The 143,327-nt window shown below is 45.0% G+C and overlaps 6 protein-coding genes and 1 non-coding gene across 10 annotated transcripts in view; 4 read left to right on the top strand and 3 right to left on the bottom strand.

Annotated features, from left to right (window-relative positions):
• The window catches only part of LOC121531606 (calcium/calmodulin-dependent protein kinase type 1D), an 88,869-nt gene extending 74,329 nt beyond the window's left edge, over positions 1-14,540 (top strand). Inside the window, exons 3-11 of the mRNA XM_041836902.2 lie at positions 779-853; positions 3,161-3,299; positions 3,821-3,947; positions 6,898-6,973; positions 8,115-8,227; positions 9,870-9,948; positions 12,137-12,224; positions 12,418-12,571; positions 12,741-14,540. Of these exons, the coding sequence (XP_041692836.2) occupies positions 779-853; positions 3,161-3,299; positions 3,821-3,947; positions 6,898-6,973; positions 8,115-8,227; positions 9,870-9,948; positions 12,137-12,224; positions 12,418-12,571; positions 12,741-12,922 (1,033 nt within the window). The 3' untranslated portion in view covers positions 12,923-14,540. The remainder of the gene's footprint in view (positions 1-778; positions 854-3,160; positions 3,300-3,820; positions 3,948-6,897; positions 6,974-8,114; positions 8,228-9,869; positions 9,949-12,136; positions 12,225-12,417; positions 12,572-12,740) is intronic.
• A 14,291-nt stretch (positions 14,541-28,831) lies between these two features.
• On the top strand, positions 28,832-87,234 carry LOC121531605 (cyclin-dependent kinase 17). Its single transcript, XM_041836901.2, has 16 exons — positions 28,832-29,276; positions 60,753-60,901; positions 62,664-62,837; positions 63,201-63,334; positions 76,676-76,801; positions 77,676-77,732; positions 79,852-80,061; positions 81,021-81,083; positions 82,045-82,168; positions 82,452-82,572; positions 82,917-83,014; positions 83,324-83,429; positions 84,353-84,395; positions 84,823-84,913; positions 85,612-85,689; positions 85,938-87,234. Exons 2-16 carry the CDS (start codon positions 60,775-60,777, stop codon positions 85,973-85,975), a joined length of 1,590 nt encoding a protein of 529 aa, XP_041692835.1. The 5' UTR covers positions 28,832-29,276; positions 60,753-60,774; the 3' UTR covers positions 85,976-87,234.
• Positions 87,235-89,201: 1,967 nt separating this feature from the next.
• Positions 89,202-97,328, bottom strand: LOC121531604 (ETS domain-containing protein Elk-3-like). 2 transcript variants are annotated; one of them, XM_045227098.1, is made up of 5 exons: positions 97,115-97,328; positions 94,258-94,466; positions 92,660-93,550; positions 91,328-91,450; positions 89,202-89,731 (listed from the first exon to the last, which is right to left on the bottom strand). In XM_045227098.1, exons 2-5 carry the CDS (start codon positions 94,462-94,464, stop codon positions 89,639-89,641), a joined length of 1,314 nt encoding a protein of 437 aa, XP_045083033.1. In that variant the 5' UTR covers positions 94,465-94,466; positions 97,115-97,328; the 3' UTR covers positions 89,202-89,638. The 2 variants fall into 2 exon arrangements, with proteins under 2 accessions (XP_045083033.1, XP_045083034.1); XM_045227099.1 differs by lacking the exons at positions 94,258-94,466; positions 97,115-97,328 and adding an exon at positions 94,108-94,239.
• A 3,492-nt stretch (positions 97,329-100,820) lies between these two features.
• On the top strand, positions 100,821-116,396 carry hal (histidine ammonia-lyase). The gene is made up of 20 exons (XM_041836899.2): positions 100,821-101,118; positions 101,332-101,392; positions 101,676-101,703; positions 101,794-101,868; positions 102,184-102,256; positions 103,017-103,083; positions 103,175-103,212; positions 103,471-103,596; positions 106,248-106,387; positions 106,698-106,745; positions 107,069-107,216; positions 107,470-107,565; positions 107,749-107,807; positions 107,915-107,995; positions 108,089-108,154; positions 112,959-113,124; positions 113,385-113,519; positions 115,065-115,173; positions 115,809-115,878; positions 115,994-116,396. The coding sequence occupies exons 1-20, from the start codon at positions 100,872-100,874 to the stop codon at positions 116,123-116,125; spliced, it is 1,965 nt and encodes a 654-aa protein (XP_041692833.1). The 5' UTR covers positions 100,821-100,871; the 3' UTR covers positions 116,126-116,396.
• Positions 116,397-118,289: 1,893 nt separating this feature from the next.
• Positions 118,290-126,432, top strand: LOC121531600 (cilia- and flagella-associated protein 100). 3 transcript variants are annotated; one of them, XM_041836896.2, is made up of 17 exons: positions 118,290-118,378; positions 118,605-118,699; positions 118,786-118,854; positions 118,958-119,023; positions 119,425-119,516; positions 119,786-119,948; positions 121,818-121,885; positions 122,112-122,275; positions 122,499-122,579; positions 123,102-123,250; positions 123,402-123,480; positions 123,610-123,703; positions 124,026-124,177; positions 124,468-124,603; positions 124,913-125,115; positions 125,573-125,666; positions 125,947-126,432. In XM_041836896.2, exons 2-17 carry the CDS (start codon positions 118,645-118,647, stop codon positions 126,058-126,060), a joined length of 1,779 nt encoding a protein of 592 aa, XP_041692830.2. In that variant the 5' UTR covers positions 118,290-118,378; positions 118,605-118,644; the 3' UTR covers positions 126,061-126,432. The 3 variants fall into 3 exon arrangements, with proteins under 3 accessions (XP_041692830.2, XP_041692829.2, XP_041692831.2); XM_041836895.2 differs by having other exon boundaries at positions 123,399-123,480; XM_041836897.2 differs by lacking the exon at positions 118,786-118,854 and having other exon boundaries at positions 123,399-123,480.
• On the bottom strand, positions 122,664-122,753 carry trnay-gua. The gene is given in 2 exon segments: positions 122,664-122,699; positions 122,717-122,753. It is a non-coding gene; the product is annotated as a tRNA-Tyr (tRNA).
• Positions 126,433-126,597: 165 nt separating the features above from the next.
• Positions 126,598-131,415, bottom strand: LOC121531602 (small nuclear ribonucleoprotein F). The gene is made up of 4 exons (XM_041836898.1): positions 131,310-131,415; positions 128,931-129,056; positions 128,601-128,665; positions 126,598-126,863 (listed from the first exon to the last, which is right to left on the bottom strand). The coding sequence occupies exons 1-4, from the start codon at positions 131,310-131,312 to the stop codon at positions 126,794-126,796; spliced, it is 264 nt and encodes an 87-aa protein (XP_041692832.1). The 5' UTR covers positions 131,313-131,415; the 3' UTR covers positions 126,598-126,793.
• Positions 131,416-143,327: the final 11,912 nt, after the last annotated feature.

Raw genomic sequence — 143,327 nt, 5'->3', positions numbered from 1 at the left:
CTGTATGAGTCACTCACTGATGATTAGTATGAAGGCTGAGGGGGTTTCTTCGGCTGCCTATGGCCGTAGGGAATAGGGTGCCAACTAACAATGACTCATAATTCATTCCTTCTGGGAGTGCAATAAAGTCCAAAAGTTATGGTCATAGTTAGAAAGCTGGCTGTCAGAAGTTTTACAATGTAAGTTTACTTTTAATCCGTCTATCTGCATATTCCAAGACATGGCATATGAGGGTGCAGTGAGATATCCAATATTATTTTTGTCACTTATATTGAAGAAGCTGTTACTTAAATACTGGAAGTCAAATGATACTCCAACGTTAAGAGAATGGAAGAATCAAATGCTTTATTATTGAAATATTGAAAAAAGACAAACAGACAAGCAACATAACACAATCTGAAGTCATATGGGGCAGAGTCCTACAAGCATTAGAAACAACATTGGGTGTGGATACAGTGGGAACATGTGGGTCTGAGGGTTCAACAGGTTCAATGTCTGCCCTGTCTTCACACACATCTACTCACAATCACTTTGTAACACACACACACACACACACACACAATTAATGAACTCACACACAACCACACACTCACTCACTTTGTATCACACACACACACACAGACACACACACACACACACACACATACACTTAATTAATTAACACACACACATTGTAATGAACAAAGCCATTTTGTGAGGAAATTGTGCTTTGTTGTGCTGGGCATTAATAGTGGTTAATAGTGAGTGAATTGAATCCACTGTTTTCTTCTCTCTTCAGGATAAAACATGAGAACATTGTGGCTTTGGAGGACATCTATGAGAGCCCCAACCACCTATACCTCATCATGCAGTTGTGAGTAGTACCTTCACCTGTCTGTCTGTCTGTCTCTCTCTCTTTCTGTCTGTCTGTCTGTCTGTCTGTCTGTCTGTCGCTCTCTCGCGCTGTCTGTCTGTCTGTCGCTCTCTCGCACTGTCTGTCTGTCTGTCTGTCGCTCTCTTGCGCTGTCTGTCTGTCTGTTGCTCTCTCGCGCTGTCTGTCTGTCTGTCTGTCGCTCTCTCGCGCTGTCTGTCTGTCGCGCTCTCTGTCTGTCTGTCTGTCTCACTCTGTCTGTCTGTCTGTCTGTCGCTCTCTCGCGCTGTCTGTCTGTCTGTCTGTCTGTCTCTCTCGCTCTCTCGCGCTCTCTGTCTGTCTGTCTGTCTGTCTGTCTCTCTCGCTCTCTCGCGCTCTCTGTCTGTCTGTGTGTGTGTGTTTGTCATATTTATTTAAGAGGTGCCAGGACTCAAGCAGTAGTAAATAAGAGTTGCCGGTACTCTGTATCAGTGTGTACACTGGAGCAATTCAGTCACTGTGATAATGTATCATGTTTTGTTGCTGTAAGAGTTCATACGACCATGAGGTCCATTTGACCTTGGCTATACGCAAGCAACCCGTATGGATGTAAGCATTTGCCAAGAATTGCTTCTATGCTTCCTTTATGTACCATTGTTGCTGTAACACTGCAGCAAACACAGCGAAAGACGAATTAAGAAGGACTCTAGGGCCGGTTTCTCAGACATAGATTTAGCCTAGTCCCTTGACTAAAAAGCATGCTCAATGGAGAATGTCAATTGAAATAGCCTATTAATCCAGGAACCAGACCTAAGTGAGGGTTAATTCAGTCCTCTCTCTCCTCAGAGTGAGCTGTCATACGCATCCAATAAATAGGTCTGCGCCGCACCACTCGTAGTGATTCAGGGCTCCATCCCAAATCTCCCCATTGCCCCCCAGCCAAATTAGACTACTCTTTATATTTACATTTTAGTCATTTAGCAGACGCTCTTATCCAGAGCGACTTACAGTTAGTGAATACATATATTTTTTTTATACTGGTCCCCCGTGGGAATCGAACCCACAACCCTGGCGTTGCAAACGCCATGCTCTATCAACTGAGCTACATCGCCGGCCATTCCCTCCCCTACCCTGGACAATGCTAGGCCAATTGTGCGCTGCCCATGAGTCTCCCGGTCGCGGCCGGCTGCGACAGAGCCTGGATTCGAACCAGGATCTCTAGTGGCACAGCTAGCACTGCAATGCAGTGCCTTAGACCACTGCGCCACTCAGGAGAGTATGTGTATATTCTTTATATGTGTATATTACACATGATGTTGAGGTAAAAATCGGAGAATAATGCTTGTATGGATGTCAACTCCAATACATGTTCATGTCATCATCACCAATCAACTGCATTACAATAAAAAAAAAAAAAACTTTGACTACCACCACCGATTTCTGTATGCTAGCTATGCTACCAGCTTACACAAACGGGAGTTAGCATTTTGCAGTCACTTTTTCTAAACCTGAAAAGGGACAACTTCAAAATGTTATGAGGTGAAAACAGCCAAATATATCCAAATCGGATTTTAGTAACCACATTGTGGGCCTGTTATAATACATAAATCATGACGGATTTGACAAATATCCACTTTGTTTGTTAGTTCAGATTTGTTGAATGTCTGCTAATCCAGCATCCCTCTGTCCCCCACGGTCTGCATTCCATTGACCTCTTTACTGCATCTATCCCCATTAGATCCCCGATCTCTTTCCAGGAGTTTTAGTGTCTTTGAAATCCCTACATGAGGTATCATAAATATTTTTTTATTTGTGAATTTGTTCTGATAGCCTCTCGTCTCAAGTTCTCCATGTTTGTTGTCAAGGAAGTTGTCAAGGAAGTGAGTTTGTGTTTATACAGGATGTATCGCCTCCACCTACCGTCAACCAATCATGTGAATGCGGAGCTATACAGAGCTATGCAGAGCCCTCCGCATTGTACACATTTTTGGGAGGCGCACATCATCGCCGTACAGAGCTTGTTTTGGTCTCTGCAATCCTCCTGAGGCTACGCAAGTCGTTCTCCCCTGGTTGGACTGCATCATAAAGAAAGGTTAGGGTTAGGGTTGAACCGGGATGTGGACATGAAGCTAGGGTTAGGGTTGAGGCTAGTCTAGGGTTAGGGTTTAGGGTTTTGTTTTAGGGTTAGAGTTGAAGTGGGATGTGGACATGAAGCTAGGGTTAGTGTTGTGGCTGAGGCTAGGGTTAGGGTCAGGGTTAGGGTTAGGGTTAGGGTTAGGGTTAGGGTTAGGGTTGGTTTAGGTTGATTCAGTTATTGTGTCTCTGTCTCAGGGTGTCTGGTGGTGAGTTGTTTGACCGCATCGTAGAGAAGGGCTTCTACACAGAGATGGACGCCAGCAGACTCATTAAACAGGTGCTGGATGCTGTCAACTACCTCCACGCCATGGGCATTGTACACAGAGACCTCAAGGTATGGACACGCACGCACGCACACACAATCTCTCACTCTCTCTCTCTCTCTCTCTCTGTCTCTCTCTCTCTCTCTCTGTCTCTCTCTCTCTCTCTCTGTCTCTCTGTCTCTCTCTCTATGTCTCTCTCTCTCTGTCTCTCTCTCTCGCTCTCTCTCTCTCTCTCTCTCTCTCTCTCTCTCTCTCTCTCTCTCTCTCTCTCTCTCTCTCTCTCTCTCTCTCTCTCTCTCTCTCTCTCTCTCTCTCTCTCTCTCTCTCTCTCTCTCTGTCTCTCTCTCTCTGTCTCTCTCTCTCTCTCTCTCTCTCTCTCTCTCTCTCTCTCTCTCTCTCTGTCTCTCTCTCTCTCTCTCTCTCTCTCTCTCTCTCTCTCTCTCTCTCTCTCTCTCTCTCTCTCTCTCTCTCTCTCTCTCTCTCTCTCTCTCTCTCTCTCTCTCTCTCTTTCACAAACAGGAATACTCATAAAGCGTTTAATGATATTTTTTCCCACTGTACATGTGTTGTTGATGTGTCCTTCCTCTGTCAGCCAGAGAACCTTCTCTACTACAACCCCCATGATGAGGCTAAGATCATGATCAGTGACTTTGGTCTGTCTAAGATGGAGGGGACAGGAGACGTGATGGCTACAGCCTGTGGGACACCAGGATATGTGGGTGAGGAGGCTCTCTCTGGGCTCTCTGGTTACAAGGGCGTAACTTTGTGTTGCATATTGTGGGGTCAGGGGTCAACGGGTTCTGGGGTCAACACTTTTCTAGGGGGGTCCGGGGGCATTAGCTAGATCAGTGCTTCCCAAAGGGGGCCATGACCTTTTCAGTCATGGCCCCCTTTCATCATGGGAGAACATCCTATGCCCCCCCCACGCCTTCCCCAATTGAAGAACTGCTACTATTGTTAAACAAAAATATGGTATAGGAATACATTTTACTCATCAAGAAGCAGTCCATACAAACACCAGCACCTGGATTTCCTTCCATATTGAAATCAAAATTAATAAATGAGAAATAAACCAGCTTACTGCTGTGCAATGGCACATGCATCTCAATCAATAAAGCAAATGTATTTTGTAGATTTTCTCAATTGAAATAAAATATAAAGGTGGTTCTGGAAGTATTCTTAGGGTGATTTATTAGGTTGCATAAACATGATGAGTGCTTTCCCCCCACAATTTTGGCCTTCAAATGTGTTTTCTAAACATACATAAGGAGGATAGGTTGCTGCTGCTAGCCAGGCAGGCTGCCTCTGACTGGGGAGAGAAACAGGCTTACTTGAGCCAGCTGCAGTTAGTTTCAGAATGGGAGGCAAGGAATAAGTTAGTCCTAAATATTTTAAAAACTAAAAGCATTTTATTTGGGACAAATCATTCACTAAACCCTAAACCTCAACTGAATCTTGTAATAAATAATGTGGAAATTTAGTAAGTTGAGGTGACTGAACTGCTTGGAGTAACCCTGGATTGTAAACTGTCATGGTCAAAACATATTGATACAACAGTAGCTAAGATGGGGAGAAGTATGTCCATAATAAAGCGCAGCTCTACCTTCTTAACAGCACTATCAACAAGGCAGGTCCTACAGGCTCTAGTTTTGTCGCACCTGGACTACTGTTCAGTCGTGTGGTCAGGTGCCACAAAGAGGGACTTAGGAAAATTACAATTGGCTCAGCACAGGGCAGCAAGGCTGGCTCTTGGATGTACACAGAGAGCTAACATTAATAATATGCATGTCAATCTCTCCTGGCTCAAAGTGGAGGAGAGATTGACTTCATCACTGCTTGTATTTGTGAGAGGTATTGACATGTTGAAAGCACCGAGCTGTCTGTTTAAATGACTAGCACACAGCTCAGACACCCATGCATACCCCACAAGACATGCCACCAGAGGTCTCTTCACAGTCCCCAAGTCCAGAACAGACAATGGGAGGCGCACAGTACTACATAGAGCCATGACTACATGGAACTCTATTCCACATCAGGTAACTGATGCAAGCAGTAGAATCAGATTTAAAAAACAGATAGAAATGCACCTTATGGAACATCGGGACTGTGAAGCAACACAAACATAGGCACAGACACATGCATACACACACATGATAACATACACACTATACACATACGTACACATGGATTTTGTGTTGTAGATATGTGGTAGTGGAGTAGGGGCCTGAGGGCACACACTTAGTGTGTTGTGAAATCTGTAATGAATGTATTGTAACGTTTTTACAATTGTATAACTGCCTTAATTTTGCCGGACCCCAGGAAGAGTAGCTGATGCCTTGGCAGGAACTAATGGGGATCCATAATAAACCCCAGGAAGAGTAGCTGCTGCCTTGGCAGGAACTAATGGGGATCCATAATAAATCCCAGGAAGAGTAGCTGCTGCCTTGGCAGGAGCTAATGGGGATCCATAATAAATCCCAGGAAGAGTAGCTGATGCCTTGGCAGGAGCTAATGGGGAGCCATAATAAATACAAATACTGACTGAGGTTCAGAGAAACAACCCTTCTCTAATTATGTAGCCTACTAGAAACTAGTTGTTTCAAAGTTTATAACCGTTATCAATTATCACTCGTTTTGAGAAATGGCGTTCACACGTGAGATGAACATCTCACTTCGCAATAAAAACTTTCTCCATTAGAAAAATATCATTTTCTATATAATTCTTATTTGTATTTTTGAATTGACCATGTTAAATGTGACTACTTCTTTATATGTTACAAGCACACAGGATGAAGGGTTTGTTAAGAAGAGAGAGGAGAGAGAGAGAGAGAGAGAGAGAGAGAGAGAGAGAGAGAGAGAGGAGAGAGAGGAGAGAGAGAGAGAGAGAGAGAGAGAGAGAGAGAGAGAGAGAGAGAGAGAGAGAGAGAGAGAGAGAGAGAGAGACAGAGAGACAGAGAGACAGAGAGACAGAGAGAGAGAGAGAGAGAAGCAATTGCTCCGTTCTCCTTACAAGCCTTGCACAACTTTTTTCCCTTCACAAACCATGACCGCTGAGGACTGGGCCAAACCAAAAGCATAATTGGCAGCGGGGGGGGGGGCCCAAACATAAAATAAGGAATTGGGTAGTACTGTGTAGTGTAAAGCCACAGAAAGCCAGTATCTATGGAGTGAAAATAATTTCAGATCCATCAAATTCATCATGGTATATTATTGGGGTGGTTATGACCCCCCTTATCCACCCCGCAAGTTACGTGCCTGTCTGCTTGCGTCCCAATTCCTCCCAGTGTACTCCTTTTGCACTCCTCCCCATGCATTTAGAAGCTCTGGATTGGTGTAAGACATGCAATGGGCTAGAGAGAGTTTCCACCATATTTCTTACAACTGTCCTTCCCTCTTAAATCCATGAAGGGAAGTGAACAAGTGCACCCTACTTAGAGCAGAAGGGTACAAAATGTGGACACGAAATCTGTTTCGTTAGACAGACAGGAAGACGAACAGCTATGACGTCAGGAGGTCTGCAGTGGTAGTAACCCAACATTGACCTCATCTAATCCTATCTCTTTACCTCTGGCTAACCTAAACTTATTTGACCTAATTTAACCTCAAGAAACATCACCCAAACAATGTTCTGTCTCAGCCTCACTCTCTACCTTATGATGTTCTCCACAGCCCCAGAGGTTCTGGCTCAGAAGCCCTACAGCAAAGCAGTGGACTGCTGGTCTATCGGAGTCATCGCTTACATTCTGTAAGTATCTTATGCTGTAATGTGTAGGGTGTCCAATAAAAAAACACATATTTTGATGGGTCAATGGGTCAAATAATATGTTAATTGTTGGTGATGTGGACACCAAGGAACTTGAAGCTCTCAACCTGTTCCACTACAGCCCTGTCGATGAGAATGGGGGCATGCTCAGTCCTCTTTTTTTTCCTGTAGTCCACAATCATCTCCTTTGTCTTGGTCACGTTGAGGGAGAGGTTGTTATCCTGGCACCACACGGCCAGGTCTCTGACCTCCTCCCTATAGGCTGTCTCATCGTTGTCGGTGATCAGGCCTACCACTGTTGTGTCGTCGGAAAACTTAATGATGGTGTTGGTATCGTGCCTGGCCATGCAGTCATGGGTGAACAGGGAGTACAGGAGGGGGCTGAGCACGCACCCCTGAGGAGCCCCCGTGTTGAGGATCAGTGTGGCAGATGTGTTGTTACCTACCCTTACCACCTGGGGGTGGCCCATCAGGAAGTCCAGGATCCAGTTGCAGAGGGAGGTGTTTAGTCACAGGATCCTTAGCTTAGTGATGAGCTTTGAGGGCACTATGGTGTTGAATGCTGAGCTGTAGTCAATGAATAGCATTCTCACGTAGGTGTTCCTCTTGTCCAGGTGGGAAAGGGCAGTGTGGAGTGCAATAGAGATTGCATCAACTGTGGATCTGTTGGGGCGGTATGCAAATTGGAGTGGGTCTAGGGTTTCTGGGATAATGGTGTTGATGTGAGCCATGACCAGCCTTTCAAAGCACTTCATGGCTACAGACGTCAGTGCTACGGGCCGGTAGTCATTTAGGCAGGTTATCTTAGTGTCCTTGGGCATGGGGACTATGGTGGTCTGCTTGAAACATGTTGGTATTACAGACTCAGTCAGGGACATGTTGAAAATGTCAGTGAAGACACTTGCCAGTTGAATCATCTCCATGTAACAAGTGTTGTGACCAGAAGATGTGCCAAAGACATAACAACCAGAGAATGAGATAAGGCAATTTAAAATAGATCAAGTTTTCTATCCAAATAAGGAATAATTTGGGACATTTAGGGTTTCGCATGGAATTCTACTTGAAGTGATGGCACTAACATAAAGCATCCATATGGTTGTGTAATTAATGATCTGTCCCCTAGGTTGTGTGGATACCCTCCGTTCTATGATGAAAATGACTCCAAGCTCTTTGAGCAGATACTCAAGGCCGACTATGAGTTTGATGCACCGTATTGGGATGATATATCTGATTCAGGTGAGCTGTGTGTGTGTGTGTGCGTGTGCGTATCTGTGTGTGTGTGTGTGTGTGTGTGTGTGTGTGTGTGTGTGTGTGTGTGTATGTCTGGGCGTGTATATGGGTCTTTATATAAACTAGGGAACCAGTGAGGGTATCCTACACAGGACAACTTGTCCTGTTATAGCTGCTGATAAGTCATTGGTAATAATCTGCAAATGTTTTTCATGTCATTACATTAAGATATAAGGGGGGTATCATAGCTATATTCAATACAATTCACGAGTTGATTTAAAACCTGTTTAACCTGGTTGGTTGGTGTCTTGAATGATTTGTCCAAAATCGTGTGACATAAAACATAACTTTTCTGTCCTTGTATTTATGGCTGTGTAAGTTATCGTTATATAATATATTAAACAATAATCAGTTAAATTAGAACTTGAATCCTGTAAGAATCCTGGATATAGCTGTCGGACAGTTTTTTGTATAGCACCCTGGACCCTCAGACGTAACACAGTAAACGTAAAGCTGTAACACTGTAATTAGTATGATATGTTACGTTTCGTATGGTATGTATTAATTTGTGGATGTCCATCATCCATTTCTTATGATATGTTATGAATTACAATTTGTATGATATGTTACGAATTTGCAAAACGTACAGTAGGATCGATATGTTACGAATTCTAGGTGGTTCTATCTAAGTGGTTAGGTGGCTAACGCTAATGTTAGCTAGGTGGCTAACATTAGCTAGGCTAGGGGTTAAGGTTAGGGTTAAGGTTAGGGTTATTAGTTGAGTTAAAGGATTAGGGGAAAGGTTAGTTAACATGCTAAGTAGTTGCAAAGTTGCTAATTAGCTAAAACGTTTTCATGGGCACATACAATAATTATGCATAATACTTGTTGATGCGCATTTGGTGTTGAGCTGTTTGATTACGTCATGATATGTTCATACATCATCTGATCCAGGAAGGAATTTTCTGAATGACAGTCAAGTGACTAACAACTGTTGTGATAGTGCATGTGAAGCTGTAAAACCAGATACTTTTAGACTTTTACTCAAGTAGTATTTTACTGGGTGACTTTCAATTTTACTTTTTTTTTTACTTTTTTTTACTTTTTACTTGAGTCAAGTATGACATTTTGAGTACTTTTTCCACCACTGGCTATTCATGTCTTTATTATGTGTACCTGTATTGGCCATATAAGCTACAGGGTTCGATATTAGGCCCTGTATGTACAATTAGATACATTATTTAATAAATGAACATTACAATTAAGTGCTTGAAAAAGTCCCTGAAAGTCCTTGAATTTGACTTGCCAATATCTGTATGAACCCTGCTTAAAGGATGTATAGTCCTAGACCTATGTTGTTGTATAGGTGGAGTTATGGCAGTTTGCATATATTCACTTTTATTCCTCTAAATACACGTTGAACTGCATAAAAAACATTTGTATTGTTGTTTCAAACCATTTTAAAATGTTGATCCCAGTGCCTCATTACTTATAGAAAGACCCAAATGTACAGTGTGTGTGTGTGTGTGTGTGTGTGTGTGTGTGTGTGTGTATCCAATTGTTTGTATGTATTGCTATCTTGAATGAATGGAACATGGTGTACAGGCCCATGAGTGAGATTTTGTGTCTTCCTCTGTTCCACATACAGCCAAAGAGTTCATCAGTTCTCTGATGGAGAAGGATCCAGAGAAGAGATTCAGCTGTGACCAGGCTCTAGCCCACCCCTGGTGAGTGTCTATCTACCACCATACCCCACCATACCATACCACACCATACCCCACCATACCATACCCCACCATACCATACCATACCATACCACACCATACCATACCCCACCATACCATACCCCACCATACCCCACCATACCATACCCCACCATACCATACCATACCATACCACACCATACCATACCCCACCATACCATACCCCACCATACCCCACCATACCATACCCCACCATACCCCACCATACCCCACCATACCATACCCCACCATACCATACCCCACCATACCCCACCATACCATACCCCACCATACCATACCATACCATACCACACCATACCATACCCCACCATACCATACCCCACCATACCCCACCATACCCCACCATACCATACCCCACCATACCCCACCATACCATACCCCACCATACCCCACCATACCATACCCCACCATACCCCACCATACCATACCACACCATACCCCACCATACCATACCCCACCATACCATACCACACCATACCACACCATACCATACCCCACCATACCCCACCATACCATACCCCACCATACCATACCATACCCCACCATACCATACCACACCATACCACACCATACCACACCATACCATACCATACCCCACCATACCATACCCCACCATACCATACCATACCACACCATACCATACCCCACCATACCATACCACACCATACCACACCATACCACACCATACCACACCATACAATACCACACCATACCATACCATACCATACCCCACCATACCATACCACACCATACCATACCACACCATACCCCACCATACCACACCATACCCCACCATACCATACCACACCATACCATACCCCGCCACACCACAACATACCCCACTACACCACACCATACCCCACCACACCATACCCCACCATAACACACCATACCATACCCCACCACACCATACCCCACCACACCATACCCCACCACGCCCCACCACACCATACCCCACCACACCATACCCCACCACGCCCCACCACACCATACCACACCACACCATACCCCGCCACACCACACCATACCCCACCCCACCACACCATACCCCACCACACCACACCCCATCATACAGGCTCTAGCCCACCCCTGGTGAGTGAATGCACCATCATACAGCTGCTGGTCCAAATTCACTCCATACCCGTTCCCCTCGACCCTAACTGTTTGCAGATTTGAAGAGTCTGGGTTGGTAGAGTCCTTTTAGTGATGAAGCCTCCACCATATCTCTTCCACCTTACAGATCTGCAAACATCAGAGGGTTAGGAACAATGGGAAGGGGTAGGGAGTGGATTGGGACCACACAATCAGAGAGAACCACGCACCGTGCTGAAAGCTGACATGAATATGTCTGGTGTTGTGGAGCGCGGTACACCATGACTTCCTCCCCGCCCGCCTCCTAAAATATCTGCTCCACTGGTCTGACAGGGGGAGAGAGAAAGACAGAGAGAGAGAGGGGAGATGGAGAAAGACTGTGAGAAGGAGAGAGACAGAGAAAGAGAGAAAAAGAGGGAGAGCGAGAGAGAGAGCAAGAGAGAGAGAGACACATTTGCAGAATAAATGGGTGCCAATTAGCAGGCTGCTTCCTGAAGGATGCTTGGAGAATGCCGAGGCAGTGGCTACATTTCAAATGGCACCCTATTCCCTGTAAAGGCCCTATGGGCCCTGGTCAAAGTATTGCACTATATAGGGAATAGGGTGCCATTTGGGACGCAGCCTAATGAACCATTAGCATGTCTCTCCCTGGCCAGACCTAATGCTACTGTCTGGGGTCTGGGAATCTATTCAATGGTCATCAAGTGGTGGGGCTGCCATTTAGCTGCACAACGAATCCCTGATTGTAGCTTTAATGACAGAGACAATATGTGTGTGGTTGGCGAATGGAGAATATGAATAGGACTGTTAGGCATCTAATCGTTGGCCTGTTGCGTCTTGGCCCTGTTATGTCTTGCTGTTACGTCTTGGGCAGGTGGTTTGATAGAGTTTAAATAGACTCACAATGGGTTGGTTGTAACAGGTGTGTATTATGGAATGTGAGTCATCCAGTAGCTCAGAGCTGGTGCTTGATAGATACCCAGGCCAGGAACTGACCACTAACTGTGTCAAAAGAAAACAATCATCTACTTGTTCTTTATCGTGTGTCTTTGTATCTCAGGATTGCTGGGGACACGGCTCTCTGCAAGAACATCCATGAATCAGTCAGTCGGCAGATGAGGAAAAACTTTGCCAAAAGCAAATGGAGGGTAGGTTCTCTCCATACAATGTTTTGTTTTTGTGTATGTTTACTGTATTTTTCAACCTTCTCTATTTGCATATGCCAACCCTCTCTCTTTCTCTCTCTCTCTCTCGCGCTCTCCCTTCCTCCTCTCCCTCCCTCCCTCCCTCCCTCCCTGCCTCCTCTCCCTCTCTCCTTCTCTCTCTCCGTCTCCTCCACAGCAAGCGTTTAACGCCACAGCAGTGATCCGTCATATGAGGCGTCTCCAGTTGGGCAGTAGTCTGGGAAGCAGTATGAGTATGGATCAACCGGGACATAAGTCTATGCCAGCCAAGAGCATGTCTGTAGACTGTGCCCCCCTCTCACACAAAGACGGTGAGTGAATGATGCCTTTACTTTATGATGTGGGGAGCAGGCCGTGTCAAGTTGGCTCTGTTGGGGTCTGTTAAAGGGATTTGTACCGTCATTGATAGGTTTCCCACTAATGCTTTAGTGATTGTGCTCTTCTAGTCATTGAGGTTATCGTCTCTCCTTCTCCCCTCAGGTCGTCCACAACCTCTGTCCACTCTGCCTCCTCTGCCCCCCTCCCCTGCAGCCTGCAGCGCCCCCATTAGCATCGGAGTGGAACCACAAGTAGAACCACAGGTGGTGGCCCCAGCGGCAGCGGTGGAGACGCCCCGGCCACGCCCCTCCACAGTCACCACCATCCACACGGGGACTAAATGACATCAGGTTCCACGGGAGGTCAGCTGGGAGACCACAGAGCTTTGAGTCGGGATTCCATGATTCCAATTCCGCCCCTCAGAATTCCACAATTCGTCTCTCCTAGTCTGCCCGTCCCGACCATTCCCAGCTGCTGGGATTGAGAACTTGAGGAGCTCTTCAAGGCTCCATTTACCATGGATCAGCACTGACTGCAGTCTCAGTGCAGCACTCTGATGTCCGTTCCCACCACAGGAGGTGTATTCAGTGATGTGAAGTAGAATGACGAGAGCTGACAGGATTTCCTATTCTATCTAACATATCTGTTCTACATCATACATTCCTATCTGAACATTCTGCCTGCTAACGGGCGCATTTGTTATTGTTTTTGTTTTGAGGAAATGAGCATCCGGCATCGTAGTAAAGAAAAAATCGTAGTACATACTCTGCTGTTCTATTGCACGCGCAATGATGTCAGAGGGCGAAAAAAAACTGTGTTGGTTGTTTGAAGTAACGTCTTTGTTGTTGTAATATCGCAGTTTCACAGCTATGGATTGCAGCTTTAAGATCCTATTCAATCTCTTTAAAATATGGTACTGTAAAATTAAAATGAACACTGGCACCTGAAATCTTTGTCATAGCACTTCAAGCACTGCCATGTTGTAAGACTGTCCACCGGATGACAAGAAGAAGACGTGTTTGTATGGTGGTGTTATGATGCCACACTATGGGAACTCACAATGTGTTTTATTATTATTCTCAGTGATTGAGACTGCTGTAACTCTGTGAGACTGTGAGTGTCGGGCACAGAACCCCCTTTATGCCTTGTGTTTAACATCGCATATGGAAACCGTTGAGTGGAGTTAGCATTTCATGCAACTGAAACAGAGCATTCAAGGCTAAAATAGTAATTCCATATTATTCTCAATCATATTTCTAATTGTTTTAACAGCTTAACTTTTTTTTGCTGCAGTTGTTGTTGAGACAACTGACTAAATCAGTTTTGATATACTGTTGTGACAGTTATGACTTGATTGTACACTTTTCCTAATGGAAAGGTATGAATTATTTATTTTCTTATATTTAATGACATCTGTAAGAACATTACTTACAAATACGTGTGCTTGTGTTTCTAGACTTTTATGTTGAAATGGAAACAGATGTTATGTTGATAGATAAAGGTATAGTTATTACTTTGTCGTTAGTCTTTTATTTTGACGGATGTTTAGGAATTAACTGCGATGTAACTGCGGAGCCATCCTTAGCATAAGGATACAGTGTATGAACACAACTTTGTGACCAGTTCTCAGGGAAATTCTTAGAGGAAAATTTGAGGAAAATGAAACCCCAGTTATGGTGATGATGCTAATGTAGAAGTTTGATGATGATGAAGATGTTGATGATGATACATGTATTGACTAAAGCACATGTTCCGTGTTCGTACGTTGCCATCAGGACAGTTCGGCTCATAGCCTTGTGAGGACAGTTTGCTAGATCCCATAGTTGGGGGTTTGTTTTAGATTTGTATAATACAAGGCTAAAAATGAAAGAAGGCATATGATAACAATTACCACTGTACTATAGTTTCATTTAAACACTGAAAATGGCAAACTAAGAAATAAAGATTGAAGTAATTTGATGATCATTGCTCCGTTGCAGAATACTTTCTTAGAAAGCTTGTAGCATATAGTGTACTTTAGTTAGCCGTGCTCCCCCTCCTCAGGCGCTGGCTGTTCCCAGAACGGTGCTGCTCCCCCTCCTCAGGCGCTGGCTGTTCCCAGAACGGTGCTGCTGTGCTCCCCCTAATCAGGCGCTGGCTGTTCCCAGAACGGTGCTGCTCCCCCTCCTCAGGCGCTGGCTGTTCCCAGAACGGGGCTGCTCCCCCTCCTCAGGCGCTGGCTGTTCCCAGAACGGGGCTGCTCCCCCTCCTCAGGCGCTGGCTGTTCCCAGAACGGGGCTACTCCCCCTCCTCAGGCGCTGGCTGTTCCCAGAACGGGGCTGCTCCCCCTTCTCAGGCGCTGGCTGTTCCCAGAACGGTGCTGCTGTGCTCCCCCTCCTCAGGCGCTGGCTGTTCCCAGAAAGGTGCTGCTGTGCTCCCCCTAATCAGGCGCTAGCTTTTCCCAGAACGGTGCTGCTCCCCCTCCTCAGGCGCTGGCTGTTCCCAGAACGGGGCTGCTCCCCCTCCTCAGGCGCTGGTTGTTCCCAGAACGGGGCTGCTCCCCCTCCTCAGGCGCTGGCTGTTCCCAGAACGGTGCTGCTGTGCTCCCCCTCCTCAGGCGCTGGCTGTTCCCAGAACGGTGCTGCTGTGCTCCCCCTCCTCAGGCGCTGGCTGTTCCCAGAACGGTGCTGCTGTGCCCCCCCTAATCAGGCGCTGGCTGTTCCCAGAACTGTGCTGCTGTGCTCCCCTTCCTCAGGCGCTGGCTGTTCCCAGAACGGTGCTGCTTTGCTCCCCTTCTCAGGCGCTGGCCTTTCCCACAACTGTGCTGCTGTTCTCCCCCTCGTCAGGCACTCTGTTTGGTCACTGTGCTTTCATACCCGCCCTTTGAATTTAGCAGCCATTTGATGTCTCTCTCTCTTCTTCTCCTCCTCCTCTTTCTCTCTCTCTCTCTCTTTCTCTCTCTCTCTTCTATCTCGCTCTCGCCTTGCTACTCTCTCCCAAAGTTGATGGTTTTAAGTTTTCACACAATAGGGAGAAGCATATGAATATGTTGTGCAAGCATTTTAACTGTCACTAAAGAACTATGAGTATAGATATATGTTCGTGAAAAAGTAGGTCCTCTCCGTCCTGTGTAAATATAAATGTCATTAACTAGATTTGCTTGGATTGTAATGTTAATTATTGATTGTCTATGTTGTTTGTTTATTTATTTGGATCCCCATTATCTTATGCAGAAGCAGCAGCAACTCTTCCTGGGGTCCACAAAGAACACAGAACCTGACGAGTAACAAAACCCTGATACACTGATAGACAAGGACAGTCACACCTGTAAAATACAACCATATACAAACAATACAACTAAACAATGATGTGTGTGTCTGCGTGTGTTTGTGTGTGTCCTCACAGTCCCCGCCGTTCCATGAGATGTTGTTTAATCCATTTTTCAAAGGTAATTTTAGGGCCTTCCTCTGACACCGCCTGGTATAGAGGTCCTGGATGGCAGGAAGCTTGGCCCCAGTGATGTACTGGGCCGTACGCACTACCCTCTGTTGTGCCTTGCGGTCGGAGGCCGAGCAGTTGCCATACCAGGCAGTGATGCAACCAGTCAGAATGCTCTCGATGGTGCAGCTGTAGAACCTTTTGAGGATCTGAGGACCCATGCCAAATCTTTTCAGTCTCCTTAGGGGGAATAGGTTTTGTCATGCCCTCTTCATGACTGTCTCGGTGTGCTTGGACCATGTTAGTTTGTTGGTGATGTGGACACCAAGGAACTTGAAGCTCTCAACCTGCTCCACTACAGCCCAGTCGATGAGAATGGGGGCGTGCTCGGTCCTCTTTTTTTTCCTGTAGTCCACAATCATCTCCTTTGTCTTGATCACGTTGAGGGAGAGGTTGTTGTCCTGGCACCACACTGCCAGGTCTCTGACTCCTCCCTATAAGCTGTCTCATCGTTGTCGGTGATCAGGCCTAGCACTGTTGTGTCATCGGCAAACTTAATGATGGTGTTGGAGTTGTGCCTGGCCATGCAGTCATGAGTGAACAGGGAGTACAGGAGGGGACTGAGCACGCACCCCTGAGGATCAGCGTGGCGAATGTGTTGTTACCTACCCTTACCACCTGGGGGCGGCCCGTCAGGAAGTCCAGGATTCTGTTGCACAGGGAGGTGTTTAGTCCCAGGGTCCTTTGAGGGCACTATGGTGTTGAACGCTGAGCTGTAGTCAATGAATAGCATTCTCCCATAGGTGTTCCTTTAGTCCAGGTGTGAAAGGGCAGTGTGGAGCACAATAGAGATTGCATCATCTGTGGATCTGTTGGGGCGGTATGCAAATTGGAGTGGGTCTAGGGTTTCTTCATGGCTACAGATGTGAGTGCTACGGGCGGTAGTCATTTAGGCAGGTTACCTTCGTGTTCTTGGGCACAGGGACTATGGTGGTCTGCTTAAATCATGTTGGTGTTACAGACTCAGACAGGGAGAGGTTGAAAATGTCAGTGAAGACACTTGCCAGTTGGTCAGCGCATGCTCGGAGTACACGTCCTGGTAATCCGTCTGGCCCTGCGGCCTTGTGAATGTTAACCTGTTTAAAGGTCTTACTCACATCGGCTACGGCGAGCGTGATCACACAGTCGTCCAGAACAGCTAATGCTCTCATGCATGTTTCAGTGTTACTTGCCTCGAAGCGAGCATGGAAGTAATTTAGCTCATCTGGTAGGCTCGTGTCACTGGGCAGCTCGCGGCTGTGCTTCCCTTTGTAGTCTGTAATAGTTTGCAAGCCCTACCACATACGACGAGCGTCAGAGCCGGTGTAGTACGATTCGATCTTAGTCCTGTATTGACGCTTTGCCTGTTTGATGGTTCGTCGGAGGGCATAGCAGGTTTTTTATAAGCTTCCGGGTTAGAGTCCCGCTCCTTGAAAGTGTCAGCTCTACCCTTTAGCTCAGTGCGGCTGTTGTTTGTAATCCATGGCTTCTGGTTGGGATATGTACGTACGGTCACTGTGGGGACGACATCATCGATGCACTTATTGATGAAGCCAGTGACTGATGTGGTGTACTCCGCAATGCCATCGGAAGAATTCCGGAACATATTCCAGTCTGTGCTAGCAAAACAGTCCTGTAGCTTAGCATCTGCTTCATCTGACCACTTTTTTATTGACCGAGTCACTGGTGCTTCCTGCTTTAGTTTTTGCTTGTAAGCAGGAGTCAGGAGGATATAATTATGGTCAGATTTGCCAAATGGAGGGCGAGGGAGAGCTTTGTACGTGTCTCTGTGTGTGGAGTAAAGGTGTTCTAGAGTTTTTTTCCCCTCTGGTTGCACATGTGACATGCTGTTAGACGCCGCCTCTGGATGAGCGTTTTCCTGTTTGCTTATGGCCGTATACAGCTCATTGAGTGCGGTCTTAGTGCCAGCATCGGTTTGTGGTGGTAAATAGACAGCTACGAAGAATATTGATGAAAACTCTCTTTGTAGATAGTGTGGTCTACAGCTTACCATGAGATACTCTACCTCAGGCGAGCAAAACCTTGAGACTTCCTTAGATATCGTGCACCAGCTGTTGTTTACAAATATACATGGACTGCCACCCCTTGTCTTACCAGAGGCTGCTGTTCTATCCTTCCGATACAGTGTATAACCCGCCAGCTGTATGTTATTCATGTCGTCGTTCAGCCACGACTTGGTGAAACATAAGATATTACAGTTTTTAATGTCCCGTTGGTAGGATATACGTGCTTGTAGTTCGTCCACTTTATTATGAAGCGATTGTACGTTGGCCAATAGTACCGATGGCAAAGGCAGATTAGCCACTCGTCGCCGGCTCCTTATCAGGCACCCCAATCTCCTTCCGCGATATCTCCTTCTCTTTCTACTGCGAATGACGGGGATGAGGGCCCTGTCGGGTGTCTGGAGCAAATCCCTCTCATCCGACTCATTAAATCAATATTATTTGTCCAGTTCAAGGTGAGTAATCGCTGTTCTAATGTCCAGAAGCTCTTTTCGGTCATAAGAGACGGTAGCAGCAACATTATGTACAAAATAAGTTACAAACAATGCGAAAAAACTAACAAAATAGCACGGTTGGTTAAGAGCGCATAAAACGGCAGCCATCCCCTCCGGCGCCATTGTATCATCCGCAACTTTAACTTCCTCGTTTAGCTTCCTCAACTTGCTCAATGGTCACACCCTTTATACACAACTTTATATCCAACTTTATACACAACTCCAGTTGAGATTTAGGTCTTACATTTTTTTTAAAAACCAAATACAATGCTTTTATTTTTTATGTATTTAGACCAGTTTATTAAGAATGATCCATTCTGATACTGACGTAACTCCTTCCTTAGAATTTCAGTGAGCTCACTGGCTTTGGGTGCTGACATGTAGAGAGTGGAATCATCGTTACAAATATGTTCTATTCAATAACAGCATAATACAAAACATGATACAAAGCTTGACAAAGCAGGCATGAAAAGAACTTTTTTGAGATGTACTACTGTTTATAAGGTGTAGACTACAAAATGACTGCCTTGAAAAATACCTACAACTTCAGGAGACTTGCTGTGGAGTGCTATTGCAAAGGAGTGAATATAAAACAGAAATATTAGACCTGCATATATATTGTATATAAACAACACATCTTGTACTTTTAAGGGCCAGCCGTGCTGCCCTGTTCTGAGCCAATTGTAATTTTCCTAAATCCCTCTTTGTGGCACCTGACCACACTACTGAACAGTAGTCCAGGTGCGACAAAACTAGGGCCTGTAGGACCTGCCTTGTTGATACTGTTGTTAAGAAGGCAGAATAGCGCTTTATTATGGACACACTTCTCCCCATCTTAGCTACTGTTGTATCAATATGTTTTGACCATGACAGTTTACAATCCAGGGTTACTCCAAGCAGTTTAATCACCTCAACTTGCTAAATTTCCACATTATTCATTACAAGATTTAGTTGAGGTTTAGGGTTTTGTGAATGATTTGTCCCAAATACAATGCTTTTAGTTTTTGAAATATTTAGGACTGACTTATTCCTTGCCACACATTCTGAAACTAACTGCAGCTCTTTGTTAAGTGTTGCAGTCATTTCAGTCGCTGTAGTAGCTGACGTGTATAGTGTTGAGTCATCCGCATATATAGACACATTGGCTTTACCCAAAGCCAGTGGCATGTCGTTAGTAAAGATGGAAAAAGGAAAGGGGCCTAAACAGCTACCCTGGGGAATTCCTGATTCTACCTGGATTATGTTGGAGAGGCTTCCATTAAAGAACACCCTCTGTGTACTGTTAGACAGGTAACTCTTTATCCACAATATAGCAGGGGGTGTAGCCATAACACATACGTTTTTCCAGCAGCAGACTATGATCGATAATGTCAAAAGCCGCACTGAAGTCTAACAAAACAGGTAGGAATGGATCTCTGCAGAGTCCAGGCCGACTCTGGGTTAGGGCCATGCAATCCTCCCCTTGTCCTGACCTTTAACCTCTGACCTTCTCTTCGTTGTAGTTCCATGGGACAGATATTTGCCTGCATAACGAACGACTCCAACTCCCTCTGGAATTCACTTTTGGAATTCATGTCAGTCAGGTAGTTGTAAATAACAACTAAATGGAAAATGTATGAGATTTACAGTTACAATTGTGAATTCTGTGGTGTTCCTTTGCAGATCAGTGGTCAGGGAGCTGTGAATGCAGGCTATTAAAGTAATGACCCTGTGTGAATAAAATTCAAAAGGTGACCACCAACAACATCAACCAACGGTTATGTCAATAATCAGGATAATGCCCTGTATGTAAGTAACTTATTGTCACATCGAGAGTATAATGTGACACACAGACGAAGACATTCCTCTGTTTGTTTGCTCATTTTGTTTCTCAAAGCAGGAGACATGAGTGAAATTCTCCTTAATCCTATTTGACCCCATAGAAAGTAATTGTATTTACATGCTTGACCCACCCACTTCGGTCTGGCATAACCTTGACACCTAAAACCCCAAAGTCAAACAGGTTCATCCATTTGAATGCAGGTGATTCTCTACCGTCCAGAGGCCTAAACCTACCTGGCAACAGAGCCCAACCTCACTGTAACCACTGGCCATTCAGAAAAACACACACACACACAATGTTCTCCATGTCTCATATGAGTTACAGTGAGACTGTGGTTTAGTAATGTCAACATGTGGCTGCCAAAGCGGCTTTAAAAAAGGCGAACATCTATTTTTCTCTCTCTGTCCATCTATTTTATTTCTGACACCCTCCCCCCACTGTGTCTGAGTGTTGGCACATTCCTCACTCGCCTCCTCCTAACTGCTCTCTCTCTCCATATCCAGCCTGAATGCTGAATCACTCCCATCTCACTCTCCCTTTCGCCTTCTCTCTTTCTCTATTCTTCTTCTCCGTTTCTCGCCAACACCTCCATTTACATGTACTGTATCTGTGGTTTCGCGTAACTCACTTTCCAAGTCATTCAATTTCTCCAGCTAAACTCTCACCTGGCTGTCGACTGAGTAGTTAAATAGAACAATCAAACATCTCACTTATGGGGAATTTTCACAAGGTCTCCTCTTGTGTCCCGTATACATAATACATGTACTTTACACAGAAGTGAAACACAAGTTGCGAAAAAAAAAACTCTAGAGTTTTAGCTTGCTGAGTAGGGCTATGAGGAAGAAAATGGGTAGAGTAAAGATGGATGCTCCATGCTACCCTGTGGTTCCTGCAACAGCCTCCAATAGTCTACAGTAGGTGGAACTCTGTTCAGCCGGTGTGGGGTGGTCTGGCAGTCTAGAACACCTGAGTTGCCAGAAGGCCTTCCCACAGTCAAAACAGTATGCTCCGTCCAGCCATAACAGCATTCAGTCTGTATTCACTCAGTGTCATAACATTACCTATTTAGCTGAATCATTACAAATATAGATACAACATTGGGATGTCAGCCAGAGCAGCAATATAAACTCTGGCACGATGCAAGAGTACCTCTGCATTGCATTCAGCTGACTTTAAAAGCATTGATCGAACTCTTGTGGACGAAACCACCTATTTACACATCTAGAAGCCCATCTAGAAGCACACACACGCATTGATTCATCCAGGCATCACCACAGACCCACATCACACCATCCAGGTTCACCACTGACCATCTGTCAACTACAACCACAAAAACACCCAAACAACAAGAGATCCTAAAAGAGATTAAAACAAACAAAGAAACAAACATAGAAAGCTTCACTCACCGTCGATCTCGTCCTGAGACTTTGTAGCTTTTCTGCTGTGGTGTCTGAAGGAGTTTGCAGCATTGTCTTCTGGCATGAAGAGCCTCCTGAGAAGAGAAGACCTGAGCAGAGAAGATTACTTTAAGTTGTGTTGAGGTGGTGTGCTGCAGAAGGCTGTGAGTTGTGTTGAGGTGAGAGAGAGAGAGAGAGAGAGAGAGAGAGAGAGAGAGAGAGAGAGAGAGAGAGAGAGAGAGAGAGAGAGAGAGAGAGAGAGAGAGAGAGAGAGAGAGAGAGAGAGAGAGAGAGAGAGAGAGAGAGAGAGAGAGAGAGAGAGAGAGAAAAAACGTGCATGAGAGTGCGCCCCAGAGGGGTGGTGGCTGGGGGAGATCAGCTGGAATTTAGGAGACTTTGACCATTGGTCAGCGGAGGAAAGGAAAGGCCATTAGAGAGGATTTGAGAAACGTCTATGTGGGTACCATAGAAACAGTAATAAACTAAGCAGATGACCCCTGACCCTTGGACTGACACCATATATGGTAATGGTCAGATTTGACCTTTCATCCTCTTGTAGGACAGGCTTGTGAGCATGGGGAGATTTGGGCATTTACAAGGGAGGGAAGGACTCAATGAGAGATTATGTTGTAAATCATTAAATTCAACACAAATGTATTCATCCCCTCAGGGATATGTATCTCCTGTTCTCCACATAATGCTCAATGTAATTATTTATCTTCACACAATGACGATTAAACATCTTAGAGGTAGAGCTGTATGTCTTTGATTGCGTTTGCGGTTGACAAATGTGTTATTTTGTCATCGTAACTGCCATGTGTGGAGACTTGTTGCTGGACACAGAACTCCAGTTCCAGGATTCAGCTGGACACCAGAGAGTAACCGACATTTACACTAGCCTGTATGTTTAATGTTTACACCTATGAGACATGAAAGCAGTGGAAGACTTGTAACTACTACAACACCATCTGCTACTCCCAGTCCTGGAAAGCAATGACAGAACTGATTTTGAGAGCACAGACTTGCCTGTGTTGCCTCCCGCAAATCTCTCGGTCCAGACAGAACCGAACACACACACACACACACACACACCAGATCTCTCCGTCCAGATGGAACTGAGCTGGGCCCCGTTCAACAAGGCTGCTTTCTCTGCTCGCCAGAAACTCTGACAAGAAAGTATGCAGGCTTCTGTTTGCTGAGTTTTTCTCAACCTGAATAGCTGGCCCTGACCCAGAATGGAGAGAATGTGTAAATTGTTGAGAGAGAGGAGTAGGCTATCCAGGGTGGAGGGACTGGATGGATTGTCGATTAGGCGGCCAAAGTAGGTTGGAGGAAGGGAGGAAGGATAGTGTGTGTGTGTGTGTGTGTGTGTGTGTGTGTGTGTGTGTGTGTGTGTGTGTGTGTGTGTGTGTGTGTGTGTGTGTGTGTGTGTGTGTGTGTGTGTGTGTGTGTGTGTGTGTGTGTGTGTGCGTGTGTGCGTGTGTGCGTGTGTGCGTGCGTGCATGTGTGTGTGTCTCCTGTGATGAGAATGAACAGCAGCATAGTGGTGAGGAGATTCTAGAGTGCATACGAACATCAACATAGAACACTAAAAACATCCCTGTCCATCTCACACACAGATGGACTGCGTTGGGGTTTATTAGATTAAGGAAAGGCAAAATGTGCCCAATACTATATTGCGACAAATAGATATTGTCCGAATAAATAAATACTGTCTCAAGAAATTCCCAAATACATGGTTGAGAGTACATTCCCAATTTATTTTTCAATAGAGATGAAAAACCTTCAGTAAATCAAACCAGTGGTGATTATATAACACAGATTCATACAGTAGCTAAATTCATTTTCAATGGGGCATGGGTCCATTGAACTAACCTTCACCAGAGGCCACTGTGGGGCGACATTACACTGGCTGTCCTGCACTGTTGTTTTCGAGACCACCTAAAGCGAGACCGATTCAAGACCAAGATCGGTGCAAATTGAGACCGAGTCAAGACAGAGACCAGAAAAATGCAAGTCCAATTCAAGACCATGATTGTAATTGTGTCAAATCGCCACCATAATAACAGTTAAAAATGTCCAGTATTTCGTGTTCATATTTCAGAAAAACATATGGATTCTTTAAACATTCAGAATGGTGAAGAAATGCATGCTGAGGGCAAATAGAGAGCCACTCAACAAATGATCACTAACCCAAACAGGTCTATAATAGATAAAATACGAAATATGTTATAACTTCCCCAGGTCTGCCCTAACTAGTAAGAGCAACTTTCAAACAATATCCCCCACTCTTCCCTAACAGCGACTTCAAATCAAATCACATTTTATTGGTCGCATACACATATTTATCAGATGTTATTGCGGGTGTAGCGAAATGCTTGTATTCTTAGCTCCAACAGTGCAGTAATATCTAACAATACACAACAATACACACAAATCTAAAAAGTAAATGAATGGAATTAAGAAATATATAAATATTAGGACGAGCAATGTCGGAGTCTGGAGTATATATATATATATACTCCAGGGGGATACAGAAGATTGCCAAGAGAAACAACAGTCCATCATTACTTTAAGACATGAAGGTCAGTCAATACGGAACATTTCAAGAACTTTGAACGTTTTTTCAAGTGCAGTCGCAAAAACCATCAAGCGCTATGATGAAACTGGCTCTCATGAGGAGCGCCACAGGAATGGAAGACCCAGAGTTACCTCTGCTGCAGAGGATAAGTTCATTAGAGTTACCAGCCTCAGAAATTGCAGCCCAAATAAATGCTTCACAGAGTTCAAGTAACAGACATATCTCAACATCAACTGTTCAGAGGGGACTGTGTGATCAGGCCTTCATGGTCAAATTGCTGCAAAGAAACCACTACTAAAGGACACCAATAAGAAGAAGAGACTTGCTTGGGCCAAGAAACACAAGCAATGGACATTAGACCGGTGGAAATGTGTCCTTTGGTCTGGAGTACAAATTTGAGATTTATGGTTCCAACCGCTGTGTCTTTGTGAGACGCGGTGTGGGTGAACAGATGATCTCCGCATGTGTATGCGGCTCCGTGTAGCTCAGTTGGTACAGCATGGCGCTTGCAACGCCAGGGTTGTGGGTTCGATTCCCACGGGGGCCAGTATAAAAATAAAAAATAAAGGTATGCACTCACTAACTGTAAGTCGCTCTGGATAAGAGCGTCTGCTAAATGACTAAAATGTAAATGTGTATTTCCCACCGTAAAGCATGGAGGAGGAGGTCTTATGGTGTGGGGGTGCTTTGCTGGTGACACTGTCTGTGATTTATTTAGAATTCAAGGCACACTTAAGCAGCATGGCTACCACAGCGATATGCCATCCCATCTGGTTTGGGCTTAGTGGGACTATCATTTGTCTTTCAACAGGACAATGACCCAACACACCTCCAGGCTGTGTAAGGGCTATTTTACCAAGAAGGAGAGTGATGGAGTGCTGCATCAGATGACCTGGCCTCCACAATCATCCCGACCTCAACCAAATTGAGATGGTTTGGGATGAGTCGGACCGCAGAGTGAAGGAAAAGCAGCCAACAAGTGCTCAGCATATGTGGGAACCCCTTCAAGACTGTTGGAAAAGCATTACAGGTAAAGCTGGTTGAGAGAATGCCAAGAGTGTGCAAAGCTGTCATCAAGGCAAAGGGTGGCTATTTGAAGAATCTCAAATATTAAATATATTTTGATTTGTTTAACACTTTTTTAGTTACTACATGATTCCATATGTGTTATTTCATAGTTTTGATGTCTTCACTATTATTCTACAATGTAGAAAATAGTAAAAAAATTAAGAAAAACCCTTGAATGAGTAGGTGTTCTAAAACTTCTGACCGGTAGTGTATATAAATATGTGATGGGATGTATAGACAATATGGACAGTATATGTGGTCCTCTGTAGCTCAGCTGGTAGAGCACGGCGCTTGTAACGCCAAGGTAGTGGGTTCGATCCCCGGGACCACCCATACAGCAAAAAATGTATGCACGCGTGACTGTAAGTCGCTTTGGATAAAAGCGTCTGCTAAATGGCATATTATTATTATATGGACAGAATATGTAGTATATTGGAAGAATAGTATATGTACAGCAATAGTTAAATAGGATAGGCCTTGACTGGAATACAATATATAGGGTGACATCAGCTAAATTGGGCCACTTTTTTGGTAAATCGTTTGGGACAATAATACAATACCATATATGCCTTTTCCATGTGTTTTTATGATTAATAATGACTGTTTTTGATAATTTTGTGTTGAAATTATTTAATAAAATATAATTATTTAGGCCCTACAGTTCTTGAAACATCAGCTCTGCCAACATTTGTTGCATGAGCAGTTTCAGGTAAAATGGGCCACAGCTTCAGGTAAAATGGGCCAGTCAAACTCCAAAGGGAAATAGTCATTTATCATCAATTTTAATTTTAAAACACAGTTGCTTATACAGCCACATAACATTTAAACTGCATTAAACAAAAATTCATATGTGCCATTCAAAAAACATTTTGGGTGCAAACCCACATATTCAAATGTGCAATTAAAAAAATCCATTTTGGAACAGCATAGATCAGTGAACTGTCAGTGGTGTGTGTGTGTGTGTGTGTGTGTGTGTGTGTGTGTGTGTGTGTGTGTGTGAACAACACATTTAGAACAAAATGTGCATTCACAAAAATACAAAAATTCACATTCCAAATTATTAACTGATATGTTTGTGTGAAAACTTTTCAAACACAGTCTTTGCAAATGAAGGGTAGCACATGATGTGCACATTCTTGCTTTTCAGTAGCTTAATAAATTCCAGATTATAGACGTGGCTACTGTGGCCGTCAAGGAGGAGAAGATGGGGCCTGGGGTCATCCCTGGGGAGGGACTGAATGAACATTTGACCCCATTCCAGAAAGAGGTCAGAGGTAATCCAGCCATTGTCTGAACACCTTACGCTGGTGTTCTCCGGGCATCCCTGTAGCCACTCAGAACGAACACGCTTCCCCTTAAAAATAATTATTGTTCGACTGTATGTACCTTCTGCATTGAACGCTGCCAGACAAGTTGTTGTCTCCCCCTTCTCTCCGGCACACACCTCCACACATGGCTGGCCAACCTGTCCAACAACCTTTGTCGAACTGAACTGGTCCTGAAGCCCAGACTCGTCACAGTTCCATATATGTGACGGTGTGCCCTCAATACCCAGCTCGACCAAAAGGTTCTCATACTGGTTAAACCACTGGCTAACCACCTCTTTGTTAAGTCCAGCAGCCCGTGCTGCAGACAGGACCTCTGGCTTGCGCATCCCAAGCTCTGGGTTTCGCTTTAGAAAGTTCTGAAACCAGTAATATCCGGCCCTTCCTGCTGTCAGGAGAAACCAGATATGTCGTTGTTGGCTGCAAAATCAAAGGCCACTTGCTGGACATCACGCTTTGTGAAGGGAAACCCCCTCTGCGCCAATGTCTTGAGGGTGGCAGCAAGCTCCCTTTCCGCCTCCTCTGGAAGGTAGGGCTTCCGCCCTGACACATGTTCACTGCCAGTCACCTTTCCGCTGATGCGTCTTTGCAGTGTGGATCGCGGCACACCCCATGCTCGTGATAAGAAGTGCACACTCACTGTAATTCCTTTCTTCACTCCCTCCCTGTATTCATCTAAGGCACCCTTCATCCTCTCCTCTTTCCACAGATTGTAGTTGTTTGGCCTTCCTTTCCCTCCCTGTTTTATCTTTGTATCCTTTCCTCTCTGGTCCTTGCTCCTCCTCTCTTTTCTCTCGTTCTGTCTCTCTCTCATTTCCTCTGCATTCCTTTCTCCTCACCTGTTCTCTCACTTCCTGTCTCCTCTGCTTGTCTCCTCTCTCATCCTTCCTTCTCCTCTCACTTCCTCTCTCTTTCCTTCTCCCTCTCTCCTCTCCTCTCGCTTCCTTCTCGTTTGCCATACTCACTGTAAATAAAATACTACCATTATTACTGTTGGGGGGGGTCATGGTGTGTGTGTGTGTGTGTGTGTGTGTGTGTGTGTGTGTGTGTGTGTATGCACGTACATACACATACAAACACAAACACACACCCTTACACACAAACTCACTCACACACACTCAAACACATGTGTATGTGTGTTTGTGAGTGACACAAATGATGGCCCATTTTAGCTGAAACCATGTGGCCCATTTTACCTCAAGGGGTTAAGGTAAATTGGGCCCCCCAAAAAAGCATCACTTTTTCAAAAAATATGTTCATATACCAAACTAACAACATTATTTCTGATTGATGCCATCAAGACAGATATTATGCATAGTTTTTATGGGCATGTTGTTGTTTTTTACAGATTTATCATCCTTATAATAGTTTAGTTAGATTTGGTATGCCAGGCTACTCACCATGCAGCTTTCTGGTGCAGTCTTGATTTGAATTATTGCACTGCCCACCATAGCAACCATGAACCAATCAAATCACCTGTTACTTGTCAAGTACAGTTATGACAACAGTTTGAAATCCTTTGCAGTCATTGGCTCTAAATTCCAGAGGGCTGGGACCCCCAAACCTTAAATGGCCCATTTTACCTGATGGCCCATTTTACCTGATATCACCCTACATATGAAATGGGTAAAACAGACAAAGAAATTCTGATGAGCGCAACAAAGTTTGAGAATATTTTTCAACGAAAGTAAAGAACAGTAATCTTACGAGTAAATTAGGAAGACCAGGTTTCAATAGGCGATAATATATTAATGTATCATGAAAGGAGCGTGGATATTTGACCTGGCAAAGCGGTTTTATGCGCTGACTGAATGGGAGCTGATAATTAGGCTATGAGTTTTTTACTGCGCTGGTCTCGGAAAGAAATTACGAGTCCTCACTGTCCGAGATCGAGTCAAGATCGAGTAAAAATTTATCCGACACCAAGACAATACACTCAATGTGGTCTCGAGACCGGACTGTACGGACACTGCTGTCCTGTCCGGTGTGTATGGTAACCGGTAGCGACCACAGCGAAGGGTGGCGCTATTTCCCCTAGTGGGTTGAAATTATTCTGTCTGAAAATGTATTTTCGATGACACTGCGGTGGCGGTAGCGTCAGTAAGCAGCAGTAGTCCCGCGTTCAACTACTAGTCGGAACTAGAATACTCGGAAATTTGTAGTTATACACGTTCCGCGTTCAACGAATCAGCAAGTCGGACATTTCAGAGTGTCATAGTTCCGACTAGCATTTTAACGCGGCGTAGGCGGGCAGGCACCCCTATTGTGTACACTGGTATGTTCTCCAACCGAAAAGGGAACGGAACACTCGCCACTGCTTGTTTTCCACCAGAGTTCTAACTTCGAATCCGCGGTAGTCATGCTGGAAGAGACACCGTCGCAGATTTAGGCGACATTATCGGAGATAAGAAACTAGTTCACCCAGACTACAAAGCATTCCTATTTTTTACGGCGGGTGGAAAGACGGCATCCGGCCTGAAAAGAAACTCCGGGGACGGGGACACAGGTCGGGACAACGCACATCGTTTCTGGTGAGCGCTATAGTTACATTTTCTTATAGGTCCTTTACGATATTGCAACAAATGTTAGCCTACTGTACAAGTGGCTTGGTGATACCAACGACTTGCGGCGGCTACATTCATACAACAAAGACGAGACACATTCCACCCTGCATTGTCACAAAATGGGGTAACAATGTAGCAATGTTTACTTCACAGCGCTCACTGCTGTGTGTTTGTGAATGGCTTTCCATTTGTTGTTGTGGGGGACAGGCTGTTTCTATTGGAGTTATCCCGTCCTGCCTACTAGGCTTTGGGATGTAAACTGGATACCCTCTCCACTGAGAATAATTCAACATGTAAAAGGCACACTGACTGGATCACGCTGTTACTGTCATGTGGGATAGATAAGTGTGCACAGTTTGCTGCTGAATTCGCAGAAAGGTGTTATTGTTTGATGAGGAAATGTACAATTATTTCCCAAAACAGGGTTTAAGAGGAACGAAAATAAAATATTAATTGAAAACATATTTGGCAAAAACCACCACCAATAACACCACATTATCCCTACTAGATTAGTATATAGGCTTATGTGGGCTTGTATTGGGTAAATCCATTTAAATTCAATCACTTTTTGACAGCGTCCCTTTTCATTTAAACAACTTTCCATACGTTTGCAAATGGACGAAGTGGTCAGAAAGTAATTTTTTTGACCTGAATGCCAAAACATGCAAGAGATAAAGCTGCTCAAAGTTGACACATTTTGCACCCCCACAAAACCATGCGACATCCATGTCTTCATCACTGTAAAATATAAATTGTTGTGTGTGATATCATTTAAAAGCTTACAAACGTGTTGTCCATTATTTGATTATTTCTTGAAAAGAATGTTTAAAAAATGTTTTGGGTACTTTTTAAACATTTAATGTCAATTATCTAAAAATGGGTAAACTAATATTTTTTTCATATTATAATAATAATAATAATAATTCATTTAATTTGTAAAGTGCTTTTCTCACACCCAAGGCACCCCCCCCCACACACAAAAACAACAACAACAATCTATAACACAGACAACAAACAAAGCAATATACAGCTGTTATCAGATCTGAGGAACAAGAGAAAAGCAATTAGCAGAGGTCCTTGAAAGCCTTTCTTAACAGCCCGATCTTGAGCTGTGCCTTTAAAGGAGGACAGAGACTCTGCTTTATGTTGTTGCACCCTATTTCACATCATCTGAGTTTTTTGTGTTGTGCCTGCCATCGGCTGAGACGCAACATGCTCTTGAATAAAGGGCGGGTGTCATTTCAATCATAAAAATAGAATTCATAGAATGGACCTATCCCTTCAGACCACTGCAATTTAGCTGGTACACCATTGACATTTTATTGAGATGTCAAGTTCTAATTACTACCACAAAAATGACCACCGGTCCACCTACCATTGAATGCCAACTTAAATGGTCATGTCTATTATGTGGTCTTCTGTAGCTCAACTGGTAGAGCACAGCCCTTGTAACGCCAAGGTAGTGGGTTCGATCCCCGGGACCACCCATACACAAAAAAAATTATGCACGCATGACTGTAAGTCGCTTTGGATAAAAGCGTCTGCTAAATGGCATATTATTATATTATTATCTATATTTCTGTGATTTCAATAGGTTTGCTATGAATGACTGACAGATACTGGTATCGTCCCTGCCCTACTAGATACATGGTGATACATTAGTTGGCATGATGGAGCCTTGCTACTTGGCAGACAGAACCCTGTAGAGCAGGTTTACAGTACAGACTGCAGGAGGGGGTCTCTGTGGGTTCACTTCAAGGATGACTCAAGTGGTAGTCAGTCGTTTTCATGGCATTCCTTTCGTGTGTGTGTGTGTGGCAGGATGTCCTGAAGGAAGACGTCATTGTTCTGAATGTGATCTCACTCAGCCTGAGGGACAGTATGCGCACACACAGGGGAGTTCTGGCCCAGAGCAGGGACTAGCTTTACAGAGGAAGTCTAGTCTATAGTGTGTCTTGCCTGGAGCTGGTCATTCTAGTGTTATTGATTACCGGTATTGTAAAGTTGGAATGGTTGTGTGCAGTGGTAGTAGTTTATCTCACGGGAGAGCTGTCTTTATGTTAGTTGGTGGACAACAGTGTTGGAGTCAAATCCATTTCAAGGAATTGACTGAATTGAATTGGAATTGACCCCAGCCATGGTGGAAAGTATATCAGCCTGAGTCCCAAACATGACCTCATTTACAGACTCCTGTTTAGACCTGATTGTGGGGCTGTTATTTCTTCTTTTTGGTGTCAGAAATGTCAAGTTGGGAAGAGTTTGTGCATATTACAAAATGTTGTGACGTTTTGGACTTCGGTGAGGGTTTTTTCGACTGTTCGGGGCACATAAAACATTTTCTGGAGGCAAGCCGAAGTTCGGAGCCGAAGTCTACGCCCCTTCGTCAGGTGATTGGTCAACAGTAGGGATTCTTCAATAAAGTCTTTGTTGTCATTCAACGAGAGAGGACTCATTTTCATGCAAATTCTTTCATTGAGAAATACTGCACCAAACATCTTAGTTAGATGTAAAATTGCGCAACTAAGATTTCCTCTGCAAAAACGTCATTTTATGACCGATTTCTTGAGTTATCTTAGATTAATTCGGACTATTTTGAGTTAGTATATACTGGCTATGGCGTCTCAAAATGGACAAACAGTGCTATCACAGATAGAACAATGAGACAGATATTTTACTGGATGTTTACCAAATATGGTAGTGAGAAGAAGCCCACTGGCGGGCAGTGGGAGAAGTTGGAACGAGATGGATCTTGGCTGACATTCTGCACATTTTCTCATCGATGAAACATTTGATCTTAATACAGTTTTCTGTTCCTAAAACTAGAATATGTTATGAATAGAGTGGACTAAGGTTTGTAGATTTTACACTTTGTAAAAGTTGTAAAAAATCGTGTTGCTTAGAAGGAGTACAAAGGCGAATTGAGTTATTGCACATGCGCACTTCACATAGTAGGCGGTCCCTAACGGAAATATGTAGATGATGCTAGAACGCGCCAATAGGATCTCGCTAGCTCGTGCTTGCCTCTGCCCCCCTCCTTGCTTGTTCTGCCCACTATGGCTCATTTGTTCCCATTGCAAATGATAGGCTGTGGTCTATCTTGGGTTAGTTCTAAGAATCTAGGGTACTATTGCCGCTTTTTTCAAGTTTTTCAAGCTCCCTGCCCTCCAGGACATCTATACCAGGCGGTGTCTGAGGAAGGCCTGAAAGATCGTCAAGGACTCCAGTCACCTGAGCCATGGACTGTTCACTCTATTACCATCTGGCAAGCGGTACTGGAGTATCGGGTCTCGCACCAACAGGCTCCAAGACAGTGGCATTTCGGCAACTTTGGGGAAAAAAGACAATCATAGTTGTGCCTGTTGTCATAGAGATGGAGGACTCATCATGGATATAACCCGTTTTAGCATGGACATTGCCATTGAGGGTTCCACCATTTTTAAAGTAGTCCACTGGGTGGGGATTCCTATGAGTTGGGAGCAATCAGCCAATGAAGAAGAACATTTACTACTTTAAAATGGAGATGGCATTGAGGCTAACACAGATGCTATAATGGCACACATACAAAGATGAGTCGATCTCTATGGCCTGTTCACATGCGTATCTGCCCTCTCATTGGCTAGAATGGTCCCACCTGATCTCAGTTCCTCCCGCCTGCCTTCCATCTTTTAAGGACAGGTATTTCCATTGTTAGAGCGGTCACATGTCTATCTTGTCACTATAATAGACAGTCTTTGGTAAAGCGGCGGATGGAAAATGTGTCATTGGCTTTGATACTCTGATTGGTTAGAGATTATCCTATCACTGATGACTTTGTTTTGTACGACGCCCCTCTTGCACCTCGTCACCACAAACGACTTCACTGATGGCAGTCTCAGACTGAAGTATGTAGCAAACGACAGAGCAGGGGAAGAATTTAGTGTGAGCCATCAGGCTATGCCAAAACTCCATCCCAAACAAAACAGGCTGAAATTTCAGGCTGTCTTTTCAAACAGCTCTTACACTAAAAGGGCATTATCATTTTCACAATTTCAGAGTATTATTCCAACCTCATAGTGTGGAACTATCTATGAAACGGAGTAAAAGCACTTTTTTTTTTACTGCACTGGGCCCTTTAAGCAGCCTGGCCAATGACAGCTAGCTGAAGGTTAGTGTCGCCTCTCACTAGTCCCCCACAAAGCAGCTGCCATGACACACACACACACACGCGCGCGCACACACACGGAATCCACACCACACACTCCCCATTCCTGTAACTCCGGTCTCTACATAACCATTCATACCAACTCTTCCTTTTTCTCTGCTGTATTAACATAAGACTTCTGCCACCCAGACTCCCAAAGCAGCCCCTCCTGAAATGCTGTTGCCATAGACACCAAATGCTAGTGTGAGCAAATTTAGCTCCCTGGCCTGTCTGGCATCCCCAACTGTCACCCAACTCTCCTTAACTTTAACTGGAAGTCTCACTCAGCAGACAGTGTCCATCCAGCAGTCACAGGGTCAGCTGGTCAAGAACCTGTTTCAGATTTCCTATACAGTGCATTTGGAAAGTATTCATTTTTTTACATTTTTTACATTTTTAGTCATTTAGCAGACGCTCTTATCCAGAGCGACTTACAGTTAGTGAATACATCTTTTTTTTATACTGGCCCCCCGTGGGAATCGAACCCGCTACCCTGGCGTTGCAAACGCCATGCTCTATCAACTGAGCTACATCCCTGCCGGCCATTCCCTCCCCTAACCTGGACGACGCTGGGCCAATTGTGCGCCGCCCATGAGTCTCCCGGTCGCGGCCGGCTGCGACAGAGCCTGGATTCGAACCAGGATCTCTAGTGGCAAAGTTAGCACTGCGATGCAGTGCCTTAGACCACTGCGCCACTCAGGAGACTTAGACCACTGCGCCACTCAGTATTCAGACCCCTTGACCTCCACATTTTGTTATGTTACAGCCTTATTCTAAAATTGATTAAATAAAACATTTTCCTCATCAATCTACACACAATACCACATAATGACAAAGCGAAAACAGGTTTTTAGAAATGTTCGCAAACAGAAATACCTTATTTACATAAGTATTCAGACCCTTTGCTATGAGACTCGAAATTGAGCTCAGGTGCATCCTGTTTACATTGATTATCCTTGATGTTTCTACAACTTGATTGGAGTCTACTTATGGTAAATTCAATTGATTAGACATGATTTGGAAAGGCACACACCTGTCTATGTAAGGTCCCACAGTTGACAGTGCATGTCAGAGCAAAAACCAAACCATGACGTCGAAGGAATTGTCCGTAGAGGTCAGAGACAGTGTCGAGGCACAGATCTGGGAAAGGGTACAAAAACATTTCTGCAGCATTGAAGGTCGCCAAGAACACAGTGGCCTCCATCATTCTTAAATAGAAGAAGTTTGGAAGCACCAATATTCTTCCTAGAGCTGGCCACCCGGCCAAACTGAGCAATCGGGGGAGAAGGGCCTTGGTCAGGGAGGTGACCAAGAACCCGATGGTCTCTCTGACAGAGCTCCAGTGTTCCTCTATGGAGATGGGAGAACCTTCCAGAAGGACAACCGTCTCTGTAGCATTCCACCAATCAGGCCTTTATGGTAGAGTTGGCAGACGGAAGCCACTCCTCAGTAAAAGGCACATGACAGCCCGCTTGGAGTTTGCCAAAAGGCACCTAAAGACTCTCAGACCATGAGAAAAGAGATTCTCTGGTCTGATGAAACCAAGATTGAACTCTTTGGCCTGAATGCCAAGCGTCACTTCTGGAGGAAACCTGGCAACCTAACAAAGTGAGAAAAGTCAAGGGGTCTGAATACTTTCCAAAGGCACTGTGTATATACTGTGTACTCCACGTTGCGTCGTGCCTAAGAACAGCCCTTCGCCGTGGTATGTTGGCCATATACCACACATCCTCAGGCTTATATATATATATATACAGCTGTGGAAAAAATTAAGAGACCACTGCAATTTTTTCTTAAATCAGCATCTCTACATGTATGACAGCCATTCCATTCCAGTGTCTGTTGAATTCCAACACAGGCACACCTCATTCTACTGAATTAGGTACTGATTAGATGATCACATGAACCAAATCTTATTTAACGAGGAAAAGTATAAAAACCACTGCTGTGGTCATCACTATCCTCTTGCAATAGGACCAGCTGGATGGCAAAAACAGTGCTAATAGTACCTCAAAAGTAATATTAATCAAAAAATAACTATTGACCATGCCAAATGAGTTGAAAAGGAACGTTTTGAGTGAGGAAAAGAAGGGTTCAATTCTGGCTTTACTGGCAGAGGGATACAGTGACCGTCAGGTTGCTTCCATCCTTAAAATTTCAAAGACGGCGGTTCATAAGAACAAGGTCAAGCAGCAGACATTGGGGACAACAAAGCTACAGACCGGCAGAGGGCAAAAACGACTCTACTGACCGGGATGACCGCCAACTCATTCGAATGTCAAATCAAATCAAATCAAATTTTATTGGTCACATGCGCCGAATACAACAGGTGCAGACATTGCAGTGAAATGCTTACTTACAGCCCTTAACCAACAGTGCATTTATTTTAAACAAAAAAAGTAAGAATAAAACAACAACAACAAAAAAGTGTTGAGAGAAAAAGAGCAGAAGTAAAATAAAGTGACAGTAGGGAGGCTATATATACAGTAAAATAAAGTGACAGTAGGGAGGCTATATATACAGGGGGGTACCGTTGCAGAGTCAATGTGCGGGGGCACCGGCTAGTTGAGGTAGTTGAGGTAATATGTACATGTGGGTAGAGTTAAAGTGACTATGCATAAATACTTAACAGAGTAGCAGCAGCGTAAAAAGGATGGGGTGGGGGGGCAGTGCAAATAGTCCGGGTAGCCATGATTAGCTGTTCAGGAGTCTTATGGCTTGGGGGTAGAAGCTGTTGAGAAGTCTTTTGGACCTAGACTTGGCACTCCGGTACCGCTTGCCGTGCGGTAGCAGAGAGAACAGTCTATGACTAGGGTGGCTGGAGTCTTTGACAATTTCACTCAACAACCGTATGATGACATCAAGTGACCTACAAAAAGAATGGCAAACGGCAGCTGGGGTGAAGTGCACGGCGAGGACGGTTCGAAACAGGCTCCTAGGGGCAGGGCTGAAGTCGTGCAAAGCTAGAAAAAAGCCCTTCATCAATGAGAAGCAAAGAAGAGCCAGGCTGAGGTTTGCAAAAGACCATAAGGATTGGACCGTAGAGGACTGGAGTAAGGTCATCTTCTCTGATGAGTCCAATTTTCAGCTTTGCCCAACACCTGATCGTCTAATGGTTAGACGAGACCTGGAGAGGCCTACAAGCCACAGTGTCTCGCACCCACTGTGAAATTTGGTGGAGGATCGGTGATGATCTGGGGGTGCTTCGGCAAGGCTGGAATCGGGCAGATTTGTCTTTGTGAAGGAAGCATGAATCAAGCCATGTACAAGGTTGTCCTGGAAGAAAACTTGCTTCCTTTTGCTCTGACATTGTTCCCCAACTCTGAGGATTGGTTTTTCCAGCAGGACAATGCATCATGCCACACAGCCAGGTCAATCAAGGTGTGGATGGAGGACCACCAGATCAAGACCCTGTCATGGCCAGCCCAATCTCCAGACTGAACCCCATTGAAAACTTCTGGAATGTGATCAAGAGAAAGATGGATGGTCTCAAGCCATCAAACAAAGCCGAGATGCTTGAATTTTTGCGCCAGGAGTGGCATAAAGTCACCCAACATCAATGTGAAAGACTGGTGGAGAGCATGCCAAGATGCATGAAAGCTATGATTGAAAATCAGGGTTATTCCACCAAATATTGATTTCTGAACTCTTCCTAAGTTAAAACATTACTATTGTGTTCTTTAAAAATGAACATGAACTTATTTTCTTTGCATTATTCGAGGTCTGACAACATTGCATATTTTTTGTTATTTTGACCAGTTCATTTTCTGCAAATAAATGCTCTAAATGACAATAATAAATAATGCATCCATTGCGGAGGCCTAGACTAAAAGCCAATTTATGCTTGATCTGAAAATGTGGTCGTAGGCTCCTTATGGATGGTGTGACTTATGGAGGCCAATTCGAGCTCCGTACCGCATCGCCATGCGCCTCCCAAATGTTGTAACAATGCGGCAGGCTCTGTATAGCTCCGCATTGACATGATTGGTTGACGGTAGGTGGGGGCGGTACTTCCTGTATAAACACAAACTCACTTCCTTGACAACAGCTCTGCACCGCTCCATGAAGTCAAGAAGTATGAATGCCCTGACGTCTTCTCTCTCCACAATGCACTGCTCTCTCCACAATGCACTGCTCTCTCCACAATGCACTGCTCTCTCCACAATGCACTGCTCTCTCCACAATGCACTGCTCTCTCCACAATGCACTGCTCTCTCCAAAATGCACTGCTCTCTCCACAATGCACTGCTCTCTCCACAATGCACTGCTCTCTCCACAATGCACTGCTCTCTCCACAATGCACTGCTCTCTCCACAATGCACTGCTCTTTCCACAATGCACTGCTCTCTCCACAATGCACTGCTCTCTCCAAAATGCACTTCTCTCCCGCCAATTGTGCACATTCATTGTTTCATAACTTAATTGTGTGAATTGTTTGCGTTTGCTTGTTAGTGTATGTCAATTCCCCGTTACATATATCACCAGTAATAGATTTACCGTTAATTCCTAAAATGTCTAATCTACAATGTTTGTTACTTTGGTTATGGTAATTTCTTTTAATGCATTCAATATTATTATTCCAGTCTTCCTGTTCTCATTGTCGGAGTGGACACATTGTTTGCAGAGTGCACAACCTATGCTACACTTGTGAGAAACAAGTTTAGGTTTATTTCATTTCATTTACGAGTTTTGTCAATTTAGTCATTGTCTTTTGTTTGGAGCGCTCCTGTCAATATTGAGTAAGGACGCGTACGCATAGAAGTAGACCTGTGGAGATTCTCAAAGTAACGTCTGTTTTTACATCCATTGAGAATTACAATAGTTCCTCAATGTATTTGAAAAATCTTTCCAGCTCTCTCCCTTTTCGATAACCACTCGGCATGAAAGGGAAAAATGTCTTGCTCTGATCCAGTGGAAACGTCATAAAATAGGCCTACCTGATCACTTCTTATCAGTGCTTGACTTGGACTGAAATAGTTTCCGGTACTCATTTTGGGTGCTGGTACTGTTTTATATTTAGGTGCAGGAGCTCCACAATACTGTTGAGCTAATATATATTCTTTAAGAGGAACAGGCGCTCAAGCAGTAGAACATTTGAGGTGCCGGTGCTCTAGCTCCGGTGAGCTCCTGCCCAAGTCAAGCACTGCTTCTTATCACTTGCGCAAATAGCCTACAGCTGTGTCTGTCCTGAGCTCACTGGCACAGCAAACTCTGAGGGCCCAGAATATTTTATACAATGTTGTAAGTTCGCTAGTGCAATCTTCAGGCCAGACCAGGATATTTATTTCTATCAGGATATTTTCTACCTGCAGGCTGCAATGTTTTTATTTGTTGGCTTTATGGAGGCTATTTTTACATAGTTGGCAATGGCAATAGAAGTTACATTTTAGGTTTATCATTTTCATTTAGATTTGGATATCATTTTGATTAACCACATGAGACAATGATTTTGAGATATGAAGACGTTATTATAAAATAAAATAAAACTGTTTCACGAAAATGTGCATATGAAAACCCTAACTGGCACGCAGATCGGAAGAAATGGTAAGATAAGGGCTTCCCGAGTGGCGCAGCGGTCTAAGGCACTGCATCGCAGTGTTAGACGCGTCACTACAGACCTGGGTTCGATCCCGGGCTGTATCACAACCGGTCATGATCAGGAGTCCCATAGGGCGGCGCACAATTGGCCCAGCGTCGTCCGGGTTAGGGAGGGTTTGGCCGGGTGGGCTTTACTTGGCTCATCGCGCTCTAGCGACTCCTTGTGGCGGGCCTGGCGCCTGCAGGCTGACCTCGGTCGTCAGGTGAACGGTGTTTCCTCCGATACATTGGTGCGGCTGTCTTCCGGGTTAAGCAGACGGGTGTTAAGAAGCACGGTTTGGCGGGTCATGTTTTGGAGGACGCATGACTCGACCTTCGCCTCCCGAGCCCGTTGGGGAGTTGCAGCGATGAGACGATCGAAAATTGGGGTGAAAAGGGGGGGTGAAAAATAAATATATGGTAAGATAAATTGGCATTCAACATGAGAAAGGTTGCCGACTCCTCATGTAGCATATTACCGGCAACTTCAGGAGAGTAATGGCAGAATCTGCTAAAGCCAGCAGGAGCGGGAGGAGAATAGTTGGCTCAGGTTAAGGTTTTCTTCTTCTGGTTATCTAGATCTCTGGCATCCTCTTGAGGCATTTGTCTTATTTCATCGAACCGTAAGCTTGAAGCATCAGACAAGCTTAATGCATATAGTTGATTTTATTAAAACACATAGGGCAGTGTGTGTCTATATATGGAAAAATTTCGACCAATCGAAGAACGGATGACTTTCGGTCAACCAAGATTTTTATTTGTCGGCAGGAGAAGGCTGGGTCTGGGGTAAACAACAGCCTCTCTAAAGCTATTAGGCTATGTCCCAAATGGCACCCTATTCACTATATAGTGCACTACTTTTGACCAGGACATCCAAAGTGGCTTCCTATTCCCTACATAGGGTGTTATTTGTGAGTCAGGCCTAAAGAGAACAATGTTTGTTTCAGACAGCTGTGTTTTGAGCCTGTGATATTCTGGCTCCCACCTGCCCTTACTGTAGATAAGGAAGCTCACACATACCCATTTGTGTGTGTGTGTGTGTGTGTGTGTGTGTGTGTGTGTGTGTGTGTGACTGACAGCTGTGAAACACTATGCGGCAGACAGGTCGGAGCTGTTATGTGGACGAGAGGGGGAGAGAAAGGCTGATAATTGGTGTCCTCTGTGGTGATAATGTTGTTGCCTTTTGTCTCGTGTGTGTGTGTGTGTTGCTGGCTGGCGTGCTTTGTCACTCTCCACAGGGCCAGGGCCTTTGATGAAACCACTCCTGAGTGACTATCTCATTATGAACGAGGCAAAGGCCAGATTACCAGTTTTCTCTGGTTGTGTCTCAAATGGCACCCTGTTCCCTACTTAGTGCACTACTTTTGACCAGAGTCCTGTGGGAATAGGGTGCCATTTGGAATGTTGGCTTATCTCTATCTCCATTATGAACAAAGCAACACGGGTGTTGCCTCCTCCTGCCTTCCTTTCTATAAATACAGCTGGCTAGTGAACAGACCAATCACATCAGTCCTAGGAGTCAGCTGTATATTTAAGCAATAAGACACGAGGGGATGTGGTCAAATCAAATTTTATTGGTCGCGTACACACACTTATCAGATGTTATTTCTGGTGTAGTGAAATGATTGTGTTCCTAGCTCGAACAGTGCAGTAATATTTAAAAATACACAACAATACACACATCTAAAAGTAAAAGAATGGAATTAAGAAATATATAAATATTAGGACGGGCAATGTCGGAGTCCGGAGTATAAATATATATCTGTGTGTGTGTGTGTGTGTATGGTATGTAAATGCACTGCTGAGGAGTATTTCTGTCTGTAATAAAGCCCCTTTGTGGGGATAAAAACATTCTGATTGGATGGGCATAGGCCCACCCACTGGGGAGCCAGGCCCACCCATGGCTACGCCCCTGCCCAATCATGTGAAATCCATAGATTAGGGCCTAATGAATTTATTTTAATTGACTGATTTCCTTATATGAACTGTAGCTCAGTAAAATCTTTGAAATTGTTGCATGTTGCGTTTATAATTTTGTTTTGTGTGTGTGTGTGTGTGTGTGTGATGGGATGTATAGACATTATGGACAGTGTGGATTTAATATTTAGTATATCTGTAGGATAGAATAGTGTGTATGTATGTATGTATGTATGTATGTATATATATGTATGTATGTATATGTGTATATATATGTATATGTGTGTATATACACTGCTCAAAAAAATTAAGGGAACACTTAAACAACACAATGTAACTCCAAGTCAATCACACTTCTGTGAAATCAAACTGTCCACTTAGGAAGCAACACTGATTGACAATAAATTGAACATGCTGTTGTGCAAATGGAATAGACAACAGGTGGAAATTATAGGCAATTAGCAAGACACCCCCAATAAAGGACTGGTTTTGCAGGTGGTGACCACAGACCACTTCTCAGTTCCTATGCTTCCTGGCTGATGTTTTGGTCAATTTTGAATGCTGGCGGTGCTTTCACTCTAGTGGTAGCATGAGACGGAGTCTACAACCCACACAAGTGGCTCAGGTAGTGCAGCTCATCCAGGATGGCACATCAATGCAAGCTGTGGCAAGAAGGTTTGCTGTGTCTGTCAGCGTAGTGTCCAGAGCATGGAGGCGCTACCAGGAGACAGGCCAGTACATCAGGAGACGTGGAGGAGGCCGTAGGAGGGCAACAACCCAGCAGCAGGACTGCTACCTCCGCCTTTGTGCAAGGAGGAGCAGGAGGAGCACTGCCAGAGCCCTGCAAAATGACCTCCAGCAGGCCACAAATGTGCATGTGTCTGCTCAAACGGTCAGAAACAGACTCCATGAGGGTGGTATGAGGGCCCGACGTCCACAGGTGGGGGTTGTGCTTACAGCCCAACACCGTGCAGGACGTTTGGCATTTGCCAGAGAACACCAAGATTGGCAAATTCGCCACTAGCGCCCTGTGCTCTTCACAGATGAAAGCAGGTTCACACTGAGCACATGTGACAGACGTGACAGAGTCTGGAGACGCCGTGGAGAATGTTCTGCTGCCTGCAACATCCTCCAGCATGACCGGTTTGGCGGTGGGTCAGTCATGGTGTGGGGTGGCATTTCTTTGGGGGGCTGCACAGCCTTCCATGTGCTAGCCAGAGGTAGCCTGTCTGCCATTAGGTACCGAGATGAGATCCTCAGACCCCGTGAGACCATATGCTGGTGCGGTTGGGCCTGGGTTCCTCCTAATGCAAGACAATGCTTGACCTCATGTGGCTGGAGTGTGTCAGCAGTTCCTGCAAGAGGAAGGTATTGATGCTATGGACCGCCCGTTCCCCAGACCTGAATCCAATTGAGCACATCTGGGACATCATGTCTCGCTCCATCCACCAACGCCACGTTGCACCACAGACTGTCCAGGAGTTGGCGGATGCTTTAGTCCAGGTCTGGGAGGAGATCCCTCAGGAGACCATCCGCCACCTCATCGGGAGCATGCCCAGGCGTTGTAGGGAGGTCATACAGGCACGTGGAGGCCACACACACTACTGAGCCTCATTTTGACTTGTTTTAAGGACATTACATCAAAGTTGGATCAGCCTGTAGTGTGGTTTTCCACTTTAATTTTGAGGGTTACTCCAAATCCAGACATCCATGGGTTGATACATTTGATTTCCATTGATAATTTTTGTGTGATTTTGTTGTCAGCACATTCAACTATGTAAAGAAAAAAGTATTTAATAAGATTATTTCATTCATTCAGATCTAGGATGTGTTATTTTAGTGTTCCCTTAATTTTTTTGAGCTATATATATATATATATATATATATATATATATATATAACACACACACACACAGCAATAGTTGAATAGGATGGACGTGAATACAGTATATACATATGAAGTGGGTGAAACGGTATGTAAACATTATTGAAGTGACCAGTGTCTAAGTTCAGGGCAGGTTAATGGGTGGAGGCCGGCTAGTGATGGCTATTTAACAGTCTGATGACCTTGAGATAGAATCTGTTTTTCAGTCTCTCTGTCCAAGCTTTGATGAACCTGTACTGAACTTGCCTTCTGGATGATAGCGGGGTGAACAGGCCGTGGCTCGGGTGGTTGATGTCCTTGATGATATTTTTGGCCTTCCAGTGACATCGGGTGCTGTAGGTGTCCTGGAGGGCAGGCAGTGTGCCCCTGGTGATGAGTTTGGTAGACTGCACCACCCTCAGAGTCGCCGGACCAGGCTGTGATACAGCCCGACAGGATGCTCTCAATGGTGCATCTGTAAAAGGTTGTAAAGGTCTTTAGTGGCCAAGCCAAATTTATTCAGCCTCCTGAGGTTGAAGAGGCGCTCTTGCGTGGGTGGACCATTTCAGATGTGTACTCCGAGGAACTTGAAGCTTTTTACCTTCTCCACTGCGGCCCTGTCGATGTGGATAGGGGCGTGCTCCCTCTATGTCCTGAAGTCCAGGATCAGCTCCTTCGTTTTGTTGAGGGGGAGGTTATTTTCCTGGCACCACTCCGCCAGGGCCCTCACCTCCTCCCTGTAGGCTGTCTCATCATTGTTGATAATCAGGCCTACTACTGTTGTGTCGTCTGCAAACTTGATGATTGAGTTGGAGGCATGCGTGGCCACACAGTCATAGGTGAACAGGGAGTACAGGAGGCCCGTCAGGAAGTCCAGGACCCAGTTGCACAGGGTGGGGTTCAGACCCAGGGCCCCAAGCGTAATGATGAGCTTGGAGGGTACTATGGTGTTAAAGGCTGAGCTGTAGTCAATGAACAGCATGCTTACATAGGTATTCCTCTTGTCCAGATGGGATAGGGCAGTGTGCAGTGCAATGGCGATTGCATCGTCTGTGGATCTATTGGGGCGGTATGCAAATTGAAGTGGGTCTAGGGTGTCAGGTAAGGTGGAGGTGATATGATCCTTAACTAGCCTCTCAAAGCATGATGACAGAAGTGAGTGCTACAGGGCGATAGTCATTTAGTTCAGTTGTTATATGGCCAATATACCACGGCTAATGGCTGTTCTTATGATGCAACACGGAGTGCCTGGACACAGCCCTTAGCTGTGGTATATTGACAATATACCACAAACCCCTGAGGTGCCTTTATTGCTATTCTAAATTGGTTACCAATGTAATTAGAGCAGTAAAAATAAATGTTTTATCATACCAATAGTATACGGTCTGATATACCACGGCTTTCAGCCAATCAGCATTCATGGCTCGAACCACCCAGTTTATAATATAGCTGTTATCCCAGACCTAGATCTATTCTAAACATAATCTATAGGTTATGTCTCTATCTCAACAACCTAGATCTAAACATAACATCTAATCTATATCTCAACAGTGTCCTGTGATTCCTATTATAGGCATTGCCACGGGGCAGCTCAATGAAACTGATATCTTGTCTCCTAATGTATCTGTGTGTTATTATACAGTAGGCATGGCTGCTGGGCAGCACAAGGGGGAATAACATATTTTTATCTTATCTAAGACCACACTATTAGGTCTTAAAGCGAACTATGGATATACCTGCCATAATGCCATGGACTTGGCTTCTGGCCCACACAGTGGAAGTGATGTATGTTTATCCAGATACAGTAGATATATGTTTTTACATATCTTGGACCTGGCTATTAGGTATCCAAAGATTGCTATGGTGGTTCCAGTGTTGTGATGTCCCTGGCTATTGGCCCACCACTTGAGCTGTGTCTGTCTTCTCCGATAGGGGGTCATCAAACAGACCTCTACTGACTGATGGTGTTACTAAATCAAAAAAGAGGGCTTAAGTGAGAGAGGGCGTGAAAGGGGGAGGGACAGAGAGCGTGAGAGAGGGAGGGACAGAGAGGGGGAGGAACAGAGAGAGCATGAAAGATGGGGGACGGAGAGAGCGTGAGAGAGGGGGGACGGAGGGAGCGTGAGAGAGGGGGACGGAGGGAGTGTGAGAGAGGAGGACAGAGGGCGTGAGGGGGGACAGAGTGAAAGAGGGGGTTACAGAGAGTGTGAGAGGGTGGACAGAGAGAGCGTGAGGAGGGGGACAGAGAGAGCGTGAGGAGGGGGGACAGAGAGAGCGTGAGGAGGGGGACAGAGAGAGCGTGAGGAGGGGGGACAGAGAGAGCGTGAGGGGGGGGACAGAGAGAGCGTGAGGGGGGGACAGAGTGAAAGAGGGGGTTACAGAGAGTGTGAGAGGGTGGACAGAGAGAGCGTGAGAGGAGGGGGACAGAGAGAGCGTGAGGGGGGACAGAGAGAGCGTGAGGGGGGACAGAGAGAACGTGAGAGCGGGGGACAGCGCGTGAGAGCGGGGGACAGCGCGTGAGAGTGGGGGGCAGCGCGTGAGAGCGGGGGACAGCGCGTGAGAGCGGGGGACAGCGCGTGAGAGCGGGGGGCAGCGCGTGAGAGTGGGGGGCAGCGCGTGAGAGCGGGGGGACAGCGCGTGAGAGCGGGGACAGCGCGTGAGAGCGGGGGGCAGCGCGTGAGGAGCAGCGGGGGACAGCGCGTGAGAGCAGGGGACAGCGCGTGAGAGCGGGGGAGAGGGGGGACGGAGGGAGCGTGAGAGAGGGGACGGAGGGAGCGTGAGAGAGGGGGACGGAGGGAGCGTGAGAGAGGAGGACAGAGGGCGTGAGGGGGGACAGAGTGAAAGAGGGGGTTACAGAGAGTGTGAGAGGGTGGACAGAGAGAGCGTGAGAGGAGGGGGACAGAGAGAGCGTGAGGGGGGACAGAGAGAGCGTGAGGGGGGGACAGAGAGAACGTGAGAGAGGAAGACAGAGAGAACGTGAGGGGGGGACAGAGAGAACGTGAGAGAGGAAGACAGAGAGAACGTGAGGGGGGGACAGAGAGAGCGTGAGGGGGGGACAGAGAGAACGTGAGAGAGGAAGACAGAGAGAACGTGAGAGAGGAAGACAGAGAGAACGTGAGAGCGGGGGACAGAGAGAACGTGAGAGCGGGGGACAGCGAGCGTGAGAGCGGGGGACAGCGCGTGAGAGCGGGGGACAGCGCGTGAGAGCGGGGGACAGCGCGTGAGAGCGGGGGAGAAGGGGGACGGAGAGAGCGTGAGAGAAGGGGGACGGAGAGAGCGTGAGAGAAGGGGGACGGAGAGAGCGTGAGAGAAGGGGGACGGAGAGAGCGTGCGAGAGGGGTACAGAGGGAGAGGGGGACAGAGCGAGACAGAGAGAGAGCAGTCTGTTGCTAGACAGGCATTTAACACTAGCTGTCACTCAGAGCGGTCGTTGCTATAGCAGCGGCGTTAATCAACTTTGAGTCTTATTTTCTCTGAGGTCCGACCAGGACCCTGTTATCATTAGTCCACACACACACACACACACACACACACACACACACACACACACACACACACACACACACACACAGAGGGTCTGTCAGAGGTGCCAACTGTCAACACATTTCTGCCAACACATCAGCACACTGGTGCCAGCTCCACTCAGACCCTCTGACACGGGTGACGACCGAGCTTGGGAGGAGGAAGGGGAGGAGGAGTGGGGAGGAGGAGTAGGGAGGAGGAAGGGGAGGATGAGTGGGGAGGAGGAAGGAGAGGAGGAGGAAGGAGAGGAGGATAGAGGGCAGAGACTGGACAGACCAGAGAAAGAGAAAGCAAGAGACAGAGATAGTCGTGTCCCTTGACGCTCATTCTGTATTTTGACACTGTAGCAGTACAGAGGTTGTTGTTCAACTCCAGACAACCTCCTAGATAACCCATCTGTCTCTCTCAACTGTTCACTCCTTCCACATCCCCTTCTCTTGGCCCTAACCCAATGTTTAGATCTACACTGAACAATATACTGTAAATGCAACATGAAACAATTTCTAAGATTTTACTGAGTTACAGTTCGTACAAGGAAATAAATTAATTAGGCCTTAATCTATGGATTTCACATGACTGGGATTACAGATTTGCATCTGTTGGTAAGAGATACAGAAACAAAGTAGCGGCGTGGACCAGAAAACCAGTCAGTATCTGGTGTGACCATTTGCCTCATGCAGCGCGACACATCTCCTTCGCATAGAGTTGGTCAGGCTGTTGATTGTGGCCTGTAGAATGTTGTCCCACTCCTCGTCAATGGCTGTGGGAAGTTGCTGGATATTGGCGGGACCTGGAACACGCTGTCGTACACGTTGATCCCAGAGCATCCCAAACATGCTCAATGGGTGACATGTCTGGTGAGTAGGCAGGCTATGGAAGAACTGGGACATTTTCAGCTTCCAGGAATTGTGTACAGATCTCGTCATGGTATCTCTGTGCATTCAAATTGCCATCGATAAAATGCAATTGTGTTCGTTGTCCGTAGCGTATGCCTGCTCATACCATAACCCCACCGCCACCATCGGGCACTCTGTCCACAACGTTGACATCAGCAAACCGCTCGCCCACACGACGTCATACACATGGTCTGCCATCTGCCCGGTACAATTGAAACCGGGATTCATCCGTGAAGTCACGCTTCTCCAGCGTGCCAGTGGCCATCGAAGGTGAGCATTTTCCCACTGAGTTTGGTTACGACGCCAAACTGCAATCAGGTCAAGACCCTGGTGAGGACGACGAGCACACAGATGAGCTTCCCTGAGACGGTTTCTGACAGTTTGCAGAAATTCTTTGGTTCAGCTGTCCGGGTGGCTGGTCTCAGACGATCTCGCAGGTGAAGAAGCCGGATGTGGAGGTCCTGGGCTGGCGTGGTTACACGTGATTTGCGGTTGTGAGGCTGGTTGGACGGACTGCCAAATTCTGTAAAACGACGTTGGAGGCGGCTTATGGTAGAAAAATTAACATTCAATTATCTGGCAACAGCTCTGGTGGACATTCCTGCAGTCAGCATGCCAATTGCACGCTCCCTCAACTTGAGACATCTGTGGCATTGTGTTGTGTGACAAAACTGCACCTTTTAGTGGCCTTTTATTGGCCCCAGCACAAGGTGCACCTGTGTAATGCTCATGCTGTTTATTCAGCTTCTTGATATGCCACAACTGTCAGGTAGATGGATTATCTTGGCAAAGGAGAAATGCTCACTAACAGGGATGTAAACAAATGTGTGCACAAAATCTGAGCTAAATAAGCTTTTTGAAGAATATCTGCAATCTTTTATTTCAGCTCATGAAACATGGGACCAACACTTTACATGTTGCATTCATATTTTTGTTCAGATCTATACGGTACACTGCTTAACCTGTCTAGACCCTTCAAATATGCAAAATTCAGGAAGTGGATTTAGGGGTGTGTTAAGCAGAGCACAATGTCAGATACAGTATGTTATATTCAAATATGTTATAAAGAACAAACATGCCACTCTGATATGTTAAACAACAAATCATGACAACTCTATTCATGACATTGCTATCTGCAATGTTCCACAACGTTTGCCTATACTGAACGTGGCCCCGCTCTCTCTGTATGGTAGACGACATGTCCTGTTGCCATGCTCAACTCATCTCTCCTCAAAACTCCTACCTGTTCCGTCTCCAGCTCAGCTCTCCTCAAAACTCCTGCCTGTTCCGTCTCCAGCTCAGCTCTCCTCAAAACTTCTGCCTGTTCCGTCTCCAGCTCAGCTCTCCTCAAAACTCCTGCCTGTTCCGTCTCCAGCTCAGCTCTCCTCAAAACTCCTGCCTGTTCCGTCTCCAGCTCAGCTCTCCTCAAAACTCCTGCCTGTTCCATCTCCAGCTCAGCTCTCCTCAAAACTCCTGCCTGTTCCAGCTCAGCTCTCCTCAAAACTCCTGCCTGTTCCGTCTCCAGCTCAGCTCTCCTCAAAACTCCTGCCTGTTCCGTCTCCAGCTCAGCTCTCCTCAAAACTCCTGCCTGTTCCGTCTCCAGCTCAGCTCTCCTCAAAACTCCTGCCTGTTCCGTCTCCAGCTCAGCTCTCCTCAAAACTCCTGCCTGTTCCGTCTCCAGCTCAGCTCTTCTCAAAACTCCTGCCTGTTCTGTCTCCAGCTCAGCTCTCCTCAAAACTCCTGCCTGTTCCGTCTCCAGCTCAGCTCTCCTCAAAACTCCTGCCTGTTCCGTCTCCAGCTCAGCTCTCCTCAAAACTCCTTCCTGTTCCGTCTCCAGCTCAGCTCTCCTCAAAACTCCTGCCTGTTCCGTCTCCAGCTCAGCTCTCCTCAAAACTCCTGGCTGTTCTGTGTCTCCAGCTCAGCTCTCCTCAAAACTCCTGCCTGTTCCGTCTCCAGCTCAGCTCTCCTCAAAACTCCTGCCTGTTCCGTCTCCAGCTCAGCTCTCCTCAAAACTCCTGCCTGTTCCGTCTCCAGCTCAGCTCTCCTCAAAACTCCTGCCTGTTCCGTCTCCAGCTCAGCTCTCCTCAAAACTCCTGCCTGTTCCGTCTCCAGCTCAGCTCTCCTCAAAACTCCTGGCTGTTCCGTCTCCAGCTCAGCTCTCCTCAAAACTCCTGCCTGTTCCGTCTCCAGCTCAGCTCTCCTCAAAACTCCTGCCTGTTCCGTCTCAGCTCTCCTCAAAACTCCTGCCTGTTCCGTCTCCAGCTCAGCTCTCCTCAAAACTCCTGCCTGTTCCGTCTCCAGCTCAGCTCTCCTCAAAACTCCTGCCTGTTCCGTCTCCAGCTCAGCTCTCCTCAAAACTCCTGGCTGTTCCGTCTCCAGCTCAGCTCTCCTCAAAACTCCTGGCTGTTCCGTCTCCAGCTCAGCTCTCCTCAAAACTCCTGCCTGTTCCGTCTCCAGCTCAGCTCTCCTCAAAACTCCTGCCTGTTCCGTCTCCAGCTCAGCTCTCCTCAAAACTCCTGCCTGTTCCGTCTCCAGCTCAGCTCTCCTCAAAACTCCTGGCTGTTCTGTGTCTCCAGTGGCCCAGTGCGGTGTAAGAGCATGGTGCTGGCAACTCCTGTCTGTGTCCTTGCAGCAGGAAGCCCCACGTCTCTCCTCACAATGAGGGCCTTACATAAGTGTGTTTATATTGGAGCCAGCAGCCCAGCAGACTGCTCCTTCACGCATGTTCTCATTCTGTTCACTGAGTGATGGAGAAGGCTGCTCTTTACAGGGCCAAGGCTGACTACGGCCTGAGTGAGCTCACTCATGCCACTGAATCGTACCTGCACAGCAGACACAAAGGTCAGTAGGTCAGGGGTCGTGACCTCTCTTTTCCACTTCCTGTGGGTGGCCCTGCTTCCCGGGCACCGGTTGGCCCTGTGGCAGTCGCTTGGTCACATGACAGCGGGCTTATGGTGGCGACCGCCTTGTTTCCCTCTGTCAGGGCCTGTCTGCCCTCAACTGTAATCTCACCCCTACTCCCCCCTCCTCTCCTCGCCCATTCATTAACCGTTTACAGGATGCTCAGTGCTACAGTAGTGAAAGGACAGTGCTGGTGGTTAGCGTGTATACTGTCCTATATGGAGCCCAGAGCTGTCATAAGGCCCAGAGCTGTCATAAGGCCCAGAGCTGTCATAAGGCCCAGAGCTGTCATAAGGCCCAGAGCTGCCATAAGGCCCAGAGCTGCCATAAGGCCCAGAGCTGCCATAAGGCCCAGAGCTGTCATAAGGCCCAGAGCTGTCATAAGGCCCAGAGCTGCCATAAGGCCCAGAGCTGCCATAAGGCCCAGAGCTGCCATAAGGCCCAGAGCTGCCATAAGGCCCAGAGCTGTCATAAGGCATGCTTCCCAGCCGAAACAATTCATATACAGTGGGGAAAAAAAGTATTTAGTCAGCCACCAATTGTGCAAGTTCTCCCACTTAAAAAGATGAGAGAGGCCTGTAATTTTCATCATAGGTACACGTCAACTATGACAGACAAAATGAGAATTTTTTTCTCCAGAAAATCACATTGTAGGATTTTTAATGAATTTATTTGCAAATTATGGTGGAAAATAAGTATTTGGTCAATAACAAAAGTTTCTCAATACTTTGTTATATACCCTTTGTTGGCAATGACACAGGTCAAACGTTTTCTGTAAGTCTTCACAAGGTTTTCACACACTGTTGCTGGTATTTTGGCCCATTCCTCCATGCAGATCTCCTCTAGAGCAGTGATGTTTTGGGGCTGTCGCTGGGCAACACAGACTTTCAACTCCCTCCAAAGATTTTCTATGGGGTTGAGATCTGGAGACTGGCTAGGCCACTCCAGGACCTTGAAATGCTTCTTACGAAGCCACTCCTTCGTTGCCCGGGAGGTGTGTTTGGGATCATTGTCATGCTGAAAGACCCAGCCACGTTTCATCTTCAATGCCCTTGCTGATGGAAGGAGGTTTTCACTCAAAATCTCACGATACATGGCCCCATTCATTCTTTCCTTTACACGGATCAGTCGTCCTGGTCCCTTTGCAGAAAAACAGCCCCAAAGCATGATGTTTCCACCCCCATGCTTCACAGTAGGTATGGTGTTCTTTGGATGCAACTCAGCATTCTTTGTCCTCCAAACACGACGAGTTGAGTTTTTACCAAAATGTTCTATTTTGGTTTCATCTGACCATATGACATTCTCCCAATCCTCTTCTGGATCATCCAAATGCACTCTAGCAAACTTCAGACGGGCCTGGACATGTACTGGCTTAAGCAGGGGGACACGTCTGGCACTGCAGGATTTGAGTCCCTGGCGGCGTAGTGTGTTACTGATGGTAGGCTTTGTTACTTTGGTCCCAGCTCTCTGCAGGTCATTCACTAGGTCCCCCCGTGTGGTTCTGGGATTTTTGCTCACCGTTCTTGTGATCATTTTGACCCCACAGGGTAAGATCTTGCGTGGAGCCCCAGATCGAGGGAGATTATCAGTGGTCTTGTATGTCTTCCATTTCCTAATAATTGCTCCCACAGTTGATTTCTTCAAACCAAGCTGCATACCTATTGCAGATTCAGTCTTCCCAGCCTGGTGCAGATCTACAATTTTGTTTCTGGTGTCCTTTGACAGCTCTTTGGTCTTGGCCATAGTGGAGTTTGGAGTGTGACTGTTTGAGGTTGTGGACAGGTGTCTTTTATACTGATAACAAGTTCAAACAGTTGCCATTAATACAGGTAACGAGTGGAGGACAGAGGAGCCTCTTAAAGAAGAAGTTACAGGTCTGTGAGAGCCAGAAATCTTGCTTGTTTGTAGGTGACCAAATACTTATTTTCCACCATAATTTGCAAATAAATTCATTAAAAATCCTACAATGTGATTTTCTGGAGAAAAAAAATCTCAATTTGTCTGTCATAGTTGACGTGTACCTATGATGAAAATTACAGGCCTCTCTCATCTTTTTAAGTGGGAGAACTTGCACAATTGGTGGCTGACTAAATACTTTTTTTCCCCACTGTATATTGTTCTGTGTGTGTGTCTGATATATATATTGGTCCCATGTTTCATGAGCTGAAATAAAAGATCCCAGAAATGTTCCATATGCACAAAAAGCTTATTTCTCTCAAATTGTATGCACAATTTGTTTACGTCACTGTTAGTGAGAATTTCTCCTTTGCCAAGAGATTCCATCCACCTGACAGGTGTGGCATATCAAGAAGCTGATTAAACAGCATGATCATTATTCATTACACAGGTGCACCTTGTACCGTGGACAATAAAAGGCCACCCTAAAATGTGCCATTTTGTCACACAACACAATGCCACAGATGTCTCAAGTTTTGAGGGAGCGTGCAATTGGCATGCTGACTGCAGGAATGTCCACCAGAGCTGTTGCCAGATAATTTAAAGTTAATTTCTCTACCATAAGCCGCATCCAACGTTGTTTTAGAGAATTTGGCAGTACGTCCAACCGGCCTCACAACCGCAGACCTGCTGGATCATCGGGGGGAGAGGCGTTAAGTGGGTGGGCCCTATGCCCTACCAGACCCACCCATGGCTGTGCCCCTGCCTAGTCATGTAAAATCTATAGATTAGGGCCTAATTAATTTATTTCAATTGACTGATTTCCTTATATGAACTGTAACTCAGTAAAATATTTTAAATTGTTGCATGTTTCGTTTATATTTTAGTTCAGTGTGTATATGTATGATGACATTTTGTTAATTTTGGACTTCGGTGAGGGTTTTTTCGGGTTGTTCGGGCACACACATTTTTTTTCTTGAGGCAAGCCGAAGTCGATAGCCGAAGTCTACGCCCCTTCGTCTGTGATTGGTCAACAGTAGGGATTCTTCAGTAAAGTTGTTTTCATGCACATTATTTTATAGAGAAATATTGCAACAAACATCTTAGTTAGATGTAAAATTACTCGACTAAGATCTCCAGCAAAAACGTCAATTAATGACAGATTTATTGAGTTATCTTCGATTAATTCGGACTATTTTGAGGAAGCGTTTGCTGGCTACGGCGTCTCAAAATGGACAAACAATACTATTGCCGCTTTCTTCTCATTTTTCAAGCGAAGTCTTTTAAGGGAGTATGAGAACCACTCGTTCAGTTCGCTTAGCCAACTTCGGCTAGCCGCCAGCCGAACTGAAGCATGCTGACGCCTTTTATTGAGCAGCTTCTCCTCAACCTACTTCTACTCCCTTCTCACAGCCTCTCCCTCCTCACATCCTCTCCCTCCTCACAGACTCTCCCTCCTCACATCCTCTCCCTCCTCACAGCCTCTCACAGCCTCTCCCTCCTAACATCCTCTCCCTCCTCACAGCATCTCCCTCCTCACATCCTCTCCCTCCTCACAGCCTCTCCCTCCTCACAGCCTCTCCCTCCTCACAGCCTCTCCCTCCTCACATCCTCTCCCTCCTCACAGCCTCTCCCTCCTCACATCCTCTCCCTCCTCACAGCCTCTCACAGCCTCTCCCTCCTAACATCCTCTCCCTCCTCACAGCATCTCCCTCCTCACATCCTCTCCCTCCTCACAGCCTCTCCCTCCTCACATCCTCTCCCTCCTCACAGTATCTCCCTCCTCACAGTATCTCCCTCCTCACAGTATCTCCCTCCTCACAGCATCTCCCTCCTCACATCCTCTCCCTCCTCACAGCCTCTCCCTCCTCACATCCTCTCCCTCCTCACAGCCTCTCCCTCCTCACAGCCTCTCCTTCCTCACATCCTCTCCCTCCTCACATCCTCTCCCTCCTCACAGCCTCTCCCTCCTCACAGTATCTCCCTCCTCACATCCTCTCCCTCCTCACAGCCTCTCCCTCCTCACAGCCTCTCACAGCCTCTCCCTCCTCACAGCCTCTCACAGCCTCTCCCTCCTCACATCCTCTCCCTCCTCACAGTATCTCCCTCCTCACATCCTCTCCCTCCTCTCATCCTCTCCCTCCTCACAGCCTCTCCCTCCTCACAGTCTCTCCCTCCTCACATCCTCTCCCTCCTCACATCCTCTCCCTCCTCACATCCTCTCCCTCCTCACAGTATCTCCCTCCTCACAGCCTCTCCCTCCTCACATCCTCTCCCTCCTCCCCCTTCCTCTTGCTTCTCTTAGTCTTTTCCCTACCCCCTCCAATCCTCACTGTCCTCCATGCCAGGCAAACTAATGTGGTAAATACAATTTTGCATACAGCTGCTGGGATGCCATCTGAGTTTGTCCACGTGGGGAAATCATGGTTAGTGTGTACTGTAAGGTGTTTGATGGAAGAAGACGGAACAGAATATCATTTTAGTCTCCTGCCGGGGGCTTTGCATTTAGACATATGGGGGGAGGGAAAGCAGTGTGTTGCCATGGCAACAAATCCTAATTAGCGCGTGCTGAATGGGACTACTTCTCTGGCCGTAGCCCAGTGTATCTGGAGCTCAGTCCTCTGCTCGGCCTACTTACTCATGGGAGCAGGGAGACACTGGGATCACATCCAACGCTCCAGGGCTTCAGACTAGACCAAAGTGCCAAGCTACGGGGACACGGACGGGATGGGTCGGACACTGCCGTCAATAACTCCAGTCAAATGTATTCATTTACTGTTCGCTCCAGTCAGTAGCTATAAATCTTGTATCAATGCAATGTCTACATTTCACAATAGATGTGGGATTACTTGGATATTTAGCTTGAGGTTCTTGAGGTGTTTGATGGTTGTCCCGTGTAGCTCAGTTGGTAGAGCATGGCGCTTGCAACGCCAGGGTTGTGGGTTCGATTCCCACGGGGGGCCAGTATGAAAATGTATGCACTCACTAACTGTAAGTCGCTCTGGATAAGAGCGTCTGCTAAATGACTAAAATGTTATTTCTCATAAACCCATTTTACTATAGATGTGGTAGCTTGAGGTGTTTGATGCTTGTATTCCTTGTGAACTCTTTGAAAGCAGTGTTGGTTATTAGGGAAGTGCCCAGAACAGGTTGAGTCCTGCTAGGGCTGGGCGATATGGCCTAACTTATGGGTGATTCAGCATGCTAGCCTGTCCACTTTGTTCAGATGTTGAAATCAAGTGGCCTACCTTATTTCTCAGAATGAGAACGAGTTGCCAATTCCTTATAAAAACAACGACTCCCATTGTCAGGGCGGAGACGTGCATCTCGTCATTATATACAGATCTCTGGTGTAAATGGGGAAACGAAGGAGACGAGACCAAAAATACAACATTGAGTACAAGAGGACATAAACGCACAACAAAACCTTGATTCTTGCGATACAGACATTTGGAATATCGCGCAAAAACATACATTTGAAGGTCAGGAAGAACTCCCCACCGTAGGTCAGGAAGAACTCCCCACGTAGGTCAGGAAGAACTCCCCACGTAGGTCAGGAAGAACTCCCCACCGTAGGTCAGGAAGAACTCCCCACCGTAGGTCAGGAAGAACTCCCCACCGTAGGTCAGGAAGAACTCCCCACCGTAGGTCAGGAAGAACTCCCCACCGTAGGTCAGGAAGAACTCCCCACCGTAGGTCAGGAAGAACTCCCCACCGTAGGTCAGGAAGAACTCCCCACCGTAGGTCAGGAAGAACTCCCCACCGTAGGTCAGGAAGAACTCCCCACCATATGTACAGCATTATCAGTCTTTATCAGCCTTCTTTATTTCAGGGTGTGTCCTCAGTAGCTTTTCTTCACTGATCTGTTATTTTCTGCTGTAATGTTCCACAATAAAATAAACTGAGAACATTTAACAGTATCCATTTCTCTCGGATGACTCTCCCCTCTCCCCAGACCTTACTGACTGTCCCCTCCTCTCCTTTCCCCAGACCTTATTGACTGTGTCCTCCTCTCCCCTCCCCAGTCCATACTGACTGTCCCCTCCTTTCCTCTCCCGAGACCTTACTGACTGTTTCCTCCTCTCCTCTCCCCAGACCTTACTGACTGTCCTCTCCTCTCTCCTCTCCCAACCTTACTGACTGTTTCCTCCTCTCCCCTCCCCAGTCCTTACTGACTGTCCCCTCCTCTCCTCTCCTCTCCCCAGACCTTACTGACTGTTTCCTCCTCTCCTCTCCCCAGACCTTACTGACTGTCCTCTCCTCTCTCCTCTCCCCAGACCTTACTGACTTTCCTCTCCTCTCTCCTCTCCCCAGACCTTACTGACTGTCCTCTCCTCTCTCCCCTTACTGACTGTCCCCTCCTCTCCTCTCCCCAGAACTTACTGACTGTCCCCTCCTCTCTCCTCTCCCCAGACCTTACTGACTGTCCCCTCCTCTCCTCTCCCCAGACCTTAATGACTGTCCCCTCCTCTCCTCTCCCCAGACCTTACTGACTGTCCCCTACTCTCCTCTCCCCAGACCTTACTGACTGTCCCCTCCTCTCTCCCCAGACCTTACTGACTGTCCTCTCCTCTCCCCAGACCTTACTGACTGTCCCCTCCTCTCTCCTCTCCCCAGACCTTACTGACTGTCCCCTCCTCTCCCCAGACCTTACTGACTGTCCTCTCCTCTCTCCTCTCCCCAGACCTTACTGACTGTCCCCTCCTCTCCCCAGACCTTACTGACTGTCCCCTCCTCACCTCTCCCCAGACCTTACTGACTGTCCTCTCCCCAGACCTTACTGACTGTCTTCTCCTCTCCCCAGACCTTACTGACTGTCCTCTCCTCTCTCCTCTCCCCAGACCTTACTGACTGTCCTCTCCTCTCTCCTCTCCCCAGACCTTACTGACTGTCCTCTCCTCTCTCCCCTTACTGACTGTCCCCTCCTCTCCTCTCCCCAGACCTTACTGACTGTCCTTCCGCTCCTCTCCCCAGACCTTACTGACTGTCCCCTCCTCTCCTCTCCCCAGACCTTACTGACTGTCTCCTCCTCTCCTCTCACCAGACCTTACTGACTGTCCTCTCCTCTCTCCTCCTCTCCCCAGGCCTTACTGACTGTCCTCTCCTCTCTCCTCCTCTCCCCAGTCCTTACTGACTGTCCCCTCCTCTCCTCTCCCCAGACCTTACTGACTGTCCCCTCCTCTCCTCTCTCCAGACCTTACTGACTGTCCCCTCCTCTCCCCAGTCCTTACTGACTGTCCCCTCCTCTCCTCTCCCCAGTCCTTACTGACTGTCCCCTCCTCTCGTCTCCCCAGACCTTACTGACTGTCCCCTCCTCTCCTCTCCCCAGACCTTACTGACTGTCCCCTCCTCTCCTCTCCCCAGACCTTACTGACTCTCCTCTCCCCAGGCCTTACTGACTGTCCCCTCCCCTCCTCTCCTTTCCCCAGACCTTACTGACTGTCCCCTCCCCTCTCCTCCTCTCCTCTCCCCAGACCTTACTGACTGTCCCCTACTCTCCTCTCCCCAGACCTTACTGACGGTCCCCTCCTATCCTCTCCCCAGACCTTACTGACTGTCCCCTCCTCTCCTCTCCCCAGACCTTACTGACTGTCCTCTCCCCAGACCTTACTGACTGTCCCCTCCTCTCCTCTCCCCAGACCTTACTGACTGTCCCCTCCTCTCTCCTCTCCCCAGACCTTACTGACTGTCTCCTCCTCTCCTCTCCCCAGACCTTACTGACTGTCCTCTCCTCTCTCCTCTCCCCAGACCATACTGACTGTCCTCTCCTCTCTCCTCTCCCCAGACCTTACTGACTGTCCTCTCCCCAGACCTTACTGACTGTCTCCTCCTCTCCTCTCCCCAGACCATACTGACTGTCCTCCCGCTCCTCTCCCCAGACCTTACTGACTGTCCCCTCCTCTCCTCTCCCCAGACCTTACTGACTGTCCCCTCCCCACCTCTCCCCAGACCTTACTGACTCTCCTCTCCCCAGACCTTACTGACTGTCCCCTCCCCTCCTCTCCTCTCCCCAGTCCTTACTGACTGTCCCCTACTCTCCTCTCCCCAGACCTTACTGACGGTCCTCTCCTCTCCCCAGACCTTACTGACTGTCCCCTCCTCTCCTCTCCCTAGACCTTACTGACTGTCCCCTCCTCTCCTCTCCCCAGACCTTACTGACTGTCCCCTCCTCTCTCCTCTCCCCAGACATTACTGACTGTCCCCTCCTCTCCTCTCCCCAGACCTTACTGACTGTCCTCTCCCCAGATCTTACTGACTGTCTCCTCTCCTCTCCCCAGACCATACTGACTGTCCTCCCGCTCCTCTCCCCAGACCTTACTGACTGTCCCCTCCTCTCCTCTCCCCAGACCTTACTGACTGTCCCCTCCTCTCCTCTCCCCAGACCTTACTGACTCTCCTCTCCCCAGACCTTACTGACTGTCCCCTCCCCTCCTCTCCTCTCCCCAGACCTTACTGACTGTCCCCTACTCTCCTCTCCCCAGACCTTACTGACGGTCCTCTCCTCTCCCCAGACATTACTGACTGTCCCCTCCTCTCCTCTCCCCAGACCTTACTGACTGTCCTCTCCCCAGACCTTACTGACTGTCTTCTCCTCTCCCCAGACCTTACTGACTGTCCCCTCCTCTCCTCTCCCCAGACCTTACTGACTGTCCCCTCCTCTCTCCTCTCCCCAGACATTACTGACTGTCCCCTCCTCTCCTCTCCCCAGACCTTACTGACTGTCCCCTCCTCTCCTCTCCCCAGACCTTACTGACTGTCCCCTCCTCTCCTCTCCCCAGACCTTACTGACTGTCCCCTCCTCTCTCCTCTCCCCATACCTTACTGACTGTCCCCTCCTCTCTCCTCTCTCCAGACCTTACTGACTGTCCCCTCCTCTCTCCTCTCCCCAGACCTTACTGACTGTCCCCTCCTCTCTCCTCTCTCCAGACCTTACTGACTGTCTCCTACTCTCCTCTTCCCAGACCTTACTGACTGTCCCCTCCCCATCTCTCCTCTCCCCAGACCTTACTGACTGTCCCCTCCTCTCGTCTCCCAGACCTTACTGACTGTCCCCTTCTCTCGTCTTTCCAGACTTTACTGACTTTCCCCTCCTCTCGTCTCCCCAGACCTTACTGACTGTCCCCTCCTCTCGTCTCCCCAGACCTTATTGACTGTCTCCTACTCTCCTCTCCCCAGACCTTACTGACTGTCCCCTCCTCTCCCCAGACCTTACTGACTGTCCCCTCCTCTCGTCTCCCCAGACCTTATTGACTGTCCCCTACTCTCCTCTCCCCAGACCTTACTGACTGTCTCCTACTCTCCTCTCCCCAGACCTTACTGACTGTCCCCTCCTCTCCCCAGACCTTACTGACTGTCCCCTACTCTCCTCTCCCCAGTCCTTACTGACTGTCCCCTCCCCATCTCTCCTCTCCCCAGACCTTACTGACTGTCCCCTCCTCTCCTCTCCCCAGACCTTACTGACTGTCCCCTCCTCTCGTCTCCCCAGACCTTACTGACTGTCCCCTCCTCTTCTCTCCCCAGACCTTACTGACTGTCCCCTCCTCTCCTCTCCCCAGACCTTACTGACTGTCCCCTCCTCTCCTCTCCCCAGACCTTACTGACTGTCTCCTACTCTCCTCTCCCCAGACCTTACTGACTGTCCCCTCCTCTCTCCTCTCCCCAGACCTTACTGACTGTCCCCTCTCCTCCTCTCCTCTCCCAGACCTTACTGACTGTCCCCTCTCCTCCTCTCCTCTCCCCAGACCTTACTGACTGTCCCCTCCTCTCCTCTCCCCAGACCTTACTGATTGTCCCCTCCTCTCCTCTCCCCAGACCTTACTGACCGTCCCCTCCTCTCCTCTCCCCAGACCTTACTGACTCTCCCCTCCTCTCTCCTCTCCCCAGACCTTACTGACTGTCCCCTCCCCTCTCCTCCTCTCCTCTCCCCAGACCTTACTGACTGTCCCCTCCTCTCCTCTCCCCAGACCTTACTGACTGTCCCCTCCTCTCCTCTCCCCAGACCTTACTGATTGTCCCCTCCTCTCCTCTCCCCAGACATTACTGACTGTCCCCTCCTCTTCTCTCCCCAGACCTTACTGACTGTCCCCTCCTCTCCTCTCCCCAGACCTTACTGACTGTCCCCTCCTCTCCTCTCCCCAGACCTTACTGACTGTCTCCTACTCTCCTCTCCCCAGACCTTACTGACTGTCCCCTCCTCTCTCCTCTCCCCAGACCTTACTGACTGTCCCCTCTCCTCCTCTCCTCTCCCCAGACCTTACTGACTGTCCCCTCTCCTCCTCTCCTCTCCCCAGACCTTACTGACTGTCCCCTCCTCTCCTCTCCCCAGACCTTACTGATTGTCCCCTCCTCTCCTCTCCCCAGACCTTACTGACCGTCCCCTCCTCTCCTCTCCCCAGACCTTACTGACTCTCCCCTCCTCTCTCCTCTCCCCAGACATTACTGACTGTCCCCTCCCCTCTCCTCCTCTCCTCTCCCCAGACCTTACTGACTGTCCCCTCCTCTCCTCTCCCCAGACCTTACTGACTGTCCCCTCCTCTCCTCTCCCCAGACCTTACTGATTGTCCCCTCCTCTCCTCTCCCCAGACATTACTGATTGTCCCCTCCTCTCCTCTCCCCAGACCTTACTGATTGTCCCCTCCTCTCCTCACCCCAGACCTTACTGACTGTTCCCTCCTCTCTCCTCTCCCCAGACCTCCCCTGCCAGAGAGCTCCATGGAGAAGATGAAGAAGTTTAGGAGGAGGCTGTCCCAGACTCTGCGAGGGAGTCAGACCATCGATGAGTCTCTGTCTGAACTGGCTGAACAGATGACTACAGAGGAGAATGGCATCAAGGACAGCGGTGAGGGGTGGTGTGTGTTTGTGATGGACAGAGTGTGTGAATGGATGAATGAATGTGTGGTTATGTGGATGTAACGTGAGTCACTGTTTCTGTTTGATACTACTCACTACTATGATACTACTCACTACTATGATACCACTCACTACTCATTATTATTCCTCCAAGTTAGGGGCTAGACGGTTGTATGTAGCCTGTGAGGCGTCAAAACAAAGATAGTGTGACATAGCTAGTTAATGATCTCTCAGCTGATATTAAGCCTTCCAGGGATAGTCTGGTGTCTGGTGTTGTCGTTGGCTGCCATGGTGTTGCTATGGTGCTGGCTTCTCAGGGTCTCGAACGTTCTAGAGTTTCCATGACATTGCCACAGTGACTTAGAGGACTCTGTGAAAGCAGCTGAGCATCTTGAAGCACATTTCTCTCCTCCTTCTCTGTTCTCTGTCTCTCTCGCTCGCTCTTTACATCACCAGGCTTTATCAATGTTTTCCCCAGCTTCCCAGCTCCCCTCTACTTTTCTTCAACAGCTCCCCTCTCTTCTCTCCTTTAACCCAGCTTCTCTCTCTCTCCTTCCCTCTCTTCTCTCCTTTAACCCAGCTTCCCTCTCCTTCCCTCTCTTCGCTCCTTTAACCCAGCTTCCCTCTCTTCTCTCCTTCCCTCTCTTCTTCTCTCCTTTAACCCAGCTTCCCTCTCCTTCCCTCTCTTCGCTCCTTTAACCCAGCTTCCCTCTCTTCTCTCCTTCCCTCTCTTCTTCTCTCCTTTAACCCAGCTTCCCTCTCCTTCCCTCTCTTCGCTCCTTTAACCCAGCTTCCCTCTCTTCTCTCCTTTAACCCAGCTTCCCTCTCCTTCCCTCTCTTCTCTCCTTTAACCCAGCTTCCCTCTCTTCTCTCCTTCCCTCTCTTCTCTCCTTCCCTCTCTTCTTCTCTCCTTTAACCCAGCTCCCCTCTCCTTCCCTCTCTTCCCTCCTTCCCTCTCTTCTTCTCTCCTTTTAGCCAGCTCCCCTCTCCTTTTCTCCAACAGAGGATGTTGCTATTCACTCAATCATCTCATCCCATGTTTTTTTTCTGGGCTTTTAAAGAGCTTTTAACTCCAGATCTGCCCTGACTGTTCCCTGCTCATGATTAGGGACAGATTAGGTGTGTGTGATAATGAAGTTGTGTGGAGGAGGATGATTGACGTGCTTGTGCCTGTGTGTTCTGTGCGGAGGGGATTGTGTTGTGGCAGTCTGCTGCGTGTTCCAATAGAAGTTGAGGAGACCGAACGGAGTGGTCAGATAGATGAGGAGAGATGGTGTGATGGGGAGGAGTCCTAATATCATAGTCTTGATCTGATTTTATATAACACTACAACACAGCAGTAGTAGTGGAATAAGAGATGTGGTGTGTGTGTGTGTGTGTGTGTGTGTGTTATCAAGTAACGGTGTAGGAGGGAGTGTGTTTGGTCATCTGTTGTTTTGACAGACTGTGTTTTCTCTCTGATTTAATGTTCTTCCTCCATCTTTGATCTTAATCCTATTGTTAATGTTCTCAATATCCCTCTCTCTCTCTGTATTCATGTATTCTTATCTTTATCTGTCCAGACACAAGGCCTAATAATACCTAAAGACCTTGCATATCCTGACAATATGCCTAGTTTTAGGCCTTGGGTTTTCCCTGGTCAGGTTACTTGGTTCGGGGAAACCTCCTGGTTCCGTCTATGCTAAACAATACAGGTTAAGGTAGTCCTGTATTGATGATTCACACAGTTCTCTCTTCCTACCCCCCCCCAGGGACCATGGTGCATAACGGTCATGGTCTTCCACCCTCGGCCCACAGTGTTCACTCCTTCCTGCACCAGTACACTAGTTCCTTCAAGAAGCCCCCACTACGGAGACCCCAGAGTGTCATAGGAGGAGGAGGGCTAGGGTCTCTGGTGGCCATGCAACGCAACGGCAGCCGCCTCGGTGAGACAACACACACACACAGGCATGGACACACACACACACAGGCATGGACACACACACACACACACACACACAGAGTGTCAGTTGAGCCAGGAGAGCGGGTAGGACAGTGGAAACTGACCAGGGAGTGGTTGCTGCTATAGTTCCCAGCAGCAGCAGCAGTGGATGACGTTGAGTTGATGGAAATAATAACATTCACTCATACGTTTATGGGGCCCCTGCTCTTATCAAGTACTGATTATACAGTCGTCCTTGTCAGGGCGTGCATTTTTTGCCATATTGACCTCATCCTGTAAAAATGGCTCATCTCTCTCTCTCTCTCGCTCTCCTCTCCTATCTCTCATCTCTCTCCCTCTCTCTTAGACATCGTCCATGAGAATATGAAGATGGGCTCTGACGGAGAGAGTGACCAGGCATCAGGGACGAGCTCAGACGAGGTTCAGTCCCCCACAGGGGTGTGTCTGAGGAACAGGGGCAACCGACGCATCTCTGCAGAGGTACGTCTAGCCCACCGTCTCCCACCTTCATCCATCCATCTGTCATCCCTTCATCCCTTCACCGCCCACTCAGGGGTGGAGGAGGATAGGAAGGGGTGGAGGAGGATAGGAAGGGGTGGAGGAGGATAGGAAGGGGTGGAGGAGGATAGGAAGGGGTGTTTGTTAGAGGCATTCAACTTCTTTTGGAGGACAATGGAAGTTTAGGGGGGGAAATCATTTTTTATTAAACCAAGTAGGAATGAGTTTTGCCATGTAACAAATAGATTTCCGTTCCACTGTCCTACATGAGTGACTCACGATCTCTCACCTCTCGTACCCTTGGTAGTATACATTCACCGGACAGTTTATTAGGTATACCACCCGTTCGTGAAAACGGATCGCTCCTACAGACAGTGAGTCACGTGGCCGTGGCTTGCTATATAAAGCAGACAGGCATCGAGGCATTCGGTTACTAGAAAAGGGAAAAACAAGTGACCTAAGTGACTTTGAGCGTGGTTTGATTGTCGGTGCCAAGCGCGCCGCATCCAGTATCTCAGAAACGGCCACCCTCCTGGGCTTTTCACGCACTACAGTGTCTAGAGTTTCCCGAGAATGGTGCGACAAACAAGAACACATCCAGTTAGCAGCAGTCCTGTGGGCGAAAACAGCTCGTTGATGAGAAGGATTGGTTGATTGGTCGAAGGAGAATGGCAAGAATAATAGGCAATCCACAAAGAGACGAATTCAGGCTGTTCTGGAGGCAAAGAGGGGTCTGACGCGGTACTAGCTGGGTGTACCTAATAAACTGGACGGTGAGTGTATATTTCCCTTAGGAAGTGAGTGGTGTGTTTGACAGTATGAATAAGTTACTCTGTGTGGTCTCCTGGCTTGGGTGGATGAACCCAAACAGTCTAACACGTCCTCGGCTGCCCACGGAATCTTAGCACATACAGTTGAAGTCGGAAGTTTACATACACTTAGGTTGGAGTCATTAAAACTTGTTTTTCCTACCACTCCACAAATTTCTTGTTAACAAACTATCGTTTTGGCAAGTCGGTTAGGACATCTACTTTGTGCATGACACAAGTAATCTTTCCAACAATTGTTTACAGACAGATTATTTCACTTATAATTCACTGTATCACAATTCCAGTGGGTCAGAAGTTTACATACACTATGTTGAATGTGCCTTTAAACAGCTTGGAAAATTCCAGAAAATGATGTCATGTCTTTAGAAGCTTCTGATAGGCTAATTTACATCATTTGAGTCAATTGGAGGTGTACCTGTGGATGTATTTCAAGGCCTACCTTCAAACTCAGTGCCTCTTTGCTTGACATCATGGGAAAATCAAAAGAAATCAGCCAAGACCTCAGAAAAATGTTTTGTAGACCTCCACAAGTCTGGTTCATCCTTGGGAGCAATTTCCAAACGCCTGAAGGTACCACGTTCATCTGTAAAAACAATAGTACGCAAGTATAAATACCATGGGACCACGCAGCCGTCATACCGCTCAGGAAGGAGACGCGTTCTGTCTCCTAGAGATGAACGTACTTTGGTGCGAAAAGTGCAAATCAATCCCAGAACAACAGCAAAGGACCTGGTGAAGATGCTGGAGGAAACAGGTACAAAAGTATCTATATCCACAGTAAAACGAGCCCTATATCGACATAATCTGAAAGGCCGCTCAGCAAGGAAGAAGCCACTGCTCCACAACCGCCATAAAAAAGCCAGACTACGGTTTGCAACTGCACATGGGGACAAAGATCTGACTTTTTGGAGAAATGTCCTCAGTTTCATCAGACCAATGACTATCGTTATGTTTGGAGGAAAAAGGGGGATGCTTGCAAGCCGAAGAACACCATCCCAACCGTGAAGCACGGGGGTGGCAGCATCATGCTGTGGGGGTGCTTTGCTGCAGGAGGGACTGGTGCACTTCACAAAATAGACGGCATCATGAGGAAGGAAAATTATGTGGATATATTGAAGCAACATCTCAAGACATCAGTCAGGAAGTTAACGCTTGGTCGCAAATGGGTCTTCCAAATGGACAATGACCCCAAGCATACTTCCAATGTTGTAGCAAAATGGCTTAAGGACAACAAAGTAAAGGTATTGGAGTGGCCATCACAAAGCCCTGATCTCAATCCTATAGAAAATTTGTGGCCAGAATTGAAAAAGCGTGTGCGAGCAAGGAGGCCTACAAACCTGACTCAGTTACACCAGCTCTGTCAGGAGGAATGGGCCAAAATTCACCCAACTTATTGTGGGAAACTTGTGGAAGGCTACCCAAAACGTTTGACCCAAGTTAAACAATTTAAAGGCAATGCTACCAAATACTAATTGAGTGTGTGTAAACTTCTGACCCACTGGGAATGTGAAGAAAGAAATAAAAGCTGAAATAAATCATTCTCTCTACTATTATTCTGACATTTCACATTCTTAAAATAAAGTGGTGATCCTAACTGACCTAAGACAGGGAATATTTACTAGGATTAAATGTCAGGAATTGTGAAAAACTGAGTTTAAATGTATTTGGCTAAGGTGTATGTAACCTTCCGACTTCAACTGTACGTAATCTTAGCACGTACGTAATCTTAGCACGTACGTCAATTTGACACGTACGTAAATGTAACCTGTATGTAAACTTAACACGTAGGTAATCTGACCATGTGTCACACCACCAGCATGTCCTCATATGACTCATCAAGCTAATAGTGTGTGTGACAGACCAGACAAGACCCACCAGCAACGTTGTTTATCATCAAACTAGTATCCGGAATCTAAATCTTACTACTGTAAATCTTTGGAAGTCATTAAACTGTAAAGTGCATATGATGAGTGATGTTCGCTAGGAAAAGGGATTGGTGGTTTTCCAGCAACGAGGCCTGCCTTGGAAACAACAAAACAGAAGAGAAAAATCGATGGGTGTTTTTTTTTCTTCACCATTGGCATTCACAACATCAAAAACCTGATGACGTAAAACCACATGGTGCATTTGCTTTCATACTGTTGCATATTGACACAGAACACTTCTATTGATGTACTATATGCATACAGAAAGGTTTGAGTCTGGTAGAAACCTACTGCGTGTCCCTTACTGTACATATTGACAGAGCATTTTCTTGTTTGAACTTTTATACAGTACCAGTCAAAAGTTTGGACACACCTACTCATTTAAGGGTTTTTCTTTATTTTTTACATTGTAGAATAATAGTGAAGACATCAAAACTATGAAATAACATGTAGTAACCAAAAAATATGTTAAACAAATCAAAATATGTTATATTTGAGATTCTTCAAATAGCCACCCTTTGCCTTGATGACAGCTTTGCACACGCTTGGCATTCTCTCAACCAGCTTCATGAGATAGTCACCTGGCATGCATTTCAAATAACAGGTGTGCCTTGTAAAACGTTAATTTGTGGAATTTCTTTCCTTCTTAATGCGTTTGAGCCAATCAGTTGTGTTGTGACAAGGTAGGGGTAGTATACAGAAGATAGCCCTATTTGGTAAAAGACCAAGTCCATATTATGGCAAGAACAGCTCAAATAAGCAAAGAGAAACAACAGTCCATCATTACTTTAAGACATGAAGGTCAGTCAATATGGAAAACTTTTAAAGTTTCTTCAAGTGCAGTGGCAAAAACCATCAAGCGCTATGATTAAACTGGCTCTCATGAGGACCGCCACAGGAATGGAAGACCCAGAGTTACCTCTGCTGCAGAGGATAAGTTCATTAGAGTTACCAGCCTCAGAAATTGCAGCCCAAATAAATGCTTCAGAGTTCAAGTAACAGACACATCTCAACATCAACTGTTCAAAGGAGACTGCGTGAATCAGGCCTTCATGGTCGAATTGCTGCAAAGAAACCACTACTAAAGGACACCAATAAGAAGAAGAGACTTGCTTGGGCCAAGAAACACGAGCAATGGACATTAGACCGGTGGAAACGTGTCCTTTGGTCTGACAAGTCCACATTTCTGATGTTTGGTTCCAACCGCCGTGTCTTTGTGAGACGAGGAGGAGGTGTGATGGTGTGGGGGTGCTTTGCTGGTGACACTGTCAGTGATTTATTTAGAATTCAAGGCACACTGAACCAGCATGGCTACCACAGCATTCTGCAGCGATACGCCATCCCATCTGGTGGGACTATCATTTGTCTTTCAACAGGACAATGACCCAACACATCTCCAGGCTGTGTAAGGGCTATTTGACCAAGAAGGAGTGTGATGGAGTACTGCATCAGATGAGCTGGCCTCCACAATCCCATGACGTCAACCCAATTGAGATGGTTTGGGATGAGTCGGACCGCAGAGTGAAGGAAAAGCAGCCAAGAAGTGCATATGTGGGAACTCCTTCAAGACTGTTGGAAAAGCATTCCAGGTGAAGCTGGTAGAGAGAATGCCAAGAGTGTGCAAAGCTGTCATGAAGGCAAAGGGTGGATATTTGAAGAATCTCAAATATAAAAAAAAAAAAATGGTTTAACACTTTTTTGGTTACTACATGACTCCATATGTGTTATTTCATAGTTTTGATGTCTTCACTATCATTTTACAATGTAGAAAATAGTAAAAAAATAAAGAAAAACCCTTGAATGAGTAGGTGTGTCCAAACTTTTGACTGGTACTGTACATATTAAGATTTTATATCAAAACATCAAACAGTATGACGATACAGACAGAGTATTATCTGTGAATGTACTTTATGCCTTACAGAGGTTTGAGTCTGGTTGTGCAGCGCAGTGGTTAAACTCTCTGACAGGGAAACGCATTGTATGTTCTTTACGACCTGCTGAGCCATCACCAGGGAGAAGGCAGAGGGGGAACATCTGATTGGACAACAGAGGTCCACTCCAACTGTGTTTATTGGTTGTTTTGACCACAGACCCTCTGGGGATTTGCCAGGGCTCCTGTCTCTGCGTTCAAAAGACCAAGGTTGCGTCCCAAATGGCACCATGTTCCCTATGTAGTGTGCTACTTTTGAACTAGGGTGACAGTTGGGAATAATGTGTCAGTTGGGACGCAGGCCAAGTGCTTAGGCCGGATTAAAAAAACCAAACCAAAAAACGTTAAGCAGCTTATTTCGGGGGGGGGGTACACAGGAACATGGAAACCCCACAAGCAACACCACCTCTTCCTCTCCTCCTCGCTCTTTTTCTTCTCTCTCTTTTTCTTCTCTCTCTTTTTCTTCTCTCTCTTTTTCTTCTCTCTCTTTTTCTTCTCTCTCTTTTTCTTCTCTCTCTTTTCATTCACCCTCTTTATTTCTCCCTCCCTCCGTCTGACTCTGCTAGCTAGATAGCTCTCCCCACACTGCCTCCTATAGGCAATCCACAATTAGCTAGCTCCTGTTTAGAGCCACTCCCTACAGAGTCCTGCTTTGTGTGTTTTGGAATGAGCTGTTTGACTCCCTCCAGGCAGCACAGCTTCAGCCCAGAGCACCACAACACATCCCATCACATGCCTGGTGAGTATTGACACATTGCCTTTAGCACACAGGGAGAGGGAAGGAGCTCCACACAGGAGCTCCACACAGGGACAGGGAAGGAGCTCCACACAGGAGCTCCACACAGGGAGAGGGAAGGAGCTCCACACAGGAGCTCCACACAGGGAGAGGGAAGGAGCTCCACACAGGAGCTCCACACAGGGAGAGGGAAGGAGCTCCACACAGGAGCTCCACACAGGGAGAGGGAAGGAGCTCCACACAGGGAGAGGGAAGGAGCTCCACACAGGGAGAGGGAAGGAGCTCCACACAGGAGCTCCACACAGGGAGAGGGAAGGAGCTCCACACAGGGAGAGGGAAGGAGCTCCACACAGGGAGAGGGAAGGAGCTCCACACAGGAGCTCCACACAGGGAGAGGGAAGGAGCTCCACACAGGGAGAGGGAAGGAGCTCCACACAGGAGCTCCACACAGGGAGAGGGAAGGAGCTCCACACAGGAGCTTTTCTGTCCCACTGCTCCATCAAGAACTATCAATACAGTATACACTGCTGCGCTGCCTGAGCCTGGGGCCTTTCACTGGCACTCCTGGAGCCTGGGGCCTTTCACCGGCACTCCTGGAGCCTGGGGCCTTTCACCGGCACTCCTGGAGCCTGGGGCCTTTCACCGGCACTCCTGGAGCCTGGGGTCTTTCAAATCAAATCAAACTTTATTTGTCACATGCTCCGAATACAACAGGTGTAGACCTTACTTACAAGCCCTTAACCAACAATGCAGTTCAAGAAAGAGTTAAGAAAATATTTGCCAAATAAACTAAAGTAAAAAAGAATCAAAAGTAACACAATAAAATAACAATAACGAGGCTATATACAGGGGGTACCGGTACCGAGTCAATGTGCGGGGGTACAGGTTAGTTGAGGTAATTTGTACATGTAGGTAGGGGTAAAGTGACTATACATAGATACAGTGGGGGGAAAAAGTATTTAGTCAGCCACCAATTGTGCAAGTTCTCCCACTTAAAAAGATGAGAGAGGCCTGTAATTTTCATCATAGGTACACATCAACGATGACAGACAAATTGAGAAAATAAAATCCAGAAAATCACATTGTAGGATTTTTAATGAATTTATTTGCAAATTATGGTGGAAAATAAGTATTTGGTCACCTATAAAACAAGCAAGATTTCTGGCTCTCACAGACCTGTAACTTCTTCTTTAAGAGGCTCCTCTGTCCTCCACTCGTTACCTGTATTAATGGCACCTGTTTGAACTTGTTATCAGTATAAAAGACACCTGTCCACAACCTCAAACAGTCACACTCCAAACTCCACTATGGCCAAGACCACTATGGCCAAGATCAAAGGACACCAGAAACAAAATTGTAGACCTGCACCAGGCTGGGAAGACTGAATCTGCAATAGGTAAGCAGCTTGGTTTGAAGAAATCAACTGTGGGAGCAATTATTAGGAAATGGAAGACATATAAGACCACTGATAATCTCCCTCGATCTGGGGCTCCACGCAAGATCTCACCCCGTGGGGTCAAAATGATCACAAGAACGGTGAGCAAAAATCCCAGAACCACACGGGGGGACATAGTGAATGACCTGCAGAGAGCTGGGACCAAAGTAACAAAGCCTACCATCAGTAACACACTACACCGCCAGGGACTCAAATCCTGCAGTGCCAGACGTGTCCCCCTGCTTAAGCCAGTACATGTCCAGGCCTGTCTGAAGTTTGCTAGAGTGCATTTGGATGATCCAGAAGAGGATTGGGAGAATGTCATATGGTCAGATGTAATCAAAATAGAACTTTTTGGTAAAAACTCAACTCGTCGTGTTTGGAGGACAAAGAATGCAGAGTTGCATCCAAAGAACACCATACCTACTGTGAAGCATGGGGGTGGAAACATCATGCTTTGGGGCTGTTTTTCTGCAAAGGGACCAGGACGACTGATCCGTGTAAAGGAAAGAATGAATGGGGCCATGTATCGTGAGATTTTGAGTGAAAACCTCCTTCCATCAGCAAGGGCATTGAAGATGAAACGTGGCTGGGTCTTTCAGCATGACAATGATCGCAAACACACCGCCCGGGCAATGAAGGAGTGGCTTCGTAAGAAGCATTTCAAGGTCCTGGAGTGGCCTAGCCAGTCTCCAGATCTCAACCCCATAGAAAATCTTTGGAGGGAGTTGAAAGTCTGTGTTGCCCAGCGACAGCCCCAAAACATCACTGCTCTAGAGGTGATCTGCATGGAGGAATGGGCCAAAATACCAGCAACAGTGTGTGAAAACCTTGTGAAGACAGAAAACGTTTGACCTGTGTTATATACCCTTTGTTGGCAATGACAAAGTATTGAGAAACTTTTGTTGACCAAATACTTATTTTCCACCATAATTTGCAAAAATCCTACAATGTGATTTTCTGGAGTTTCTTTTCTCATTTGGCTGTCATAGTTGACGTGTACCTATGATGAACATTACAGGCCTCTCTCATCTTTTTAAGTGGGAGAACTTGCACAATTGGTGGCTGACTAAATACTTTTTTCCCCCACTGTAATAGACAGCGGGTAGCAGCAGTGTAAAAACAAAGGGGGGGGGGTCAATGTAAATAGCCCAGGTGGTCATTTGATTAATTGTTCAGCAGTCTTCTGGCTTGGGGTAGAAGCTGTTAAGGAGCCTTTTGGTACTAGACTTGGCGCTCCGGTACCGCTAGCAGAGAAAATAGTCTATGACTTGGGTGACTGGAGTCTCTGACACCGCCTTGTATATAGGTCCTGGATGGCAGGAAGCTTGGCCCCAGTGATGTATTGGTCCGTACGCACTACCCTCTGTAGCGCCTTACGGTCAGATGCCGAGCAGTTGCCATACCAGGCGGTGATGCAACCGGTCAGGATGCTTTTGATGGTGCAGCTGTAGAACTTTTTGAGGATCTGGGGACCCATGACAAATCTTTTCAGTCTCCTGAGGGGGAAAAGGTGTTGTCGTGCCCTCTTCACGACTGTCTTGGTGTGTTCGGACCATGATAGTTCATTGGTGATGTGGACACCAAGGAACTTGAAACTCTCGACCCGCTCCACTACAGCCCCGTCAATGTTAATGGCGCCTGTTCGGCCAGCCTTTTCCTGTAGTCCACGATCAGCTCCTTTATCTTGCTCACATTGAGGGAGAGGTTGTTGTCCTGGCACCACACTGCCAGGTCTCTGACCTCCTCCCTATAGGCTGTCTCATCATTGTCAGTGATCAGGCCTACCACTGTTGTGTCGTCAGCAAACTTAATGATGGTGTTGGAGTCAAGTTTGGCCACACAGTCGTAGGTGAACAGGGAGTACAGGTGGGGACTAAGCACGCACCCCTGAGGGGCCCCAGTGTTGAGGATTAGCGTAGCAGACGTGTTGTTGCCTACCCTTATCACCTGGGGGGCGGCCTGTCAGGAAGTCCAGGATCCAGTTGCAGAGGGAGATGTTTAGTCCCAGGGTCCTTAGCTTAGTGATGTGCTTTGTGGTCACTATGGTGTTGAACGCTGAGCTGTAGTCCATGAACAGCATTCTCACATAGGTGTTCCTTTTGTCCAGGTGGGAAAGCGCAGTGTGGAGTGCGATTGAGATTGCGTCATCTGTGGATCTGTTGGGGCGGTATGCAAATTGGCGTGGGTCTAGGGTATCCGGGATGATGCTGTTGATGTGAGCCATGACCAGCCTTTCAAAGCACTTCATGGTTACCGACGTGAGTGCTACGGGGCGGTAATCATTTAGGCAGGTTACCTTCACTTCCTTGGGCATAGGGACTGGTGGTCTGCTTGAAACATGTAGGTACAGACTCTGTCAGGGAGTAGTTGAAAATGTCCATGAAGACTCTTGCCAGTTGTTCCACTTATGCTTTGAGTACACATCCTGGTAATCCATCTGGCCCCGCGGCTTTGTGAATGTTGACCTGTTTTAAGGACTTGCTCACATCAGCTACCGAGAGCATTCACCGGCACTCCTGGAGCCTGGAGCCTTTCACCGGCACTCCTGGAGCCTGGGGCCTTTCACCGGCACGCCTGAGGCCTTTCACCGGCACTCCTGGAGCCTGGGGCCTTTCACCGGCACGCCTGGAGCCTGGGGCCTTTCACCGGCACGCCTGGAGCCTGGGGCCTTTCACCGGCACTCCTGGAGCCTGGGGCCTTTCACCGGCACTCCTGGAGCCTGGGGCCTTTCACCGGCACTCCTGGAGCCTTTCACCGGCACTCCTGGAGCCTGGGGCCTTTCACATGGTCCATATACCAGCACTCCGGGTGAAGTTGCCCCTAAAGTTCAGAGGAGAATAGAATAGAAAGTCCATTCTGAATATGTATATTTTTCTTTGGCATTACCATACCATAATGATTACAACGTTATACTCACCATAACATTAAACAGTGGACCTGACACACTGTATGAAGGGATTCCCCGACCTCTCTGACTGAGCCTCCTCTGTGTCTGCTGTCAATTAGGTCAGGTACAGTAGTGTTATATTGTCCTGTAGTCTAAAGAGCAAATATGGCTGTTCTGCTGTCAGTAGTGTTATATTGTCCTGTAGTCTAAAGAGCAAACATGGCTGTTCTGCTGTCAGTAGTGTTATATTGTCCTGTAGTCTAAAGAGCAAACATGGCTGTTCTGCTGTCAGTAGTGTTATATTGTCCTGTAGTGCTAGACTAGAGAGGATACATGGCTGTTTTGGGATTACATCACTGTATGGGATTACAGAATGTAATACGTTCCAGATGGGCCCCGTTGTACGGGATTAGGACCGGTTGATTGGATGACTGGAGAGGGGGAAGGGGTTCAGAGGTCAGCTGACGGATGACATCCCCCCCCCCCTCCGCCCCCAATATCGCCAATCCTGGCACTGGAGGGATCAAGATAGACCAGGATGATTCCGTCATTTAAACAAAGAAAACGTAAATCCAGTAATAGCAGCAATAACACTTACCTATACTGATATTATATATGAACATACTGTATGATTCAACATCCCCCTAGTTAAAACAGGTTACAACCTACAACTACACAACCAAAAGGCAGATGAGGTCATAGTCACGTTCCAGACAGAAACAGAAAGAGTAGAGCCAGGAGGGTCGGGCCAGGAGGGTCGGGCCAGGAGGGTAGAGCCAGGAGGGTAGAGCCAGGAGGGTCGGGCCAGGAGGGTAGAGCCAGGAGGGTCGGGCCAGGAGGGTAGAGCCAGGAGGGTCGGGCCAGGAGGGTAGAGCCAGGAGGGTAGAGCCAGGAGGGTCGGGCCAGGAGGGTAGAGCCAGGAGGGTAGAGCCAGGAGGATAGAGCCAGGAGGGTAGAGCCAGGAGGGTAGAGCCAGGAGGGTAGAGCCAGGAGGGTCGGGCCAGGAGGGTAAAGTCAGGAGGGTTAAGCCAGTGTCTAAAATGAGTCAATACTAGATAGTTGTTGGTTCTTTCAGCACTGGAAAGATAATCTACAACTGACTGGCTTTTACATATTTAGACACTGAAAAAAACATTGAATGTTCAGTGTTGCATAAACCCAGTTGAATGTTTCCCACTGTTACTTCAGCATTGCCTCAGAAAGGGTGGGAGTGGATTTTAAACAGCCAGAGAGATTAACATTCAGTATTTTAACAAATAGAGGAAATGCATTAAGAGAAGTTAACTACGCTGTGTGTGTGTGTGTGTGTGTGTGTGTGTGTTGTTAGTAGTTTCTATATAACAAGCCATCAGGCTCATGTTTTGGGACAGGTCTCTTCGGGAGATAACATCATGATCCCATGTCTGTTACACAGCCTCAGGGACACCCTGTACAGACACACACACACACACACTGCGCACATACACTCACACAACTGTGCACACACACGCGAACTGTGCACACAAAAATACAAACCCTTTGTACACACACACACAGTAGTCTCTGTTAGATAATGGATTGTAAAGTGGGCTGTTCATGGGGCTAGAAGCAACTGTTGTAATATAATAATACATGCCATTTAGCAGACGCTTTTATCCAAAGTGACTTAGTCATGCGTGCATGCGGAAAGTATTCAGACCCCTTGACTTTTTTCAAATTTATTTTTTTACTTAACAGCCTTATTCTAAAATTGATTAAATAAAACATTTTCCTCAATCTACACACAATACCCCATAATGACAAAGCAAAAACATTTTTATAAATTTTTGCAAAGGGTCTGAATACTTATTTACACAAGTATTCAGACCCTTTGCTATGAAACTCGAAATTGAGCTCAGGTGCATCTTGTTTCCATTGATCATCCTTGATGTTTCTACAACTTGATTGGAGTCCACCTGTGGTAAATCCAATTGATTGGACATGATTTGGAAAGGCAATATTAGTTCCCACAGTTGACAGTGCATGTCAGAGCAAAAACCAAGCCTTGAGGTCGAAGGATTGTGTCGAGGCACAGATCTGGAGAAGGGTACCAAAAAATGTCTGCAGCATTGAAGGTCCCCAAGAACACAGTGGCCTCCATCATTCTTAAATGGAAGAAGTTTGGAACCACCAAGACTCTTCCTAGAGCTGGCCGCCCGGCCAAACTGAGCAATCGGTGGAGAAGGGCCTTAGTCAGGGAGGTGACCAAGAACCCGATGGTCAGGGAGGTGACCAAGAACCCAAGCTCCAGAGTTCCTCTGTGGAAATGGGAGAACCTTCCAGAAGGACAACCATCTCTGCAGCACTCCACCAATCAGGCCTTTATGGTAGAGTGGCCAGACGGAAGCCACTCCTCAGTAAAAGGCACATGACAGGCCGCTTAGAGTTTGCCAAAAGGTACCTAAAGACTCTGACCATGAGAAACAAGATTCTCTGGTCTGATGAAACCAATATTGAACTGTGCAGCGACGCTCCTCATCCAACCTGACAGAACTTGAGAGGATCTGCAGAGAAGAATGGGAGAAACTCCCCAAATACAGGTGTGCCAAGCTTGTAGCGTCATACCCAAGAAGACTCAAGGCTGTAATCACTGCCAAAGGTACTAAAACAAAGTACTGAGTAAAGGATCTGAATACTTATGTAAATGTGATATTTCAGTTGTTTATTTGTAATACATTTTCAAAAAATTCAAAAAACCTGTTTTTGTCATTATGGGGTATTGTTTGTAGATTGATGAGGGAGAAAAAACAATTTAATAAATTTTAGAATAAGGCTGTAACGTAACAAAATGTGGAAAAGGTCAAGGGGTCTGAATACTTTCCGAATGCGCTGTACATTTTACAATAGGGTGATCCCAGGAATCGAACCCACTACCCTGACGTTACAAGCGCCATACCAACTGAGCTACCAAGGTCTAAGGATCTCCCCCAGCATTTAGTTTATAGTCTACTCTACTCTGTTTAGTTTAGGGTCCCACAGTATTGGTTTAGAGTTTACTCTGTCTAGTTTAGGGTCCACAGTATTGGTTTAGAGTTTACTCTGTTTAGTTTAGGGTCCACAGTATTGGTTTAGAGTTTACTCTGTTTAGTTTAGGGTCCACAGCATTGGTTTAGAGTTTAATCTGTTTAGTTTAGGGTCCCACAGTATTGGTTTAGAGTTTACTCTGTTTAGTTTAAGGTCCACAGTATTGGTTTAGAGTTTACTCTGTTTAGTTTAGGGTCCCACAGTATTGGTTTAGAGTTTACTCTGTTTAGTTTAGGGTCCACAGTATTGGTTTAGAGTTTACTCTGTTTAGTTTAAGGTCCACAGTATTGGTTTAGAGTTTACTCTGTTTAGTTTAAGGTCCACAGTATTGGTTTAGAGTTTACTCTGTTTAGTTTAGGGTCCCACCGTGTTGGTTTAGAGTTTACTCTGTTTACCTAAGGTCTAACACGGTGTGTTCAAGATTTACATTAGCATGTTACCTAACGGTTTTCACCGTCCCTCTCCTCTCTCGCTCTCTGTCTGTCTCTCTCTCCCCCTTCCCTCTCTCTGTATCTCTCTCTGTGTGTGTGTATAGGACCTGAACAAGCGTCTGTCCCTGCCTGCTGACATCCGTATCCCAGACGGTTACCTGGAGAAACTACAGCTCACCAGCCCCTCCTTCGACCAGCCCCTCAGCCGCCGCTCCCGAAGAGCATCACTGGTGAGAGGGGGGAAGAGAGAGGGGTGGGTGGGAGAGAGGAGACTGAGGGAGGGTATTGGGGAAGATGAGTAGAGAGGTAAAACTTAAGAGGATTTGTCAGAGACAGTGTGGGAAATAATCGGAGATGGAAAGCTAGAAAGGGAACGAGGAACAGACAGCGGGGGAGAGAGAGTGAGCGAAGAGGGAGGGGGGGGAGGGGGGGGGGGGGGGGGGGGGGGGGGGGGAGAGAGAGAGAGAGAGAGAGAGAGAGAGAGAGAGAGAGAGAGAGAGAGAGAGAGAGAGAGAGAGAGAGAGAGAGAGAGAGAGAGAGAGAGAGAGAGAGAGAGAGAGAGAGAGAGAGAGAGAGAGAGAGAGAGAGAGAGAGAGAGAGAGAGAGAGAGAGAGAGCTCACGCCTGGTCTGGTCTGTCTCCTCCACTCCCTGTTGTCATCTGTTTACGTCTCATCTCAGAATGGTCTGTGTCAGCACCACTGCATGATTGTGGACCATGTTAGTGTGTGTGTTTATGCTTCTGCCTGTCAGGATGAGACTGGAGGAACAGTATGGTTCACTGTTCTGTTAAGCGAATCACATGCTTCCACTCACATGCACCAAACTGCCTCCTCCCACTCCTCCCTTTCACAACATAAAAGCCAATGGTCCGTCCAGTGTCAGATTAGATTAGCCCCTGTGGGGGATGGGATGGGACCATATAGCACACACACACATGCATGTGCAAGCACGCACTCCCTCTCTAACACACACACACACACACACACACAAGGCAGTCAGAAGGATTTGTGAAAAGTGTGTGCGTGTGTGTGTATATACCTGTCACTGTTAACAAGGACATAAACCTCATTAACACTTGTGTTTATTCATCTCTTTTCTTTCAGTCTGAAATTGGATTCGGCAAGCTTGAGACCTACATCAAACTGGACAAGTTAGGAGAGGTGTGTGTGTGTGTGTGTGTTGCTGCTTTCTCTCTCTGCTCACACACACTGATTGGCTTCCACCTCTCCCTGATTTCCCTAGCTAGCTCACAATATCTGAAAGGCCACAGCTGCCTGTTTTCTCATAGCCATTGATTTATTAAACACTCAGTCAGTCATTCTACCTTAACCTGGTCATTGAGACCTTGACCCCTCACCTCTTAGCTGATTATCAGTGTGTGTTTTTAGAGGGGATCAGTTTGAGCAAGGCGATGCACAGAATCACTCATTTTCTTGATCACATAATGGGTAGTTATTTTGGATGCAAGGTGATTTGTAGATCAGTGATTCTGCGCAGTCCAAATGTAATGTAGTTGATCTGTAGTCCCCTGTAGCTCAGTTGGTAGAGCATGGCGCTTGCAACGCCAGGGTTGTGGGTTCGTTTCCCACCGGGGGCCAGTATAAAAATGTATGTACCCACTAACTGTAAGTTGCTCTGGATAAGAGCGTCTGCTAAATGACTAAAATGTAAATGTAATCTCAAACATGCACAATAATTAAATAATAATTAGTCTGTATTAGGATCTGTTATTACTTCACTCCTCTCTCTCACGCGCCTTTTCTTTCTCTCCTTCACTCCTCTCTCTCCCTCTATCCCTCCCCCATCTATCTCTCTCTATCCCTCTCTCTATCTCCCTCTCTCTCTATCCCTCCCCCATCTCTCTATCCCTCTCTCTCCCCATCTCTCTATCCCTCTCTCTCCCTCTCTCTCCCCATCTCTCTATCCCTCTCTCCCCATCTTTCTATTCCTCTCTCTCCCCATCTCTCTATCCCTCTCTCTCCCCATCTCTCTATCCCTCTCTCTCCCTCTCTCTCCCCATCTCTCTACCCCTCCCCCATCTCTCTCTATCCCTCTCTCCCCATCTCTCTCTATCCCTTCCCCATCTCTCTCTATCCCTCTCTCCCATCTCTCTCTCTCCCTCTTTCTCTCCTTCACTCCTCTGTATCCCTCTCTCTCTATCCCTCTCTCTCTCTACCCCTCCCCCATCTCTCTCTATCCCTCTCTCCCCATCTCTCTCTATCCCTTCCCCATCTCTCTCTCTCTCTCTCTCTCCCCATCTCTCTCTATCCCTTTCTCTCCCCATCTCTCTCTATCCCTCTCTCTCTCTCCCCCATCTCTCTGTCCCATCTTGCTCTCTCTCTCTCCCCCACCTCTCTCTATCCCTCTCTCTCCATCCCTCTCTCCCCATCTCTCTCTATCCCTCTCTCTCTCCGCCATCTCTCTCTATCCCTCTCTCTCTATCCCCCATCTCCCTCCCCATCTCTCTCTATCCCTCTCTCTCCCCATCTCTCTCTCCCTCTCTCTCCCCATCTCTCTACCCCTCCCCCATCTCTCTCTATCCCTCTCTCCCCATCTCTCTCTATCCCTTCCCCATCTCTCTCTATCCCTCTCTCCCATCTCTCTCTCTCCCTCTTTCTCTCCTTCACTCCTCTGTATCCCTCTCTCTCTATCCCTCTCTCTCTCTCTCCCTCTCTCTCCCATCTCTCTCTATCCCTTTCTCTCCCCATCTCTCTCTCTCCCTCCATCTCTCTGTCCCATCTTGCTCTCTCTCTCTCCCCCACCTCTCTCTATCCCTCTCTCTCCATCCCTCTCTCTCTATCCCTCTCTCTCTCCCCCATCTCTCTCTATCCCTCTCTCTCTCTCCCCCACCGCTCTCCCTGTCTCTCTCTATCCCTCTCTCCCTCTCTCTCTCCCCCATCTCTCTCTATCCCTCTCTCTCTCTCCCCCATCGCTCTCCCTGTCTCTCTCTATCTCTCTCTCTCTCTCTCTCTCTCTCTCTCTCTATCCCTCTCTCCCTCTCTCTCTCTCTCTCTCTCTCTCTCTCTCTCTCTATTTTTATTTGATTCTCAATTCATTTCAATTCAATTCAGAATACTTTATTGCCATGGAGAATGTAACCACAAACAATGCCAAAGCAAACATGTAGAAACATCATCTCATCCCTCTCTCCCTCCAGGAGACATGCTTCGGTATTTAAGGGAAGGAGTAAACTGACAGACAACCTCTCTCTCATCCCCCCTCTCTCATCCCTCTCTCCTCTCATCCCCCCTCTCTCCTCTCCCCCCTCTCTCCCTCCAGGGAACGTATGCTACAGTGTTTAAAGGAAGGAGTAAACTGACAGACAACCTGGTGGCTCTGAAGGAGATCAGACTGGAGCATGAGGAGGGAGCACCCTGCACCGCCATCAGAGAGGTGTCCTTACTGAAGGACCTGAAACACGCCAACATAGTGACGCTGCACGACATCATCCACACAGACAAGTCCCTGACGCTAGTCTTTGAGTACCTGGTGAGAGACACAAAAACATTCCCTTCTGTTACAACTTATAGCCTATGGTGGAAAGACTAGATAATAGAATGTGAAATTAAAGGGGTAGTTTGACAAAAATACAATTGTATCTTATTTTTTTCTGTACTGTTGGTTCATTCTTAAAGTATTTTTAAGTCCATATAAAAAACAAATTGCAGGTTCTATCTAGTTGATGCTGTGTTGTGGTGTTTTGTATTGCTGCCGTATTCTGTGCCCCTTCCTGTTTGAATGAATGTCTGCCCCTTCCAGTTTGACTGAATGTCTGCCCCTTCCTGTTTTGACTGAATGTCTTCCCCTTCCAGTTTTGACTGAATGTCTGCCCCTTCCAGTTTTGACTGAATGTCTGCCCCTTCCAGTTTTGACTGAATGTCTGCCCCTTCCTGTTTTGACTGAATGTCTGCCCCTTCCTGTTTTGACTGAATGTCTGCCCCTTCCAGTTTTGACTGAATGTCTGCCCCTTCCTGTTTTGACTGAATGTCTGCCCCTTCCAGTTTTGACTGAATGTCTGCCCCTTCCTGTTTTGACTGAATGTCTGCCCCTTCCAGTATTGCCTGAATGTCTGCCCCTTCCTGTTTTGACTGAATGTCTGCCCCTTCCTGTTTTGACTGAATGTCTGCCCCTTCCTGTTTTGACTGAATGTCTGCCCCTTCCTGTTTTGACTGAATGTCTGCCCCTTCCAGTTTTGACTGAATGTCTGCCCCTTCCAGTTTTGACTGAATGTCTGCCCCTTCCAGTTTTGACTGAATGTCTGCCCCTTCCAGTATTGACTGAATGTCTGCCCCTTCCTGTTTTGACTGAATGTCTGCCCCTTCCTGTTTTGACTGAATGTCTGCCCCTTCCAGTATTGACTGAATGTCTGCCCCTTCCTGTTTTGACTGAATGTCTGCCCCTTCCAGTTTTGACTGAATGTCTGCCCCTTCCTCTCCACTCACCTGTAGGACAAGGACCTAAAGCAGTACATGGACGACTGTGGGAACATCCTGAGCATGCAGAACGTCAAGGTGAGTGGAGTGTCTACAAGCTGCCTGCCAGGCCTCCGTATCTCTATAGAGAAGCAAGGCTCCTCCTGTGGTAGAAAACATCTGCCCCCTGCTGGTGACTAGTGGAATATCAACTCAATAATTTGAACGTATCGGGCTCAATTAAAACGAAAGCGTAATTTTAAGCGCGTGAACAAGCATTATATGAGTGAATGAGAGAAAACAGATGGGCCGCGAGCATCTACGGCGTCATAGCATGTCAAATTAGAAAGTCTATTTTTCTCGCTTCTACACGGAGCAATGCTGGTAAAGTAAGCGGATAAGTTTAAAATATATTGGGCTGTAAACTAATCCGTCAAATAGGCTATATATTTGAAAACAATTGCAACCTACTGGTGTTGATTTCCATCATATAGTCTAGGCAGGCTACGGCTGGAAAACTGGAGGACTCTGATTTCAAGAGAGAATACTGTTTTATGTAGAAAGAACGAGATGTGGTTGTTTATAAATGGCTCGGGTTTATTAGAAACAACATCCTCATAAGCTAGCAAATCAACAACTGTTTAGTCCAGGTACGGTGGCTCCCTTAGGACAACTAAGGTCAAAAGGAACTCCCAACAATATCTCCCAGGGGCTGAAAAGCGAACAGATACAACTGTTTATTAGGGATTTTCATCCCAATTATGTTGGCATACGCTGCGCAGTGTATGTGAATTGACGCTCACTACTCTCACACGCGAATTTCACGCCGTTGACGGGTGTCTCCATGTGATTTTGGCTTCACACCACAAATGAAGTTCTCTCTGGAAAAATAGTTATTCTAATCTAATGAGATATTAGGGAAACTAATAAGCCTTTATTCCTACTCACACACAGTAGCTTAAGATAATTATTATTTAGCTGATTATACTATATGATTATATTTCCACAGAAGTGTCCTGACTACCAGAAGAGGTCTGACATCTTTGTTGTTTTGTCTCAGATCTTCTTGTTCCAGATCCTGCGAGGTCTGGCCTACTGTCACAAACGGAAGGTTCTACACAGAGATCTGAAGCCTCAGAACCTGCTCATCAACGAACGAGGAGAACTCAAACTGGCCGACTTCGGTAAGAGACATGTTCTCATTCTGCCCTGGGTTCTGGGGGTTGATAACCCTGGTTGTTCCTCAAATACCCTCTTCACACTATCGTTCCGACCTGAACCACACTGAGCTGGCTCCGATATTTACTTTTCACATGGTCTGGTTCCAGCAACTATGGTGGAGGCGGAACCAGGCCAGCACAGTACAGGACAGCTTGGCTCAGTTCGGCATGATTGCTGACATTGAGCCGGTCTATTCAGTAAAGACAGTAATGTTCTATTGTGTAACACATTGTTATTTTGTTCCAGGTCTGGCCCGGGCCAAGTCAGTTCCCACTAAGACGTACTCCAACGAGGTGGTGACGCTCTGGTACCGACCTCCTGATGTCCTACTGGGATCCTCGGAGTACTCCACACAGATAGACATGTGGTGAGTGGGCTGAGGTGATGTAGAACCATGAGAGAACCAACGTAGTAGGACCATGAGAGAACCAAAGTAGAACCATGAGCATTTCTTGAGCATGGGTTATCAGGAGCCATGATCATCTAATCTGAATTATATATGCAAAACTGAAAGCCATCCTGACCCCTAAATCGATCTCTGTATCTACCACACTCTGGCGGTCTTTATGTTTCCTTGAATAATGAGAATAGCCATGCATCTAATTTACAGTGGAGGGCAGGAAAAGTTAAGTGGAAAGATGCGGATAGACTCCCCCCATAAAGACATGTATTGACTCTATTTGACCCCTAACCTAATCTTTTCAACCCCAGGGGTGTAGGCTGTATATTCTATGAGATGGCTGCCGGGAGGCCTCTGTTCCCTGGCTCTACTGTGGAGGACGAACTGCACCTCATCTTCAGACTGCTGGGTGAGTGCTGCCACCTAGTGGCGGGAAAACAACACAACATGGTGATATTACATCTATTTGCTCTCTGTAATGTAATTGAATGTTGTGCACTGTTTTGTGTGTTTTAATTGTGTTTTGTGTGTTTTAATTGTGTGTGTGTCATTTGAATTTGCTTGTATATGCCACGGCACCACACATAAAATTCCCTCTGGAAAAAGTAAAGTTAATCGAAGTCTACTTTTAATTTAATCTACATCTTTGTAGGCAGTCAGCTGCTATGCTAATGCTAATGCTCCTGTGAATGCACTCTCCCCCCCTCCCTTCCAATAGGCACACCCTCAGAGGACAGCTGGCCTGGCATCTCCTCCATGGAGGAGTTCAAGTCCTACAAGTTTCCCAAGTACAAGACACAGCCCCTCATCAACCATGCTCCCAGGTATGTAAAGGCTGCATGCCTGGGCTTGGACCTGTTGGAGTGGTGACATCACATTTAAAGGGACATTTACTCATAATTAAAAGTTAGTCAGATGTTTTCAGACCTCAAGAGTAGGACACCAGTAGACTACTGTAGTGGTCTGAAAACATCTGACGAACTTTGATTTGAGACATGGTCATTTAGCAGACGCCTTTTCCGAAGAGACTTACAGATTCCCACACGGCAACATGTCCCTTATCAGCTAGTGTCAAGGTAAATGAACATGTGGAATCCCTGGGTGCTTCCTTTTACTGAAGTGGTATTACTGGCTTTTCTGCTTTCAAAAAGGGTTTCGTAAAATAAAAGTTTTCTAAATGTGTGTGCTGTGCTTTTGTGCTGTGTTTTCTAAGAGTGTGTGTGTGTGTGTGCGCACGCCTCCCTTCCTGCGGAGGAAATCCTGTGGAATAGTTTACTCTGCTTCTTTCCTAGAGTTCACTACACCACCATGAGTCACTCCCATTCATCTAACACCTCTCTCTCTCTCTCTCTCTCTTTCCCTCCTCTCTCTTTCGCTCTCTCGTCCTCTCTCTCTCTCTCTCTCTCTCTCTTTCGCTCTCTCTCTGTCTCTCTCTCTCTCTGTCTGTCTCTCTCTGTCTCTCTCTCTCTCTCTTTCGCTCTCTCTGTCTCTCTCTCTCTCTCTGTCTGTCTCTCTCTGTCTCTCTCTCTTTCTCTCTCTCTTTCCCTCTCTCTCTCTCTCTCTCTCTCTTTCCCTCTCTCTCTCTCTCTCTCTTTCCCTCTCTCTCTCTTTCCCTCACTCTCTCACTCTCTTTTTCTCTCTCTCTCTCTTTCCCTCACTCTCTCACTCTCTTTTTCTCTCTCTTTTTTTCTTTCTCTCTCTCTCTCCCTCTCCCTCTCCCTCTCTGTGTGTGCTCCTTTTTTCTCAGGTTGGATATTGATGGCATTGAACTGCTGCTGTCATTTCTCAAAGTGAGTCCCACTACAGATACAAACACATTAACTCATTGAATAAACAATCCCCTTATGCGTTGCACCACTGTTCCAACACATGTATCTGAAAAATGGCAACATGTTGTTGTTACATTGGGACAGTGTACTTGGACAAAACTGAGAGAATTGAAAAGGAAAACCTTGTGCACATATGGCTTTAACACACCCATAATAACTTCACCAGAAGGAAGACGTGTATAGTACAGTGCTGCAGAACTAATATAATGTATTTATCTAGCTTCCCGGAGTTGTATTGTGGCATATTTAATATAGCTTAGTTATTTAGCTTCCTGGAGGCAGGAATTGATTTGCAGAGTTGATGTTTCTCTGTCATGGCTTCCCTGTCCAAGAACACGCACGCACACACAAACACACACAAACTGTTTATCTGTCGTTGCTTTCTCAGTACGAGTCCAAGAAGAGGATGTCTGCAGATGAGTCGATGAGACAGCCCTACTTCAGGAGCCTGGGGACAAGCGCACACACACTGCCAGAGAGTGAGTGATACACACACAGATACAAAGAGAGAGCTCTAAGTGTTCTGGATATGGAAATCTAAGTGTTCTGGGTATGGAAATCTAAGTGTTCTGGATATGGAAATCTAAGTGTTCTGGGTATGGAAATCTAAGTGTTCTGGGTATGGAAATCTAAGTGTTCTGGGTATGGAAATCTAAGTGTTCTGGGTATGGAAATCTAAGTGTTCTGGATATGGAAATCTAAGTGTTCTGGATATGGAAATCTAAGTGTTCTGGATATGGAAATCTAAGTGTTCTGGGTATGGAAATATAAGTGTTCTGGGTATGGAAATCTAAGTGTTCTGGGTATGGAAATCTAAGTGTTCTGGATATGGAAATCTAAGTGTTCTGGATATGGAAATCTAAGTGTTCTGGGTATGGAAATCTAAGTGTTCTGGATATGGAAATCTAAGTGTTCTGGGTATGGAAATCTAAGTGTTCTGGATATGGAAATCTAAGTGTTCTGGGTATGGAAATCTAAGTGTTCTGGGTATGGAAATCTAAGTGTTCTGGATATGGAAATCTAAGTGTTCTGGATATGGAAATCTAAGTGTTCTGGGTATGGAAATCTAAGTGTTCTGGGTGGTGTGTTTCTTATCTTTCTTTCACTTTTGAACATTCTCTATTTCTGACCCTGGTGTGTGCGTGTGTGTGTGTGTGTGTGTGTGTGTGTATTACAGGCATATCCATATTTACACTGAAGGAGGTTCAGCTGCAGAGGGATCCAGGTTATAGGAACTCTAACTATCCTGAGTCAGGTTAGTGGAGTCCCTCAGGGGGATAAAAAGGTGAGGTTTAACTAAAACCTCAAACTAACACTCAAAAACACACCGGCCCCTGAAAAGGTATTTTATAGGGCCTCTAAATAGTCTCCATTTACCTACTTTATTAACATACTAGTCAGTTGACTTAGCACTGTACAACGCTACAGGTTTAGCATAACACAATAGTAGTCTTTTGTAATGATTAATTTCTACTTTTCAATTGTTGTTTTTGCTACCCTCAGGCAACGGCAAGAACAGAAGGCAAAGCATGCTCTTCTAGAAACTCTGAACGGTGGTGTGTTCATCCTACCTACATGAACAGTTATACAGACAGAGGTGTTTCAGTCCCTGAGATGGTTGTCTACAAGGGGCCACGGGGGGTAGGAGGACAACCCCTCAGCCCTGTGTGTGTTCCCCCTTTCTGCCAGGGGCCCCTATCTACAGTACGGTTTGGCCCATGGGGGCCCGGGCTAATGTGAAACTGGCAAAAAATAGAGACGTTTATACATTTATATTTATTGGGGATAAGAGAGAATTTGCTGCTACAAATCCAACTACTGTCTAGAAGATTCTAACTGGCTCAGTCACTTTAAAAGAAAACATGCAATGTGTATAGATGTTTTATTATTTGGAAGTGGTGACATTTTAATTTTCTTTTGTGGTTTTGTCCATTCATTTCCGTTATTTCCACCACAACACACTGTGTGACAGACAGATAGATCTTTGCTGTAGCAGAGTCTGACGTTTTGGGATTTTCTCTTTTCTGTTGCCGTGCGTGGTGCTGTATTCAAACACCAACCTCCATATTTCTGGACCATTCAATTCATATCACAATATACTGTAGAGGCCAGTACAGCCCTGGTGGATGGTGACTATCATAGAGATTGTTATATCTCTATGGTGACCATATCCCATATCCACCTGCTGCCAACCTGAAAGACTGTACCTCCATTTTGATAGAAGATATGAGAGCAGTGATCGGCTTGGTGAAAATGGTTCGCATAGTTGTTAGTAGGTATATGGAATGTAGTAGGGGAGCTTCTACCCTATTGCGCCCAACCAAGATTTACAAACACCTACTGGTTAGATCCAGAGGGAAGACGATGGGGAAACAATTGGGACCGTCTGGATGATTCCGGATCATTCCAGCATGCTGTGGTCTCTTGTCATGACTCATGACCAATGAATGAACAAAATCAGTAAGACAAAGACTTCGCTATGTAGAATTTATGATATGGGCATTACAGGAAGATGTCAAAAAATCGGACTTATTTTTATTCTTCAGAACACCAAGAGGCATTGGCCATGTTCCAGGTCACCTACATTGCAGATGAGTTGCTCAGGTTATTAGATTACTAAGTCATATTGATGGGGGTTCCTGCAATATTAAATGCTACTTTCTCATTTGCAGAGATGTGATACAGATCGAATTGGTCATAGATCTTCTACAAATGAGGAAGTAGTCTTTTTTAAAATGTAATTGCAGTAAATCTAGCAGGTAGCTTAGTGGTTTAGAGCGTTGTGCCAGTAAACAAAAGGTCGCTGGTTCTAATCCCCGAGCCGACTAGGTGACAAATCTGTCGATGTGCCCTTGAGCAAGGCACTTAACCCTAATTGCTCCTGTAAGTCGCTCTGGATAAGAGCGTCTGCTAAATGAGTAAAATGTAAATGTAACAATCTGATTATCTGTGCAACAGGACTGCAATGCAGGCAACCTGGAACATGGCCACTACCACCACATGATGACAGTTTCCTCTTTTCTGGTCCTCTCTATTGCACCAAGCTTCCTGTGTCTGTTGTGAAGGGTATGTGAACGGAGGTAAAATCTCACTGTCAAACCAGGCCAAATAGACTGAAGAAGTGTGAATTACCAACAGTTATGTTTCTATTCTGCCGTTCATTCCCATCCTTCCTTCAAACAACCAACTGTAAAATGGTTCCTTGTTTTGGATTGCTTTTATCATTATTGTGTTGGTTGCTTGCTCTGTGTGGGTAAAGAAGCACACATACAGTTACTGAACTCCCCGGTTGCATCTGTAATGGCACCCTATTCCTTATATATCATTCCAGGAAATGAGTCCCTTTTGGGTAGTGTAACTTATTTTAAAAAAAACATTTTATTTCACCTAATTTTTACATCCTGTAATGAAGAGCACATGTTCAACTTAATAAAATGTTTAACCCTATCTCAAAAAATACTTTAGTAATTGCCTATTAAGTGCCAAATAAAGTAACAGGGTTGACCTTAACAGGGTTGATGATTTCATCTTAAATCAGCCTTAAACCCCTTGTGACAGGGGGAATGGAAGCTTGTGGTGTGCAACAGGGGGGCAATTGAATGCAAGCTTCACAAAAAAATATTTAATTGTTAAGACAGGCTAGAAATGTTTATCTATGGGTAACAACAGGGTTGACGTGTTACGCTCGACCCCGCTTAGTTTTCCACCAGAAAATGGAGTTCAGTGCATGTAACAGGGTTGACCTTAAATGAGTGACAGGTCGTTTATTTATTTATTTTTACCTTAAAATGAATCACTAATCACATGAAATAAATAATAATCTTCAGAAATGACTGTCAAAGCAACAAAATAACTAGGGCTTTAAAATGATGGTGAAAACTTTGAGAAATGTTGGGGTAAGTGGGTTTAAATCTAACAAGAAGTCACAGAGGATGCACAGAGGGACATTTTGGCACTCTAGCAAGTCTTTATTCCTGTAAAAAAAAAAAAAAGGATTTATTGATTTTTCCATGTGGTCTATATTAAAGGTAATTTCATTTAATTTAACAGGCATTTAAAATTCAATATTGGTGCACAACTTCTACTTAAAATATCAAAGGGACACAAAAGACCCAGGAACGACCCAGAAAACTACTTTAGACCAGTCTATGGGGTTCTGGTCAAAAGTTGTACACTATGTAGGGAATAGGGTGCCATTTCAGAAAGCACCATTCCTAATCTATTCAAGGCCCAAATTCATGAAGCATCTCAGAGTAGAAATGCTGATCTGGGATCAGTTGTGCCTTCCAGATCATAATGAATAAGCCTCTGGGTGCGCCGCTCTGCGCGCTCAAGCAGCTGCGAGGAGCGACTATGAATAAGATGACATGGAATGGGTGGGCATGATCCCAGATCAGCACTCCTGCTCTGAGACACTTCGAAAACAATGGTCCAGCTCTCCTAGTGAACACAGTAGTGAGTCTATTTAACAGTGTTACATACCAGATATTTTGTATGATATTATTACTTTAACTTTATTTGTGGATAATTGTTATTATTAGTGTGGTATGACGTAGGGGATGCCCTCCTCATATTTCAGATTTTTTTAGAGAAAGAAAATTAAACTGAAGATGAATGATATGTAAATGTATGGTCTGTTGCTAGGCTACTGTTCCCTCTCTTCCTCTAGTGTGTGTACACACACACACACACACACACACACACAATAAATTACGTGCTTCAGACCTCTACTGTATAACTGTATATTATGAAGACCAGAAGGCAGCGTTACAGCATTTAATGCTTCAGTTTTATTCAAAACAAGACTTTTCACCAATATAACATTATACAGAATATATACTGTATAGGTCAGCTCCAGTATAAAACAAACAACATTACAAAGTGTTACAAAGCTTTTTCATTGATTTTGGAATCTCGTCTTCATGGATTTTGGTTTTTTGTGTTTTTGGGGGGGGGGGGAACATGGCAATAGTCTTGCATTTTCAAAAGGCACAGCCGGTGCTACAATACAATTCAATATCATACAATGAAAACAACGTCTCACATTCTGTAATGAAAATCACAAAAACAATCATACTTATAGAGATGGATTGGGGTGGGGTGGGGTGGGTTTTGAAGGTTGATAGGAAGTCCTAATGAAGAGATGCTTGATGAAGATGGTGGAAGTAGAACCAACGGGCTGGTTTGGGTTTTGAGAGCCTGAATCAGGACTTGTGATTGGCAGGGGACAGGAGCAGGGGTGAGGGGGACCCATCCAGGTTTGGCAGGGGGAGGTGTCCATTCATTAGGCTGGGGAACTGTGGACAGAGACAGCGAGAGAGAGAGGTGTGGAGGTTCAGCCAATGCTCCTGAACTTTCTAAAACTAGTGCTGGGCAAACATAACAGTGAATGAAGAAAGAAGAGTCCTGCACGCTGTATATAATGCTGCCCCATGGTGTTTCAATCCTTGCAACAAATTCACGATGTTTCCACTTCACAGAAGCCTTGGCGTAGGGGTGTATTCATTAGTCGGATTCCGTTGTAAAACGTTTTGTCTGTTGCAAAACGTTTTGCAACGGAAACCATTTAGCCTTTACTTTAGGAAGCAAATGGAAAGGAATGGGGAGGGACCAACCTGAGGTTGTCCAATAGAAACTGTTGTTTTCGTTGAAAAAACGTTTTCAGTTTGGAGGAAACAGTTCCCATTGCAAAATGTTTTGCAACCGCCCAAACATTTTTGCAACAGAATCTGACTAATGAATACACCCCAGGTCTGCCCCTATCACCACAGGAACTGTAATCCTGGTTTCCTGTTCTATGCACTGTGCCTCTCTCCCTCTCTCCCTCCTGAGTGTTTCTACCACCACAACAGGTTCTATAGAGGGTGAAGTGAGTGAACTATGCATTGTACACAAAGAGGCTGCTTAGCTGTGTGTGTGTGTGTGTGTGTGTGATGCTGGGAGGGGAGGAGAAGGGCTAGATAGCTGCACAAATGAGGAGCAGGTCTGCGTCCCAAATCGCACCCTATTCCCTACATAACACACTACTTTTGACCAGGGCCCATAAGGTTCTGGTCAAAGGTAGTGCACTAATATATGGAATAGGGTGCCATTTGGGATGCCTGCCCAGGATCAGCCCTCTCAGAAACCAGTCCAGCCTGTTCTGTTCAGACTGGCTCGGCTCCCCTGGGCTCAAACAGGAAGTATTCACAGGATATCCTCTCCCTCTCTGCCTATGCTAACGCTGAAACTGGAGGTATACTGACTTGGAGACGAAAGAGCTTCTCCTAATGTCAGGTCGGTGTCTGTTATTGCAGTCACAGTCACTCAGTAACAAAGACTTGTCATCTTGGTGTCCAATTCATACACGCACTAAGTGCCCCATTTTATAGAACATCTTAAAATGACCTGGAATGTAGAATTACAGGTAAGTGTACTTAAGATCAAATTGATAGTGATGGATGTGAAAAAAGTTTTGTCAATATTACCAGGGCAGGTCAGGGGGTTGGAGAACGGGAGAGAAATGCTAACATTTATTCTACCTGACATACATTAGCATACATTATTCTGCCAGGTGGGAAATGTCAACGGAAAGCAACAGTGTGGGCTTCCCCTGCCCTATGCTCATCATTACAGCTGAGTGGAATTCAACAGTCTTTCTAAGAACTCCATCCTCAGGGGAAACAAACAGGCTCCGGCGATCAAACCAAAAAAACACTGCCCATTCAGCACTTCTCTGTTCTTTAACCCGATCTGTCTCTCCTTCACTCCCTCCCTCTCTCTCTCCCTCCATTCCTCTTTCTCTCCCTCCCTGAACTCCCTCCTCAACTACCCATCTTGAGGAGTAAACAAAAAAACACAGTCCATTCAGCACTTCTCCTGTCTTTCACTCCCTCCCTCCCTCCAGTTTTTACCTGAAACGGTGAACCGTGTCCTGGAAGCCGGGCCGGGCTTAGAGGGGCTACGGAACTCAGGCTGCTCCAGAAGTGAATGCCTGATAACAGAGGGCTATGGGCCAGCAGCAGGCCAGATGGAGTCTAGGGAGGGAGAAGGAAAAGGGGGGGGAGAGTAAAGAGTATGCGAGTTTTGTATCAGTGATAATAACTGCAATGACCACTGAAATAAAAACTCTTCACTTGAGGTTAGTACATTTTGAAAGTATGAATCACAAGGTCAATGTGAAAACATCCTGAAATACAAAATGGCCATTACTCTCAACTTGGTGTTATTATGAACAGCACAAACAAGAAGGAAGTCTGGTTCCTCCTTTCAATACATGGGTGAGGTAGTGGGGTGAGGGAGGGAGAGCATCATATGAAATAAATGTATCTCCCCCTCCGTCTCTCCCCCCCCTCTCTCCCTTGTCAACTCCAAATGGAGACGTAAGCCAGTGTTGTGGAGGGACCCGGCCCTGCATGCCTGGTCTGCCTGCCTTTTCCTTTACTATTAATGGAATGATTGGAGCATATGGCATCACTTAGCCCCCCCCCATACCCCTCTCTCGCTCTCTGACTAGGACAGGATTTGTGTAAATCTCTTGTTTTTCCTCTGATCTTACTTTGCACCGCTATAAACAGTGTTTCAGCTGTTGTTTCTGTATAAGCTGTACCTCTGTCTGTGGAGAAGTCAATGTCTTCTTTCTGATGATGAAAATGTGGTTTAGCGAAGCCTCATGATTTTTAACTTTCCTTATTTTTCCATCCGTTTTACGTGACAAAGAAAACACTAACTAAAATACACGAGAAAAATCTGTATTTTAACATAGTACTGTAGAAGGGCCCATATCATCTAGAAGTGTTTCCCCTGCCAGACTGCGTCAGATGTGGCTGAGCGGTCTAGGCCTGTGGCACTGCAGTGCCTTGGTGCTCTAGCTGGGCTTTGGGACACTGATGTCATGGTCTGGAACTCTGGATAGACTCCAGCCTCCATCTCCCCATGGCCAGGCAGGCCTCAGAACAGATGGGAAGGACACAAAAATCACTGCAACACTGTTCTTCTCTATCTTAGAGAAGATCAGCTAGCATCACTCATGAGTGAGATGTGAGGGGCAAGTCTTCCCCAACAACAACAACCTGATATGGAGTGAAATCAGTGATGTAGTAGAAGATAAACTCATCATGTAAACTCAGTTTACCCGACTTTTTATGTTGTGAATAGGGTTTATTAAGTGCCAGATGACGCTAGTGTTAAGTATTCACTGGCACTGCATGCTGTATCATGTCAAGTAGCAGTATAGTTCATCATACCTGTGCAGTGAAGAAGGCGGGGGTGAGGGATCCAGACGGCAGGGCGGGGCTATTGAGGGCTATCGAGCCGATATCACTTCCTGTCAGGAGCAGGGAGGGGGCGGAGATCTCTAGGGCTTTGGGCTTCTTGGTTTTGGGTGGGAGTCCATGACAACTGTCTCCATGACTACTACCACTAACCCTACTACCACCACTGGTCCTCTTCTCCGGAGGCTGCAGGGCCCGCTCTCTCTCTCTGTGCCCAGAAGAGAGGTTCAGAGGCTGGGCTCCCTGGTCAGAGTCCTCCCCCCACTCCTCCTCTTCAGCCTCTGGGCTCCAGCCTCCTCGGCCTGGCCCTGGCTGGGGGTTATGGCTGTGGGGGGAGGAGGACGGAGAGTGGCGCTGGTGGTGGGTGTGATGGTGGAGAGGGGAGGGTTTTAATGGCCTGTGGGTGCTGAAGGATTGTGATGAAGGCTCAGGCTTGATGAGGGACGGTGAGGATGGAGTCCTGTCGGTGGTACCCGTCCCAAAGCGGATGACTCCGGAGCGGGGGGAGTCCTGCTGTCTCTCCCTCAGGGCCCGGAGCAGCTCCTCTGGAGGTGGATGGAGGGAGCTGATGCTGAAGGAGGAGTAGAGGCCAGAGCGGAGGTAGTTGTTATGACACACAGCCTGCTGGGCCGCCACAGCCGCCCCCAACGCTGCCCCCAGGGCCCTCCTCTGCTGCTGCGCCTCCTGCTCCTCCTCCTCCTCCTCCTCCTCTACGTCCAGGTCCTGGATGTCCTGGTTCTCGTGGAGTGTCACCCGGCCGGACGTCAAGCCCATCTCTACAGCTGCTGGGTCCATCTTTAAGATCTCCGGGAACGAGACAAACTTGTAGACAAACTTCTGGCCGATCACCTTCTTGATGATGTTCTGGAACACATTATGAGATTAGTGTGCAGGTTGAACCTTAAAATGTTTTTTTTTTGTGAATTCCCTAATATTCTATCCATGCATATAATTACAAACAAAAGCTTTAATACACATTTATGAGCTGATAACAAGATGAGACAACATACATTTTAATTTCTATTGTCAATGAATAACAGCACTCTAAATGATCAATGTTGACCCAGCCATTTCGATGTCAACATTCCATTCATAGAAAAATGAATTGATTGAAATGATTACAAAATGTCTGAAATCCTACAGTGTGTGTGTGTGTGTGTGCGATGCATCATTTTCTACAGGCGGTGCTGTTTGTTAGGTGAAAGAAGAGGAGGTGGAACTATCTGCCAGTGGGGATCTTTGGTTGAAAAAGAAGAACAACAAACTATTTGAGTTACCATTTGAGAAATATCACATCGACCGAAATGTCAAATAAACAGTGCAGAGATAATTGTGCGTGGGAGTATTCTAATACAAGAGTGCTTGTACCTTTTGAGAGAGGTAACATCAAACCAAATGTCAAACAAACAAAAGGCCTGTACCTTGTCATAGTAGTATCTCAGGGCTCTGCTCAGCTTGTCGTAGTTCATATTAGTCTTGTTCTTTATGTGTAGTAGTCTGTCTGTGTAGTCTTACTGTAGTCAATGTGTGAGTAGTGGTAGTGTACTGTCTGTGTAGTGTAAATGTAATACCTTGTCATAGTAGTATCTCAGAGCTCTGCTCAGCTTGTCGTAGTTCATATTAGTCTTGTTCTTGCGGAGCCCCCATAGCTTGGCCACCTCCTCAGACTTGAGCAGTTTGAACTCCCCGTCAGTGGACGTCCAGCAGATCAGATGCTTATGACTCTGGTCCAACAACAGCTGCAACAGGAACTGCCACAACGTGATGGCACTGTCCATACCTAGAGGGACATAACCCATTGATGGCATCAACATGGAACCAGGGCAGTGGTGTAAAGTACTTAAGTAAAAATACTTTAAAGTACTACTTAAGTAGTTTTTTTTTTTTTTATCTTTACTTTACTTTACTATTTTATATTTTTGAATACTTTTACTTCACTAGATTCCTAAAGAACATAACGTACTTTTTACTCCATACATTTGCCCTGACACCCAGAAGTACTCGTTACATTTTGAATGCTTAGCAGGACAGGAAAATTGTCATATTCACACACTTATCAAGAGAACATCCCTGGTCATCGCTACGGACTCACTAAACACAAATGCTTCGTTTATAGATGATGTCTGAGTGTTGGAATGTGCCGCTGGCTAACCGTAAATTAAAATAAACAAGAAAATCGTGCCATCTGGTTTGCTTAATATAAGGAATTTGAAATGATTTATAATGTTATATTTGAGCAATTACATTGACTTTTGATACTTAGGTATATTTAAAACCAATTACTTTTTTTTTACTTTTACTCAAGTAGTATTTTACTGGGTGACTTTCACTTTTACTTGAGTTATTTTCTATTAAGGTATCTTTACTTTTAAAATGGGGTACTTTTTCCACCACTGAACCAGGGTTATGGTACTGTCCATGGGCAGGCGGTAGCCTAGAGGATGGAGAACAGGCCAGCCACCGGAGGGTGACCCTGTGCTGTTCCCAGCCTCATGCCTGTGTTGTATGGTGTCGACATACAATAGACAATGTTTCTGTAATGGATCAATCAAAATGTATTGTATTGTATACCTAGTACGACACTTTAGTAGCCTACACCGTGATGTTTAACGACAATATTTGTAGTGTAAAGACAAGTCCTAGTGTGGACTAGAACAGTGCAGACGAGCATGTGTAGTGTAAAGTAACAGAGGACAGAGGGAAATATAAAAGTAGGAACAACAGCTCAAGCCAGAAGTATGCTGCGGTCCAACCTGGCTGAGGCTACAGGAAGTACGACTGGCCCGAGTGAGAGAGCGAGGGTGGGTTTTGTCGTTTAATGGAGGAATGTGAAGTCCTATGAGCTCCTGTCTTGCCTGGTAGATCACAGTCTACACACTAGCACACAGGCTGACTAGTCTTGTCTAAAGTAGTGCACTTCATAGGGAATAACCTTGGAAACTGTTCTCTGGCTCTGGTTTAATATGAGACACAGACAAACTCAATGAGGAAAGTGAAAAGTTATTGACCCTGATCAGTGAATGCCTTATCAAACATGCATACATATATCACGCACGCACACATACACGTACGTAATACATACACACGTACACACACACATACGTAAGGACACACGCGTACATAGTACACACACACGTACAAACATACACACACATTGTCAGAACACATTTCTGGCACAAAGTATCCCTAGAGTTTTCTATCTGTCATGTGAAACCACAAAACTGTCAAAGTCAGGACTTCCTCCTATTCTACTCTCAATGACACATTGGTAGGGAGAGGGGGATCCCACACTACAGGGCGCATTTCCCCAATCCTGTTCCACATACGACTCACTGCCTGCCTGGGTCATGAGATCAAGTCAAAATGTCCCTCTCACACTCCACCCCTTGGACATATACTGAGACAAAACACATTACTGTTTTGATAGGGCATTCTATGTTCAGTGTTAATTAAGTTCAACTTTCCACGTCACCTCAGCAATCATTAAAACACAGTTTTGTGCGAAAACATTTGTCACCTTGTAATATGAACCATGATCTTCCTGGTTAGTAAGAGTTCACACAAAGCCATCCAGTGTTTTGGGGAACGGAAACGCCTAATGTGATTAGGTGCTGTGTGTGGAGACAACTTAACCATGACTAAATCTGCTCTCTTCCTGTTCAAATTCACAGCCCGTCGCTCGCTGGAAAATCCAACCACCCATCGCGAGTGAGCCCCATAATCTTTACATACGGCCAGCTTCAGAAAGCCCAAACTGTCTTTTGAGTTGAATCTAGGTAGCGCTTCTTTTTGATTATCTATTTATCTAACAGTCTGTCTCGTTCTCTTACTTTAGAATAGAATAGTATGACTAAAACATCATTCACAAGGGAGATAGATTATACGGAGTTGAAATAGGCAAACTTTCCACGACTGTCCATTAGTTTTTCTGCCCCACTGACGTTCACTACCAGACAGATTCAAACCGGAAGCTCGTAGAAATGTTGCGTAGGCTACTACTGACCAGACAAACTAGAAACTCTCTTGCTGCGGATCCTATTCTATTCCTCTGTTACACTGAGTTTACAGTAAACCATATGAATAAACAGCAACAATACATATAGATTTAGTGACATTGTTTACAACGTTTTTTTTCTGATAAAAAAAAATGTATGCACTCTAACTGTAAGTCGCTCTGGATAAGAGCGTCTGCTAAATGACTAAAATTTTAAAATTTAAATGTGTGTTGAACTTTGGTATAGATTAGAAACAAAACAACCTGTCATTCTGTAGCCTACTCATACAAAATATATAATCTACAATAATAGAGATCAGTTTACCTAATTCATCCACTCACATACAAAATCCATGTTGCCTTTTCACTATCAAAGAAACAATGAAAAACCATAATAACCTAACAATAAACACATTAACTTGTTTTCACATTACCTGCGATCTCGTTTGCCGTTCCTTCCTCTCCTTGAAAACGTTTATGATGAAATTGGTATGACCCCTTGTTTTTCCATGCTGACTGACTGCCGTCTAGCTAGGCTACACGGTTCTGCCGGACTGAAATAGGATCCTGGCTTCTTTTTCTGAGCAGGAAGTTGGAGCAGGCAGACAGAGACCCGGCTGGCTTCCTCTTCCCTACGATTCCCCAGGCGTTTTGCCATCTATGTAAACACGCTTTTCTCTCTCTCTCTCTCTCTCTCTCTCTCTCTCTCTCTCTCTCTCTCTTCTCTCCCCTCTCCTCTCTCCTCTCTCTCTCTCTCTCTCTCTCTCTCTCTCTCTGTCAATTCAATTCAATTTAAGGGCTCTCTCTCTCTCTCTCTATCTCTCTCTATCTCTCTCTCTACCGGCCGATGGCAAACATTGCTCTCAATTATAACACCATGGTAATATCATAACTCCAACTACTCTCCAGTTAAGATGACATCAAATAAAATAAAATACAATTGTATTTGTCACATGTTTCGTAAACAAAAGCTATGTTTCCATTAACTTGTTCAGTTATTTTTCTGTGGACATTTAGAAAGTTCGGATAGAAAATAGATGTGATGATTGCTTGCTAGGGTGCGTTTCCATTTAACTATCTTGTGTCGATAAAAACAGCTGTAAAAACCAACAGTGTCCAATAAAAATGTAGTGGTTGAAGTGTTTACATTACCCATTTAGGCAAATTGCACATGAATAAATTGGCCAGTCTGTATGCTCTCCCACCTATCTGTTTCATGTCTCAGGTATACATAGCCGCAAGATGTATGGGTGCTGAGGGTGCTGCAACACCCCCTGAAAAATCAGAATAAAAAATAAATATTAATCAAATGAAAACATAAAAATTCTTACAAAAGTAGTGCACTGGGCCTTTAATAGTCCTGTATTAGTGGATGATATAGCAAAAAGACTTGTAAGCGGTGACATCATGTGCCCCAGCGTACCTTCAAAATGATTTGGGAATCATAATTTATTCGAAAAACATCATTTACATCATAATCTGTCGCAATAAAGAAAGTTCAACAAAATAAAAATCCACCCCTGTCGAACAGATAAAAATGTTGTCCCTCTTTAGAAAGTGTGTCCTATATCTGCCGTTTCCATTACACATGTCGCATTCATCTTTTTTTGCGACATTGCTTTTGTCTAATAAACCCTGTTCAATGGAAACCTGCCTAGTGAAATGCTTACGGGCCCTTCCCAACAATGCAGAGAAATAATAGAAAAATAATAACACAAGGAATAAATAAGTAACACAATGAGTAAAGATAACTATATATATATATATATATATATATATATATATATATATATATATATATATATATATATACAGTATATATATATATTTTTTGTCATTTAGCAGACGCTCTTCTCCAGAGCAACTTAGGGTTCGTGAGTGCATACATTTTTCATACTGGCCCCCCCTGGCCCCCCGTGGGAAACAAACCCACAACCCTGGCATTGCAAGCGCCATGCTCTACCAACTGAGCTACAGGGGTATCAGTACTAAGTCGATGTGCAGGGGTACGAGGTGATTGAGATAATATGTACATATAGGTAGGGATAAAGTGACTAGGCAAAAACAGTAGCTGCAGCGTGTGTGATGAGTCAAAAAACGGTCAATGCAGATAGTCCGGGTAGCTTAACTAATTAACTAATCATTTTAGCAATCTTATGGCTTGGGGGCAGAAGCTGTTCAGGTTCCTGTTGGTTACAGACTTGGTGCATCGGTACTGCTTGCCAAGTCTATGACTTGGGTGGCTGGGGTGTTTTTAGGGCCTTCCTCTGACACCGCCTGGTATAGAGATCCTGGATGGCAGGGAGCTCGGCCCCAGTGATGTACTGGGCCGTACACACTACCCTCTGTAGCGGTACATAGTCATAGAACATAGAGTATAGAACATACAGTATAGAGCATAGTCATAGTCATGGCTTATTCTAAAGTACCCCTAGGAGGTCCGTTTTATAGGGCTGTACTCTTGTTGCGCACCAAAGGCACAGGGTGTGGGTGTGAGAGAGCAAGAGAGAGAGAGAGAGAGAGAGAGAGAGTTATTGAGCCAAAATCGGATATGATCTAGTGTATAATTATTCTAGGTAACTCTTTACATTACATAGTCCTTCTTATAACAGTTTAATTACATTTACGTTGATATCAAAAGGGACTCTCTAAAACACATTACCCACTGCTCAAGGTTGTGTGTGTCATGGTGTGTAATTGTCAGTGCAGGTACATTGATTTTGGAACTGGCCTAGACCAGACTGGGTGCATGAGGGCAAATGTCTATTCGACCTCTGTGCCAAACATTGATTTAATACATGAAAGCAAGCCCATTGAACACTTTTAACAAGTTATTTATTTAGATATCAAACTACTGGTTAATGGGGTTTGGAGTCAAAGACATAACAAATTGTGTAAAGAACTGGAATAGTAATGAGATAATCCTCATCCAGCCAGGAGATGTCAATTTAAGAACATGATTTAAAAATCAATAGGTGTCAATTAGGCACAAAAAAAGAGAGAAAATGGCTGCAATGCCTAAAATTTCAATTGGCCTGTTGTTAGAATGAACATGGTGGTTTTATTATTACACATAGCCTTTAGCATTGACAACACCATCCCACTGGGCACACACTGGTTGAATCAATGTAGTTTCTATGTCATTTCAACAAAATGACGTTGAACCAACGTGGAATCGACTTGAATTGACGTCTGTGCCCAGTGAGATACACTACATGACCAAAAGTATGTGGACACCTGCTCGTCGCTCACATCTCATTCCAAAATCATGGGCATTAATATGGAGTTGGTCCCCCCCTTTGCTGCTATAACAGCCTCCACTCTTCTGGGAAGGCTTTCCACTAGATGTTCTAACATTGCTGCGGGGACTTGCTTCCATTCAGCCGCAAGAGCACTAGTGAGGTCGGACACTGATGTTGGGCGATTAAGCCTGGCTCAAAGTCGGCGTTCCAATTTATCCCAAAGGTGTTCGATGGGGTTGAGGTCAGGGCTCTGTGCAGGCCAGTCAAGTTCTTCCACACCGACAAACCATTTCTGTATGGACCTCGCTTGTGCACGGGGGCATTGTCATGCTGAAACAGGAAAGGGCCTTCCCCAAACTGTTGCCATAAAGTTGGAAGCACAGAATCGTCTAGAATGTCATTGTATGCTGAATTCCTGCTGTAGCGTTAATATTTCCCTTCACTGGGGGCCTCCCGAGTGGCGCAGTGGTCTAAGGCACTGCATAGTGCTAGAGGCCTGGGTTCGATCCCAGGCTGTGTCGCAGCCGGCCATGACTAGGAGACCCATGAGGCGGCGCACAATTGGCTCACTTAGCTTTTCAGTAAGGCCATTCTAGTGCCAATGTTTGTCTATGGAGAGTGCATGACTGTGTGTTCGATATTATACACCTGTCAGCAACAGGTGTGGCTGAAATAGCCGAATCCACTAATTTGAAGGGGTGTCCACATACTTTTGTATATATAGTGTAGGTCTATGGACAGACAGTAGGGCCTAAATGCACCAACGTTTTCCATGAATCCAGTAAATTCCACTGCACCTTGGAACAAGCTAAACAATGAGGCGTGGTCCCCGTGCGCACCCCTGATTGGCTGTTGCCTTTTTGCCTCCTGAACCTGGTACCTTGGATGGCGAACGACGCTCGAGAGTCATTTTACTACAGTAGGCTAACCTAATCTTAACTGACGCGCCATGCCTCGCTATACAGTTCACATTCGGGACGAGTGGCTGGCTGTTCCCTGTCGGGACCCCACCTACACCATCCAATGGCTGGGCTACGAGGCGCTCAAACGCTACACCAAGAACAAGCCCGACAACGGGGGCATCAAGGCGGTGAAAGACATTCGGTTTGTCGCTAGGAGGTGCCAGGGACAGGGGCTGTTGGACGGCGATGACACCATAGAGGATGTCCTCGAGGACAATGACTTCGTCGAAATTGGTAATTCATCTATATTCCATTTATTTTACTTTGTACCACTTAAAAGGTAGATGAATGGAATAGAACAACTTGTTTTCTCACTTGGAAAACTTCAGGAAACATGGCATGGTCTACAATAGAATAGGATGTGCACGCGCAATAGAAAGCGTGTGTGTTTTTTTGGTAGAATGTCTATTAATATGAAGTGTATTGATTCATATCATCTATTTGTAGCCATCGAAGGGGATACCATGTCTACAGACTTCGTTCCATACCAGCCTGGAGTTTCACACCTGTATCCTTATTGTGTCACCTGCTCGCATGTCAATGTTGGAATGGAATGTATTACCCAGAAAAGTATTTTGATTATGAGTATAATTTGACTACAAATGTGTGTCATAATTTTTTTATAAATCTCATATTAGCTAGTCATAAATGGAAGATAGGTGGTCATTATGCACATGGCAAAATATGCCATAGTAGCCTACTTAGGTTATTGATTGAGACTCCATGCTGTAGTCATTTGGGGGTTAACATAGCATAATTTCTGGTCCATATCCTTAACCATTATCAAACAGGACAGCTGCATATAGAGAATCAGACAATGTGAGTATTACTGGCATATAACACTGCCTTACATGTTATTTTATTAATATCAAATCAGTTCATAAGCAACACATGCTTTCTTCTCTCCAGTACCTTTTCTTAGACGGCAACAGCCTGACTTCGACAGACCTGGTGAATTTAGGAAGGGGTCTGTACAAGATCAAGGTAATTATTTCTTTAATATTTTTTCCTGATTATATATTTTTTAAAAGTATTATTCATTTTGGGGCATTTCTTGGAAAAATGTAGGCCAAATAGTTGTCTGTATTTGTCCTTTTGTAACTGTTTCAACAAAAATGAATAAACAGTTGATCACCAAAAACATATTTTAAGGTGATGATCAACAAGCTTGTGGTCTAGGATTCTAAGGAGTCTAACTTGATTCTCTCACCTTTGTTCTTCATGACGAGCTGATCCTATCGTTACCCAATCCTTCTCCTCCTCCTGTCCTCTCCTTTCCTCCTGTACCTAACCTTTCAGCTGACCTCAGAGGCAGAGAACGGAGTTGTGAAATCCAGAGAGCTTCTGGACACCATCGTCAAGGAGAACAAAGGTGAGAGAATCAAGTTAGAATCCTTAGAATCCTAGTTAGAATCCAAGTTAGAATCCTGAGAATCCTAGTTAGAATCCAAGTTAGAATCCTTAGAATCCTAGTTAGAATCCAAGTTAGAATCCTTAGAATCCTAGTTAGAATCCTTAGAATCCAAGTTAGAATCCAAGTTAGAATCCTTAGAATCCTAGTTAGAATCCAAGTTAGAATCCTTAGAATCTAAGTTAGAATCCAAGTTAGAATCCTTAGAATCCAAGTTAGAATCCTTAGAATCCTAGTTAGAATCCAAGTTAGAATCCTTAGAATCCAAGTTAGAATCCTAGTTAGAATCCTTAGAATCCAAGTTAGAATCCAAGTTAGAATCCTTAGAATCCAAGTTAGAATCCTAGTTAGAATCCAAGTTAGAATCCAAGTTAGAATCCTTAGAATCCAAGTTAGAATCCTTAGAATCCAAGTTAGAATCCTGCCATGATGAGTATGGAACGATTAATTTACCCATAACAGAAGAAGGATAATGGAAGAGGAAACATATAACACTGAATAACAGTATAACACACATATGGTTATAGAATAGCATATAATCTGAACCATGCTGTTGACAATCCACCCCTATATAATGAGCCTTGCACTAATTTTAACATAATATTCAATAGACTGTGATGGTAAACACCTGATTAAAACTTTCCTGGGTGTGAGAGTGCAACAAATTGTTCACTGTCATCAGAGAATTGACCTACATGCAACTGTCTTTCGCTCTCTCTAGTTGTCTATGGAATCACTACAGGATTTGGTAAATTTGCCCGGACTGTCATTCCTGTCCACAAGCTCAAGTACAGTACTCTCTCTTTTTTCTCTGAATATTGTCTGATAAGATTGGTGCATTGTTTGCTTACTATGTGTCCATGTGTTGTATTCCCATAGGGAGCTACAGGAAAATCTGGTGCGATCACACTCTGCAGGTTAGTGACCTAATGTATAACCGAGCTACAGGTACTAATATCTAACTGGCCCATGTTTTCCATTACGAAAGCATGAAACCTAAAAAAAAACTTGATTTCAATTCATGCAAAGTCTGTCTTTTTTTTCATTCTTGTATATTCGCTATGAATATATCCATTCTTATATATTCGCTTTTATATTCACTGGTCTTGTTTTGGGGCCCATACTATACCATGGATCTCAATGATTTTAAACTTCCCCATTACACTGGTGTTTAGGTGTGGGCAACCCACTGAGCCCAGAGAGGACCAGGATGTTGTTGGCTCTGAGGATCAATGTCCTGGCTAAAGGATACAGTGGAATCTCCCTGGAAACCCTGCACAGAATGATTCAGGCCTTCAATGGTAAACTCCTTAACCCTGGCTTTCACCTCAGCTTTACCTCAGGGATAACCTACATTCTATTGATTCCATTGGTGCTATTGGTTCTGTTGGATCCTTTAGTTATTTTGGTTCCATTGGTTCAGTTGGTTCCATTAGTTATTTTGGTTCCATTTAGTTTAGTTTAGTTTAGTTTAGTTTAGTGTATTAGGATCCCCGTTAGCTACTACACATGCAGCAGCTACTCTTCCTGGGGTCCACATAAAACGTACAAATACATGACAAAGTACAGAACAGTTATAGACAAGAACAATATAAGATATAACATTACATTTAAAATAAAATAATAAAAATAAGAGTTATCCTGTAGCTCAGTTGGTAGAGCATGGCGCTTGCAACGCCAGGGTTGTGCGTTCGATGTATGCACTCACTAACTGTAAGTCGCTCTGGATAAGAGCGTCTGCTAAATGACTAAAATGTAAAATATAGGAAAGACACCAAGAGACAACCAAAATACTATTTAAACACTATTCATATATACCTATTCATATTCTTATATACAGTACAATTAAATTAGATCTTTAGAAAGAGGAGAGGCGCTGTGATACAATATGTTTTTATCTGTTTTTTAAAGCTAAACTTGATTTTTGCCTTTGTAACCTCTGGTGGCAGAGCATTCCACGATGACATGGCTCTCTATAGATAACTGAGCGATGCATTAAATCTGTTTTTGGGTACCGGGAAGATCCCATAGTGGCGTGTCTGGTGGTTAGGCATTTTCAGCACACAAATGCTTCTTTAAAAGACTAGAAGAGAAGTAGTCAATTTCTCCTCAACCCTCAACCATGAAAGACTATCATGCATGTTGTTGATGTTAGTTCTGTGTGTGCAGTTAAGGGCAAGGCGTGCTGCTTTGTTTTGAGCCAGCTGCAGCTTTGCTAGGTCTTTCTTGGCTGAAACTGACCGTATTACCGGACAGTAATCAAGATGGGACAAGATCAGAGCCTGAACAACAAGTACAGTTGATCTTTGTGTCAAAAACGGCAGAACATATTTTTATAACAGACATACACTACATGACCAAAAGTATGTGGACACCTGCTCGTCGAACATCTAATTCCAAAATCATGGCCATTAATATGGAGTTGGTCCCACCTTTGCTGCTATAACATCCTCCACTCTTTTGGGAAGGCTTTCCACTAGATGTTGGAACATTGCTGCGGGGACTTGCTTCCATTCAGCCACAAGAGCATTAGTGAGGTTGGCCACTGATGTTGGGCGAGTAGGCCTGGCTCGCAGTCGGCGTTCCAATTCATCCCAAAGGTGTTCGATGGAGTTCAGGGCCAGACAAGTTCTTCCACACCGATCTCGGCAAACCATTTCTATATGGCCCTCGCTTTGTGCACAGGGGCATTATCATGCTGAAACAGGAAAGGGCCTTCCCCAAACTGTTGCCACAAAGTTGGAAGCACAGAATCATCTAGAATGTCATCATATGCCGTAACGTAAATATTTCCCTTCACTGGAACTAAGGGGCCTAGCCCGAACCATGAAAAACAGCCCCAGACCATTATTCCTCCTCCACCAAACTTTACAGTTGGCACTATGCATTCGGGCAGGTAGCGTTCTCTTGGCATCCACCAAACCCAGATTCGTCCGTCGGACTGCCAGATGGTGACGCGTGATTTATCACTCTAGAGAACACGTTTCCACTGCTCCAGAGTCCAATGGTGGCGAGCTTTAAACCAATCCAGCCGACGCTTGGCATTGTGCATGGTTATCTTAGGCTTGTGTGCGGCTGCTCGGTCATGGAAACCTATTTCATGAAGCTCCCGACGAACAGTTCTTGTGCTGACCTTGCTTCCAGAGGCAGTTTGGAACTCGGTAGTGAGTGTTCCAGCCGAGGACAGACACATTTTACACGCTACGTGCTTCAGCACTCGGAGGTCCCGTTCTGTGAACTTGTGTGCCCTACCACTTTGCGGATGAGTCGTTGTTGCTCCTAGACGTTTCCACTTCACAATAACAGCACTTACAGTTGACCGGGGCACCTCTAGTAGGGCAGAAATTTGACGAACTGACTTGTTGGAAAGGTGGCATCCTATGACGGTGCCACGTTGAAAGTCACTGAGCTCTTCAGTAAGGCCATTCTACTGCCAATGTTTGTCTATGGAGATTGCATGACTGTGTGCTCGATGTTATACACCTGTCAGCAACGGGTGTGGCTGAAATTGCCAAATCCACTCATTTGAAGGGGTGTCCACATACTTTTGTATATATAGTGTAGGTCTATGGACAGACAGTAGGGCCTAAATGCACCAACGTTTTCCATGAATCCAGTAAATTCCACTGCACCTTGGAACAAGCTAAACAATGAGGCGTGGTCCCCGTGCGCACCCCTGATTGGCTTTTGTGTATATAGTGTACCTCTCCCCATCTTCACAACAACTTTATCAATATGACTTGACCATGATAACTGACCATCCAATGTGTTGGTTCTTTTGGTTCCGTTTGTTATTTTGGTTCCATTACTTCCATTGAATGGGCCACTTCAGAGAGGAATCTTTGTAGATTCTTTCATTGAAAAAACAACAACATCAACGTTAAACAAACAGAAACAGAGAGACGTTGAGTGGGGTCTATCTATCACATCTCTGATTGTCTTCTCCTCATAGCGTCCTGCCTGTCCTTCGTCCCTGAGAAGGGAACAGTTGGTGCCAGCGGAGACCTGGCCCCCCTCTCCCACCTGGCTCTGGGGCTGATGGGAGAAGGCAAGATGTGGTCACCCAAGAGTGGATGGGCCGACGCCAAATACGTAAGCCATATCACTGCATTTACTTCATGTTCTATTTCACCTTTATGTAACCAGGCGATTCAGAACAAATTCTTATTTATAATGACAGCGTGTAGCTGTATAACTAACAAACTGATATCACTGTAACCTCTCAATGGGTCTGGATGATTGGGACATTGCACAATATCCCCAGTGACAATGTTGACATTGTGATCAAAATGGTGGTAGACTGACTACTGAGAGGTCAGATGAGAATGTTTGTGTTTCTATGACGCTTGACCTTTTTACATTTGTTTTCCCCCTCTTTTCCCCCTTTCATCTCTCTGCCCAGGTACTGGAGGCTCATGGACTCAAGCCAATATCACTGAAGCCCAAGGAGGTAAAGGGAAATCACTCTGTTGTTGTTCTCTGTCACTCTATGGAGGGTTGATTTGAGTTCACACAGTGTATCTGTGTACCATTTACAACAAACCAACTTTAATCAGGTTCTCTGATTTTCCACAACAAAGGTTTTTTAAATCCAGTCCTTGAGAGAGGTTGTTCGATGGGATGAGACTCCTATGTTTGGCTTGTCTCTGGGCTGTGTTGGATCAACTCTTCTTCAGCTAAACTCTCTGGACCACAATTGTTCGGCTGACCCTGGTTTCCAAGGGGATGTATGTGGGGATTGGGTTAAAAGCCATCTCTCTCCCCTGCCCATAGGGCCTGGCGTTAATCAATGGGACCCAGATGATCACGTCTCTGGGGGCAGAGGCAGTGGAGAGAGCCCAGGCCATCGCCAGGCAGGCGGACATCATCGCTGCTATCACCCTGGAGGTGCTGAAGGGGACCTCCAAGGCCTTCGACAGCGGTGAGAAGGCCCGTTAATACTGATTTAGCTACGCTATGCTAACTCAGTCCTCCATCATTCTAGATATCCACACCCTGTGGCCACAACAACTGATGTAAAACATCGTGATTGAGACTGATTTAGCTACGCTATGCTAACTCAGTCCTCCATCATTCTAGATATCCACACCCTGTGGCCACAACAACTGATGTAAAACATCGTGATTGAGACTGATTTAGCTACGCTATGCTAACTCAGTCCTCCATCATTCTAGATATCCACGCCCTGCGGCCCCATCCAGGACAGATAGAAGTGGCCATGAGGTTCCGCGCCCTACTGGACTCAGACCACCACCCCTCGGAGATCGCAGGTGAGTGAATGGATCAGGTTGCTGTACTATGGCTGACCCTCTGCTCCAACCTCTCTAATCTGTGTGTGTGTGTGTGTGTGTGTGCCTGAGTGTGTCCATTCGTGCGTGCGTGTCTTTTGGAGGAGTTGGGATAAAGTAATCATTGGACAATAAAGTCATCTTGTTGTTCTTCTTCCTCTACAGAGAGCCATCGGTTCTGTGACAGAGTCCAGGATGCCTACACCATGCGCTGCTGTCCTCAGGTGACTTAACATAGGGGTCAGAGGTCACAGAGTTTTATATTTAGTTCACAGAGAATCCCCTCCAGGTCAGGACTAAACTCAGCCTGGCCTTTTCTCTTCGTCCACAGGTCCACGGTATTGTGAACGACACAATAGATTTTACCCAGAAAATCATCAACACAGAGATCAACAGCGCCACCGACAACCCTGTATCCTTCACTGTGTGTGGTGTGTGTATTCCTCTAACCAAATTTGACAATTTCTACCTTCATTGCCAGTTTTATCCTTAATGTCTGAATCAGATGGTGTTTGCAGAGAGAGGAGAGACCATCTCAGGAGGAAACTTCCATGGAGAATACCCAGCAAAGGTATCAAAGGCTTCTGGTGGACTGAGTATTCTGAGTTTTCCTGAGATTTAGAACTAAGTGAGATGATAAAATATACAGTATAAACCCAAGGATCATCAACTAGATTGGATGGTTGGAGGGGCCGGAACATAATTACAAATCATTTGTAGACTGCAAATTGACCAGCACACTGTTAAAGCTGTTAATGTACACTGTTAAAGCTCCCAACTCACCGCTTTATTGACAACGTTTTGATCTGAAACGGATCTTCGTCAGGTCAAGCAAACAAACTGAGTGCTCACATCCCAAAATATACACATTTCACCTCACATGACTATTATGTACATGGTGGTCCTCTGTAGCTCAACTGGTAGAGCACGGCGCTTGTAACGCCAAGGTAGTGGGTTCGATCCCCGGGACCACCCATACACAAAAATGTATGCACGCATGACTGTAAGTCGCTTTGGATAAAAGCGTCTGCTAAATGGCATATTATATTATTATATTATTACATGACGCACGGTGGGTGTGGAAACAATTCAATTCACTTTTGTGCACAATCAATCATAATTAATCACAGAGGTACATATGGTCATTAAGGATTATATACATACAAATAGTTTCAAGTTAAAAAAGATTACATTGGAAACTGTTGGAATACCCGCCCATATGACCATTACTCGCAGGAGGCGCGGTGGCCGTAGATATAATTCCAGTGAACCATTTCAAAAACAATTTGTGTATCTCTAATAATTTTATATAAATGAGATGGGCACATGTAGTAGTTACATAATCTAATATACAGTACATGTACAAAATGACCAAGTGGAGACCTGGATGGCAGGACAAATCAACGTGACATCAAATCAAATCAAATTTTATTGGTCACATGCGCCGAATACAACAGGTGCAGACATTACAGTGAAATGCTTACTTACAGCCCTTAACCAACAGTGCATTTATTTTAACAAAAAAGTAAAAATAAAACAACAACAAAAAAAGTGTAGAGAAAAAAAGAGCAGAAGTAAGATAAAATAACAGTAGGGAGGCTATATATACAGGGGGGTACCGGTGCAGAGTCAATGTGCGGGGGCACCGGCTAGTTGAGATAGTTGAAGTAATATGTACATGTGGGTATAGTTAAAGTGACTATGCATAAATAATTAACAGAGTAGCAGCAGCGTAAAAAGGATGGGGTGGGGGGGCAGTGCAAATAGTCCGGGTAGCCATGATTAGCTGTTCAGGAGTCTTATGGCTTGGGGGTAAAAGCTGTTGAGAAGTCTTTTGGACCTAGACTTGGCACTCCGGTACCGCTTGCCGTGCGGTAGCAGGGAGAACAGTCTATGACTAGGGTGGCTGGAGTCTTTGACAATTTTGAGGGCCTTCCTCTGACACCGCCTGGTATAGAGGTCCTGGATGGCAGGAAGCTTGGCCCCAGTGATGTACTGGGCCGTACGCACTACCCTCTGTAGTGCCTTGCGGTCGGAGGCCAAGGAGTTGCCATACCAGGCGGTGATGCAACCAGTCAGGATGCTCTCGATGGTGCAGCTGTAGAATTTTTTGAGGATCTGAGGACCCATGCCAAATCTTTTCAGTCTCCTGAGGGGGAATAGGCTTTGTCGTGCCCTCTTCACGACTGTCTTGGTGTGTTTGGACCATGATAGTTTGTTGGTGATGTGGACACCAAGGAACTTGAAGCTCTCAACCTGTTCCACATATTCATATAAGAAATGGTCTGATATCAAACTCTTGATTCAGACCTTTAGGAGACATGGTGCACAAACGGTGAATCCAATACAATTCTCTTCTCAATAATAGATGATCAGTATCTCCCCCCCTCCTAGGAGTCTTAACATGTTCGATACCAATGGGATAGGATAAAGTAATCCTTCTACCCCCCTTACCCCCCAAAAAGGTGAGTGCACCAATTTGTAAGTCGCTCTGGATAAGAGCGTCTGCTAAATGATGTAAATGTAAAATGTAAATGTAATGAATCTCAGAGAGCTAATGTTGTGACGAGCCTCTACTTGGGAACAGATTTCTTAAGTTATACTGAACTTATAAATGAAAATATAAATGCAATATGCAACAATTTAAATGATTTTACTGAGTTACAGTTCATATAAGGAATTTTACTGAGTTATCATATTATATAAGGAAATCAGTCAATTGAAATGAATTCATTAGGCCCTAATCTATGGATTTCACATGACTGGGCAGGGGCGCAGCCATGGGTGGGCCTGGGAGGGCATAGGCCCACCAACTTGGGAGCCAGGCCCACCCACTGGGGAGCCAGGCCCAGCCAATCAGAATGAGTTTTTCCACAAAAGGGTTTTATTAGAGACAGAAATACTCCTCAGTTTCATCAGCTGTCCGGGTGGCTGGTCTCAGACGATCCCGCAGCTGAAGAAGCCGGATGTGGAGGTCCTGGGTTGATGTGGTCCTGGGCCGGCGTGGATACACGTGGTCTGCAGTTGTGAGGCCGGTTGGATGTACTGTGAAATTCTCTAAAACGACATTGGAGGCGGCTTATGGTAAGGAAATGAACATTCAATTATCTGGCAACGGCTCTGGTGGACATTCCTGCAGTCAGCATCCCAATTGCACGCTCCCTCAGAACTTGACAAATCTGTGGCATTGTGTTGTGTGAAAAAACTGCACATTTTAGAGTGGCCTTTTATTGTCCCCAGCACAAGGTGCACCTGTGTGATGATCATGCTGTTTAATCAGCTTCTTGATATGCCACACCTGTCAGGTGGATGATTATCTTGGCAAAGGAGAAACGCTCAATAACATTAAAAGTGAAATATTCATGTAAGAAATGGTCTGATATCAAACTCTTGGTTCAGAGCTTTAGGAGACAGAGTGCAATTTCTATGCTTCCCGTTCTTAAGTTTCGTTTTTTTGCGTCTTTTACTTTCAGTTTTGTACACCAGCTTCAAACAGCTAAAAATACAATATTTTGGGTTATGGAAAATATATTTCACAGCGGTTTAGATGGTACAGTGATGATGATGGTACAATGATTCTCTACTTGCTTGTTTTGTCACATAACTGAAATTGGGCGAACTATTAGAATTTTAGCAACCAGGAAGTGGTGGAGTGATTTCTGCATAGTGCATCTTTGAGATAGATTTATTTGTGTCTCAGAAGATAGCCCTTTTTGGTAAAGGACCAATTCCATATTATGGCAAGAACAGCTCAAATAAGCAAAGAGAAATGACAGTCCATCATTACTTTAAGACATGAAGGTCAGTCAATACGGAAAATGTCAAGAACTTTAAATGTTTCTTAAAATGCAATCGCAAAAACCATCAACCGCTATGATGAAACTGGCTCTCATGAGGAGCGCCACAGGAAAGGAAGACCCAGAGTTACCTCTGCTGCAGAGGATAAGTTCATTAGAGTTACCAGCCTCAGATTGCAGCCCAAATAAATGCTTCACAGAGTTCAAGTAACAGACACATCTCAACATCAACTGTTCAGAGGAGACTGTGTGAATCAGGCCTTCATGGTCGAATTGCTGCAAAGAAACCACTACTAAAGGACACCAATAAGAAGAAGAGACTTGCTTGGGCCAAGAAACATTAGCAATGGACATTAGACTGGTGGAAACCTGTCCTTTGGTCTGATGAGTCCAAATTTGAGATTTTTGGTTCCAACCGCCGTGTCTATGTGAGACGCAGAGTAGGTGAACAGATGATCTCCGGATGTGTGCTTCCCACCGTGAAGCATGGAGGAGGAGATGTGATGGTGTGGGGGTGCTTTGTTGGTGACACTGTCAGTGATTTATTTAGAATTCAAGGCACACTTAACCAGCATGGCTACCACAGCATTCTGCAGCGATACGCCATCCCAATCTGGTTTGCGCTTAGTGGGACTATAATTTGTTTTTCAACAGGACAATGACCCAACACACCTCCAGGCTGTGTAAGGGCTATTTGACCAAGAAGGAGAGTGATGGAGTGCTGCATCAGATGAGCTGGCCTCCACAATCACCCGATCTCAACCCAATTGAGATGGTTTGGGATGAATTGGACTGCAGAGTGTAGGAAAAGCAGCCAACAAGTGCTCAGCATATGTGGGAACTCCTTCAAGAAAGTTGGAAAAGCATTCCTCATGAAGCTGGTTGAGAGAATGCCAAGAGTGTGCAAAGCTGTCATCAAGGCAAAGGGTGGCTACTTTGAAGAATCTCAAATATAAAATATATTTTGATTTGTTTAACACTTTTTTGGTTACTATGTGTTATTTAATAGTTTTGATGTCTTCACCATTATTCTAAAGTTACAGTGTAGAAAATAGTAAAAATAAAGAAAAACCCTTGAATGAGTTGGTGTGTCCAAACTTTTGACTGGTACTGTATATGTACATGCCACTCTAACATCGCTTGTCCATATATGTACATATTCTTAATTCCTTTGTATTGGGTATATGTTGTGAAATTGTTAGATATTACTGCACTGTCGGAGCTAGAAACACAAGCATTTCGCTACACCCGCAATAACATCTGCTAAACACGTGTATGTGACCAATACAATTTGATTTGATTTGATTTGTATATAAACCCATTTATAATCCGGACTCTGACATTGCTTATTCTAATATTTCTTAATTATTTTTTTTATTTTTTTTACTTTTTGGATTATGTGTGTATTATTTTGTATTGCTAAGTATTACCGCACTGTTGGAGCTGGAAACATAAACATTTCGCTCCAGCTGCGATAACATCTGCTAACCTGTGTACGCGACCAATAATCTTTGATTTGATTTGCTTTGATATAACTCATATTCCTCCATTGTTCTCTCTCTCTCTTTATGTCTCTAGGCCCTGGACTTCTTGGCTATAGGTGTCCATGAGCTGGCAGCCATCAGTGAGAGGAGGATTGAGCGTCTGTGTAACCCGTCTCTCAGTGAGCTGCCAGCCTTCCTAGTCAACGAGGGAGGGCTCAACTCTGGATTCATGATCGCACACTGTACAGCCGCTTCCCTGGGTTAGTAAAGGATCAGCTCTTACTAACGTATGTAATTACGTCTTTGGGTGCCCAGGAGTAAACCGACTGTGTGATAAAGAAGGCTAGCAGTGAGAAATAAAGTATTACTTAGATTGAAACACACGCACTCACAATGCATGTGTTTCAGCCATCAATGCTTTGTCTACAAAAGCTACAAAGGCTTGATGGCTGAAACGTGTCCTGAAACGTTACTCCTAAATTCATAAAACCAATCGTTATATCCTGTTTCACTTGTGTAGTTTCAGAGAACAAGGTGCTGTGCCACCCGTCTTCAGTGGACTCCCTGTCCACCAGCGCAGCCACCGAGGACCACGTGTCCATGGGAGGCTGGGCAGCCAGGAAAGCCCTGAGGGTCGTGGAACATGTGGAACAAGGTGGGAAACTAACCGTTTATTTGGACTTGATACAATAGATATTCATGTTTTGATTATTTGTTACTGTTGAAAGGAAGCAATATTTTGATACTAGATATTAATTAGTTACCTATCAGATTTTTTATGTGAAATTCACATAGAAATATTTGTTTGGCTGGGTTCATACACAAAGTGGCAAAAACATGAAAATAATTTAATTGGTTCTAGCCTGGGCTGGGGCATGTCTGCGCAAGCTTGCAATTCATTGGTGAATGGTTTTTCTGCCCCGAGCTGTGTACTAAATTGATCCCTAATTCCAAACCTCAAAGTTATCTGCTTTTGAGCATTTCATGGAAATAGTGAGCAGCAAACAAACGGAAGTAAATGATGTAAACTGATATATACTGATGTAAACTGATGTAAACTGATGTATACTGATGTAAACTGATGTATACTGATGTAAACTGATGTACTGTAGAAGGGTTGTTCATCTTAGTCTGAATTGGGAAACATTTACCCAGTTACTGTGAAAATGTCCTACTTCTACTGACAGTGTGTATTCTGGGTAATATGTAACTTCACGGTGATGCAGACAACTGCAGTAGTGGAGTTCATGCAAACACAGAAAAACAAGAAGTCAGCGATATTTAAAAAAAAAAACCCCGAGGAAGTTGCCGCCACCATTTCTACTTAATTTCTTGTCCTAGGGATGAAATGCACGTTGACTTAAATCATTGTGCAACATCATGGGTAAACTCTGGCCATCGTCTTTCAGCTCAAAAAAGTGGATTTCTACCGGTGTGGGCGTTTTAAGACTAGCCCACATTTAGAGAGCTCAACCAGTGTTAAAGGTCCAATGCAGCTGTCTTTTAAATCTCAAAATCAGATCATTTCTGGGTAACAATGAAGTACCTTACTGTGGTTGCTTTCAATTAAAATTGACATAAATAAACAAAAATAGCTTCTTAGCAAAGAGCAATTTCTCATGCAAGACTGTTGCTAGGATTGTCTAGGAGTGGTCTGAGTGGGGAGGGGAAAACTGAAAACGATCTACAGTATTATTGGCAGAGAGGTTTGAAACTGTCTTTCTTATTGGTCTATTAACTAGTTTAACAACTGGTGATGTCACCAGGCAGGTCAACACTCCATCTCACCAAAACAGGCTGAAATTTCAGGTGGTCTTTTCAAACAGCTCTTACACTAAAGGGCATTATCATCATTTTCACAATTTCACAGTTTTATTCCAACCTCATACTGTGGAAATATATATAAAACACAGGAAAATCACGTTTTCAACTCCACTAGGCCTTTAACATACTTTTTACCTCTATGTCAAAAAGGAACTTTTGGCTTTTTCGGTCTCTAATTTGGTATATTTCTATGCATTGAACATTACTAAGAATGTTTATTTATTTATTACATTTGATCCTATATCATAACTTGTATAATACTCTTGTTGATGATACTCATCCAATCAGGAAGAAAATGTCATTATGTGAATGACGTGTTATTCTGAGGGTCCACAATTGGTCTATAACCTGTCCCATTTCCTCTCCCCCTCTTCAGTCCTAGCAATCGAGCTGCTAGCTGCCTGCCAGGGCATTGAGTTCCTCCGCCCCCTGCGTACCACAACACCATTGGAGAAGGTCTATGACCTTGTACGCAGCGTAGTCAAGTAAGTCAAACAGATCTGGCCAGTGTGTGCACACTGTAACACACACAACACACATCTCAGTCCCCTGAAATGATTGAGAAAGTTGGTTAATATTTATCCAGTGTCCCTCTTCTTTCTGTGCCTGCTCTTCCCCTCATTCTGTAACTCCCCCCCGATTCGCTCCCCTTCTCTGCCTCCCCCTCTTCTCCTCACCCTCTCTGCCTCCCCCTCTTCTCCTCCCCCTCTCTGCCTACCCCTCTTCTCCTCACCCTCTCTGCCTCCCCCTCTTCTCCTCACCCTCTCTGCCTCCCCCTCTTCTCCTCACCCTCTCTGCCTCCCCCTCTTCTCCTCACCCTCTCTGCCTCCCCTTCTTCTCCTCACCCTCTCTGCCTCCCCCTCTTCTCCTCACCCTCTCTGCCTACCCCTCTTCTCCTCACCCTCTCTGCCTCCCCCTCTTCTCCTCACCCTCTCTGCCTCCCCCTCTTCTCCTCACCCTCTCTGCCTCCCCTCTTCTCCTCACCCTCTCTGCCTCCCCTTCTTCTCCTCACCCTCTCTGCCTCCCCCTCTTCTCCTCACCCTCTCTGCCTCCCCCTCTTCTCCTCACCCTCTCTGCCTCCCCCTCTTCTCCTCACCCTCTCTGCCTCCCCTCTTCTCAGGCCCTGGATCAAGGATAGGTTCATGTCTCCAGACATTGAGGCGGTCCATCGTCTTCTTCTAGACCAGAAGGCAAGTGTGAGGTCATAATAGATATCACTCTGAGCCTATATTCATTAAATAAATGAAAAATTGTGATTTAGCACACGCTTATATCCAAGTTTGTGTATTTTATGTGATTATTCAGGTGTGGAACGTGGCTCAGCCATACATTGAGAAGTATAACATGGAGCTTCTTCCTGAGTCCCGCCCCACCTCTCCTACTGCCTTCTCATTGGATCCCCCAGCATCACCACGGAAACGCATCCGCCTCGAGTGACATCATCATTATCATCTGTCTAAATGTATACTTTTTGTCTCCCTGTATTTCAGACAAATGTTTTATTCCTTCCGCAACCCCAGCTGCTTCAATAATTATTGTGTATTCCATGCTAGTTTTGAACAAGGAGTTGTCGGATAACATTGATTGAGGCTAGACAGTAGATCTTATTCGTCACTGAAACTAGATAGAGCTTGATTTAATGTATTAAACTTTCTTCACAAAAGCAATATGAAATTATTTTTTCAATAAATGACAATTTCATGCCTTATTATTACCTTAGTTATTTTATATATTCATACTTTGTTTAATAGTAATTTGGGGAACTGATTGTACACAAAAATTACTACGTAATCAGAGTAAATAATGATTTAAAGTTACAATGTCCATCTGAATAATCTAAACAGTAAATACAGTCAGTCAATCTAAGGCACAGGTATTATGTGTTTTTACTGAAGTTACCAGCAACTGAAGATTTTTTCATAACAAATGGAATTCTTACAACATAAGGCCTACATGTGCACACTGTATGTTTATGCAAAATAGGTTGCACCCTTTACATTATAGAACTGAAGAAATAACTGAATAATAGTTATAGTGAAATATGTATTCAAATGTTTTTATTGAAATTCTACAATGAATTTCCAACACCTGGATATTTATCACTCACTCACTCAAGTGGATTTGGGAGTTGGTGGTAGAACAAGCTACCATGGGTACCAGTATCTTTAGTTAATCCACTCCAGAGGACTGGTCTTAGTTTCTGCCATCTTCAAATTTGAACAATATAGAATTAATTAATGGAATGAGAACAGAGGATTTGATCCTGATTCGATCAACCACACAGCTATCCTCCTATCACAACGAATATGCAAATATTGGAACTCACATTTTCTCCACAGAACACGTTGGTATCCGGTTGCTAACCAGTCTATCAAAAGTTGCTGACTCACATCTAAATTCTCTAACTAAATACATACTGCAATTCCAACCACAAAACGTATTAGTCTCAAAATACAACAACTTGCCTAGCTAACAGCTAAATGTTTTTTTTTTTATTTGATATAAATTGTAATTTTATTTTCGAGGCTCCACATGTTGTCATGGAAAATATTAATGTTATTTACAACTATCAATGAGCAACTCCGCCGTAAATCCAGCGCAGGAACTTTGAGATTGCTGAAAGGCCAGTCTCTTTGGCAATGCCAAGGAAGTGGCAAGGAGTGAAATGTTAGTGAAAAGACTGGCACTCAGACTAAGAACATATAGGCCTACTTCAAAAGAAACACTAGGGGCCAACTGTCAAACACAGAGGCTATGTAATGTGTTTTCTGAGAACTGCAACTGAACAAATCAATAAATTCCTGTAGGCTACTGTACAAGACAATGCGGTGCCAAGCCATTTCATGGTGGCATGGAGAGAAACTACACCATTGCACCCCATTGAGCATAAATCACAATACAATAAGTGTATTTTCATGGAAGGAGGTAATCTATATACACTGATAAATTGGCACTGGATTTCATTTCAAGAGAAAAAAAGGCCTACTTCTGTAGAGATACACTAACTGTGTTTTTTAAATCTGATATAATATAATACAGGCTATGCCATTTATTAGTCACTTTTATCCAAATCGACTTAACAGTCATGCGTGCATACATTTTACGTATGGGTGGTCCCTGTAATTGAATCCACTACCCTGGCGTTACAAGCGCCATGAACCAACTGAGCTACAAGGACTTAGTGTTAGTGTATTGTTGAGGAAAAGCGTGCAAGTAAGCATTTCACTGTACTGTTTATTTATTTAACCTTTATTTAACCAGGTAAGCCAGTTGAGAACAAGTTCTCATTTACAACTGCTGTTACCTGTGCACGTGACAAATAAACGTTGATTGATGATGGGGATAGAAGATTGAGTTGAAGTTAAACAATTCTGTAGACATTTCAAAATTGTATCTGTAAATAATCTAACATTATATAGGCCTATGTATCTATAAATAAACTAACGGATTTAAATACTGAACGTCGAAAATGTTGAAAGAAACCAAGAGGGAACACGTGCTTCAGTGATGGAATCAATATTTCCCTGACATTCTTTTCGTAATGTAACTACATAGTTACAGTGCGCAAATTTGCGTGAGATGTTTACATTTGAAACGTGATTCCACTCATTTTAGCCTCATGTGCACAGAGATTGGAACAAATCAGACTTTAGACATTTCACCCCAGAAAGCTATTGAGAAACATTTCAGGCAAGTGGACAGAAATAAGACCGGGAATGCAGGCATTAGAGCTATTCTGTAAACAGCAATAACCTGCACTGAACATGTGTTTCTTAACCTGTGATCGGATTTAGCAACATCAGATTCTCATTCTAACAAATGCAAAAATATAAGATGTAGGCTATTGATTATTTAGACTATAGAAGTCGCTATTTTTGACTGCAAAATCAAATGATTTGTTATTGCATTCCCTCAGATATTAATTATTCTACACCTATTCTGAACACAAACTGGAAATGGACATTCACTCCCCTCTTGGCTCCCCTTGGAGCATTGTTGAGATAAAGAAAGGTAGGCCTACTTTTACACAGATGCAAATTTTTCTCTATATAAGCTTTATTTGTTGACATGTTATGATACCATTCATGTTCTTTCAGTGAAGATACATTCTCCCAAACACACTCCTAATGCTGAATACCTCTTAAGGAGAAGGTGTGGGATGGCAGGTATTTAATTTGAGGACAAATATACAATTTATGGGTGATTTTACTTTGACTAAAACTTTTATTATTATGAATAACAAACAAATAAACATGTAATTTATTACAGAAAGTCTTGAGGAGACTGCAAAGCCAACATTGGATGCGTTCTGGCTGAAATCAAGAAATAGTACAGGTAATATCTTAACATATGCATGCAAATAATTGAACCATGGCAAACGTCATTGTTCTTACTTTCATGATAATGTTTATTTTATTTATTTATTTATTTAAAAAAATCATGTTAACAGCATATCCTTTGATAGGATATTTGTTGAGCTGTTTATTGCAGATTCTCAAAACTCTCCTCGGGGACACAAAGACATTTCACAATTGTTGTCGCCCTGAACAAGCTCACCTTGATTGCCCTAGTCAAAGGCATGATGATTAGTTGACAAGTTGAATCAGGTGTGTTAGCTCTGGAATAGATCCAATACTAGGAACGGCCGGGTATCTCAGAGGAGAGGTTGGAGAACCACTGGTTTAATGAATATACACCAGCCATGGAGACAGGTTTTTCTTGTCTCTGATATGCAGATGACGACAGAAAAGCCAACAACCCGTTTGTGCTTCCAATGGATCGTAACATCTTCAGAAAGAGAGAGATTGACTCTGTAATCAAACAACAAGTACGTAGGCTACTGTAATACCCTCTGGGACTTTAATGCATCCATCTCTAGACTATAATAGAAAATAATAAAAATATAATAGAATCTGAGCCATGATTAACACAGTATGCCGGGTCTGCAGATCGAGGCCTGTAGGCCTAACAAGTGATTACAGGAATACCATTTTGAGATTCTCTCTCTCTCACACTCACTCACTCACTCACTCACTCACTCACTCACTCACTCACTCACTCACTCACTCACACACACTCACACACTCACACACTCAGGAGAAGAAGTTCTTCAGCAGCCTGCCGACCCAGATGAAGAGTACCTACCTGTCCCGTCTCAGGTGCCGCTCGGCCCCCATGAGGAGCGCTGTGGAGGACACCATCCCCGAACCAGAGAAATGCAGAGGGGACAAAACAACATGGGCCACCGTGGTCACTAAAGGTACTGTATATAACAAACAGCAGTCTAGAATCAAAATGCATGTATTATCTAAATATGAATATACACTGCTCAAAAAAATAAAGGGAACACTAAAATAACACATCCTAGAGCTGAATGAATGAAATAATCTTATTAAATACTTTTTTCTTTACATAGTTGAATGTGCTGACAACAAAATCACACAAAAATTATCAATTGAAATCAAATTTATCAACCCATGGAGGTCTGGATTTGGAGTCACCCTCAAAATTAAAGTGGAAAACCACACTACAGGCTGATCCAACTTTGATGTAATGTCCTTAAAACAAGTCAAAATGAGGCTCAGTAGTGTGTGTGGCCTCCACGTGCCTGTATGACCTCCCTACAACGCCTGAGCATGCTCCTGATGAGGTGGCGGATGGTCTCCTGAGGGATCTCCTCCCAGACCTGGACTAACGCATCCGCCAACTCCTGGACAGTCTATGGTGCAACGTGGCGTTGGTGGATGGAGCGAGACATGATGTCCCAGATGTGCTCAATTGGATTCAGGTCTGGGGAACGGGCGGGCCAGTCCATAGCATCAATGCCTTTCTCTTGCAGGAACTGCTGACACACTCCAGCCACATGAGGTCTAGCATTGTCTTGCATTAGGAGGAACCCAGGGCCAACCGCACCAGCATATGGTCTCACAAGGGGTCTGAGGATCGCATCTCGGTACCTAATGGCAGTCAGGCTACCTCTGGCGAGCACGGAGGGCTGTGTGGCTCCCCAAAGAAATGCCACCCCACACCATGACTGACCCACCTCCAAACCGGTCATGCTGGAGGATGTTGCAGGCAGCAGAACGTTCTCCATGGCGTCTCCAGACTCTGTCACGTCTGTCACGTGCTCAGTGTGAACCTGCTTTCATCTGTGAAGAGCACAGGGCGCCAGTGGCGAATTTTCCAATCTTGGTGTTCGCTGGCAAATGCCAAACGTCCTGCACGGTGTTGGGCTGTAAGCACAACCCCCACCTGTGGACGTCGGGCCCTCATACCACCCTCATGGAGTCTGTTTCTAACCGTTTGAGCAGACACATGCACATTTGTGGCCTGCTGGAGGTCATTTTGCAGGGCTCTGGCAGTGCTCCTCCTGCTCCTCCTTGCACAAAGGCGGAGGTAGCGGTCCTGCTGCTGGGTTGTTGCCCTCCTACGGCCTCCTCCACGTCTCCTGATGTACTGGCCTGTCTCCTGGTAGCGCCTCCATGCTCTGGACACTACGCTGACAGACACAGCAAACCTTCTTGCCACAGCTCGCATTGATGTGCCATCCTGGATGAGCTGCACTACCTGAGCCACTTGTGTGGGTTGTAGACTCCGTCTCATGCTACCACTAGAGTGAAAGCACCGCCAGCATTCAAAAGTGACCAAAACATCAGCCAGGAAGCATAGGAACTGAGAAGTGGTCTGTGGTCACCACCTGCAAAACCAGTCCTTTATTGGGGGTGTCTTGCTAATTGCCTATAATTTCCACCTGTTGTCTATTCCATTTGCACAACAGCATGTGAAATGTATTGTCACTCAGTGTTGCTTCCTAAGTGGACAGTTTGATTTCACAGAAGTGTGATTGACTTGGAGTTAAATTGTGTTGTTTAAGTGTTCCCTTTATTTTTTTGAGCAGTGTATTTGCATTGTTGTATTCTTATTTGCATGCTGTCTGTGTCCTATAACTAAGATCATTTTATAATAGGTAGACGTATAATAAAAGTATAGCCTACTATATATTTTATTATAGGAGTATCTATCATTATTTTATTTAAATTATTGGACTTTGACAGCAGTCACAATAAAGGAGCATACATCAATGTTTTAACAGAGAGTGTTGACTAGATTATCTCGTGTCGTTCTGCAGGTAGCGGTCAAGACAGGGAGAACATTAGGGACTACTTGTCTAAACAGCGAGAAAAGTTTATGCTGCAGGTAAAACAATTATAGCCAAACATTTTACATAAGGTGGGGCTAAGTGTGATGTCTGACCTGTGTCAATGAGACTCTGGGCTGAATTCAATCAAACCTGCAGTGCCGTAGTCATGCAAAGCCAATTTCAATTCAATATGAATTTTTAAAAATGTCCTGATGTAGAAAGACAATCTCTACAGTGGGTTTTAAGGAATTCCAGCCTCTCTCTCTATCCATGTCTCTCTAGTACTCTCTGACAGTGAAGCAAGAAACCATCAAGGAGCTGGAGAAGGACACAGCGATAGAGCTTCAGTTGATCAGCCGTGCTGAGAAACATCTGGAGGACGACTCGGTCGCCTTTGAAAAGTTCATTAAGGAAAACGACCAGAGCTCAGTGGCAGCTGTCAAGTTGTTAGTAGGCCTATCATTATTATAACCAATACATATTAGCCTACACATGATTTTGTATTAGCTTTTAGAATATCTCTAGCCACCTGATTTGACAAATAACCAGTAGGTTACAGTAATTAGTTAATTTATTCATGATAGGTCCACCACAGGTAGATCGTGGTAAATGCACAATGTTACAATAAATAAAAACATCACATGTATATTATGTTGTCTTTCTTTCCAGGGCAGAGAAAGAGACTATGGTGAAAATGGAGAAAACAGCAGAAATAAAAAAAGTAACAGTTCAAATGATGGCGATGAAAAGGTACCTTATTACATACACAGGCCATGTGTAACGTTAGGCTACCATACTGTTTAAAATACTAGAAAGGAAAAATCAAAATGTGTCTCCTTCGAGCCGGATTTGAACCAGCGACCTAAGGATTTCAGCTTGAATTCCAACTACAGTCCTCCGCTCTACCAACTGAGCTATCGAAGGGACGCTATAAGACTGAGAAGAAACAGGGTATTTAAAGTTATTGCCAGAGGAAACCGACAGTTGTGAAATGTTAAATATTTTCAGCAGTTGTTTTTTCTCCTCCAGTAACGCTGTTAGGTTTTAACATATTTCACTACTGTAACTAATGTAGAAGTGAAAACTATCTAACCACATAGTTTTTTTTCAGAATGGATGAGCTAGCATGCACGTTAGCTAGGCTACGTTTAGAGAACGGGCCGCCGTCGCGCTGAACACATTAATTTCCATTGGAGAGTGCGGTGGAGTCGACGTGTTTTTTCCAGTGGTAGTAACTGTCATCCCATATAATGCAAACATATCCCCCTTTAGCGATATCTCAAAGTATCAAGAAATCCTAAAGGAGTACCAGACATACAAAACGTTTCTCACCGCCGTCGGACCTATGGAGTGGCGCGAGGAACAGAAGCGCAAGAGGGAGGAGAGGAGAGCAACCAAGCAGAGGGAAAGGGAGTTTAAAGGTATGGGAGTTTAAATACTTTCCTTGGACTTATTTGAGAATGATAAAATGTCACAGAATGATAAAATGTGTGCAATAGGCAATATGCAATAGTAGGCTAAATCTATTGACAGAAGTGTGACATTTTGTATTACTTTACTGATTCCAAGAAGAAAACCAAAAAGGTCCAGCCTATGCCAGAAAAGATTCAAGAGTCACAAAAAATTCACAGATGAGACATCAAAGCAAAGGGTAAGAGGATGGGGATCATATATATATATTTTCGTGTGTGGATTATATTTTAATATCAATCAATGTAATTGATTAGTAAAATTGCAAATAGTTAAGTGCTAGTGTGTGTATTTGATTGTACTCTGTCAGCGGGAAAGTGAGCAGCATCCTTCACCATCAGGAGAGACAGGGGTCCACCATCTCCGAGGTGCCAGAGACAGCAGAGACCTCAGACAGCGACGAGGTATGGATTAAACGTTCCTGTTTTTATTAATTAACAATCTTGAGTATTGGTGTGTTTGTAGACATACTGTATGTAACGAACCAGGGTAGTGGTTAAAAAATTGGGGTAAACTGGAGGCACATTTTGTAAACTCCCTAATGCAAAAAAAAAAAAGTATCTAACTACCCTAATAAGTGGGTACACCCTATTCGTAAATTAAGACAAGGAAACTGGGTTTACTTGGGTTGACCCCCAAGACAGCACAAACCGATCCGACTGGGACCAGACGTGTGTTATTAGCTCTTCCATTTAGTTGTTTCTGCTGTGGCTCCTCTCCTCCAAGGAGCCAGAGTTGTTTTACTCCAACCCCAGGGACATGCTGAATTTGTTCACTGACCTGGAGGAGCAGAACCTGTCCTACATCCAGAACTACCAGGAGACCGAGGAGGCCATGGATGAGATCCGCAAAACCATCCAGCAGACGCAGGAAAGAATGTAAGGAAGGGAACGTAATCTATGCTGTTATACTCCCCATTTGAATCAAATCCCCTTTGGAATTCAACAGGGCTGTGTTCCTCAGAGCATGCAACGGAAAATGTTTTTAAAACGTTTTGTAAACGGAACAACGAAAATGAGTGTTTCTTATCGATGAGGCCAGGTCCTCTTGGGCAATTCCACCTTTTATTCAGTTAATTTCATGCCTAATGAACATGACCCAGGTGTCATCCCTAGCAAATGTGCCTGCTAACAGCATGTGTGTGTTTATTTCTGTGTGTAATGTACAGGAACAGTGAGATCCGGATCCTGCTGCAGCAGGTAGACATCCTGAAGAACACCATCCAGAGGGAGGAGGAGAAGTCCTCTGAGCTGGAGCTCAAGTCCAGGATCTTCTCCTACGGAGAGTACAGAGCTGACAAACAGGTTAGTATTATTGTCCACGTCGTTGCTGCAGGCCCAATGGATGAGCGCATTTGATGATCGGCATCGCTCTCGTGACGAAATTGCAAAAGCAAGTTACATGGACGCCTTTGGCTTTGATTGGCTGATTGATTAATTGGTCTCCTTCTCAAAATGCATCGGAGAGGAATCCAAAGGTTAATCAGTCTCCCCAGACCTTTTCATCCACTGCATTTTTGAGAGGGAGACTAGGAAAGAGGATGCAAGGAGTGAAAGGAAATACAATTGAGATTCAATCATTTTGTAGTCAATTTCACCTCTTCTTTCTCACAGGATGTGATGCTCAATGTGCTGCAGAAGAAGGTGAAGGAAGTGCACAGGGTGTGTGTGGGAGAGGTGGACTCCAATATCAGCACTCTTCATATGCTGGCCAACATCGAGAGCAGGATGGAGGACATTATGGACTGCCTGGAGACGCTGCCTCCGGACAAAATTGACACCGTCCGCACACAGAGGGAGAAAGAGAAGAGGCTCAAGTATGTGTCCTCCCTTACAGCTCTTTGCAGCACCGACAAGTAACCGGAAAGCACTCTTGGCTGTGTTTACACAGGCAGCCCAATTCTTATATCCCCCCCCCACACACACATACTAATTGTTATTTTGACCAATCAGATCAGCTCTTTTGCCAATTATTGGGTAAAACATCAGAATTGGTCTGCCTGAGTAAACACAACCGTTGTGACAACTTCTGGGGTAAAAAGGTATTTATAAAATAAATGTGATTGATTAATTAATAGTTGCCAACACCATACCACACATTCAGGATGAATGCTCTCAATTGTGCGGCCAGCGGTAGAAGTTGACCAGAGTATTCATCATCCCAAACTGCCTCAGCAATCTCAGGAAGAAGGCTAGAGATGCTGTTGTGCCGTCTTGATCAATAGATCCGTTGGTATGGGACCATAATGCTCCCTTCCTCTAATCTCCTTTCAGGATGCGTGAGGAGAAGCTGTTGATGAAGAAACACCACCAGGAGGAGAGACTCCGAATGGCTCTGGAGAGGGCCACCTCCGACAGCAAGAAGAGGGTTAGTGTAGTCAATGTATCAAACAGGACACATGTCGATTGCTATAACAAAGTTTGAGTAAATACGTTCTGTTTATCAATGGAAAGGCATTTATAGACTGGTGTGCATAGAGAATCAACCTAGAATACAGTATCTACCTTTGCTGCACTGTGTATTGATGAAACATGCTTCGCCAGGACCAAATGCCTTTGCAATGACACCTAATATTACAGACCTGTAACAGAGTTTAATACACAGCATAACGAGCCAGCCTACATCTATCCTCTTCTCTGGCTTGTAGATGGGCAGAAGGCTGATGCCGCGATCGGAGCCATCAGATATCAAGAAGAAGGAGGACATGACACACGCGTTGACCACTAGCGAGCAAGAGGACGTCTTCTACTTCTTTGCCTGATTATTTTAAACCATCAATATTCACAGACAACATAACACAGTGACTGATTTTAAACCATCAATATTCACAGACAACATAACACAGTGACTGATTTTAAACCATCAGTATTCACAGACAATATAACACAGTGACTGATTTTAAACCATCAGTATTCACAGACAATATAACACAGTGACTGATTTTAAATGAGCTTTTATATACATTAGGCCAATATTTCAGTTAGCCCAAGTCACCAAGGAGCATTTCCATTCACTCACTGATTTGGCCTATACAATATTATCTAATGCTTTATAACAGTTAGATTGATAATTAAATGTACTGTATACTTTGATTATAAAATAAATAAAATATTCTTGCCTTAGTATATTGTTATTGATGCCTAAATACGATCATTTATGTATAGAAAGTATGTACATTGCTCAGAGTTGTTACCATAAGGTGAATGCACCAATTTGTAAGCGGCTCTGGATAAGAGCGTCTGCTAAATGACGTAAATGTAAAATGTAAATGTACCACAAAATAATGCCATACAAGATATTACTGAAAAGTGCAATATGCACAATTTTATTATCCTTGTGCTCAGAGGGGCACAACAGCTTGGTTCATCATCATATAAAAAAGAACTGCTTCTCAGATGTTTTCAAAACAATCAATTTTTCATAAAAAATTAGAACAAATCGGCAAACAAGATTAGCAACCAGACACCAAAACGAAAAAAATAAGCTTGCCTCTTTCAAGCCTCTTTCATTTCACCATCCTCTTCCTCTTCTTCTACCCCTCTAATGAACAAGACATTGTTGCATCTGTGTGGAGCGAAAGATAGTGTACGGTTAGCTCGGTGTGGACTGGTATGTCAGAAAGGAAATGATTAAACATTGTGCTAATTCTGCAATTAAAGGGAGATAGTGCTATCAGAAAGTATTCATACCCCTTGACTTATTCCACATGTTGTGTTACTGCCTGAATTCTACACATAATACACCATAATGACGAAGTGAAAACATGTTTTGAGAATTTCTTGCTAATTTATTTTAAATTAAATATCTCGTTTACATAAGTATTCACACCCCGGAGTCAATGCATGTTAGAATCACCTTTGGCAGCGATTACAGCTGTGAGTCTTTCTGGGTAAGTCTCTAAGAGCTTCGCACACCACCAGGATATTTTTAAAATTCTTCAAGCTCAGTCAAGTTGGTTGTTGATCATTGCTAGACAGCCATTTTAAGCCTTGCCATAGATTTTCAAGACGATTTACGTCAAAACTGTAACTAGGCCACCCAGGAACATTCAATGTCGTCTTAGTAAGCAACTCCAGTGTATATTTGGCCTTGTGTTTTAGGTTATTGTCCTGCTGAAAGGTGAATTGGTCTCCCAGTTTCTGTTGGAAAGCAGACTGAACCAGGTTTTCCTCTAGGATTTTTCCTGTGCTTGGCTCTATTCCGTATATTTTAGCCTAAAAAACTCCCTAGTCCTTGTCAATGACAAGCATACCCATAACATGACGCAGCCAACACCATGCTTAAAAATATGAAGAGTGGTACTCAGTAATGTGTTGTGTTTGCCCCAAACATAATGCTTTGTATTCAGGACATAAAGTTAATTTATTTGTCACATTTTTACTTCAGTTCCTTATTGCAAACAGGACGCATGTTTTGGAATAGTTTTATTATGTACAGGCTTCCTTCTTTTCACTCTGTCATTTTGGTTAGTATTGTGGAGTAACTTCAATGTTGTTGATCCATCCTCAGTTTTCTCCCATCACAGCCTTTAAACTCTGTAACAGTTTTAGTCACCATTGGCCTCATGGTGAAATCCCTGAGCGGTTTCCTTCCTCTCCGGCAACTGAGTAAGGAAGGACACCTTTATCTTTGTAGCGACTGGGTGTATGGATACACCACCCAAAGTGTAATTAATAACTTCACTATGCTCAAAAATACATTAAATGTCTGCTTTTTACCCATCTACCAATAGGTGCCCTTTTTTGCAAGGCATTGGAAAACCTCTGTGGTTGAAATTCACTAATCGACTGAGGGACCTTACAGATAATTGTATGTGTGGGGTACAGAGATGAGGTACTCATCCAAAAACCATGTTAAACACTATTATTATGTGACTTGTTAAGCAAATGTTTACTCCTGAACTCATGTAGGCTTGCCATAACAAATAAGTTGAATACTTATTGACTCAAGACATTTCAGCTTTTAATTTTTAATTAATTTGTAAAAATGTCTACAAACATAATTCCAATTTGACATTATGGGGTATTGTGTGTAAGCCAATGACCCAATCTCAATTTAATAAATGTTTAATTCAGGCTGTAACACAACAAAATGTGGAAAAAGTCAAGGGGTGTGAATACTTTCTGAAAGCCCTGAATGCGTGTAGCCTATTCCCATATCTGTTTGTGCTGTCTTCACCACTCCAATCCATGACCATAGGAGTTGGCAAGATAGCACAAACAGATCGGAGACCAGGCTAATGTGTGTAATCATGAGTTCTGCAAAGTGCAAGTAAACAAAATAGTATTCCACTGAACTTACCTGACGAGCACTTCTCCTAGGTGGCCAGCCAATGCTCCATCCACATACTCTTCAGTGTTGGCCAACTATAAAATCAGAGACAATAGATTGTTAGATGTTATAGATTGATATGAATGCTGTACATCGGTTTTAAATCACACTAAATGAATAGCCCACAGTGATGCAACCAGAGCCATACAGCCTAGCTAGAGTTTCGGATGGGCAAGCGCTCTCTAGATGCAACTGTGTACACACGAGGGACTCCAGAGCATGCTGTAGTGAATTATGCATATCATTGATGTTTTCACATATTTTACTGTATGTATCTGTCTGGTCCACACACACACCTACCTGCATGTTCATGTAGCTGTCCACAGACACCAGGTATCCTTTGTATTCCATACCCCACTTCAGCTTCACCATCACGGGCTTGCCAGTCAGACCGTTCAGGAACGGTTTGGGATTCAGTGGTAAACTCTGAAATGATATAATTCACACGTGCCGTTATAAGCCTAACATGAGTGTACATTTAAAGCAATGAGGCCTGAGGTATACCACGGCTAAGGGCGGTTCTTATGCAGGACGCAATGTGGAGTGCCTGGATACAGCCCTTATGTCCGTTTACATTGTGACGTATTTCATTACGCCGTACGTCATTTTCACGGAGTCTTGCCCCGCTACTGAATGGACAACTGCAGTGTTGCCAACTTAGCAACTTTTTCTGGTGTTATTGGAGACTGACGTGAAAGCACGTATCGTTCATACTCTTCTCTGACGAGCAGCGGGTGCTGCCGTGGGCCCCACCCCCGTCCCAAAGCACTCACAGGCGGCCCAGTCCCTCCCAGCTGCAGTCAGAGCAGGAGATGTTCACCCCTCCGCGTCCAGACTGCAAATGAATCGCGCATGCAGGAAGCCGCCGCTGGCTGATCCCGCCCTGGCTTACATTCAGGGCGGGATGTAAATGTAGGGTGTTTTTTTACTCACTTTGTCTCTCCAACGACGTTATTCCTCTCTCCTACAGCGTCCATCACAATTACATGCACATGGCCAATTATGCAAATTAGGTGATGACGTCATTTAGCGACTTCTAGCGACTTTTACATCAGCCAATAGCTACTTTCCTTACTGAGGAGTTGGCAACACTGGACAAGTGTAGTGTTTGTAATGGAAGATGGAGAGCCTGTCTCTCGTCAGAGATCGCATTTATTTTGGGAGATTGCAAAATATGACTTTTTCCATTCCAGACAGGACAAATATATTGTTTCAGGTGATAATAAAACATGTTTTGTTTAGTTACTTTTTCCTCAACTTGTTTCTTTAACTTTATAGCAAGTCACGCTAGCTTGCACTGCAGAGCAGCTAGCTAGCGAGGTAAAAGCTAAGCTAGGTTGAAGATACCATTGTAGCTAGTCACCTCCACCTAATAATTATAAAAAACAAATGTCATTATCATCACAATAAACTTCAACGGGAGGCAACAGTCACAATATAGTTGTCTTAACAGCCAATGTGTATTATTTAACATTACTATTAAAATACTCACTTAAAGGAATGAGTAAATTGTTTAGAACTTGCTAGCTATCTCATAAAGCCATCACCGAAAACCACATATTTTCATCTTCTGTAGTTTGGTACCTTCCTGTACTTTGACGGACTCTGGCTAGACTGAAGAAAAATTCCACTCCATTGTGGACATCCCCATTGAAATGCAAGACATCCGGCGCAACGTAACGGAGCGCTTATGGGTAATGTGAACGAGGCTTCAGTGTTGCCAACTCCTCAGTAAGGAAAGTAGCTATTGGCTGTCCTAAAAGTCGCTAGAAGCACCCGCTGCTCGTTGAGAAGAGTAAGAACGATACGTACTTTCACGTCAGAGTCTCCAAAAGTCTCCAATAACACCAGAAAAAGTCGCTAGATTTGTCGCTAGTCGCTTTTATGAAAATGTGTCGCTAGAGGGGTCTGAAAACTCTCTAAATATAGCGACAAATTCGCTAAGTTGGCAACACTGCGAGGCTTTAGCTGTGGTATATTGGCTATTTCCACAAACCCGAGGTGCCTTATTGCTATTATAAACTGGGTGGTTCTAGCCCTGAATGCTGATTGGCTGAAAGCCGTGGTATATCAGACTGTATACCACGGGTATGACAAATCATTTATTTGCACTCTTCTAATTACGTTGGTAATCAGTTTATAATAGCAATAAATTATCTCGGGGGTTTGTGGTATATGGCCAATATACCACGGCTAAGGGCTGTATCCAGGCACTCCACGTTGCGTAAGAACAGCCCTTAGCCGTGGTATATTGGCCATATATCACACCCCCTCAGGCCTTATTGCTTAATTATATTAATCATAATATTAAGTATAATTAACTGGTTATATTGTCTGATATACCACGGCTTTCAGACAATAAACATCCAGGACCAGACACATTACAGCTGCATCTCACAGCTAACGTTAGCTACCTAGCTAGCTTCCTAGTTAATCAAACTAGCCTTTCACATACAGTGCAAAGCACAACAAAGTAGATATCTAGCGGCTAACAAGTAAGCTATCTTACCACCCTAACTAGCTACCGTAGCTAGCTAGTTAGATAACCACAACAAAGGCGCATAATGCGATTTTATGATAGATAGATAGCTACTCAAATGTAATTTATGATAGCCTGGACGTTCACTACATATTACCAATCCTCATAAAACACCTCATAATATAGTCTAGAATATTTACCATCTTGATTCTGTATGAGCTTCAATGACGATTGCACGCCGTTGTTGGTTAGAGGAAGTAGTGGTGAACTCTGAACTCTGATCCGCACAAAAACGACACTGTGATTGGTTCAGTTTCTGTAATTGTTCATCCTGATTGGCCACAGAACCGGAAAGAATCGCAGACGAGGATTTGCGGGAAAGATTCGATGTAGCCCAAATATTTATCGTCGAGCTTGTTACTTTGTTACAATTTTAATGAAAGTTTCAGTCACAGTGTTACAATCAGATACTTGAAACAATATTGTCTCTCTTGCTCGCCCGCACGGAGAAGAGACTTGACTAGAGTAGACAACAGCAGTTGCAGTTGCAGTTGTGACCACTAGGAGGTAATGTTCTCAAATGGATTGAAGTAGCCAACACTCCCAACCGTTATGAATGCTTTGCATAACATAAGATAAACTTTTATGGAAACTTTTATCTCCTTTTAAAGATGTAAATTATATTCTGATAATCGATAGTCACATAGTAGCTTAAAGAATGTTGGTTATTTTTGAATGTTTATTTAAATGTTAATTGAAATTCACCGCAGATTGTTGCTTGTGCAATTGCTGTAGTTCATTTTTTTTTACAGAAGATAGATCAGTTTCTCTCTATGTCTTTGGGCGTGTTCGAGCAGATCACTTTTGTCAATCTCAGCCTTTCAAAGTGTGTTGCATTATGGGGATAAAAATTGTCAGATTTATGCTTACATGTCTACTGCATGAACTTGATAAAAAATCATGTGATCAAAGGTCATGACGTTTTGACTGCAGTCGACTGCAAGTTTCTGCAGTTGCTCTTCCCCAACTTAATCTGGCAGCCATGGCTTGCATTGTGGAAGGCTCTATTGTCATCCATTGATTAGGGTGTTTTTGTTTGACCCATGCAAACGTGACCAAAGACGTGACTGAAACAGGAACCAACTTTGCCTCAATTCATGTATACAGTGGATATGTACAAATTAATGTGATATCTGAGGCTCTCTCTCACCAGGGGCGGACTGGGACAAAAATTAAGCCCTGGCATTTTAGCCACACCAGCCCCCTCTGAATCAGAGAGGTGCCCGTGGAGCAGTTGTTGGGGGTTAATTGCTTTGCTCTATGGCAGAACAGCAGATTTTTTTCACCTTGCTGGCTCGGTTACTGGCTCACTGTTCTTAACCACTAGGCTACATGCCATATAGATTACCTTTGGCTCATAATACCGTATGAATGCCTAACTACTGCAACTATAAGTGCCTGGCTGTCATACATGTCCCCCCGTATCCTAAGGGTTAATTACTATTACATATATAATATAGAGCCAAAATATCAATACACTGGCAGTACATGAGTCAGTGTCTCTCTCTATCTCCCTCTGTTTTCTCCCTATGTCCACTACACTTGAATGCTGCAGCAGCAGCAGCAGCTGAGATGTCTGCGCTGCTAAGCCTAGCATCACTGGGACCAGAAGACCAGGGGACCACACTGCCTGTACTGGGCCCAGCAACATCCTAGGGTAACACTTTATTTTAAGGGTCCATAATAAAGCATTTATAATGCATTTATAAAGTATAAAGAACACTCACATTAGATTAGGGACTGCAAAAATACTTTACTAATGATTAGTAAATGGTTTGTTAATATGGGAGTAATGATTCATAAATGGTGAACACACAATTTATAAATGCCTTATAAATGGTGTATTACGGATCCTTAAAATAAAGTGTTAGCCATTCTACTTGTGAATGAATTAACACATATATTAGACAAAGAAGAAAATCACTGAAAAAATGCCTTATACATGACCATTGGCTTATATCAGCGGTACTCAAGTACTATTTCAGAAGGTCCGGTCACACAAATTTCCTAGGTGGCAAAGGTCCGGATAGATATGGTCATTTATCAAAGTAGTAATAAACGGCCACCTCACAATGCATGTGACACCAAACTGTTCACACCCCTCCTGAATGCGGAGGGAACATTTTGCAGTTTTAAAGCTAATTTCCCACAATTCTACACATGTTGCATGGGGCAGAGAATTGTTTTACTCTTTTAAAGTTAATTTCCTGCAATTCTAAAATTGTTTTCCATGTCTTGTGTTTATATGATACCAGTGGTCGAAGCGCGTTTTTTTTTTGTAGGTGGGACCCGCTGTCCGTATTGACGCCGTTCTGGACAGTAGTCCGCCAGTTGAGTATGGGAGGCTTATATAATACCTTATAACAGCCTAACTACATATTTAATGTGTTCCCCCCCGCCCACTTAGCTAATTGTTTAAATATTAGGCTACATGTAATTCAATAAAATAAAACAGAGAGAGGAGAGAGACTGCTAGTTCCCTAATGTTTTGTCTGTATAATACAGCCAATGGCTACATTATGGAACAGGCAGTCTCTCTCTCTTCCTCTGTCTGTTTGATTCTATTAAATTCAATATACAGCCTTCTGTGTTTGTCATAGAACGATGCCGGGACTAGTTTATGTGGATGCGGATAGATCTCCAGCGTTGTGCTTCTTCTTCAGTGCCGCGCGCGTATGCATATCTTTCTGCCAAGAAGGGAGGGGCCTTTCAGCGAATGAAATAAGCGGGAGATAGGCGGGACTTTCCAGCCTTCAGTGGGCGGTAGCAATGTAATGTAATCAGGTACCAGAGTCACTCCTTAATACAGCTCATAAACACACTGGCTGGGCTGAAGAGACTGCGATTAAGAAGTGAATAAACATTGATAAAACAATTAAAAATACACAGACAGTCCCTGAATGGACCTTTATTGTAATACATGATGACTTGTGTTCAATAAAACGCATTGTATAAATGTCTAGTAGATGGCTATTGCCTTACTGTCACGCCCTGGCTCTGGGGACACTGTTATGTTGAGCCAGGGTGTGTAATTCTATGTATTCTATTGCTATGTTGGGAGTTCTAGTTTGTATTTCTATGTTGGCCTGAGTGACTCCCAATCAGAGGCAACGAGTGTCAGCTGGTAATGGTTGTCTCTGATTGGGAGCCATATTTAAACTGTCTGTTTTTTCCTTTTGTGTTTGTGGGTTCTTGTTTCCAGTCGGGTTGTGTTAGACCGTTAACTGTCACGTTATCGTTTGTTGTTTTTTCGTGTCTCTTAATAAAGAGTATGTTTGCCTGCAACGCTGCGCCTTGGTCCTCATCTCTCACCGACGATCGTGACAGAAGAACCCACCAAGACAGGACCAAGCAGCGTGAAGAGCAGAGAGGTTGGTCTATGGAGCAGTGGAGTAAGAGTCTCGACTGGGCCAAGCCAAGTGAGGAGCAGAAAGGTTGGACTTTGAAGCAGTGGAGTGAGTGTCTGGCTAGAGACATGGAGGCCTGGTCCAAGAGGAGAGCCGCCCATAAATTTTTTAGGGGGCTCACGACGTGGACGTCGGGGCAGCAGGAGGCCGCGATAGAGCGGTCCAGCGGGTCGGCAGAGGAGGCCGCCAGGTTACGGGGGCCACTGGTGTTAAAGGGGAAGGAAAGTGTGGAGGCACGGCGAGAGGTACTGGGGTGTGTTACCAGTCCGGTCCGGCCCGTTCCTGATCCCTGCATAGGGCCAGTGGTGTGTGTCCCCAGTACGGTCCGGCCTGTTCCTGTCCCTCACACCAAGTCAGTGGTGCGCTTCGTCAGCCCGGCTCGGCCCGTTCCTGCTCCCCGCACCAAGTCAGTGGTGCGCTTCGTCAGCCCGGTCCGGCCCGCTCCTGCTCCCCGCACCAAGTCAGTGGTGCGCTTCGTCAGCCCGGCTCGGCCCGTTCCTGCTCCCCGCACCAAGTCAGTGGTGCGCTTCGTCAGCCCGGCTCGGCCCGTTCCTGCTCCCCGCACCAAGTCAGTGGTGCGCTTCGCCAGCCCGGTCCGGCCCGCTCCTGCTCCCCGCACCAAGTCAGTGGTGCGTTTCGTCAGCCCAGCTCGGCCCGTTCCTGCTCCACGCACCAAGTCAGTGGTGCGCTTCGTCAGCCCGGCTCGGCCCGTTCCTGCGCCCCGCACCAAGTCTACGGTGCGCGTCGCCAGCTCAGCCCGGCCTGTTCCTGCTCCCCGCACCAAGTCAGTGGTGCGTTTCGTCAGCCCTGTCCGGCCCGTTCCTGCTCCCCGCACCAAGTCAGTGGTGCGTTTCGTCAGCCCTGTCCGGCCCGCTCCTGCTCCCCACACCAAGCCAGTGGGGTGCGTCGTCAGTCCAGCACGGCCCGTGCCTGTTCCCCACACCAAGCCAGTGGTGTGCGTCGTCGGTCCGGCATGGCCCGTGCCTGTTCCACTGGTGCCTGGTCCGGCACCGGTCAGATGCGTTACGCCGGAGCTAGAGCAATCCGCTCCATCAGTGTGCAGTCCAGCTCCGGCCAGCGGGGCCAGACCGGACCAGGGGTACTTTGGGGGGTTGGAGAGGGAGTGGGGATCAGGCCCGAGCCGGATCCGCCGCCAAGGCGGAGTGCCCACCCGGTCCCTCCCCTGTGGTATTTAGTTGGCGCGGTCGGAGTCCGCGCCTTTAGGGGGGGGTACTGTCACGCCCTGGCTCTGGGGACACTGTTATGTTGAGCCAGGGTGTGTAATTCTATGTATTCTATTGCTATGTTGGGAGTTCTAGTTTGTATTTCTATGTTGGCCTGAGTGACTCCCAATCAGAGGCAACGAGTGTCAGCTGGTAATGGTTGTCTCTGATTGGGAGCCATATTTAAACTGTCTGTTTTTTCCTTTTGTGTTTGTGGGTTCTTGTTTCCAGTCGGGTTGTGTTAGACCGTTAACTGTCACGTTATCGTTTGTTGTTTTTTCGTGTCTCTTAATAAAGAGTATGTTTGCCTGCAACGCTGCGCCTTGGTCCTCATCTCTCACCGACGATCGTGACACTTACGTACAGTACCAGTCAAAGGTTTGGACACACCTACTCATTCAAGGGTTTTTCTTTATTTTTACTATTTTATACATTGTAGAATAATAGTGAAGACATCAATACGGAACATTTCAAGAACTTTGAAAGTTTCTTCAAGTGCAGTCGCAAAAAACCATCAAGCGCTGTGATGAAACGGGCTCTAATGAGGACCGCCACAGGAATGGAAGACCCAGATGTACCTCTGCTGCAGAGGATAAGTTCATTAGAGTTACCAGCCTCAGAAATTGCAGCCCAAATAAATGCTTCACAGAGTTCAAGTCACAGACACATCTCAACATCAACTGTTCAGAGGGGACTGTGTGAATCAGGCCTTCATGGTCGAATTGCTGCAAAGAAACCACTACTAAAGGACACCAATAAGAAGAAGAGACCTGCTTGGGCCAAGAAAAATGAGCAATGGACATTAGACCGGTGGAAATTTGTCCTTTGGTCTGGAGTCCAAAATTGAGATTTTTGGTTCAAACTGCCATGTCTTTGTGAGACGTGGTGTGGGTGAACGGATGATCTCCGCATGTGTAGTTTCCACCGTAAAGTATGGAGGAGGAGGTGTTATGGTGTGGGGGTGCTTTGCTGGTGACACTGTCTGTGATTTATTTAGAATTCAAGGCAAACCCATCTGGTTTGGGCTAAGTGGGACTGTCATTTGTTTTTCAACAGGGAAAATTCCCAACACACCTCCAGGCTGTGTATGGGCTATTTTACCAAGAAAGAGAGTGATGGAGTGCTGCATCAGATGACCTGGCCTCCACAATCCCCCGACCTCAACCCAATTGAGATGGTTTGGGATGAGTCGGACGGCAGATTGAAGGAAAAGCAGCCAACAAGTGCTCAGAATATGTGGGAACTCCTTCAAGACTGTTGGAAAAACATTCCAGGTGAAGCTGGTTGAGAGAATGCCATTACTACATGATTCCATATGTGTTATTTCATAGTTTTGATGTCTTCACTATTATTCTACACTGTAGAAAATTGTCCAAAAAAAACTTGAATGAGTAGGTGTGTCCAAACCTTTGACTGGTACTGTATGTGTTATAAAAGCTATTATAGGCTGTATTACAAGTTGCCTAGTGTCTAAATGTTTGTGTACTTTTAAAACGTTTTTTTAATGTTTTCTATATATTATTATTATTTATTAATTTTTTCGACCAGCCCACCCTAATAAAAGATGGTCCTTCTTACATTTTCCAGAATTGCCAGATGGCCAATCCGTCCAGGTCTCTCACCAATTGATTGTACAATGTACACACATATGATTTCAGTGTGTGAGTGTTTGATGTGGTGGTTGGAGACATGTTTATTTTGACATTATAAAGAAAAACGTTTATAAACAATGGATGCACTGTCATGTTGCACTGAGCCTTGCTGTTGGAAAACCACATCAGTGTCCACATTTCGGCTGTAGCAGATGCACCGAAGGTTGAGGAGTGTAGTCGGGGGAGGTGCATCTGCGACAGCTGGAAGTCGTACACTAATGTGGTTTTCCAACAGCAAGGCTCACATCAACACGTCAGTAATTCCATTGTTTATACAGTGGGGGAAAAAAAGTATTTAGTCAGCCACCAATTGTGCAAGTTCTCCCACTTAAAAAGATGAGAGAGGCCTGTAATTTTCATCATAGGTACACGTCAACTATGACAGACAAAATGAGAAAAGAAAATCCAGAAAATCACATTGTAGGATTTTTAATGAATTTATTTGCAAATTATGGTGGAAAATAAGTATTTGGTCAATAACAAAAGTTCCTCAATACTTTGTTATATACCCTTTGTTGGCAATGACACAGGTCAAACGTTTTCTGTAAGTCTTCACAAGGTTTTCACACACTGTTGCTGGTATTTTGGCCCATTCCTCCATGCAGATCTCCTCTAGAGCAGTGATGTTTTGGGGCTGTCGCTGGGCAACACGGACTTTCAACTCCCTCCAAAGATTTTCTATGGGGTTGAGATCTGGAGACTGGCTAGGCCACTCCAGGACCTTGAAATGCTTCTTACGAAGCCACTCCTTCGTTGCCCGGGCGGTGTCATGCTGAAAGACCCAGCCACGTTTCATCTTCAATGCGCTTGTTGATGGAAGGAGGTTTTCACTCAAAATCTCACGATACATGGCCCCATTCATTCTTTCCTTTACACGGATCAGTCGTCCTGGTCCCTTTGCAGAAAAACAGCCCCAAAGCATGATGTTTCCACCCCCATGCTTCACAGTAGGTATGGTGTTCTTTGGATGCAACTCAGCATTCTTTGTCCTCCAAACACGACGAGTTGAGTTTTTACCAAAAAAGTTCTATTTTGGTTTCATCTGACCATATGACATTCTCCCAATCCTCTTCTGGATCATCCAAATGCACTCTAGCAAACTTCAGACGGGCCTGGACATGTACTGGCTTAAGCAGGGGGACACGTCTGGCACTGCAGGATTTGAGTCCCTGGCGGCGTAGTGTGTTACTGATGGTAGGCTTTGTTACTTTGGTCCCAGCTCTCTGCAGGTCATTCACTAGGTCCCCCTGTGTGGTTCTGGGATTTTTGCTCACCGTTCTTGTGATCATTTTGACCCCACGGGGTGAGATCTTGCGTGGAGCCCCAGATCGAGGGAGATTATCAGTGGTCTTGTATGTCTTCCATTTCCTAATAATTGCTCCCACAGTTGATTTCTTCAAACCAAGCTGCTTACCTATTGCAGATTCAGTCTTCCCAGCCTGGTGCAGGTCTACAATTTTGTTTCTGGTGTCCTTTGACAGCTCTTTGGTCTTGGCCATAGTGGAGTTTGGAGTGTGACTGTTTGAGGTTGTGGACAGGTGTCTTTTATACTGATAACAAGTTCAAACAGGTGCCATTAATACAGGTAACGAGTGGAGGACAGAGGAGCCTCTTAAAGAAGAAGTTACAGGTCTGTGAGAGCCAGAAATCTTGCTTGTTTGTAGGTGACCAAATACTTATTTTCCACCATAATTTGCAAATAAATTCATTAAAAATCCTATAATGTGATTTTCTGGATATTTTTTCTCAATTTGTCTGTCATAGTTGACGTGTACCTATGATGAAAATTACAGGCCTCTCTCATCTTTTTAAGTGGGAGAAATTGCACAATTGGTGGCTGACTAAATACTTTTTTTCCCCACTGTAAACTTTTTTCTTTATAATGCCGAAATAAACATGGCTCCAACCCCCATTTCAAACACTCACAAACTGAAATCATATGTGTCTACTTTGTACAATCAATCAATGAGAGAGAGCATCAAATATCACATTAATTTCTATATATCCACTGTATACATGAATCGTGGCAAAGTTGGTTCCCTAATGATTGGTTGGTAATATAGCCTCCCCATAGAGAATGATAGAGATCTCTAGTCGCCAAAAGGCAGTTTTATCATGGGCAGCGCCATTGAGGGCTTCCACCATGCTTCCGCCATTTTAAAGTAGTCAAGTGGGTGGGGTTTTGTATGTGTTGTAGCCTAATTGTCACTGCGCCTGCTGTCACAGACGCTATAATGGCACAGAAATAAAGACGAGTCCTCTATCCATCTCTATGAGCCTCCCACAATGCAGGCCATGGCTGCAGGATGAAGTTGGTAAAGAGCAACTGCATAAACTTGCAGTCAAAACTTCATAACCTTTGATCACATGATTTTTGTAAAGTTCATGCAGTTGACAAGTAGGTGCAAGTCAGACAATTGGTCACTGACAAAAAAAATCATCATAACAGCTCGAAAAAAAAAAAATCCCTGTCTTAGGTCAGTTAGGATCACCACTTTATTTGAAGAATGTGAAATGTCAGAATAATAGCAGAGAGAATTATTTACTTCAGCTTTTATTTCTTTCATCACATTCCCAGTGGGTCAGAAGTTTACATACACTCAATTAGTATTTGGTATCATTGCCTTTAAATTGTTTAACTTGGGTCAAACGTTTCGAGTAGCCTTCCACAAGCTTCTCACAATAAGTTGGGTGAATTTTGGCCCATTCCTCCTGACAGAGCTGGTATAACTGAGTCAGGTTTGTAGGCCTCCTTGCTCGTACACGCTTTTTCAGTTCTGCCCACAAATGTTCTATAGGATTGAGGTCAGGGCTTTGTGATGGCCACTCCAATACCTTGACTTTGTTGTCCTTAAGCCATTTTGCCACAACTTTGGAAGTATGCTTGGGGTCATTGTCCATTTGGAAGACCCATTTGCGACCAAGCTTTAACTTCCTGACTGATGTCTTGAGATGTTGCTTCAATATATCCACATAATTTTCCTTCCTTATGATGGCATCTATTTTGTGAAGTGCACCAGTCCCTCCTGCAGCAAAGCACCCCCACAGCATGATGCTGCCACCCCCATGCTTCACGGTTGGGATGGTGTTCTTTGGCTTGCAAGCTGTCCCCTTTTTCCTCCAAACATAACGATGGTCATTATGGCCAAACAGTTCTATTTTTGTTTCATCAGACCAGAGGACATTTCTCCAAAAAGTAAGATCTTTGTCCCCATGTGCAGTGCAATGGCGGTTTTGGAGCAGTGGCTTCTTCCTTGCTGAGCGACCTTTCAGATTATGTCGATATAGGGCTCGTTTTACTGTGGATATAGATACTTTTGTACCTGTTTCCTCCAGCATCTTCACAAGGTCCTTTGCTGTTGTTCTGGGATTGATTTGCACTTTTCGCACCAAAGTACGTTCATCTCTAGGAGACAGAACGCGTCTCCTTCCTGAGCGGTATGACGGCTGCGTGGTCCCATGGTGTTTATACTTGCGTACTATTGTTTTTACAGATGAACGTGGTACCTTCAGGCGTTTGGAAATTGCTCCCAAGGATGAACCAGACTTGTGGAAGTCTACAATGTTTTTTCTGAGGTCTTGGCTGATTTCTTTAGATTTTCCCATGATGTCAAGCAAAGAGGCACTGAGTTTGAAGGTAGGCCTTGAAATACATCCACAGGTACACCTCTAATTGACTCAAATTATGTACATTAGCCTATCAGAAGCTTCTAAAGCCATGACATAATTTTCTCGAATTTTCCAAGCTGTTTAAAGGCACAGTCAACTTAGTGTATGTAAACTTCTGACCCACTGGAATTGTGATACAGTGAATTATAAGTGAAATAATCTGTCTGTAAACAATTGTAGGAAAAATTACTTGTGTCATGCACAAAGTAGATGTCCTAACCGACTTGTCAAAACTATAGTTTGTTAACAATACATTTTTTGGAGTGGTTGAAAAACTAGTTTGAATGACTCCAACCTAAGTGTATGTAAACTTCCGACTTCAACTGTATGTCTTTGGATGTGACACAAAATCATACCTGTGGTAGGATCCAAGATATGGGTACTGACAATTATTGGATAGCCTCAAAGCTCCACTGGGTGGGTTGTTGATTCTATTTTTTACCCAGGATGTGCCTGAGGACCAGGAATCTAACAAATTAACTGTATCTTCAAGCCAAACAAACCACAAACGCATTACACAGACAGGGTGATGAGCGGTGGAATTTACCAGTTGATAAACAGCCAGTGCATGGACATAGAATAGGGTAGAATTCCTGTATAAGGAGTCTACAAAGCCAGTTACAACAATTATAGACCATCTCTGGTTTCTATGCTTTGGACAGGACCCAATCCGTTTTCAGTTACAACGAAGGAAGGTCCATTATAAGAGACGTAGCCAAAGGCTTGGGTAGTGGTATTTCATTGCAAATATGTTTTCCTCCAGCTGCTGTTACTGGTATTACTGTCTGTGTCTCTATTTTTCATCAGATGTGAACCGTGTAAACCATGTGAACCATATAAACCATGTGAACCATGTAAACCATGTGAACCGTGTAAACCATGTGAACCATGTGAACCGTGTGAACCATGTGAACCATATAAACCATGTGAACCATGTAAACCATGTAAACCATGTGAACCGTGTGAACCATGTAAACCATGTGAACCATGTGAACCATATAAACCATGTGAACCATGTAAACCATGTGAACCGTGTAAACCATGTGAACCATGTGAACCATATAAACCATGTGAACCATGTAAACCATGTGAACCGTGTAAACCATGTGAACCATGTAAACCATGTGAACCATGTGAACCATATAAACCATGTGAACCATGTAAACCATGTGAACCGTGTAAACCATGTGAACCATGTGAACCGTGTGAACCATGTGAACCATATAAACCATGTGAACCATGTAAACCATGTAAACCATGTGAACCGTGTGAACCATGTAAACCATGTGAACCATGTGAACCATATAAACCATGTGAACCATGTAAACCATGTGAACCGTGTAAACCATGTGAACCATGTGAACCATATAAACCATGTGAACCATGTAAACCATGTGAACCGTGTAAACCATGTGAACCATGTAAACCATGTGAACCATATAAACCATGTGAACCATGTAAACCATGTGAACCGTGTAAACCATGTGAACCATGTGAACCGTGTGAACCATGTGAACCATATAAACCATGTGAACCATGTGAACCGTGTAAACCATGTGAACCATATAAACCATGTGAACCATGTAAACCATGTAAACCATGTGAACCGTGTGAACCATGTAAACCATGTGAACCGTGTAAACCATGTGAACCGTGTAAACCATGTGAACCATGTAAACCATGTGAACCATATGAACCGTGTAAACTGTGTGAACCGTGTAAACCATGTAAACCATGTGAACCGTGTAAACCATGTGAACCATATAAACCATGTGAACCATGTAAACCATGTAAACCATGTGAACCGTGTGAACCATGTGAACCGTGTAAACCATGTGAACCGTGTAAACCATGTGAACCATGTAAATCATGTGAACCGTGTAAACTGTGTGAACCGTGTAAACCATGTGAACCGTGTAAACCATGTGAACCATGTAAACTGTGTGAACCGTGTAAACCATGTGAACCATGTAAACCATGTGAACCATGTGAACCGTGTAAACCATGTGAACCGTGTAAACCATGTGAACCATGTAAACCATGTGAACCATGTAAATCATGTGAACCGTGTAAATCATGTGAACCGAGTAAACCATGTGAACCGTGTAAATCATGTGAACCGTGTAAACTGTGTGAACCGTGTAAACCATGTGAACCGTGTAAACTGTGTGAACCGTGTAAACTGTGTGAACCGTGTAAACTGTGTG

Source organism: Coregonus clupeaformis, chromosome 19 (genome assembly GCF_020615455.1).
Source record: "Coregonus clupeaformis isolate EN_2021a chromosome 19, ASM2061545v1, whole genome shotgun sequence".
Lineage (NCBI taxonomy): Eukaryota > Metazoa > Chordata > Actinopteri > Salmoniformes > Salmonidae > Coregonus > Coregonus clupeaformis.
Note: the sequence above shows the minus strand (reverse complement) of the source record. Positions and strands in the feature narration are given on the sequence as shown.

Coding starts and splice junctions, on each gene's coding strand:
- LOC121531605 (XM_041836901.2), top strand. CDS start 60,775: ATGGAGAAGATGAAGAAGTTTAGGAGGAGGCTGTCCCAGACTCTGCGA. Junction 77,733..79,851: donor AACTGGACAAGTTAGGAGAG/GTGTGTGTGTGT, acceptor CTCTCCCTCCAG/GGAACGTATGCTACAGTGTT. Junction 81,084..82,044: donor TGAGCATGCAGAACGTCAAG/GTGAGTGGAGTG, acceptor GTTTTGTCTCAG/ATCTTCTTGTTCCAGATCCT.
- LOC121531604 (XM_045227098.1), bottom strand. CDS start 94,464: ATGGACAGTGCCATCACGTTGTGGCAGTTCCTGTTGCAGCTGTTGTTG. Junction 93,551..94,257: donor TGAGATACTACTATGACAAG/GTATTACATTTA, acceptor AATGTGTTCCAG/AACATCATCAAGAAGGTGAT. Junction 89,732..91,327: donor GACACGGTTCACCGTTTCAG/GTAAAAACTGGA, acceptor CTCTGTCCACAG/TTCCCCAGCCTAATGAATGG.
- hal (XM_041836899.2), top strand. CDS start 100,872: ATGCCTCGCTATACAGTTCACATTCGGGACGAGTGGCTGGCTGTTCCC. Junction 103,084..103,174: donor ATTCCTGTCCACAAGCTCAA/GTACAGTACTCT, acceptor GTATTCCCATAG/GGAGCTACAGGAAAATCTGG. Junction 115,174..115,808: donor CTTGTACGCAGCGTAGTCAA/GTAAGTCAAACA, acceptor CCCTCTTCTCAG/GCCCTGGATCAAGGATAGGT.
- LOC121531600 (XM_041836895.2), top strand. CDS start 118,645: ATGGACATTCACTCCCCTCTTGGCTCCCCTTGGAGCATTGTTGAGATA. Junction 119,024..119,424: donor GAAATCAAGAAATAGTACAG/GTAATATCTTAA, acceptor TCTGATATGCAG/ATGACGACAGAAAAGCCAAC. Junction 123,251..123,398: donor GAGGGAAAGGGAGTTTAAAG/GTATGGGAGTTT, acceptor ACTGATTCCAAG/AAGAAAACCAAAAAGGTCCA.
- LOC121531602 (XM_041836898.1), bottom strand. Junction 128,666..128,930: donor ACAGCTACATGAACATGCAG/GTAGGTGTGTGT, acceptor CTGATTTTATAG/TTGGCCAACACTGAAGAGTA. Junction 126,864..128,600: donor CTAGGAGAAGTGCTCGTCAG/GTAAGTTCAGTG, acceptor CGCTCCACACAG/ATGCAACAATGTCTTGTTCA.